The sequence below is a fragment of the Theropithecus gelada genome, chromosome 1 (genome assembly GCF_003255815.1).
Source record: "Theropithecus gelada isolate Dixy chromosome 1, Tgel_1.0, whole genome shotgun sequence".
In the NCBI taxonomy this organism is placed as follows: domain Eukaryota; kingdom Metazoa; phylum Chordata; class Mammalia; order Primates; family Cercopithecidae; genus Theropithecus; species Theropithecus gelada.
In genome coordinates, this window is record NC_037668.1 from 155,849,812 (window position 1) to 155,975,175 (window position 125,364).

Below are 125,364 nucleotides of genomic sequence, written 5' to 3' on the forward strand. Positions count from 1 at the left end.
GCCAGTAGTTTTGAAGTGGACTGAGGCATGTGTAGTGTAAGTTTATTTTCTAAACCATCTCTAGTGACAGGTCTAAGTGACACATTCATGTACATAAATTAGAATATATAAAATAAGAATTGCTTTAGGAAACCCAGTACTTTAAAAAATCTGCCATTCTAGGGGAAATGTAAGTGGTTGTCATTGGCGTGGGACTCATGTCTTGACACTTTGGTAAATCACCAAATTAAGGAATACAAAGTCATCAGTTTTCTAGATGTTTTCATTTTCTCTTTTATTCTTCCTCTGGCAGTATCAGTTTTTTTTTGTTAGGGTCTTTTTTTTTCCACAAAGATTCAAAGTTAAACCCCCTCCCCCCAAAATCTTCATAGGAGTTGCCTTATAGGTGATGGGAAGAAGAGAACAGCAAAGGTTGAGATGTGGATACCACGCAGAGTGACCAGCTAGGTTCACTCCTTTGATAAGACTCACATACTCTGTCTCTTATCAAGTGGGCTGTTCTGAGCCCTGTTTCAGGAAAATTATAAAGATCAGCTTTTGAGGTGGATCCTCAAAACTCCAAACCAAGTAAATAAATTATGCAAAATAATAGCTAATATTTACTGAGTGCTTTTATGTGCCAGGCATTGTGCTAAGTACTTTACATGGATCATCTTACTTAATACTCAGAACAACCTTATGATGTAAGTACTATTATCCTCATTTTATAGATGGGGAAACCGAGTCTTAGGACAGATTGAAGATGATGGAACCCTTGAGGATGCCAGGAGTCTAATTGTAATTGCTAAATGTAATTGCTTAAAAAACACATTGGCAAAAAGTGTTAGTTAGTACTCACCTGTAAATAAATTAGTGACATTTTTTCTGTGCCAACAGTGGGCAATTCTGAACTGGATGCTTTTTTGGGATGGAGTTTGGAGAGTGGGTTGGGATATGACATTAGTAGGCTGATGTATATTCCAGCCAGTTCTTTTCATTTGGACGGTGATGGTGTCATTCCAATGAACGCTTAGTTCATTTGCATGAGCAGTGCAGACATCCTTGCTAAACTCGAAATTAAATTTCAGAGCCAAAACAGTGAATTTGGTACAAAGTAGGTGGTGACTGAGGAACTGAAAGCCAGATGCTGTCAGCTGCCTTTGGAGTCCCTAATCCAGAACAGCTTCTTCATCACCACCCTTCCTCCCCATACCCTGTCTTCCCTCCCCACCCCCAGTGCCTGGTACCTGCAGTTTGGACTGAAGCACGTTGAGTTGGCTCTCCAGCTCTCTGTGCTGGGACCCAAGGGTCCTCCAGTCCTCCTTCAGAGCCTCGTACTGGCTCCTCCACTCTTCACACTTCTGCTCTGCCAGGGCCAGGGATCGCTGAGGGAGGTCAGAGAGGAGAGGGTTCCAGGGAGCTGTGCAGCTGGCTCCCTTGTTCCCCAAGCTGCCTGGAGTCCCCAACCCCAAGGTCTGTGTGGCATCCCCATACCTGTGTGCTCTGTAGTTGCTGCTCTGCATTCATTTTCTCCTCCAGCACTTTCTGCAGTGACTCCTTGGCCTTCTGCTCATAGCTGTTTTTCTGGTCTTCCATCTCCAGTAGTACTTTTTTCATTCCCCAAGGGGAGTATTTCTGTAAATTTGATGCAATTCAACAAATACACATTGAACTTCTGTGTGCCAAATCCTGAACTGGGATACAGAAATGAAAAGAAGTTGGTTCTTCCCCCAGGCAGAGATACCAGTAATCTAGTGAGCCTTTTCTTTTAGGGTAGAGCTAGCAGGGAGAGTCCCTCAGGCAATGAGAGATGAGTAGGGGGGCATAATAAACAGTGCCCTAGGCTTGCTGGGCATTATATCTGAGGCCTTCCACAAGCTCTTGAAATCCAACATGTCTAAACAGGACTCATGTTTCTAAACATGTTCTTTTTTCTTGGGGTTCCTATCTCAGTGACCAGAATCATCATCCATCTAGTCTTTTCCAAATGCTAAACCAATCTTCATTTTCTCTCTCATTTCCTTCCAGTAATCAGTTGGTCATTGAACCTTGACAGTTTCCTTCATAGTTCATATCTGTCTCCTCTCTATCCCTACTGCTGCTTCCTTAGTTCAGGCTCTAGTAGTAGTGTTATGTGGATTAATGCAAAGCTTCCCTTTCTTCAAATCTTGCCTCCCTTCAGTCCCTTTTCAGTCCCGCATTTAGAGGGTTCTTTCTAAAATGCAAATCTGATCTTGCCACTTCCTGCATAAATTCTCCATGGATTCTCAGCATCCTAAGAATCACATCCAAACTCCTTGTCATGGCTCCACTTACATGCCTAGACTTTCATCCCATGCTACTTCCACCTAAGCTGAGATGTTTGCAGATCCCCTAGCACTCTGTTTTTTTGGCTCCTGCCTTTACCCATATAGCTTCTTCTGCCTAGAACTGGTTAACTTCTACTCATACTCAAGATTCAGTCCAGTATCATCAGTTCTGATAAATTGACCAACTGCCCCCATCCCACAATGTCTTATAGATTAGGCAGCTTTTCTTAGTGTTCATAGTGTTTACATAGTATACCCTGCATGCCTCTATTATTCTACTCTGTTGACTCATCTGTTTTTCCTACTGGATTGTAAACTCCTTCAGGGAGGGAGCATACTGCTGCTGCTTTAAAAAAAATCATTGTAGCTTCTCTACAATGCCTAATGAACTTAATGGTTTAAAATTAATACATTCGCGTTATAAAATTCCTCCTGGCTGCAGGATTAAGGAGACACAAGCACAGCTTTGCAAATTCACTGGGGGTCTTGCCTTCTCCCTTTCTTTCGTCTTTGTGTCCTGTGATTTCGGAGAAGGCAGGCAGATTTTACTGTCAATTCTGGATTACCCACTGTGTAAGCAGTAGACCAGATGACAAAAATTTAGGGATCAATATGAAATCATTTCCATTTAGCTTTGGAATTGTCTGAAATTTTGGATTTAAATTTGAGTGGGTCTTATAGTTTTGGAACTTTCATTAAAAACTAGATTCAGGAATTAACCTGGTTGAGGTCATATGTAGGGGATGTCCCAGTTATTGGACATCCAATGACCATCCATGCTGGGCACTGGTTATGTGTTATTCCTTATTGAAAATGAATAGATTGGCATTCTGGATTATATATTGGTCTCTTGTGAACTTGGTTGGCATTATTTAGTCCTGACAAAGCAAGTCATACTGAATAAATGAAAGTTGTGGACCAAGAAACTTATAGACTCCATAAACTCTCTTCCCCTGTGAGACGCCATCTATGTGGCCAACTGTCTTCTCTCTCTAACTCCAGATGGGAGAAGTCTGCCTGTTCCACCCCATTCTCTTATTTGACATCTCCCCACCTGTCAGGTATCCATCACTTCTCAAATGTGAAAGCTGATTTCTTTCTATCTCTTGTAAACCAAGATTAGGCCAATCAGGAGATTACTAATGCTGGAAAATGGTGTTACAGAAGAGCCAAGTAAAAGAGCTTTTACATTCTTCTAGGGGTTGCTAGAAAAAACAAAAAAAAGTTGCCCATGGAATGAAAATCATTTTCCAAGACTTCGTTATAACATCTAACTCATCTGTTCAAAGATTAGGATGTGTAAAGATCTGTCTGGGTGGTGTGAATCTTTACCAAGGGCCTTTCCCTACAGTTTCAGGTATTCTCAAGGTTCCCCTGGAGCTGACAAAGTGGTTAGTGCTGGGATTCCTCCACGGTGTAAAGAGAAGGATACTGGGAGAAAGGGAGAGGAAGAAGGATGGAGACAGTGATCTAGTGAATTAGAGACTAAAGTGAAAATGGCCAAGCCAGAACTGGGTAAGTAGGAATGGGTGTGTTATTCTCTATCTGGTGGCATTTCTCAAAAGTAAGATTGAGGTTCAAGCATTCTTCACATTTAATTCTAGATTCCCGAGATGGAAATATCCTTCAGAATGCTTACCTGGGTACAGGTGTACAGCTGGTTTTCTAAGGATCTCAGTTTCCCCTTCAGTTTGTCTTCATTAAGTTGTCCCTGGAGCAAATGGGATGAGTTAATGAGTGTGGGCCAAAATCTAGTCTGCAAGGAGTTTGACTCTATACTCCTATCCTACTGCCCAGCACATGGTTGGTGCTCAAACAGTGAACTCTTTCAGGAGGCAGGCAGGAGCAAAGATGACAAAGGATGCTGAATAGAAGAGGATCTTCTCTTCTTTCTCTAGACTAGGACAAGAAAGAATCAGACTGGCCTTAAGTCCTCTTTTTACCTCCATTTTTATCAAATGGCTCACAGTAGCATAGCAGGGGAGCCCTGGAAGGAAAGCTTCTAAGCTACCCTTTCGCTCACTACCTCTCTCCCTTCTCTAGGCACTTCTGCACTCCTCACCTCTTCTCAGTCTTGTACATGGACCTTTCCCTGTAAAATGTAGGCCAGTAAGGCTAACACAGTCTCCCCTCCCAGAAGAATGTTTATTCCCTCCTTTACCCTCTGTTATGAGCTTATTTGTATCTCCTCAACATTCCTATGTTGAGGTCCTAAGCCCTGAGTGCCCCAGAATGTGACCATATTTGGAGACAGGGTCTTTAAAGATGTAGTTAAGTTAAAATGAGGCCATTAGGCTGGGCTCTAATCCAATATGATGGATGTCCTTATTAAAAGAGGAGATCAGGGCACTGTGGGAAGGCCACGTGGAGACACAGAGAGAGATGGCAATCTGTAAGCCAGGGAGAGAGACCACAGGAGAAAAGAACTCTGCTGACACCCCGATCTCAGACTTTTAGCCTCCAGAACTATGAGAAAATAAGTTTCTGTTTTTGAAGTTCCCCTGACTGTGGTACTTTGTCATAGCAGCCCTAGGAGATTAATACACTTCCCTCCCTGCTACACACACCTCCACATGCACACGTATACTTCCACATGCACACATACACCTCCACATGGACATGCACACCTCCATATGCACACACACACCTTCACATGCACATGCACACCTCCATATACACATATACACCTCCACCTGCACACACACCTTCACATGCACAAGCACACCTCCATATACACACACACCTCCACCTGCACACACACTTCACATGCACTTGCACACTTCCACCTGTGCACACACGCACCACATTCACACACACACCTCCACATGCACACGCACACCTCCACATGCACAGATACACCTCCACCTGGACACACACACACTTCCACATGCACACACACACCTCCACCCGCGCACACACACCTCCACATGCACAGATACACCTCCACCTGCACACACACACCTCCACCTGCACACATACCTGCACCTGCACATGCACACCTCCACCTGCACATGCACACCTCCACATGCACATGCACACTTCCACCTGCACACATACACCTCCACCTGCACACACACCTCCACCTGCACACGCACACATCCACATGCACAGATACACCTCTACCTGCACACACACACACCTCCACNTGGGCACACACACACCTCCATATGCACACACACCTCCACATGCACAGATACACCTCCACCTGCACACACACCTCCACCTGCACACACACACTTCCACCTGCACACACACACCTCCAGCTGCACACGCAAACCTCCATATGCACACGTACACCTCATGCACACACACCTTCACATGCATATGCACACCTCTACATGCAGATACACCTCCACATGCACACGCACACCTCCACATGCACACACACAACTCCACATGTACACACACACCTCCACATGCACACACACACCTCCATATGCACAGATACACCTCCATATGCACAGATACACCTTCACATGGGCACACACACACCTCCACATGCACACACACCTCCATATGCACACACACCTCCACATGCACAGATATACCTCCACCTGCACACACACACCTCTATATGCACAGATACACCTTCATATGCACAGATACACCTTCACATGGGCACCCACACACCTCCACATGCACACACACCTCCATATGCACACACACCTCCACATGCACATGCACACCTCCACCTGCACACACACACCTTCACACGCACACACACGCCTCCATATACACACACATACTTCCACCTGCACACACACATCTTCACATGCACACGCACACCTCCACCTGCACACACACACCTCCACCTGCACACACACACCTTCACATGCACACACACACCTCCACATGTACATGCATACCTCCATATGGACACACACACTTTCACATGCACACACACACCTCCATATACACACACATACTTACATACTTCCCCCTGCACACACACACCTTCACATGCACACGCACACCTCCACATGCACACGCACAGTTCCACCTGGACACACATACTTCCATCTCCACACACACCCCTCCACCTGCATACATACATTTCCACATGCACACGTACATATTAGACTCAAGATGAGAACTTCTTTAAGAAAGCAAGAAATGGAGAGATATTAAAGCAGAGTAAGGGCGGCAGGGGGTGTAAGGGAGCTTCCCAGAAAGTCACATTCTATTTATTCATAAGCTGGGTCTGTCTAATGGTATTTTGGACATTCCGAGAAAGATGCTAATCTCAAGGGTGAGAGGGGAGCAAGGTCGGCATGAAGAGCCAATCTCTGTTTCTCAGTTTTTCAGTATTTCAGCTGAGTAGCTACAGCTTCCCTGCCACTTTGTTGTCCCCTCCCTTTGTAGACTTGCCCCTTTTGCCCAGGTAGGGGTTTTGTTCTTCTAGCCTGGAGTTTTGTGTAGGGTGTATGTGTAGGGGAGGGGGCGGGGGAGCCATCAATGAGAGCCAGTTTTCCAGAGAAAGAGCAGTGACCAGTTTTCCTATCCTTTCTCTGGCTTTTTCCAACCAGGCCAAGTGGGACACTTGTGAGGTCTTGAAATTCCACCTCTCTTTAGGCCCGAGACGCCATGGGCCCTCTCAGCCAGACGGCCTGGACGTTTCCATCTCTTGTAACATTTCCGGTCTGTAACGGTCTAGGGGTAGAGGAGGGGGCTCGGCTTTGAGGTCTGCCTCCCTCAGTGAGTTTCAGGGTGCCTGGGGGAGGCAGGAAGTGGTATCTCGCAGCTCCTGTTTTGATCTTGTTTGGCTTATTCTTCTAACCATGGGAGCCAGGGGGTGCCCCCACCCTTTCTGCTTCCTGTGTTACTCAGCTGGGGCTTGCAAAAGCAAAAAGTGTTGCCAAAAATAATTTTTTAAAGTGCCTCCTGCTATTAATGTTTTTCCTAACGTCTCATGTGAGGGAAAGCAGAGAGTCAGGGATTTGGCATCTACAATAAGCACAGGGCTTTGTGACCGATGGAAGACGTGGAGAAAGACTTCTACTGTTTGAGCTTTGAAGTAACTGGTAAAATGCTGCATTCTGCTGTGACCTGTTCATTGTCAATCCACAGGTCCTGAAATCAACTGGCTCTACACCTACCTCCTCTGGTTCACATCTTCCGCTCTGCACATTTGCCTTTGCCCAAACTCTTTCTATGCAGAATGCAGTCAAACCTACCAAGTTTAAGGTTTATCTTGCTATATTTTGGGAAGAAAACAGGCCTAAGGCAATATTCTTAAATTTTTCCCAGTCTCCTACCCTTTTGGGGTATTTCCTCTCTCCCCATTCCATAGTATGGCTTTAATCCAATATTTTACCTCTTTCAACTGTTTTTGTATTGGCCCAACCCCAGATTACTTTTCCATTCGTGTTGCAACGGAAGACAATTTACGATAGCCCCTTCAGTGGGGATGAAGGGCCACCCAAGTCTGGAGCTTGAACGAAACCTCTTTCCATAGCTCTGCTTTTCTGGACTCCCCAAGACGTCACAAAAGTCGCAGCCAAGTTGTTGCAAATGGGGCATGTAGTTTGCTGGTCTGAGCCCCAGGACTCCCCACACTGAAGCCCAGTGTTACAGTATGTGGGAAGAAGCACTTTTTACAGGCCTACTGCTGATGTTCTAGGCAGTTAGACCCCGGGACCCCAGGGCTCAGAGGGCATATAACCCCCAGTGAAGAGAGGAGCAAGGCGGAGGCCATACACACCTGGTGCCGATCCGAGGTCTTCAGCTCCTGCTTCTGCGTGGTTTTCCCCTGCCTCTGATCTGCTCTCCAGAGACACCACCACCTCACCACGGAAGCACCAGCCCACAGCTCATCTCTCTGCTCTAGTAGAGGTTGCTTAGGGCTTGCAACCAATCCCCGCTGCGCTGTCATCTCAAGATCTTAATTCCACGATGCAGATCTTCAAACCCAAGTCTGCCCTGCTCTCGTTTTTGTATTGCACAATATTGAAAGCTTGCTTTCTCTGCTAGTAGAGCTGTTTCTGCCCTGAAGGTTGGACCCTGTTCAGGGCCCCAGGGCCTATGGTATCCAAAAGGCCCAGAGACACAGTGGAGGGAGCTGATCCTTGGGGTTCTAATAGGGAGTTTGTGGTGAGTTCTCAGCATGTGAAGTTGTAAATTCAAATTTATGAAGGTCAAATGGCAAAAATAAAGGTCTGAACCAGTTCTGGCCACTTTCTTCCCATTATTTTCCCCAGATACCACAGTTTGGGGCTATACTTTTATTGAAGTTGAGGCTTTCATGGAAGAGATAGAGAGTTGAATTGCCTTATTTTAAGGGAAACAATAGCTGTTAACTGAAAAAGTCTGAGACTGTTTTTCTTTAAAACTGGAAGCTAGGGGGTTGGTGGGGAGGAGGGACGAAGAAGAGAAGGGTGAGGATTGGGAGGGGTGAGAAGAAGGGAGGGAGAAAACCACAACCAAGGAAACTTCTGCTCTTGGGCTGGCGCATGGGGTGAAACTCCTCCTTGGAGACAAACCCAGAAATGTCTGTTAATATATCCCCCCTCATTCCCATAAAACTTGCTTTGATTCAAGCTCTGGTTGTGTCTTACCTGGGATATTACAAGACTCTCAACTCCCCCAGTCCCAGCTTGGAGCCAGGGTTCTTATTGCTACAAGTTAGAGAATCCTTGAAACCTCCCTGCCCCTTTTTTTTTTGAGACAGGATCTTGCTCCATTACCGCATGCAGGAGTACAGTGGTGCAACCTGGACCTCCTGGGCTCAAGCAATCCTCCTGCCTCAGCCTCCCAAGTAGCTGGGACTATAGGTGTGTACTACCGTGCGCGGCTAATTTTTTTTTTTTTTTTTAAAGTAGAGATGAGGTCTCACTATGTTGCCCAGGCTGGTCTTGATCACTCAAGTGATCCTTCTGCCTTGGCTCCCCAAAGTGTTGGGATTACAAGTGTGAGACACTGCATCCAGTTGGAAGTTAGAGAACCTTTTAAGACACAGATCTGATCATTCACAAGTCATTTCCTCAGATAGTAATTGCATACTTTCTAAGGATGAGCCAGACATTACTAAGTGTAGAACTCTAAACCTCAATAAGGCATAGTTCCGTTCCTACTCAGCTTATTACCTACAGCAGTGTTTCTCAAGCTGGGTAGCATGCATTCTAATGGATCTGTGATTTTATATATTTACATATATGGGTTTCCTTTAAAAATGGGTCCATGCATTATTCAAGTTTGAAATACCTTGTTCAACAGAAAAAGTTTAAGACCTATAATTCTAAAGACCTGTCCGAGATCCTTTCTTTGGCACTACTTTGACATACCTTCTTTTCAGCCATACTCTCCATACCCAATTCTTTGCCATACATAGGCCTGTAATCATTCCAATTCCTTTACCTTAAACACTCTTCTACTTTCTGCTTTTTTTCCTCATCATCACTCTTGCTTCTCTACTGGTGAGCTCCTACTCATCCTTCAAGATTCAGCTAAAATGGTTTCTTTCCTTTATTTTTATTTTTTGAGACAGAATCTTGCTCTGTCACACAGGCTGGAGTGCAGTGGTGCAATCTCAGCTCACTGCAACCTCTAGCTCCTGGGTTCAAGCGATTCTTGTGTCTCAGCCTCCCGAGTAGCTGGGACTTCAGGCATGTACCATCACGCTCAGCTAATTTTTGTATTTTTAGTAGAGACGGGTTTTCACCATGTTGGCCAGGCTGGTCTCGAACTCCTGGCCTCAAGTGGTCTCTCCACCTTGGCCTCCCAAAGTGCTGGGATTATAGGCATGAGCTGCCGTGCCTGGCTAGGTTTCCTTCCTTTAAAGCCTTCCCTATTCCACCTCAGGCAGAATAATTGCTGCCTTCTTTCTCTTTTCCCTGCATCATGCTGTATGCACTGCTGCTATAGCCTTATTATACTGTTTTGGTGTTATTTATTACATGTCTCTGTCTTCATGGCTGGACTGTGAGCTCCTCAAGAGTTAGGACCATAATGCTTTTTGTCCCTGTAGCACAAGACCCAGCACAGAGTTGGAACTTATCAAATGACTGTCAAACAAATGAGCAAGATGATCTCAATTTAGTTCAGGACCAGAAACCACCTCACATGCACAGCTGTCTGCCAGAAGTTCCTACTCTCAATGAAAATGACCTAACAGTCAGGAGCCCTGACCGTGGTTTGAAAAATCCAGGTACAATGTCTGACATGAGGAGCAGGGCTGAGCTTAGGAAGTCTTTTTTTACATCGCTGCAACTTCTCAGTTTTGTTCCATACTCTCCCATCATCTTTCTTTCTCTGCTCAAGCCATCTTTGAGGTAGGGTGAGACGTCACACAGGCCGGTGAGGTTGTGTGCTCCGTCTCTTTCCACCTGGTGCTTTATGCTTTGGTGGTGTCAAGCTGCTTGTAGCTCATACTAATACATGAATTTATAATATATACTAATTTACAGGTTTCAACATGGGGATTCTGAGGAACCTTGGGAATCCCCAAGACCCTTTTAAGGGATGAGCAAAGTCTTACTTTTTCTAATGACGTATTTGTGTAATACTGAATTTTTCTTTATGTTTAAACCAATAGAATGAATACAGAAGTAAATAGGAGAATCTAGTTGTCTTTTTTTCAGCCAGACATTAAAAATATTTGCAAAAGGGTAAAGCAATGACACTCCTGTCACTAATTTTGTTTTTGAAAATGGTTCTTTTTCTTTTTCTTTTTTGAGATAGAGTTTTACTCCCGTCGCCCAGGCTGGAATGCAGTGGTGCAATCTTGGCTCACTGCAACCTCTGCCCCTGGGGCTCAAGAGATTCTCCTGCCTCAGCCTCCCGAGTTGCTGAGACTATAGGTGCATGCAAATGCACCTGGCTAATTTTTTGTATTTTTAGTAGAGACAAGGTTTTGCCATGTTGCCCAGGCTGGTCTTGAACTCTTGAGCTCAAGTAATCTGCCTGCCTTGGCCTCCCAAAGTGCTGGGATTACAGGTGTGAGCCATCGCGCCCAGACTGTTTTTCTTAAAACATGTAATTTAGATTAGCATGAAATATTTTACTATCATTTTAAAATTAATAATTCTTTCTCAATTTCTGTCTTAATTTCTTTCTTCTTTCTTCTTTCTTTTTCTTTTTCTTTCTTTCTTTCTTTTTTTTTTGTGAGAGGGAGTCTTGCCTTGTCACTCAGGCTGGAGTGCAGTGTCACGATCTTGGCTCACTGCAACCTCCACCTCTCGGGCTCAAGTGATTCTCGTGGCCCAGCCTCCGGAGTAGCTGAGATTACAGGTGTGCACCACCATGCCTGGCTAATTTTTGTATTTTTAGTAGAAACAGGGTTTTGCCATGTTGGCTGGGCTGGTCTCTAACTCCTGACCTCAGGTGATCTTCCTGCATTGGCCTTCCAAAGTGCTGGGACTTACAGGTGTGAGGCACTGCGCCTGGCCAACTGTTTTAATTTCTAATATGGTAAATATAAACATTTCTTATATATTTTCAATAATTGAAAAAGTATAAAGGAATCCTGAAATAAAAAAATTGGAGAACCATTTTATTAGACTGTGTCATGCCTTTAGTTTTTTTTTTTTTTTTTTTTTTTTTTTTTGAGATGGATTGTTGCTCTGTTGCCCTGGCTGGAGTGCAATGAGGTGATCTCAGCTCACTGCAACCTCCGCCTTCTTGGTTCAAGCGATTCTCCTGCCTCAGCCTCCTAAGTAGCTGGGATTACAGGCATGTGCAACCACACCCAGCTAATACTTTTGTATTTTTAGTAGAGACGGGTTTTCGCCCTGTTGACCAGGCTGGTCTTGAATTCCTGACCTCAGGTGATCCACCCACCTCGGCCTCCCAAAGTGCTGGGATTACAGGTGTGAGCCACCATGCCCGGCCTTGCCTTTAGATTTTTGCCTGTACCCCAACTAGAATACTATTTCTGCTTCTATATTTTCCTGGCAAATGCTTATATAAGCATTCCCCTGGCTCTTTTCTTCTCTGGAGTCACTCATTCTTTCTTGTATTTTCCTATATCTTGAAAATATTTCTTTTATTTTTCATGTTTTTGTATTGTTTAGTCATGTGTCTTTCTTACAAAACCATGAGCCTTCTCAAAGCAAGAACCCTATCTAAATAATCTCATTATTTCTAGTGCTAGTCCAGTGTTCCGTATAGAGGACATAACCTATGAATATTGTACATTGAATGGACCGAAATCAAAGGCCTGAATTTTAGCTCCAGATCTGCCACTAACTAGCTGTGTGACTTTTGGCAAGTTACTTGACCCCTATGAAACTCAGTGTCCTCCTGGGCAAAATAAGAGTATTAGACCAGATTGTCTCTAAGGTCCCTTCCCACTCTGATATTTTTATTTGGACTGAGTGTGTACATGGCATGCTAGTTTGGATAAATATCGGTGTTAATCCCATACAAAAATATTTGGCATTTACCATATTCAGTAATATAAACTATGTTGGGGTCTTCCTTCATTCCTTCCAACAAATTAAAAAATGGGAATTCTTGCCACTTTTGGTTCTGGGTCTTCCTTGGATATGTAGCACCATGACCCTCAGGTGATGACCCATATATTTATTGTGACCTGTTTGACTTCTAGGTCTGAGCACCATCACCCTCATCTTCTGCCTCTTCCCAGCTCACTTTTCAGTAGTGAGAAAACCCTTTCTCTTACTGTGATGATATGGAAAGAAAAATGAGATGGGAACACATAGAAGCCCATGAGTTTTGTTCAAAAAAAATTTCATTCCCTTACCTTCCAAGAGCTGTCAGAGGCCTGAATCAGAGTGGACAGTAGGTCTTGGAGAATCACCATTTTCTGTTTTAGGACCAGCTCCCTTTGTAGGGCCTCCTGGGGGTGCGGGAACAAAGTGCAAGAGGGTAAGATTAGCCTGGAGGATTGGGGGTAGGTGGGTGGAGGAACTGAGGGGAGAGGTCACATGCCACTTACTTTGAGGTAATCGGAAAGCTGGATGATTTCCTGGAGAGAAAGAACAAGGGTATTCAAAATGTCTCTAAGTCCCCTGAAACCCTGTGACATAAAACCTACACCTGGGTTGGCTTGTGTAGAGCAAACCTCTTCTGCTTTGGCTCTGACAGGGTCCATTTAGTCCCCATGTCTATGCTCAGTACCCCCTTGCCATCCAGGAAGAAGATGCCCCTCCATCCCAGCCAAGTTTATCATGGAATTCCAGAATGTCAGAGCTTAATACTTTCTGATTCGACCCCTTCAAAGTGAATATGTGCTTACCTTATCCAGAACTGCAACTCCGTAACTGGAAAGAGAAGAAATTAAAAATAATGATAATGGACCAAAGAATCAAGTCAGGAGGCAGTGGGTTGATTCCTTCTGAAATCCCTTCTGAAGAGCCAGTAGGGTGGGAAGCCTGAAGAGGGCTTCCTCTTTCTTAATTAAGGTGGACATGAAAATTCATTGTGTTCTCTCTAGAGAGAAATGAATGGGATGTGAGAGGGTTAGGGTCAGGAACTCACTTGGTTTGCTGACTGGCATCATTCTTAATTGTTGGTCCTTCTGCCTTTGTCTGAGTACCTGAGAGATAGAGGACAAGTTGATTTAGAACTTATGGGAAGGAAATGAGGGAAGTGGGAAGGGGCAGGGACTCTCCATTGCCAGTGAGCTGGGACAGCTGTCTCAGCATTCTCTGCAGGCCCTGTGGAGGGAGGGAGGCTCTGCTCTTACCACGGTGGTGTTTGGGTGGCTTCTTGATGGGAGGGTCCTGTGGAGGAAGGCCCCCAGCCTGTGAGGAGAGGTGGTCAGTCAGATCCCTGCAGATGCCTGAGGGAGGAGGATGCTGGGCTGGAAGGACCTCAGAGCTGGTGCCTGCCACCTGGAAGGCAAGTGGGGAATGCTGAAAACCACTGCCTGGAGCCTCTTGAAAGATTCTCTTGATGATTTCAGAAGGAAGAACCAACCATCATGTCTGTTATGGACTGAATGTTTATTGTCCCCCCACCCAAATTTGTGTGTTGAAATCCTAACTCCCAATGTGATAGTATTGGGAAGTGGAGTCTTTGAGAAATAATTAGGTCAGAGCAGGGAGCCCTCATGAGTGGGATTCGTGCTGTTATAAGAAGAGACATGAGAGCTTGCTTTCTGTCTCTGCTCTCTGCCTTGTGAGGACACAATGAGAAGAAGACCATCTGCACAGTGGGAAGAGTGCTCTCATCAGACACCAGATCTGCAGGATCCATGGTCTTAGACCTCCAGACTCCAGAATTGTAATAAATAAATTTCTGTTATTTAAGCCACCCAGTCTGTGGTAATTCATTACAGGACAAGGACAATGTTTCAGGTCCACAAAACCAAAGTAGCCCACTCAAGCTTTCAGAGCCACACGGGCTTCTCCTGCTCCTGACATCCTTGTCCTGACTGGCAGGAATGGTCCTCCTCAGGCCAGGCATATATGGAGCTGTACTTTTCTCCAGTTTTTCTCTCTAGAATCTCTAGTTGTTTTTGTTTGTTTGTTTGTTTGTTTGTTTTTTCCCCTCTCTCTCTCTACCTTGTTTGGTTTTGGCCATTTAGATAGCCAGCATGGTGATATGGAAAGAGAACTGGTCTGAGTGGCCACTAAGGGGATCTGGGTTCAGATCCCATCTTTTCTGGGTCTCAGTCTTCTGTCTGTGTAGTGAGGAGTTTGGAATAGATAATCCATAAGATTCCTTCCATATTCGAAGGAAAACTTCCTTTCTCTTAGTAACAGCTAGAAAATCATTGAGGTTTTATGTGAAGACTAGGTAAAGTGGGGAGTTGTGGGGAGGTTTTTTGCTTTAGTAAACAGTTTGTTTTCTTTTGCAACTGGGCTCTGGGATCATTGCTCTGAACAGTATCTCCTATTGAGCATGACAGATCCACTAGTTAAGAAGCCCTAATGGAGTACCCACTCTGGGTAGGACACAATGCCAAGCATTTCCACGGAACATAGTGGACACATCCCTGCTGTCAACATGCTCACAACCTCAGTAGGAAGACACAGATGGTTTGCTGGCCAACGTCATCTCAGCATACCCTGGCTTTTGCCAACACTGTTCCTTTCCAGGCCAGACTAATGGGCCCTCTAAGGGTTACACAATCTTGGAAGATTTTAACCTCACAAGGCCCGTAGACAGCAGAGGTGGCCTGGAGAAGCCAGGGAAGGCTTCCTGGACCAGATGAGGCTGTAGCCGAGTGATTTAATAGAATTGGAATGACACCAGAGAAAGAGAGAAGAGTGGGCACAACAGCCTTGCAGAAGAAGAGAGGACAGATATGTCTGTATGTGTGTCAAAAGGATTGGCCTGTGTACTTGGCATATAATAAACTTTCAGTAAATATTTGGTGACTGATGGATGAATGAATGCTATAAGATAGCTGTGGAAGATATGTGTATATTGCCTAAGTTTGAACTGATATAGGTGTTAGCTTTGGAATTATTTTTATTTGTTTTATTTTAAGTTTTTTAGAGATAGGGTCTCCCTTTGTTGCCCAGGCTGGAGTACAATGGTGTGATCATAGCTTATTGCCGCTTTAAACTCCTGTGTTCAAGTAATCCTCCCATCTTTGCCTCCTGATTAGTTAGGACTACAGGTGTGCACCACCATGCCTGGCTAGTTTGTAAAGTTTTTGATAGAGACAGGGACTTGTCTCTATCAAAAAACTGGTCTCGAACTCCTGGCCTCAAGTGATCCTCCTGTCTTGGCCTTCCAAAGTGCTGGGATTACAGGTGTGAGCCAACATGCCCAGCCTGGAATTGTTTTTAAAAATTATTTTTTTCTCTCTTACAAGTCAAGTGCAGAACAAAAAGAGCTAAACAAACAAAAACACAACAGCAAAAATCTCTGAATAAGTAGCTGTTGGCAACTTTACTATAAGAAGCTCTTAGCAACTTTACTATATGACTGAGGAAGAAGGACTTAATTTAGATCACTTTTAGCAACCTTGAGCCCACCCACCCTCCTTGTCCAGAGAGGGTCCCGGAGCACAGAGCAGTATGTCCCTTGACATGGCCCACCTGCTCTCTGGGAGAAGAGATCCTGCTGGCACAAGACAAAGGTTCCTTGAGGACAGTCACCTGGCCTGACCGCCTGGAGGGCCCTTGCTCCCTGGCCTGGGGACGGTGCGCCTTGCCTTTCTCCTCTAGCTCCAGGTTCCTCCTCCTGAAGAACTGCTGCAGTCGAGCTCTCTGGAGCTGCTCTCTCTGCTGGATCCTCAGCGTCTTCCCCACCTGGCGGCAAGTGGTCACATTGGGACGGCAGCGGCGGCTTTCACGGGTCTCTTGCCTGCGCTCACACTTGGCCTCATAGCTCTCAGCCCACCGGGCCAAGCCAGGGGAGGGCCTGGGGTCTGGGCTGATCATGATGACCTCCAAGCACCTGTTGCGCTTGGCTTCCCGTTCCTGGAATAGATGCCTGGATCTGCCAAATGCCAAGAGGGAGGAGAAGGGGAGGGGTCAGAAGATGGGCAGAAAAATGACTATCTCCCTAGACAAGGGGGCAGAAATAGCACAGAGTTCCATCCATGTGGGTTGAAAACTGAGGACATGGTGGTATCAAACTGGGAGTCAGGACTCTTGAGCTCAGTCTCTAATGAATTAATACAACCTTATACCAGCGATTTCCTGCTCTTCTCTAGCTGATGTTTCCCCTTTGTAAAGTAAAACGGTCTCTATGGCTGCCACTTACTCCTTGACTGAACATCTTACCATGCCTCTAAGTCAGGGGAACATGATAAATAATTGATTAAAATAATAATGAGCTTATAGCCTCTTGGATGGCAGGTGTGTGTTCGTTTTCCAGACTTCTAGAGAAACAGCTAAGTGAGCCCCTCTGCCCTCTTATCCCCCAGTTGAAAAAGAAAGTCAGTATCTTTACTGCTGTCTTGGTCCAAGCTGTTACTAACATAGTTGAGTGACACTTCTCAAGATCTGGAGGGCTAACCACACCCCGCTCAGGTGGTGACCAGTCCTGTGACCAGCACCCGCTGCTCTCTTCTTGACTTTTAGCAACTAGCTTATGAGTCTGGACCTGGCATGGTTTAGGAGGAAACCCTACCCTAATTCCTCCAACCTGCTGTGCTGACAATGGTCCATGGGCCCCCCACTCCAAGCTCAGGACTTAGCCGTGTCTCTCAGGTGCAGATCAAGTTCAATCAGTATTGACTGAGCATCTGCCACATGCCTAGTGCTGGCCTAAACCCATTTCAGAGCATCTGGCTCCAATACTCTTGGAGATGAGGGTTCCATTTCTTTAGGATCACCTTCTTGTCAGGGCTAATTCTGGTGCCAAGTCTGCTTTCCTTTGCCAAGACACAGATTGTGCCATCCAAACCCACAAGCGCATGAATTATACCTTAATAAGGCTGCTGCAAACAGAAAAGAAACAAAACAAAAATAGTAATCAGAAGTTTCCAGGGAGCCAGGCTTGGTGTAGGGGCCACAGGATGTCCCTCTGCATGGCTTTACCTGGTATTCACATAGCACTCAGACCCAAATCCCCTTTTCCTTCTCTGTGCCTTTCTCTTTCCTACTCTTCCCCACCTACCTTCTGCAGTTTATCCTACTAGAACCCTCTGGTCACTTTGCTGAGTTGGGCTGGACTTGGATTAGCTGGATCCTGAGCGTTGGAAATTCTGTGTCCTGCCTCCTCTGATCACTGGAGTCAGACCAGGGACTGATGAAGGAAGAGGGACTCCCCCTCACAGCTGCTGCTGCTTCTCTTCCTCCCACGACCGCATTACCCACCACCCTGGGAGGAGGGTATCTCAGCTTCACCAACCAGCAGGCATTTGCTAGCTGTAACCCCTCGGGGTTTATTTATAGGCCAAACAGACTCAACAGGTAGCAGAGTCTCTGCCCCTTTACTGGGACTTCGCTATCCTGGCTCAGTCTGGAATTCTCTGCAGGAGAATTTTCTCTCTGATCCTACACTCATTCCCCAGGGTCATGGGTGGGGCAGTCTTCTTCCCTGAGAGGAGTTTTGGGTGGTCAAGCCCTGAACACTCAAATGCCTGACTCTTGAGGGTTGGAGGAGCATACTCTGGTGTCAGGCAGCATTGATTCCAAACAGAAATGTGAGGTTGTTAATGTTTGTCCTCTACATACCCATTCTGAATGGCTGTCTTCTTTCTTTAGGTGTTTCTACTTACTCCTTCTTGGATAAGGGTGGGAGTGGGCATAGGGGATGGTCCCTTGACTTTCTCCCTGCCACTTTCTTTATTTAGAGACTTAAAAAAAAGGGTCTGACAGACCCATGTCTATTGTTATAAATGACTGAATGGAGGAGACCCAGGATTATGTGCATGTGAACTCCATCTCTGGAACCTACACTCACAGCATCCCTGAGTCACAGCCCCTGGCTATTCTGCCATGGATTGCAGTGGAGAACCCTGGCTCTTGGAGTCACACTGTGTGGACTCATATCCTGGCTCTGTCACCTACTACCTGTGTGTGGTTTTAGGTAAGCTATTAAACATCTCTAAGCCCCAGTCTCCTCATTTATAAAATGGGGCTAGATTGGCCGGGCGCGGTGGCTCACGCCTGCAATCCCAGCACTCTGGGAGGCTGAGGCGGGCGGATCATGAGGTCAGGAGATCGAGACCATCCTGGCTAGCACAGTGAAACCCGGTCTATACTAAAAAATACAAAAAATTAGCCAGGCGTAGTGGCGGCCTCCTGTAGTCCCAGCTACTCGGGAGGCTGAGGCAGTAGAATGGCGTGAACCCGGGAGGCGGAGCTTGCAGTGAGCCGAGATCATGCCACTGCACTGCAGCACTCCGGCCTGGGCGACAAGCAAGACTCCGTCTCAAAAATAAAATAACATAAAATAAAATAAAATAAAATAAAATAAAATAAATAAAATAAAATAGGGCTAGAACCTGCCTTGTAGGTTATAAGGATTAAATGACATTTTTGCCATTAAAAGTAATGGCAAAAACCAAATATTATCCTTGTTATGCTGATGTTGGATATTGAAGACTTGGTGCTGTAAGACAAAGGCTCCAAGCTAAACGAGCACTCTTAAGACCAAGAATGCCTTCTCTCATCCTCTCAACCCTCTCTCTTTGACAGAGTATATTGTTTATCAGATTGAGGGGATGCTGGACCCAGGTTGGAGTCACATTTACTTCTCTGTTTCTTCTGACCCTGGGTTTGGGCTATAAGGAGAAAGGGCTTCTCTGTGATCTGGACATAATCACCATCCCAATTACACCAAGCAGAAAGGTAAGGAAGAGATGGGGTCTGCCTGTGTCACACATAAGTTGTAAGGTCCCCTCCCTGTTTGGCTCCAGCTTCCCGGCAGGTTTTGTAGTGGAGGCAGAACATTGAGAATCCTCCTACCTTCTTGCCATGAAGAGGAAAGGGCTATGGGGGAGAACACAGGGCCTGAGATGAGGTCTCTCTGGGCTTTCCACCTAGGCCACCCACCTTCATCCACTGAAACACGCAGCTGCTCTGCTCACTGCTTCCTCGGGGCAGACATTGAGTCTTCTTACCCAAGAAAGGAGCTGCAGTGGAAATGGCTTCTTAGAGACGGGAGTGTTCCCAGATGCCTTGGCTACCACAACTGCTAGGATGTGGTACAGCATGCTGCATAGAACCCTACCCCGGTTTCTGGGATATCTGGACCCTACTGACTTGCTTAAAAACAAGAAGGTATGCAGGATGGCTGACAGGGATAGGCTGCTAAAGAAAAGGGAACTGGTCCCTGTAGAGTTCAAAGAAAGATCACTGGGTCACTGCCCAGGCTTTCTGGCATCTCTGACATTCCCCCCTGGCAGCATGACTGGGCTCACTTAGAGCTTGGAGGAAGGGTTACTGGCTTGGAAGGCTCAGTCTGGTCTCTCAGGCTGCAGAGAGAGAACAGGGCACGGCTCCTCACCTGACTGTGGCTTGACATGCCTTTCCGAGTCTCGCTTTTACTTCCTGGCCATGCGTGCAACAGACGCAATGAATGGCTTCCTGCATGGGTTGGCCTTCCTGGCCCAGAGCTCTCAGTGGGAACTGAGGGGAGAGGGGCCTACGCTTGAGCTGCTGGGAAGGCAGTCTTGTGTTCAGGGATCCCCGCTTTGAAGAAAACTATAAAAGGTCATTTAATTCATGCCCATATCACTGGGTAGCCTGAACTAAGTCATTTGACTTACTCCTAATCTAATGTAATCTAATCTAATCTACTGGAACAGAGGAGTGGTGCAAGCTGTACCCTGTGCCAAGGCTAGCGCCACGGGAAACCAACACAGGATACTTTCTTGGTTACCCAAACCCCTAACACCCTTAAACTATGCCACCTGCTCTTTCTTCACCCAGGAGAGCTGGGATGGTAGAGCATCTTCTGCCCCACCCCAAAGTTGGAGTTCCCAAACCAGGACACAAAAGCATCCTCCTTCTCAGTTACCTCCGAGTCCCAGGCTCCAACTCAAGCCACTCAGGAAAGCATTCCAGCTCCTGGGCAGATCTTGGCTCTGGTCTCAGATGGAGCAAGACAGCAGATGGGTGAAGCACACGCTTTCAATCCATAGGTCTGGGCCCCATTAACACGTCCCTTCTTGGTACTGTCTTTCTTTTTGCACAGCAGCCTTGCTGAAACAGGAAACAGACAAAGCCACAAGGTTTGCAAACCCTGGTTCCTCTCTCTTGCTCTCTGGCATCATCTAAGTGAGCCTCTGAACTCTGAGGCCTCCAGGGCTGGGCTCAGGAGCTCCTCCCATCAGTAGGCACCCTGGCCACCCTTTCTCTTGCTACTGGATTGGTCGAAGCTCTTGGACAGTTTCAAGTCAAGATTCCTTTCCACGATTAGACAAGGATAGTCCTCTGGGTCAGATTCAGACCTTTGTGGTTTCTATGAAGGGAAAGAAAATTCCTTTTTGATGGTAAGACCTAGATGAGATGTTCTCAGTGTAGGCTTTCATGTGTATCAGGTAGTTCTTTGTGCAAAGATTTTCCTTTTTCTTTAGCCACCTCTTCCCAATCCTGGTGTTGTAAAGAGTTTCTGCTTTTCTGAAGTAGCTGGTGTGTTTCTCAGATTCTGGAATGAGGCCAATTCTGCATTTGCTCCTTTCTAGAGCAATGAGGAGGGGGTATAAAGGTGGGTAGCTGGGGGATGAAGGAAGGAATAGAAGGCAGAATCTTCTACACATTTTTTATCCAGTCAACCAGACTAGGAAATTTAGGGAAAAACTAAAGGGAACTAATTTGTGTGCATTAAGATGAAGCCATCACAAGTGATGCAGTCAGGAAATTCCCAAGAAGTTCAAGCTAAAATAGTGGAGGGGAAACTGGATTGGGACAAGTTAACCCAGCAGCTTTGTAACCTTGTAAAATTCACCTTGTCTGGATGCTACTCACTGTGGTGGTTGGATGATGTACGTGGCTCTTTGGAATTCTAAGTTTTGACACACGTGAGGCAGGTAATGAGACTTAAACATAGCTGTGATCACGTTTATTAACATGTGAAGAGTTTGTCACCATTTTCTCTGCTACTGCTTCTTTCTCTGTTCTTTGAGGAGAAAAAGGACGAGGAATCAGCAGGGAAAAGCAGAGGATGGATTCTCAAGCAGTAGGGCTGAAGATAAGTGGCATTTACTCAGGATGAGAGACAACAGCTCAAGGCCCTGTGTCTGGAGCTTGACACATACAGACGGGAATGAGTAGAGGACAGAGGGTTTGGGGAGTCCAAGATGTCAGAATAAGAGAATTTTGGCTGGGCACAGTGGCTCACGCCTGTAATCCCAGCACTTTGGGAGGCCCAGGTGGGTGGATCACTTGAGGTCAGGAGTTCAAGACTAGCCTGGCCAACATGGTGAAACCCCATCGCTACCAAAAATATAAAAAATTAGCCAGGTGTGGTGGCATGTGCCTGTAAACCCAGCTACTCGGGAGGCTGACGCACGAGAATCGCTTGAACCCAGGAGGCAGAGGTTGCAATGAGCCAAGAACGTGCCACTACACTCCAGCCTGGGCGACAGAGTGAGACAGAGTTTCGCTCTTGTGGCCTACGCTGTAGTGCAATTGCATGAACTCGGCTCACTGCAACCTCCGCCTCCCAGGTTCAAGCAATTCTCCTGCCTCAGCCTCCCGAGTAGCTGGGATTACAGGCACATGCCACCATGCCTGGATGATTTTTTGTATTTAGTAGAGATGGGGTTTCACCATGTTAGTCAGGCTGGTCTCAAACTCCTGACCTGAAGTGATCAACCTGCCTTGGCCTCCCAAAGTGCTGGGATTACAGGCATGAGCCACCGCAACTGGCCAGAGAATTTTTATTGGCATAGAAGAGTGAGAAGATTCTGGGAGTTCAGGGGATTAGAGTGTAAAGGAAGACAGGAGATTTTAATAGGAATTCCTATAGAGACCTACTATTTGGACTCCATTAAACACCAGAAAGAAATGTGTACAAAGCTCTGTAGTCATTGGGATACTACCCCCATGATAACTGGGATTTAGAGCAGTCAATGATATGCTACAGAAAGTGTTGGACCCAGGTTTACTTGACAGCAGGCTTGAGCTCTTAACATTGTGTTCTGAGAACAAAACAATTAATAAGGTTGTCATACCTATCTATCTATATCGACACACACACACACACACACACACACAGAACTTTGAGAATAGAAAATATACCTTATTTTCAAATGCCAATGAAATATTTAAAAAATTGACCATATTGATAAAAAAGCAAGCCTCAGAACATCTTTTGAAAAGTTGATCTATTATAGCAGAATTTTCTGACCATAGTACAATACAATTGAAATAAATAACAAAAGATGGAAGAAAGAAATATTTTAACTTCTTGGGAAAAAATTCTTCCCACTTACTTTGAAATATAGAGGGAATTTCAAATCTGCAATTAAGAATGGATTGAAAAATGGTGTAGTGGCAACCTTATGAGCAAAATCTGTGAGGTATGGCCAAGCAGAACTCAAGGAAAATCCTTAGCTTTAAACATTTTCATTATTTAAGTGAAGAAGATTAAAAATAAATTTCCTATTCATTTATTTTCAAACGAACTGCTAAAAAATGATCAGAAAAAAAGGAGGTGAGAATTTTGAAATGATAAAAGGAGAATATGTAATAAGTTAGAATCCTGTTTAAAATTGATTTAAAAAATCAGTTTTTTTGTGTGCATCTGGCAAGGGGAGGAAGGGTAGACATACAAATAGAAAACAAATCAATAAAATAAACTATCAATGAGCCAAATCAATTTAAAAAAGAGAAAAGCCATTATAAAAGTTTAGGAATGATACATGGAAAGTAGCCACAATACAGTGGAAATTAAAATAATTGTAGAGAGTCATTTGTGTAACTATGTGAATGATTTTTAAAACATAGATAAAATGGACTTAAGAAAACGAATTTACCAAATTAGGCTCAAGTAGAGATTTGTAGTGTGATCATCAGCTGGCCTCCAATGGAGGTTTTAATTCAGGCTGCTCTTGAGCTGGGCAGCTAGCTTTTAGTGGCCAGTATCCTGTGCTTCTCCTCATCATTTCCAGGTTCAATGGGAACAACGGCTCCCTTTTTTGATGGTCATATTCTGAAACAGTTTCCTTGATAGATGCTGGGCCCTGGGTAGGCCCCCATGAGGCGATGAGTATGGGGTAAGCTCCCCTTTCCTTTATAGCCTGGTTGCTACACAAGACCACACAGGCATGTGTAAGATTATCAGATTTTATTATACAGTTGGAGTAATAACCAAACTACATGCTAATATGACTTCTCCCATACTCCAAGAGACAGCACTAAGGAGTTTAAAATTTTTTTTTTTCTTGAGATGGAGTCTCACTCTGTTGCCCAAGCTGGAGTGCAGTGGCGTAATCTCAGCTCACTGCAACCTCTGCCTCCCCGGTGTCTCAGCCTCCTGAATAGCTGGGATTATAGGCATGTGCCACCATGTCTGGCTAATTTTTTGTATTTTTAGTAGAGACCGGGTTTTGCAATGTTGGCCTGATTGGTCTCGAACTTCTGACCTTAAGTGATCCACCTGCCTTGGCCTCCCAAAGTACTGGGATTACAGGCGTGAGCCACCACGAAGTTAAACACTTTATGGGGGTCCCCTCATGGGTGTTACCAGTTCTAATCCCACTCCTCTTTCCACTGTACTGGGTGACTCCTCATATCTTCTGGGAAACATTAACCTCACTCATAAGAGTTGTTCTTGCCTTAGAATCCTTTCCTACACTCTTGACAATGTTTCTTCAGCACCACATTCCTCAAGTCTAGGTTATTCATTCTAGAATAATGCCACAGACACTCTTACTAGGATAGTCCACAGTGGCCTTGGCACTCCAAGTTTTGCAGAGCAGCTCAGGGTAGGCATACTTGAGTCTGTTCCCATTCAGTTCAAGTTCTCCTTATCAGGTGACTTGCAGACTGTCCTCCTTAGTCTCCCAAGTGTCTAGCTGGTAAATGTTTACTCATGTCCACACAAACATTCCAAGGACAAATATTCATTCTCAGAGATGATACAGTCTAAACTCACCAGGAGGAAGATAAATATTTCCTTGACTCCTACGTTTGCAAGGTTGCTGCTCTGTTGTAGAGTTCTGACTGTACGTTTGTGGCAGGACAGAGTTCTAAGTCCTCCTCTTACCTTTGCTTGCTTTGTATCGTCGTTGTTGGTGGAGAGCCTTTTCACGTAATGAAACCTCAAATTTATGCTGTAAGAGACGTTCAATATTAGCAAGAGATTTATCTGTTGTTTAGATTCTAAGAATCTGAAAAGCCTAACCATAAGGTACAAATAACTGTTGATCCATTCTTGTGGGTCCAGCATTGAGCAAGGGACGAGTTACTTTTTGTCGTGGGCTCATAAGAAAGGTGGTCTCACTGGCTGTGACACTGAAGAGCCTTGACAGGCTGCAGCCTCAGGCTTGGGGGTGAAGGTAGGGTAGGTATAGAGGTAGGAGTGTATGTATATTAGGAAACAGGAAAGGAGAGAGTAATGTAGAACAGAAAAAGGGGGGCCTCCCGGGCACCCATCTCTATTTGGATGGAAAGGACAAACCACAAGTTAATCTTCAGAGAGCTTTCATTCCTCTCCTTTATCCTTCATTTCAGTTTCTGTCCCCTTGAGTCCTGCCAGAACATGAAATAGGCTGTTCCTGAGTTCAATATCATAACGACTTGTCTTCTGCTCATACAATGCCCTTTTCTAAATGAAAAATTACTGCTTTTTAGAGCTCAGCCGAAGCAAAAACCTCCTCTCCCCAGTGTATGTGTGAGTTTTCCAATAAATAGGACTCCTAGTTCATGACTAAAAAATCACATTCCTTTTTGAGATGAAGTCTTGCTCTGTTGCCCAGGCTAGAGTGCAGTGGCACGATTTTGGCTCACTGCAACCTCCGCCTCCCAGGTTCAAGTGATTCTCCCACCTCAGCCTCCTGAGTAGCTGGGATTACAGGCACATGCCACCATGCTGGCTAATTTTTGTATTTTTTAAAGTAGAGATGGGGTTTTGCCATTTTGGCCAGGCTGGTCTCAAACTCCCGACCTCAAGTGATCCACTTGCCTCAGCTTCCCAAAGTGCTGGGATTACAAGTGTGAGCCACCATGACTGGCACATATTCTTTATTTAAAAAGTATTCTTATGTAAATTACTAAGTTTCTAAAAATTATCATTCAATAAAAATAAAAAATATGAGGTTTCTGTTGATTAAAATATGCTTCTACTTACTTTTTGTATGTCATGTTTTTTCACATAGCCTAGGCAGTCAGAACCATGATCAATGTCTTTAGCTAAGATTTCTGAGAGCCTCAACACTAGTTACTGTACTCATTAATACTCCGATATTGGAGACGTTGGCTGTCTAACAAAATTAGATCATTTAATAGTGTGATCTTCTCTTTCTGAAACTGACAATTTTCCTTCCTAGTTAAATTGTCATCTCTTGGCACAGCCTCGATTAAACTATCCTAATTATTTCACAAATGCCTTCACATTCCAAACTGAGATATCTTCCAGAGACTTTTCTATACATTTTATACATTTCTACACAAACCTTTAGAATCTGTTTTATACTCAGTACGATTTATCATCCATAACAAAGAATATTAACTTGATGCTGTAACGCTGAACCAAACTGATCTCACCAAAAGTGCTCACATGTTAGACTGCTGTCAGCACTCCCTGCACACGCCCTTGCCCCCGCCTGCAGAGAGCAACTTTAGGGCTTGCTTAGAAAATTAAAGGCAGATGGACAGAGAAATGAGTTGGAAAGCATTTGGATTTTCTTTCATTTTTTCTTTCAGGTTTATACAAATTTTAATATAATATCACTAAAAGATTTTTAAAATGGAAAAATAATCGTCCTAACCCTGCTACCCAAAGACAAATTAGTTTCATATTTTTCACACTACCTTCTGGTTTTTGATCATATGCATTTCTTTTTAATAATATTTTAAGCATAGTGAAACCTACATTTTTGTAATATGTGATTGTATGAATTATATGTTTTTCAGTTGATACTATATTATAAATATTTTTTCTGTTTTCCATTTTTTCCATTTTTAAGCTTTTCACATCGTCATGGTCTTTCATAATATTAGTGTACCACAATGTGTTTAGTAATATCCTTATATTAAATAGTAGCCATGTGACCCAGCATTGCTCAGGATAATTATTAGCCACCGACAAATACAGTACAAATACAACTTAATATACATAATAAAAATTAATATGTTATAATAATTTTCTGTAATTGTAATAATTCAGAGCTGTGATTATGTTTAACTTTGTAACAAGATTACTTTATCGATCACATCTGTCATCTGTACTTCAAGACTGTTGCTCACTCTGAAGCTGTCCTGAGTGACAGCCTGGGGCTAGATGGGCAGGGGCACCAGAAATCAGACTGCCTGGGTGTGAAGCCTGGCTTTGCCCCTTACTATCTGTTTGAGCTTAGGATGCATGAACACTATGTTTGAGGTCTTTGCATCTCAGTTCCCTCCTCTGTAAAATGGCTATAACTGATAATATCTACTTGACAGAATTGTTATAGGATTATGAGATATAACACTTGTAAAGCACTAAGACATGTGAGCTATCACTATTAGCAACGCCTGCAATTTGGAACATCTGTCTTGTGATTTATTAATGGTTATGACGAAATGGACTCACAGATCTGTAGCTGTGTGAAAATGGAGTAGTAGTTTCAGTGAGTCGATGCATTTTGTCTGATCTAATCTTGTAAGTTTTAAAACTCATTTAACTAAGCTTTTAAAAGAATGTGCCTTACACTGTTCTCTGTGGAAGAAAAACATTTGAAGTGGCTCGTATTGTTTCTCATTGTGTGTCACTTAAATTCTATTCTATCCCAGGTCATTTAAATTCTAAGTTAGACCAAACCAAATGTGTTCTGATGTAATAATGGGAATCATAATAGCACCTGTCTCACAAGGCTCTTTTGAGGATTTAAATTAGTTAACATTCAGTAGAATAGTTCCTAAATATAGTAAATACTATGGAAATATTTGGTAATACAATAAAGTAAAAATAAAACCATTCCAATGTTGCGGTGAAACTCTTTTTAGTTTGCATGATATAATTAGGAATTTTATTCATGTGGAAATTATATGGAGGAATTTAATTTTATTTAATTATATGGAGATTTTTGTCATTTCTAATTTTTAGCTTTTACAGATAATGCTGCCGATGGGCATCTTCATGCATGCATTTATTTGTTTTTCTTCTTTTAAATACTTTCTTTAAGATAAAACCTTGGAGTGGGTTTGCTGGAGAAGTTTAGTGAAGAAGTAGGTTAGTTCTGACAGCAAAGATTTCCAGGAAGTGGGTGGGAGGGAATCAAGCGGGGCTTTAGGGCATTGTGGAGATGGCAGGGTCAGTAGAGCTGGGAGGCTCTCTCACCAGCTTGAGAGCTCAGTACATTGGGAGTCAGCAGGGGGCAAAAACAGCGGGGTGTGGGGCAACAGGCAATGGCTGGGATCCAGTGAGGTGACTTTTAGATCCATCTCTACCTCTCTGTTGAAATGCAAGGCTGCGGCCGGGCGCGGCGGCTCGCACCTGTAATCTCAGCACTTTGGGAGGCCGAGGAGGGCGGATCACGAGGTCAGGAGATCGAGACCATCCTGGCTAACATGGTGAAACCCCGTCTCTACTAAAAATACAAAAAGTAGCTGGGCGTGGTGGCGGGTGCCTGTAGTCCCAGCTACTGGGGAGGCTGAGGCAGGAGAATGGCGTGAACCCAGGAGGCGGGGCTTGCAGTTAGCTGAGATTGTGCCACTGCACTCCAGCCTGGGTGACAGAGAGAAACTCCATCCCAAAAGAAAAAAAAAAAAAAACAAGGTTGTTTTGCCCCTGTGGGTCTCCATTTCTTCTAAAGCCTTTCCCAGTATGAGGGTCTATGAGTTCTTTATTTCTTAAATATTAAATACCTTCTAAATGCCTAAAATTGCTCTCAGTACTAGAGATGCAACAAGGAGTAAAATATAGTCAGTATTTTCTCTTAGTTACAGATGCACAAGACAATTTTCAGGTAAATTTAAAACATGTGATAAACTCAAGTGATAAATACAGAAAACTGTAGAGGCATGGGATAGGGGTGGGAGCTCACTTACCCCAGCCTTCAGAGGTAGGCTGGGCGGAAGGGAAGGAAGTTTTCCTGGAGGAGGTAATGGTTGGACTTAACCTTAAAGGAGGCGCAAGAGTTAACCAGGCAATGGGGAGAGTGAAGAGCGCTCAGGGCAGAGGAGATGGCATGGCCAGCACACAGTGGGATCATCAGGGTGCTTCAGAGGACCGGCACTTTTTTGTCCCTGGGGAATCAAAAGCAAGGCAGGTGGCCCGAGATGTGGCTGGAGAGGCAGACAAGGTCCTGATACATCACTTTAAAGCGTTTGGGTTTTCCACAGACCATTTTACCCAAGAGTGGCTTTGGAAATGTGCCAGCTTCCACTCAAGGCCAAGAATCTGTCCTGTTTTCCCCGTATCTTGACAGTGCTTTCCCTGCGAGGCTCAGAGCACCTTATTTTTAGGGTGACCACTAGCTGTCGCTATTGAGCAGGTCTAGTTCCCCAGGGCTCAATGTCAAACGTAAGGCCCCAGCAGCCGGGCGGAGTTACTGGATGCCAGAGTCCAGCCCCGCCTCTAGGTCAGTTCAGGGCCCTAAGCGATGACTCACTGGTAGGCACGCTGGTGTACAGGTAGTGGCTGCCCTGAGGTAGAACCTGCTACGCACTGGGCAAGGAGATTGTGTGAAGCGTGGTACACCACCACATTCAGCCACGGGGTGGCGCTGCCACCCTGACGGCCCGAAGGGAGGCCGGCAAAGAGGCAAAGTCTTTCCTTAGGACAGCCTTGCTCTTTTGTGGTCCACAGTACCGTTCAAGGACAGTGTGAGGGAGCCCCGGACTCACACCACCCCAGCGGTCCCTGGGCAGCCAGTCGCTCAGCAGAGAGATGCTCGAACGCTCTGCCATTTCTTTTGTCCCATGGGCCTCAGCCCCTCATTGTTAAGGGTCTTTTGGGCCAGTCCCCAGTTTCCACCCTCTGATTCCAGGTTATGCGGTGTACCAATGTGTCCTCCCCTAGGGCTTCTGTTTCCTATCATCCTTCCCAGAAAGCTTCCCCAACTCAGGCAGTGTTCATCTGGTACTTTCCATCTTTTAAAAATTGATTTTTTTATATACAGTCATGCATAGCATCATGATGTTTTGGTCAATGAGGGACTGTATATACGATGGTGGTCCTATAAGATTATAATATTGTATTTTTACTGTACCTTTTCTATGCTTAGATATGTTTAGATACACAAATATTTACCATTGTGTTACAATTGCCTGCAGTATTCAGTATGGTAATATGTTGCACAGATTTGTAGCTGAGGAGCTGTAGGTGCACCATATAGCCTAGGTGTGTGGTAGGTTCTATCAGTTAGGTATGTGTAAGTACACTCTATGATGTTGGAACAATGATGGAATCAACTGTGATGCATTTCTCAGGTCTTATCCCTGCTGTTAAGTCATGCATGACTGTACATTTACATAGTGAAATAATTGCTACAGTCAAGCAAGTTAAGGTATTCATCATCTCACATAGTCACCTTTTTATTGTGGTAAAAGTATGTAAAATCTACTCTGTTATTTCCAGTATATGATGCAATACTATTAACTATAGTCCTCGTGATGTTTCAGGAGTTAAAGATACGCCATTCTGGCATATTGACTATTTAAGTTAAGGGCACTTAAAAAACAGCAAGTGTAAGAAGATCACTCTGACCTTTGAGCTGTTTCTTAAAAGCAAACGACATTCTCATGGGAAAGACATCCTCCCTGTAGTAGGATAAAAAAGGAACAGTCTTATCATCAAGGATGAGAAGCTGAAGCCAAGATAAATCTGTACAAACAAACCTTGTTAAACTAACCCTTATCTTCCTAGTTGCATCTCTGCCCAATTTAATACCCTAGCCCAAGCCACTTGCCCTATCACATTTTTCAGTGTGCTATTCTTTGTCAAATTCAGTATACTGAATTTGTAACTGACTCGAACTGCTTCTTCGGGTCTTTATTTCCTTATGAGGTTCTCCTGTGCCATGTAAAATTTCTATTAAATAAATTTGTTTGCTTGTCTTCTGTTAATCTGTCTTATGTCAGCTTAATTCTTGGACTCAGCCAGGACCCTCTGAGAATGGAGGTGGAGTTTTGCTGCCCCTATATTGTACATTAGATCTCTAGGCTTATTTATTTTACATAACTGAAACTTTGTGCCCTTTGACCTCTATCTCCCCATCATCCCTCTACCCCAACCACCTTTCTACTCTCTGTTTCTATATATTCAAGTTTTTCTTTTTTTTTAAAGTGAGATAATGCAATATTTTTCTTTCTGTATCTGACTTATTGCAGCTTGCCCTAAGCCAAGGGAACATTTGTCCCATAACTCATGTCCCAAAGGACTAGTTAAAAGCATAACATATGCTGACTTCTTTCTCTAATACAACTTTAGAGCCATAGCCTCCAAAGGGGGACATGCAGGAGAACTACTAGGATGGGCAGAATATTGGAATTTCTATTTAATTTAATTTTTAAAATGTTTTATTTTTATTTCACCTAATACATACACATAATTATATAATTTTACTTAGTGAAATGTTCATGTTTTAGGTTCCAAGAACTTCGCCAAACTTGAACTCTGGAGAGAAGCGAAATTCACTCCCTAGCTCTAGAAAGGGGAATTTGGTAGAAGAGGGATCTCATTCTTCCAATTTCTTCCCCTCGGGTAGTTTTCTGTATATGGAAAAGAATGGAGCTTAAAATTATTATGTGATGACAATTCTACTTAAGAACTTAGGAGACTATCATTTCCTCAAATTAATATGGCAGTTTCTTGATTGAAGAATTATACTTTTAATTTTCCTGGCTGCCTTCTTAGGAACAAATATACATTTTTAGTACAGGCAACTTTTATTGTTTCATTGCCTCTAATTTAAAACATATTTGCATTATAATAGTTCACAGTGTTTCACAGTAAAATAGTTTGTCATTTTCTACCATAAAGGAGGCAGACTCTAAAACAAAACAAAACATGCTTTTAGAATCCATTCAAGCTGTCAACATCGTCAACACAGTAAGAGCAGTCAAATAGAACCATAAATATATTTGTCCACCCTTGGAGCCTACTAATAACAGGTATATATTAGCTAGATATATGGTAGCTCCAGGGGAGTGCCCAAAAGAGGCAGCCCATGTACTTGGGAGGTATAGCTACCTTTCACAATGAGAATAAGCCAGTCATGTCGTGTCCCATTGTTTATTATGTATTTATGTCTTCTCCTCGAAGAGGCCAGAGCCTGCTTCACAGGCCACACTGAGAACAGGCTGTGCCCTGACCTTCCCATTCCCATTCTTGAGATCAGTCCAGCAGTGAACATATCTGTAAATAATTTTATGAAAAGTGTAGCAGGAGTCTCTGTTCTGGTGGTCATAGACAATGGGATTGACAACCAAATGTTCATGTGACAGGAGAATGGTCATCTTCCTTGCCCACTTGGGCTTATCTTTAGCCTGAGCTAGCTGAAAAAGAGTGACACAGTCCATGGTGCACACTGGTAACGAGCACAGAGCAAACATCCCCACCATCACAGCCAGCAACTTGGCTGTGTGGATCTCCCGTTGGAGGGTGGTCCTTGAGTGGTCCATCAGCTCCATGCACTAAAGCTGCCTACAGGTCACTGTGAAGAACTTGATAGAGATTAGCCACATTATGAGCAGTGGGGACAGGACTTACCCCCCCAAAAACTGAAATATACCATGTAACTCATGGGTACTGCATTCTAAAAGAGACACTTCACAAGGCAGCAGCTTTCATTCATGGTTCCATCCCAGGGCTCCTTGCAGTTGTTGGACATAGTATATTTACTGTTCTACTCCAGGAATGAGGTCAGTCCAATGCCAAAGGCAAGGACCCAGAGGACAGCAGTAACCCCTCTTGTTTGGGTCCCAGTGACTAAACTTTTATGCCTGAGCCAACTGTGGCTGGCCAGGTACCTGCTGATGGCCATGGACAGGAGGCTGAAGATGGAGCTCTGTGTGAGCACAGGCATGAAGCGGGCAAGGAAGAGGTGGCTGTGGAAGTCAGTGCAGAACCCAGGCTGATGATGGGAAAGGGGAAGGTGAATAGCCCCATGGCCACATCAGGGACACATCAGGGACACTGCAGTCGTCCACCACCAGGGACACTTGGTGGATGACTGCAGTGCACTTGGCATGCCAGCCGTAGCACCATGAATGGGTGCGCCGTGCACCTCCAGCAGCATGGCCCGGTTAGCCAGGCTCCTCACCTACCTGGGCCCATGGCTCATCTACTAGGGCCTCATCTACCATGAGCCTCACGTGGGACAGTTATATGTGCCCACACTACGCCTCTGCCAGCTGCATCTCTCTATTTATTTTTAGTTTGTCCTTTTAAGATTTCAATTTTTGCATATGTTTTATGCTAGCAAATATTATATGCATATATTAAATAAATAGTAACCATATGTCTATTAGAAGCACACATGCTTAATCATTTTTTTTCCAACTTGGGGATCTTTTGAGTTCCCCAAGTGTAATCATGTTTTAATAATGAAGTATGTGATCAAAAGCTTTGGAGAACGCTGCTCTAGAGAGTCTTCAATCCAGCCATCCTTTGAAGTTTGCCGTGGACTGTACTCTGCGGTGCTTTTCACATGCTGGCCCAGAGTGGTCCAACCAAGGAGCAGGGTCCTGTCAGTGTGGAGAATAGTAGCACAGAAGCTCTGGAGAGGGACTTGTTGGTGAGGAGGGACTTAACTGTCCTTGAGAAGGAGATCTCTGGAAGAGCAGCCTGGATGTCTGTCCCCTGTGCCAATGTGTACTCCTCCTCTGAGATCTCCTCCTCAGGGCTCCCTCCTACTGATATTTAGGCCTTTTCATGACATTCTTTACTGAAGAGAGGGAATCGCAATTTCTCAAAGGGAAATTTACAGATGTGGGAAGCCTGGGATTTCCTCTAGCATGGGTAGAGCTGTGGTGCCCAAGTAGGACCTTGCAAATGGTCAGTGTGAGTGGATGCTGTCAGCATGGTTAGGAGGCTGACGTCTTAGGACCTGTGTCCTTCTACTCTGACTGTATCTCCCTGCTTCTCTGGTGATTTATATTTATGACAAACACTATTGGTTGCTGAATAGAACCACAGTTTTTTTTGGCGTGGCAATGTGCACAGTTGAAAGCTCCATTTCTCAGCCTTCCCTGAAGGGAACAGTGGCCACACGCCTTGGCTGTGGGCCGTGAGATGTAAGCTGAAGTCTTTGGATGGGGCTTCCCAGTGTGCTCATTATCAGGGGTCGGAGTCAGCTGGTGTGCATCCTGTACCCTTCACCTTCCTCCTTCTCTTGCCGGAAACACTGAGTGATGCTGAGGGTGGGACCACTGTCTTGTGAATACCCAGCATCAAGGAGGAGGATGGAGAGCTGAGTGCAAAGACAGAAGGAGCCCAGGTCCCCAAAGGCCCTAGTCGGCTCCACCCAGACTTTTTGTTAGGAGAGGAAAATAAATCTCTGCCTGATTCAGCCAGCCACTGTCAGATAGTTGGATTTTCTGTTGCTCCCAGGGGAATGCAGTGCTAACAAACTTGAAAGTCATGACTACAGGGCTCCCTGACACTTCGGTCGAGGCTGTTGACTTCATGCAGGATGCTGACACCCTTAGAATGGAAGAGTGTGAGCATCCCATGTCTTCAGGAGCCCTTGCTGCCTCTCCTTTCCTGGCAATGGTATTATAGAATGTAGATGTCTTGTCACTGCTAGTCAGCTTGGCCACGCTTACTGACAGAAAAAAAAAAAATTGCCAATTTGACTCGTGTTATCAGAGTTTGATTTCAAGTCCTGGAGGAGGAGAGAGTGAACTGTCTCCTTGAGAATAACGAATTCTGTCAGGAATGTGGAAAGTGAAAGTCATGATGATGTGCTGGAGCCAGTACACAGGCTTGAGAGAGCCGGGGGTGCCCATCTCTTCCCAATACACATGCAGTGATGTCCTGTTGGTGACTCGATGTTGGCCACAGTGAGAGTCTTTACATCATAGATACAGGTAAATGCTACCAATCAGCAAATTAAGGCTTTGTTTCTTCTTTTTCTGGAGAGTTAGTCGTTAAACATTTCTCAGCACAGCCCTGGAAGAGACCAAAGGTTTAGTTTAATATTAACTCATAGATACTGGCTATTAGTTTTCATATCTTCTGCTCCCCTAATGCTATGGAGGGGTCAGTAAGCCCAAAATGAGCAGAATCAGAAAGGCTGCTTTATCCTGAACACAGGCTGAAACCTTACAATATCTTTGGGCCTAAGGAGAACTCTTACATGTTCAGACTAAAGGCAAAAACTAATTTTAACTTGACTTTAGCTATCAATTTGTCACCTGACCGTGTTTCTGTCTCTGCACTCATTTCCTCACCTCCTATTCAGCCCTCCCACTCCTGTCCTTTTGACAATCTGCAGGGCCTTGACTCCTGCAAACCTGCCTTCTTGCTGTGTTTATGTTACTCTCAGAATCTCCTGATTCTGGATCTGGGAAAACAGTTTATCACTTATATCTAGATACCTCATGATCTTCTCTGGCCCGCACGTATGTGCCAGGTGCTCCTCGAGGTGCTGGGGGTACACTGAACTACACAGAAAAAACTCCTGTCCTCATGAAACCAACATTCTAGCAGCGGGAGTGAGGCAGATGGTGCTTTCTGAAGATGGCTGCAGCAGTTTTTAGCCCATCCATCCCACATGCTCTTCTTACAATGTGACAGTGACACTCCTCCATCAACAGGTGGGGTCTATATTCCCTTTCCTTGAAAAGAGGTGCATCTTCAGAACTGCTTCAACCAAAAGTGTATGGTCAGTCCTAAAAGGCAATATAGCTTCTGCCTGGCTCTTTCTCTTGGGACACTTGCCTTTGGAGATCTCAAGTCCTCCAAGCAGTCTGGCAACCCTGAAGCTGCCATTCCAAGTGACCATGTGGAGAGACCACACAAAGATGAGAGAGACTCCCGCTGTGCCCTCCCTGCTCGGCTCCAGGTGCCCAAGGAGCCAGGCGCCTAAGGTGCCCTACCTGTTGCAGAGTCCAGCTGTTCATGTCTTCCCAGGGCAGGCACAATCACGCTTTTAGGTGATTCTAGTTCCTGACCTTTGAGCCACCCAGTCTTACTGAGTGGAGCAGAAATTAACTATCCCTGTTGAGCCTGCTCAGACTACAGATTTGCGACCGAAGCGAATGTTGTTTTATGTTTTAAGCCACTGAGTTTTGGGATGATTTGTTATGTCACCACAGTAACTGGGACAAGGGTAGATAATAAACAAGACAAATGACCAACAATATAGATAATAATAAGTATTAAGGAGAAAAAAGAAGCATGGAAGGCAGACATAAAATTTCAGGGTAGGCCCGGCATGGTGGCTCATGCCTGTAATCCCAGCACTTTGGGAGGCCAAGGCGGGTAGATCGCTTGAGTTTACGAGTTTGAGACCAATCTGGGAAACATGGCAAAACTCTGTCTCTACAAAAAATACAAAAATTAGCTGGGCATGATGGCACATGCCTGTGGTCCCATCTCTCTGGAGGCTGAGGTGGGAGGATTGCTTGAGCTCAGGAGGTAGAGGTTACAGTGAACTGTGATCATGCCATGGCACTCCAGCCTGGGTGACAGAGCGAGACCCTGTCTTAAAAAACAAAACAGAAAGAACATTTCAGGGTGGGTTTGAAATTTTATTTAGGGTGGCTAAGAAATGCTTCATTGAAAAGGCAACTTAAAAATTTTTTTTTTTTTTAATTTCCATAGGTTATTGGGGAACAGGTGGTGTTTGGTTATATGAGTAAGTTCTTCAGTGGTGATTTGTGAGATTTTGGTGCACCCATCACCTGAGCAGTATACATTGCACCCAATTTGTAGTCTTTTATCCCTCACCCCCTTCCCGCCCTATTCCCCTGAGCCCCCAAAGTCTGTTGTGTCATTCTAATGCCTTTGTATCCTCATAGCTTAGCTCCCACTTATGAGAGAACATACAATGTTTGGTTTTCCATTCCTGAGTTACTTCACTTAGAATAATAGTCTCCAATTTCATCCAAGTTCCTGTGAATGCCATTAATTCATTCCTTCTGAAGGATGAGTAGTATTCCATTGTGTGTGTGTGTGTATATATATGTATATATATATATCACAGTTTCTTTATCCACTCATTGAATGATGGGCATTTGGGTTGGTTCCACATTTTTGCAATTGTGAGTTGTGTTGCTACAAACATGCATGTGCAGATATCATTTTTTGTATAATGACTTATTTTCCTCTGGGTAGACATCCAGTAGTAGAATTGCTGGATCAAATGGTAGTTCTAGTTTTAGTTCTTTAAGGAATCTCCACACTGTTTTCCATAGTGATTGCACTAGCCTATATTCCCACCAGCAGTGTAGAAGTGTTCACTGTTCACCACATGCATGCCAACGTCTATTATTTTTCGATTTTTTTTTCTATTATAGACATTCTTGTGGGAGTAAGGTGGTATCACATTGTGGCTTTGATTTGCATTTCCCTGATCATTAGAGATGTTGAGCATTTTTTCTTTTTCTTTTTTTTGAGACAGAGTCTTACTCTGTTGCCCAGGCTGGAGTGCAGTGGCACAATCTCAGCTCAGTGCAACCTCCGCCTCCCAGGTTCAAGTGATTCTCTTGCCTCAGCCCACTGAGTAGTTGGGATTACAGGTGCCGCCACCATGCTTGGCTAATTCTTGTATTTTTGGTAGAGATGAGGTTTCACCATGTTGGCCAGGCTGGTCTTGAACTCCTGACCTCAGGTGATCTACCCAACTCAGCCTCCCAAAGTGCTGGGATTACAGATGTGACACTATGCCTGGCTGATATTGAACATTTTATTCACATATTTGTTGGCCATTTGTATGTCTTCTTTTGATAATTGTCTATTCACGTCCTTAGCCCATGAAAAGGCAACTTTTTGAATGAATCTGAAGGAAGTAAGGCAGCTGGCCATGTGGTATGGAGAAGTAGAAGCATATTTGGCATGTTCTGGAATAGATAGGAGGCCAAGTGAGGTCTCTTGGAGTGCTTGAGCAATGAGGGAGAAGAGAAGGAGATGCCATCTCAGAGCCAATGAGGACCCAGATCATATAAGATTTTTAGGTCTCTGTAAGGACTTTGGCCTTTACTCAGAATGAAATGGGATAATTATGGGTTTTGATGGAAGTGTGACTTGATTCTGTGTTAATTACATCACATTTGTATGTCAGGATTCCTAGAAGTAAAATTCCGAGTCAAGGGATATGTACCCCTTGCCTTGCTTCTCTTGGTGGCCCAAGATGATGATAATATTACAATCATAACATTATGATAACATCATAATCTTGGGCCACCAAGAGAAGCAAGGCAAGGGGTATATATCCCTGTATTAAGGATCCCTAATACAAGGATTAAGTTCCTAGGGCTGCCAAAGAAAGTACTTCCTGTATTAGTTTCCAAAGGCTGCCAAAGAAAGGACCACAAACGCAGTGGCTTACAACAATAGAAATTTATTGATTCACAGTCCTGGGGGCTGGAATACTGAAATCAAGTTGTTGAGAGGGCCACACTTCTACTGCAGCCTGTAGGGGAGAGCGCTTCCTTGCTTCTTCTTGTCTCCTGATAGGGGTTTTCAAGCCTTGGTGTCCTTTGGCCTGCAGCTGCATCACTTGCATCTCTGCCTCTCTCATCACAAGGTGTTGCCCCTGTGTGTGTCTGCCTTTATGTGGCCTTCTTCTTAAAATGACACTAGTCATATTGCTCACTTGAATCCAGTGCAGCCTTCCCTTCACCTAAGTAATTACATCTGAAATGATCTATTTCCACATAAAATCATGTTCTGAAGTATTAGGTATTAGGGATTAGCGCTTTAATATGTCTTTTTGGGGTACACGGCTCAACTCAAAACATTGCCAGTTTGAGAATCACAGGTGTATTCCTTGAAAGAAAGCTGTTCCTAATTTTCTCAGGTCTTACAATCGTGCCTTATGCTAGGTAGCTTCCCCATTCCATTCACATGGAATCCATACATCCTCATTCCATGAGTGTGTGTATGTAACTTATTAACATAAGTGGAATTATATTATACATCTTTGTAAGCAACTTGTTTTATACACTTAACAGTATGCCTTGGAATTCCTTCCATGGATGTACATATAAATCGACTTGATCCCTTGTTACCATGACACAGTGATTTCATAATATTGAATTTAATTCCTGTAATTTAAACATTTCCCCATGGGTAGACATTAAGGTTGTTTTCAATTGTCTTGGCTCCTACCAATGTAATATTTGGTGAAGGAATTTCTTTGTGGGAAGAAATTTTTGTTAAAAAAGACATTCAAGTTAGAGTCAGAATCAACTGTGCATAAATATACGAGGGAGAAGAAGGAGGCTGGAGACTGGATTCTCTGGGGGTCAAAGTCAGATTAAGAGGGGAAGCCCAGAGGAAGCACTTTGAGGGCAACATGGCCAAGGGGGATCTTTTGAGTTAAATGATGCACACCGGGCTGGGCGTAGTGGCTCATGCCTGTAATCTCAGCACATTGGGAGGCTGAAGTGGGAAGACTGTTTGAGCTCTGGAGTTTGAGATCAATCTGGGCAACATAACAAGATCTCATCTCTACTAAAAATAATTTTTAAAATACCAGCCAGGCATGGTGGCACATGCCTGTAGTCCTAGCTCCTTGGGAGACTGAGGCCAGGGGATTGCTAGAGCCCAGGAGTTCGAGGCTGTAGTAGAGCCATGATCACACCACTGTACTCCAGCTTGGGTGACAGAGCAAGACCGTGTCTCAAAAAAAAAAAACGGATGTATGCTGAATGAATGTAAACTTAGTCTTCCTTCTCCCCTCTGAGATATGCTACCTTGCTTACTTATACTTTCAGTGAGAATATAATTACTTTTGGAACCTACAAGAGATGCTGAATTTTTGTGTTAATGTGGGTGAGAAGTGAGTGATGCACATCTGGATTTCACATAGGATGTGAAAATGGACATCCTTGGATGTATATTTTTGAGCTCGTGATAAAGTGAGCTAGGAAGGCTAGGTTCTTTTAAGTGGAACTAGTCCAAAGACAAGGGTTATTGTACTGCTGGTGCCACTGAAATTGGAACTTGGCTCCAGCTGCTGGAACCCCTGCCACTCCTGAGAGATGGGCAGATATTTAAGGGGCAGGGCAGCCAGGTTAGGAACTGGATGAGGACCCTTGAGAGAATCTCTTAGGAAGGACTTGTTGATTGCTGGCTCCCTAAAGAAGACCACCAAACAACCTGTTGATAAGGCAAAGCTGGAGTCTTGATGGAGTCTTAGTAGATTCTGAGAGTGGAGAGGGTAAAGTCAGGGTCTTTATGGGGCTTTGAAGTCTAGGTTAATGTGAGACTTCAGCATGGTGACTTTATTTGAATTGGATAAGGATCGTGATGCCATAGTTGGAGACTGGTGAGCACAGTGAAACTGGGGTTTGGAACTAAAGGTTCCAAGCAGTCTTAAAGAGTAGCAGTTATTTGATGCTATCTATTGAAAAGTTCAGCACTTTTAAATGGGTTTGCAACATTTATCTTAGTGGACAAGAGTTTCTTGGAATAGTAAAGTCATGCTGATAAGAGAATGGAATGTTGAAATTGTGTTAATGAAGATAATAAGCTATATGGGTGTAGATGGTTTCAGTTCTCAGACCTACTTTTTCAGATCTTCCCCTTTGGATTCTGAAGAAAGTCTCATTTAGAAAGAAGTTTAACCTCCCCCCAAGCAAATTCTAACTCAGCTTTAATATTATCTCTACCCTTGAGTAAAGGAATTACTGCACTTCATCTCACTGTGAAGAAGGAGTCTCATTTCTACAAGAGACTGAAGGGTGTTAATCTGATTGATCAGAAACCAAGACATTTATTAGGCCACGTTGCAAGTGTGGGTGCATTTCATGTCAGAAACCAGACTACATTTTTTGGCCCTTTTTGTTTCGTTTTGTTTTGCACATGGATGCAGCCAGGTCTCTCCTGCTCCCTTGCACTGAGCATAGCCTTGGAAGGACCTCTAAGAAAAGTGCAGCCGTATTAGCATGCTCAGATCCAGCCCTTTGTCCATGGGGCTGGTAGGCTCAATAGATTCCAATATGTTCTGCTGCCCAGCCATTTATATTCAGAGATGGGAAAAGAAAATTTCCCCTGCACTTTTAGGCATGTGTCTCATGTCCCAGCATTACTTACCCTGGAAGCTGTATGTTTGGGAGTGTTGCAGTTCCTGATGGATATACCCCACTCATTTCTCCAGAACACTCGTTACCCTTTTCCATCTGCTCTGTACATGGGGAAGCTGACCTGTATGGTCTATACCTATCTGCTCCCTTGCCCCTCTGTTCAGCTAATGCGAAACACTGGCCAGAGATCAGAGGGAGGGAAGAGTGTGAGGTGGGGCTGGAGTGTTTGTTCCCCTAGATACCTGCTTCACAATCCTTGGTGGGCTGGCTGCATCTCTCTTTTTTTTTTTTTTTTGAGATGGAGTCTCGCTCTGTTGCCAGGCTGGAGTGCAGTGGCACAATCTCAGCTCACTGCAACCTCCGCCTCCCAGGTTCAAGCAATTCTCCTAGCTCAGCTTCCCATGTAGCTGGGACTATAGGCGCACACCACCACACCCAACTAATTTTTTTATTTTTAGTAGAGATGGGGTTCTACTACGTTGGCCAGGATGGTCTGAACCTTTTGACCTGGTGATCCACCCACCTTAGCCTCCCAAAGTGCTAGGATTAGAGGCGTGAGCCACAGCGCCTGGCTGGCTGGCTGCATCTCTTAACTAAATGTCACAGCTCCTGCCATGTGGTACTCTCCACACAGGTCTTCACATCTCAGAGTTTGTGTAACAGGTCCCTTCTCTTGTCCCTGTGGGCCTTAGGATGGAAACAGCTGCAACTAACCCTGAGATATCACTATCTTTTGTGATTCCCCTATGCCTTGTCCCTTTTTTTCTTAAATGCTACCAAAATTACCCAATTTGAGGGTGTCATCCCTTACTTCTTGGGCCCTGATCAATATAGGGCTTTGGTGAGTTGTTCATCTTGCTGATGTTTTGTTTCCCATTTAATCGTAGTTAGGTGATGCCTAATAAGTGCTTACTAAATATTTGTTGAATGAATAAATGTCTAAATGAGTGAGTGGCAGGATTTGAACTCCAACTCTCCCTCTCCAAACTTCCAATGTAGAGTTTAGTGTTCACATGTAACATACAGATGCTTGATGTCCTCTGAGAGCAGTAAATGGGCCATTGGGTCTGTGGCTCAAGTTTCTGGGACCTCCATTTCCCTGGGTTTGCCCTAGTTCCTTAGGCCTAGGTGTCTTCTTTCCCAGAGGAGCAATATGCAATAATATGAAGAATATCAGAAATATACAGAAAAGATAAAGACACAATATTCCCCACCAAACAAAGATTAGGGTGATTTCTTCCACTCAGGAACAGATAAAGAGTTCAGACCACAGTTTATGGTTTTAAAGAAACCATCCTGAATAAGCTCAAGTTATAGCTACCAGTTATGAATTTATAAAGTTTATGTGACCTTTATTATAATTAATATTGTATTAATCATCACATATTATTATATATAAGAGATAAATTTAATATAACTATCTGGTAATTATACCTATGTTTACTAACAATTTTATAACTGCTGGCTGCAGTGGTGCATGACATTCATTATTATTACATTTCCATTGTGCAAATGTTAGAGGAACTCCTTCCATTTGTCATGTGTGACCCATGACTTTCATGTCTCCGGGGATACTCTGGGAAGATGTCTTCATGGACAAGAGCTCAGATAAATATGAGACAGAACAGTCCCAAAATCCCTCAGCATGCCCAGCCCTCAGGGAGTTCCTAGTTTTTTTTTAATCTGTCCATATTATAGCTCGGTAAGTAGAGAAATTCCAGGATCTTCCTGCATGGATTTCTCATCAGAAGAGTGGTCCAGAGTGAGCTGTCATAATATACTTCTTCTTGACGCAGAGCTCCCCCTTTGATGATCTCAAGGGCACATTCTTCCTTTGGAGCTGCTTGCATATTGATTATCCCAGAAACTGCCTTCATGGCTGTGTCTATAGAATGACAAGGGAAGAGTAGGGTTATCCGACTAGGACAGTCTACATGATGGAAGGCCTGGAGACATCAACCACTTAGCTGTCAGGGGCTTTTGGCAGTGTTTGCTCTGCAAGCCTTACAGGCGCTATAGGGAATACATGGAGAGACTGGGTATGTTAGAGTCTGTTGGGCAAAGAGAGGCCTTAGTGTTAATAGGGGCCTTGCCTTCCTGGGTGGAGATTGATGGGAGCAGTTAGAGGTGATTACTCAGGAGATCTGAATCATGCTTCTCTCTTAGGTATTTTGGTTGGAGGCGGAGAAGTAATATGGGGGAGCAGAATGAGGATAGAAGTCTCATAATGACTCAGTAGCTAATGGGAAGTGCCAGTGGGCAAAACCAGAGTGCTGTATGATAATGACTTACTGTCTTATAAAAGGAAGAGATACTCAAGAATCCACGCTTTTGCTCCCTTGTCACCACTTTCACTTCTCTCTCTTTCCAAGTTTTCATGTCCATCTTGTACAGCTTCTCTCTCTCTCCATTCCTTTCTTGTTTCCCTCTGGGCCTCGGTCTCTTTCTTTACTTCTCTAACTACTACTCAATTACTCTTCAAAGGGAATTTTCTTTTAATATCTGCCACATGTTTTAGATAAACTTGTATTTGGACTTAACAGAAAAGTTGTAAAAATTACATGCAGTACCCCCTTATATTCCACATTTGCTCCCCCTGTTTGCAACATCACACATAACCATTGTGCAATCATTTAGGACAGGTACAATAATAGAATTGATACAATATATTAACTAAACTACAGAACTTATTTTTTCACTAATGTTCCTTTTATGTTCCTGGATCTTATCCAGGATTCCACTTAGTAGTAATTTCTTCCCATCTTTCTTCTAATCTGTGACAGTTCTTCAGCCTTTCCTTGTATCTCATGGCCTTGACACTTTTGAAGAATACTGACCAAATGTTTTATAAAATGTTCCTTGATTTGGGTTTGTTCATTGTTCTCTTATGATTGGAGTGGGGTCATGTATTTTGGCAAGAACACTACAAAAATGATGTTGTGTCCTTCTCAGCACATCACATCAAAGAGTTCATGATACCAGTGTGTCTTATTACTTGTGATGCTTTTAAGAAATACAAACTTGTATTTGATAAGTCTCATATAGGAGCGTAATGGTCATTGAGTGTCCATGAGGACATAAGGTGTTCAGCAAAGGGTTAAGTGATGAATGTGGTGAGACCCAGCCACCTTGGTAATCAAAATGGAAAGGAGATTCAAAGAATAGCCAGAGCCTCCTCTGGTGACAGAAATGCCTTTAAATGAGACAGCTAGTGCTTTCTGCACTGGTTCGTTTTTAGTACATTACACATGAGGTCGGGGAGTTCAGCACCTTTGTTTAACCACAATGGTAAGGCAGACAGTTCATCTGCAGGTAATTATTTGAAGTCTTGATCTTACCTGTGTCTATGAGGCCAAGAACACAGAGAGTGATTGATACATTGACCTTGGCCACTGAATATTCCTTTCTGATGGAGGAGAAGAACCCATCCAAAGCAAACTTGCTTGCAGAATAGGCAGCAACCATTGGATAAGCCACTTTCCCTAGATGATAGATTAAAGAAATGGGTTAATAAGGCGGCCCATTTCAGCTTCTGACAGAGCTGATCTTTATCTGTAGTAGGCTTTGTAACTCCTATGTGTCCTTTTACCCCTTTGAGTCTTAGTTTCTCTATATTCCCCATGGAAATTATACTGCTGTATTGAATTTTGAAAAGAAAAATATTAAGGTATCGAAGGCATGGGGTGGGATTGGGCTACAGGACAGTCTTCATTGAAGAGGGACTGTTTAGGGTTTTAGTAAAGGTGATAAACAAGCGAGGCTACAAAAGAGCCATGTAATTCCACAGCTGCTAACTCTTCCACCTCTGAACCAAGTGCTGGGGATCCAAGAGTTTGACAAGTGATCTCTGCCAACTCAGTGACCTGTTGACAATGGAAAGGGTATGTTTTACTTTCCTTGCAAAGGGATTTAAAAAAACACTGTCCTGGCCAGGTGCGGTGGCTCACACCTATAATCCCAGCACTTTGGGAGGCCAAGGTGGGCAGATCCCTTGAGGTCAGGAGTTCGAGACCAGCCTGACTAACATGGTGAAACTCCATCTCTACTAAAAATACAAAAATTAGCTGGGCGCACGCCTGTAGTCCTATCTACTCAGGAGGCTGAGGCAGGTGAATCGCTTGAATTTGGGAGTCGGAGGTTGCAGTGAGCTGAGATCGTGCCACCACACAGAAGCCTGGGTGACAGAGACTCCATCTCAAAACAAACAAACAAACAAAAATCCTGTGTTTGCTTTTCTACCCAAAACCACTTTTAAAAAAAAAAAAAAACGTTCACCAGACTGCTTAATTCTCACTCAAGTTTTTTGAAGGATATGTGAACATATGCCTAATAGGATAAAATATTATTAATACCCTTTTTAGGAGGGGAGAGTAGAAGTGACCTGAGACCCTACAGTCTTTACCGAGCATTGTTATAGCAATTACTTTAAAATCAATTGTCTGCTAATTCCAGAGTTTGGGTAATTTTAAGATTGATCTTTATTGATTTCCTTTCCTCCTAAGTATGGGTCATATTTACTATTCTTGTATGGGTGTTAATTTTTTATTGTATCCTGGATATTGTGAATGATACATTACAGGGTGCCTGGATTCTGTCACATTCCTCCAAAGAGTGTTGATTTTTTTTTTTTTTAAAGTGGCCAGTTAACTTGGGTGAAACGCTGTGTCTTGTAATAAGTATCAGCTGAAATCTCTTTTCAATTATTTGAATCTTAACTTGGCTGCCTGATTTCTGCATTGCCCATGCATTGTTCAGAGAACAACTAGAGATTTGGACAGAGCTTATGTATAGGATTCAGTGTTTCTCCACTGTGACTCTCCTTTCCAGCATATCCCCCTTTACAGTCCAGCTGTTACAGTAACCCCAACCTCTTCCTTCTAGCTATTCATGTTGGCAAGATGGCAGGTTTCTATCCCAGATACGGCACTGATTGGGGCTGCCCTTAGGCATAAAGCTATACAAGTGGGAAATTCGCCTACTGTCATTTCCTTCTTCCAAGTGTCAATAACCCTCAATTTTCTATCTGCTCTTGGTTAATCTCCAGTGCTTTCAATGGTTGTTGTCGATATTTTGTCAAAAGTTTATAGTTGTAATCTGGGGAAGTGTTTCAGGTGCCACTCTGCAGTTATCGGAATTGGAATTTCTATATGTTTCAAATATAATATGTTGTATGTCAAACCAAGAAGAAAGGATGGGTTATTTAATAAAGATGCTGAGAAAGGTGGTTAACTAATTGGAAAAAATTAACTGTTTGTTTTATATCATATAGCAAAAAATATTCTAGATGGAAAATTATAGTAAACAGTGTAATCTACTCAATATCCATTCCTCCTTCTTTAATAATAGAGTCTGATTTTGTTCATGGCAGCAATGTAATCATTTTTAAATTCATTATTATTACATTTCCATTGTGCAAATCTCATCTCCCTGAGATTTTCTTGCCCTAATAAGCCATGCGACGTAATAGTTCTAACCAATGAGAAATCTAACAGATGAGGTTTCTAGGAAAGATATTGATTTCCTGATAAATTAGATGGATTCAGGTGGCATGCAACTTTTACATTTTGCCTTTCTCCTTTCCTCCTAATGAACTTCAGATATGATGGCTAGAATTGTAGCAGTCAGTTTGTGAACTATAGGAAAAGCTAATGTTAATTATGGTGGAACAGAAATGTGGAATGACCTTGGATTCTTGAAGACATCATGTAAGTCCACCAAAACCAGGCCTAAACTATTACCTGAGAAGAAGGAATCTCTCTTTGTTAAGTTGCAGTAAGGTTTTTGACTTCTTTCTTTCCAACTTGGATGCCCTTTATTTCTTTCTCTTGTCTAAGTGCTCTGGCTAGAACTTCCAGTACTACGTTGAATAAAAGTGGTGAAAGTTGGCATCACTCTCTTGTTCTAAATCTTAGTGGAAAGGCTTTCAATTTTTCCTTGTTCAGTAAGATATTAGCTATAGATTTGTCATATATGGCCTTTATCATGTTGAGGTATATCCCTTCTATACCCAATTTGTTGAGGGTTTTTATCATGAAGGGATGTTGCATTTTACCAAATGCTTTTTCATTATCTACTGAAATGATCATACAGTTTTTGTCTTTGATTCTATTGATGCGATGTATCACATTTATTGATTTGCTTATATTGAACCATCCTTGCATCTTGGAGATGAATCCTACTTGGTCACGATGAATGATCCTTTAAAATGTTGTTGAGTTCTGTTTGTAGTATTTTGTTGAGGATTTTTGCATCTGTGTTCATCAGGGATATTGGCCTGTGGTTTTCTCTTTTTTGTTGTATCTTTAGTTTTGGTTTCAATGTTGGGACACATCCTTAAAGGGAGAAGCCAGTCTCTCCTTCCCACTCCTTTGTCCTTCTTGGTGTCTGAAGGTGGATGTAATGACTGTGGCTCCAGACCTATATTGGACCATGAGGTAGAAGCCACATGTTGAGGATGGCAAAACATTTAGACAATTTAGATAGAAGGAAGGAACCTTGGTGACCATGGAGCTGCCATACTCTACTGGTTCTATACTGCCTACCTTCAGACCTGATTTAAATTTTAACTTACTGGTATTTTGTTTTGTTTTGTTTTTCTGAGGCAGAGTCTTGCTCTGTTGCCCAGACTGGAGTGCAATGGCATGATCTTGGTTCACTGTAACTTCTGCCTCCCAAGTTCAAGTGATTCTCCTGCCTCAACCTCCTGAGTAGCTGGGATTACAGGTGTGAGCTACCAAACCCGGCTAATTTTTGTATTTTTAGTAGAAACAGGATTTTGCCATGTTCGCCAGGCTGGTCTTGAACTCCTGACCTCAAGTGATCCACCTGCCTCGGCCTCCCAAAGTGTTGGAATTACAGGCATGAGCCACCATGCCCAGCCTAAATTCTAGCTTATTGAGTCCACTATTATTTTAGGTTTTCTGTATCTGACAGCTGAACTTACTTCTTATTGATAGTTATCCCCACTTCTATGCAGCCCATGTGCCGAAAGAACGCTGATATAATTCCTAACTGTAGGTGTGAGCTTATGTAATCTATTTTATCCCATTCTTCTTACTCATGATTGATACAGGAATGGCCATGTGGCTCATTTTGGACCAATGAGACTTGAAGAAAATTTTGTTGGAGTGTCTCAAAAAGTTAGTGTTTTTCTGGAAGAGTTTCTGAGAGTAGCAATCCTTTTTTTCTTCTGACACATTTTTGTGCATTGATATGGGGGTGGGAATTGCTGCAACTATCTCATTGTCAGCCTGAGGATGAAGCCACACATGGAAGAGAGCAGAGCCAAGAGAATCACGGGGACACTGAGCTTCAGCCAAGTCAACTGTGAAGCCTGCCCTACATCTGGACTTCCAGTTATGTCAATTATTTTCCTTATTGTTTGAGACAAAAATAGATCCACATTACTTATAAGAATAGCATAGTAACTAAAAGTATGAGCTCTGGAGTCAGATGACCCAGGTGTGAATCCCAAGTATGCCAATTCTTAGCTGTAGTATGTGGATAATAATATAACCAAGCTGGAGTAACCCATGTAATATACTTAGCACAAACTCTGGCACATAGAAAGCATTCAGAAAATGCTATTATTGTTAGCAGTATTAGTATTCAAATTGGTGAGAAAAGTAGGAGCTATTCAAAAAATAATGTTGGGACAAATAGCTAGTTACTTGGAGAAAAAAAGCGGCATTCTAATAAATACATTCAAATTAGATCACAGAGTATATGTGAAAAGCAAAAAAACTAAAATAAGCTATGGGTGAATTTCTAATCTCAAAGTTAGAGATACCTTTTAAAGCATGAAACTGGAGACGCATATTATGAAGGAAGACATAAATAGGTTTGAATATATAAAATGTGAAAAGCTACAGTGTACTAGAAATGCTTGCCATGGCCTTCCTACTCTCATCCCCTTCACAGAGATTTTATCTTTCTAGCCATGGAAGGTTGGCCCAGTTATCACGAATGTGCACACTGGCTTGAACACACATCATGGTCTCTCTTTCAAGAAATTGAAAGAGCGATGAAAAGATTCTGATTGCTACTGTTGGATTTTGAATGAAAAGGTCATGTAAGGTTGGGACTGGGATAGCCATTTTCAGCCATGGAGAGGGATAAATAAGCAGAGACAAGTATTCTGCAAAAGTAAGCAAGCATATGGAACAAACACAATAACCTCTGAAATTTATTTAGCTCTTATGTGCCAGTCTAGAGTCTAAAGGATAAATGCTCAAAGTTTCAAGGTTCATGAGTGGGAGAAGCAGGATTCAAACTAGGATTCAAATTTGACTCTAGTGGCCCACACCTTGAACACTAAGTGGTACTTCCTCTACAGAAGCCACCGTTCTTTATATGTGTGTTTTCCAGGAGCCATGTGTTAAACCCAACGCAGGAAGAGCGTTGGTGAGGATTCTCTCTGTTTTGAGAGTTGAGTCCAAAATAGGCAAAATTTATGAATAGCAGTATTATTTTCACTTCTAAGCTGACAGATGAGGATACCCATAAATAGACAGGGCTAGTCATTCCTAGTCCCTTTGTATTCATTTCCCAGGGCTGCCATAACAAATTACCACAAACTTGGTAGCGTAAGACTACAGAAATGTGTTCTCTTACAGTACTGGAATCCAGAAGTCCAAAACTAAGTTATCAGCACAGCCATGCTTCCTCCAAAAGCTATAGCAAGGAATCCTTTTTTTGTCTCTTCTAGCTTCTCATGTCTGCTGGCAGTTGGAGCTGAGTTGTACTGACAGCTCCAGTCTCTGCCTCCATCTTCACATCACTTTCTTCTCTTCTGTCTGTCTCTTTTACTATTCTTATAAGGTCACTTGTCATTGGATTCAGGGCCTCTCTGATAATCTGGGATGATTTCATCTTGAGATCTTAGTTACATCCTCAAGGACTTTCTATGTGTCCACTTAAGGTCACGTTCACAGGATCTAGGTGGACATATCTTTTGGGAGAGGACCACCATTCAGCCCACTACGCACCCCTAGATGACAATAAAGGTATTGACTATGACATTTAATGTGTTTGTCTAGGTGGCAACAGAGATGCAGAAGCAAGATATCCTGTGAAGCCATGGTCTTCATTCATAGAGCAGTTATTTTTATACCACTCATGGAGCTCACGCATCACATTGCCTGTCCTTAATTATGCCTCGGGTTATGCTCAAGGTACATAGAAGAATCCTAAATGGTTTTGTAGGAGAAGGAGGTTAAGTAAGAGAAGAGAGAAAGTGAAAGCAGAAGAAAGGAGAGAAGTAGTGAAGGAGCCAGACATGTCAGAAGACCACCTGAAAAATTCATGACATGGATGCATGCATGGTTTAAAAAAGTTTTTTGTTGTTGTTGTTGTTATTAGAAATAGGATCTCACTCTGTCACCCACCCAGGCTGAAGTGCTAAAGCACAGTGGTGAGATCATAGCTCATCCTCCCACCCCAGCCTCCTGAGTTGCTGGGGTTACAGATGCATGCCACTGCGCTTGGCTAATTTATTTTTTATTTTTTGTAGAGACAACGTCTCACTATGTTGCACAGGCTGGCCTAAAATCCCTGGCATCAAGTGATCCTCCTGCCTTGGCCTCCCAAAGTACTAGAATTATAGGCATGAGCCACTGTGCCCAGCCTAAAAAATTTTTTTTTTTTTTTTTTTTTTTGACGGAGTCTCATTCTGTTGCCAGGTTGAAGTGCAGTGGCGCAATCTTGGCTCACTGCAATCTATGCCTCCCGGGTTCAAGTGATTCTCTTGCATCGGACTCCTGAGTAGCTGGGACTACAGGCGCGTGGCACCATGCCTGGCTGATTTTTGTGTTTTTAGTGGAGATGGGGTCTCACTGTGTTGGCCATAATGGTCTTAATCTCTTGACCTTGAGATCTGCCCACTTTTAGATGGTGAAAAAAATGAACTATTATGCAAGCATATAAGGTTGGACAAAGACTATTGAAAAATGATTAGCCTTTATTATGAAGACTATGCATGAGGTACACTGTAACATAATTACATATGACTATAGCTGTTGTTGACATCTCTCAGATTTTGTGACCTGCTATTGATCTGTAAATGTTTAAGCCAGTGCTTAAATTCAATGCATATAAGGACCATGTGCAAATAAGGACCATTAACCTGTGGATTTGAGCTCTGCCCTCCACCCCCCCCATTCTTCTAGTCTATTTCTGGAGTAGAGGACTGTGCTAAAGAGCTCAGTAGGAAAGAGTGGCTTTATCCATAAATGACATTCATAGTGCATTTTGAGAATGAGTGTGGGGCAGGAAAGGCATGGTGGCCTAAGCTTGTTGAACATCATCTAGGAACTCCTGGAAGAAATGGAGAGAGGTCTTTGGAAGAGGCTAAAGTCCCACAATGACAGCTGGGTGAGCAGTCACTGAATTATGAATTAAGTCTCTTTAAAACCCAAACTGGCATGACTAAGGAAAACATGTATTTCAAATCTAAACTGGATGCTTAGGTGAAGAAATATATTGGACTATCAGGAAACTCCACCTGGAGGAGGTAGGTTGTAAATTCTACTTGATGAAAGGAAGTACATGAAGGACCAGGGAGGTGGAAGAATGGCTTGTACAAAAATTAGAGGCAGGAGTTAGATAGACAGTGAGAAGCTAGTCAGACAAGGAAAATAATAGCAAAGTTTATTGTATTTATTCTTTTACAATAGCACAGACTTACGAACACTTATCCAAAACTCTTAGAGTCAGATGTATTATGGAAATTAAATTTATTTTTGGATTTTAGATGGTGGTATGGGCATATAATAGATATTACATCGCATCTCCAGTAGGGTTGGAGGAGGCAGCCTGTATGAGAACATGTTATTATTTCTGCACTAAAACATCGGAAAGTTAATACTGAGATAAAGGAAGGATTTACATAGCCTCACTTCAGTTCAGGTTAAATTCATTAGGCAGATTGAATTATGCAAAGAAAATCCTTAGTTTTTGGAGTTTTATTATTGTTTCCATTTGTTTTCCCATAGCCTTTTTGGATTTTGGAATTGCAGATAACGATTGCGAACCAGTCTAGGCTCACTAAAGGAAATCTGGAATATATATTTTAAAAAAAAAAAGGCAGAAAAAAAATGAAGAGAAGAGAGAAAAATCTTCCAGGTTCTAGTCCCAAACAACCTTGGTGCATTTAATTAAAGTCTATTTCTATTCACAAGTCTGTTCTTAAACATTTTTTCCACATAGTGCGAATTAGCTTGTGTGAGGAAATCCCTACGTTCTGCTCTATGTAAACTATATTTAGAAGTTTCAGAAAGCTGAAAAGGGCAAAATCTCTCTAAAAATCTAGATTTTTATTTTTTAAAAAAGGTTCCATGAGTCAAAAGGCCTGGTCAAAGTGGAGTAAACAACATGTAACAGGATGTTAAAATTTGACTTTTTCTGCTTTAGTTTCAGCTGAGGTTCAAAGGCTGAGAACATCACAGTAATTGGCAAAGGCTTCCACGTTCTGAAGGGAGGTTCCAGACCACCTGTGCACTTACAGGGAACATGGAAACACAAACAAACATCCCAAGGAAATAAAGGGGCTGACACTGGGAGGCCAGAGAGGATGGGAGTTAGGGAGAAGAAATTAGCAATGTCTCATTGATCTTCTAAAAAGAAGGCGTGGGGGATTTTCCTCACGTCAGTCTTTGTGAGAGTGACTTCAAAGAGACCTCAGAGAGCTTGTCCCAAAGAGTTTGATGAGCAACAAGGGGGACTGGGGTCTGACTCAATCTGAGAGGCCATGGCTATGGGCAAAGCCATTGCATAGCCCAAATTGTGTCACACCTATGGAAACTCTCCCTTGTAGGTGGACCTGAAATCCAGCCCACACTCTGCTCATCACCCTGTGGGCCTTGTCCCAGGACCTATCCCTTCTCTTCTGGAGCCATTTCCAATTCTGCCCAAAAGGACAGCCTGAAGTGGTGAGTGTATTCTCTTATATTCCCACTGTAATCTCAGGGCCCAAAGGAAATAACATAAGCAACTGCTGCCCAAACCACAAGAAGAATTACTAGTATTCCAGAAAGGGCCTCCAAAGAATCCACAAAAGCATGCAATGCAAGAATCAGATTTGAACATCCACCAAGGGGTCAGAGAGCATGAGTTCTGAATGTCAAGAGAAGACCAATGTGTTAGCTGGGTGCCAGCCAAATAAGACCTTTCCTACTCCTTATCCTCTTCCCTGCATTCTCCCTTTTCCTTTAACCCAAGACAGGCTAGAGGGGGTCAAGGAGTGGGGAGGAGGCGAGGAAAGAGAGGAAAGAACAAACACATTTCCTACCAACAGCAGGTTCCAGCTTAGCAAGGGGAGAAGCTTTGGTTAAAGTTAAATTGGACACGACTAGACATTTTACCTATTCAGAAATGAGACTATTCTGGGGACTGGAGGCAGCCATAGGATTTTTTACTAACCTGGAGTAACCAGAAAAGTATTACCATCTGCCCTAGCTCATGTCCAGGCTCAGGGAGGACCTGCCCACAGAACAGGTTTGAACAGGCAGTGGTAGGAAAGAATCAACTTGTTTTCTGATTGTACCCTGTGAGATCCACTTGTTGGACTGCCAGTTTTTAAAAAAAAGATGTGCTAGTGTATGTGCTCAATTAAATAAAATTAATAAGTAAATAAATGCACTGTTCTAATATGCATGAAGCAGTCATGGAATTGAGGGGGTCGGAAGCCTGAGCGTTTCTACCCAAGGTTAAGTTTTGGCTTATGTGGGAGGGTGGGGCCATCACAGCAGAAGAGAAAGATGGCAGCTAGCTTTCTGGGAAGTTTTAGAACACTAGGAAACAGAGCTATGGTGACTATATTTTCTGAAGCAAAATATGGGACACAGAGTCTTAGAAGGATGAAGGCAGACATGATGATAAGTGGGACAGAATGTTTGTAATTAGCTCTGTCCCAGAAATGCTGGGACTCAGCCACTGTAGAAACAGTAAGAGCCAGAGCTGGCAAAGAAACCATGTACTGAGCCTTGTTAGCTGAGTAGAAGAGGTCAAAAGGAGGCCAACGTGCTTTCGCTCATCCTCTCTCTACCCTCCATCCCTAATGGTCTTGCTGATATTTTGAAATGATTACCAATTCAAAGGTGGATTTTAGACTGCTTTAATTGATTGCTCAGAAGGGAGTGCACAAGGATTGAAAAACTTCATTCCTGCCTGCCTTCACACTTTTAGGGCAACCCCAGGCAAATGAAGGAGCGCAAATTTGAGGTGCATCAGGCCTAAATGGCTTCAAGGCCAGAGAGTCATCCTGGATCCTGCCCCCCATTTTTCCCAGCTCTTCCTAAAAATCCTTGCTCAGTTGAGACCCTCATGGTCTAAACTCTTTAGTTGTTTGGATTGAGTTGGGCTCTCAAGATAAATCCACCTATCTTCTCCATACCCCAGAAGACCTGAGGTGTCATCATAAGTATTGAGACATCCCACAATCCAGTGATAATTGAAGCAATGCAGTGAACGGATGTATCCAGGGAAAGTGTGTTGAGTGAAAAGAGAAGAGGGTTTAGGATAGAAGAATCCTGAGGAAACCAACAATTAAGGTTGGAGAGTTGCCAAGAAACCTGGGAGACTGAGAGGGGACAGTTAAGGTGGCCAGAGAAAACCTAGGGCAATGTTTTGGCTGATCACTAGGAAAGAGCATATGGTGTTGAAACAGCACAAAATGTAGCAGAGATAAATAGGATAAAACTTGTTACTAAATTTCACAAGGTGACTTTGGCAAGAATATTTCTATGCAGGTATGGGGCCTGTTGACAGGATGTAAAATGGAGTTCTTCCTAAAGTCTCAGAGTATCAGCACATCTTCTAAGGCAAGAATAAAAGAATAGATTTGAAGAACATCCACGGTTGAAGGGTGGGCCCAAACCAGTTCTGCCTGCATTGCCTAATCACCCATGCCTAGCCTAAATCACCCTTGGATAAGAGAGTTCTCAGTGTCTTGTGCCTATATCCACCGATGCTCAGGGCAGTTTCATCCCTCTCCCCTTAAGCCACATGAGAGGGCCCTCAACAGCATTATTTGGAGAACTTTTAATATATCCCCTGGAGTTCAGGGACTGGAATTTGACTCACATCTAAAGTCTAAAGGCAACAGGGAGGGCTGGAACTGCCCTTGCTTGAGAACAAAGCTGAGTGCACTGTGGGATCAACCATGTAGTCCAAGAATTGACTTCCCAGAGGCCCAGTGTGGATCCTGTGGATGGGGGCTCGCCTGGGGTCACCTGCCCAGGGATGGTGGGGTAGACTGGGCCAAGTGGGCTGGGCTGATTGAAGCCTAGGAGCTGAGGAGAAAGCTGAACTGAAAGTAATGAGCGAGAGAAGGCATTGCTCACACAAAGGGAACTGCAGGGAGAATGGGCGGCAGCGGTGGTGTCTCCTGCAGGGGATCTCCGAAGAACCCAGAAAAAGCCCCACAAAATTCACTCTCATACTTCCTCCAAGTCACTAGACTCCCAGGATGGGGAATTATTATTATTATTATTATTATTATTATTTTTTCTCTTGAAGTAATTTTAAACTTAAGGAAAAGTTGCAAGAATAGTACACACAACCTATTTTTTTTTTCTGCTGAGCCATTTGAGGGTAATAGCTGTAATTGAGGTCATTGCTGACCTCATGTCCCATCTCCCCCAAATACTTAGTGTTCATTTCTTACACAGAAGGACACTGTCCTACATAATCACAATACAGTCATCAAAATGAGGGAATTTATTAGTTTCCTAGGGCTGTCATAACAAATTACCACAAACTGGGTGGCTTAAGACAACAGAAATTTATTCTCTCACAGTGCTGGAGTCAAGAAGTCTGAAATCAATGTGTTGGCAGGGCCGCATTCCCCCCAAAGGCTCTAAGAGAGAGTGCTTCCTTGCCTTTTCCAGCTTCTGGTGGCCGCCGGCATTCCTTGTGGCTATGTCACAATCTCTACTTTCCATCTTTACATGGCCTTTTCTTCTCTCTGTCTGTGTCTTCTCTTCCTCTGACTCTATAAGGACATTTGGCAGTGGATTAAGAGCCCACTTGGCTAATCCAGGATGATCTCATCACAAGATCCTTAACTTAATTACATCTGCAAGGACCCTTTGTCCAAATAAGGTTGCATTCACAGGTTCAGGCAGGTAGGATGTAGATATATCTTTTTGGGGGCCACTGTTCAACCCAGTACAGTAACATTGATGTATCCATGTTATCTAATCCACAGACCCTGTTCAAATTTTGTCATGTGTCCCAATAATACCCTTTATAGCAAAAGGATCCAATCGAGGATCATGTGTTGGCATTTAGTTGTCATGACTCTTCAGTTGCCTTTGCTCTGCAACGATTCTGCAGTCTTTCCTTTATTTTCATGACCTTGGCACTGTTGGAGAGTACAGCCAGTTATTTTGTACAAGCTGATATGCTGAAGCTGGCTCGTACTAGATTGTGAGAGCTGGTGGTTAAATGTTTATAAATTTTGCAAGCAAGAGAATGTCATGTGGATATGGTCATCATGGGAGTGTTGATTCCATGGAAAGGCTACAAATCAGGGCTTTTGATTCTTCCTTTCTGGGTAGCTTGTTGTTAAACATTTACTAGCGCACTATTGATGAATGTCCCTCAGTTTGGATTTGTCTGGTGTTTCCTCATGATTTGATTCAGGTTATGCATTTTGGCAGGTTCACAGAAGTAACTTGTGTTCTTCACATTGCACCCCATCAAGTGATACATGTTTTCAATTTATTCCATTACTGGTGATGTTATTTAACCACGATCATTTGTTTTTTTTTTTTGTTTTTTTTGTTTTTGTTTTTGTTTTGAGACGGAGTCTCGCTCTGTCACCCAGGCTGGAGTGCAGTGGCCGGATCTCAGCTCACTGCAAGCTCCGCCTCCCGGGTTTAGGCCATTCTCCTGCCTCAGCCTCCCGAGTAGCTGGGACCACAGACGCCCGCCACCTCGCCCAGCTAGTTTTTTTTGTATTTTTTAGTAGAGACGGGGTTTCACCGTGTTAGCCAGGATGGTTTAGATCTCCTGACCTCATGGTCCGCCCGTCTCGGCCTCCCAAAGTGCTGGGATTACAGGCTTGAGCCACCGCGCCCGGCAACCACGATCATTTGATTCAGGTGCCATCTATGAGGTTTCTCTTCTGTAAAATTACTCTTTTCCCCCTCGTAATCAGTAAGTTTTTTTTTTGTTTTTGTTTTTGTTTTTGTTTTTGTTTTCCGGTGGTACTTTAAAAAAAACCTATCTTAACCATTTTTTTAAAATTATACTTTAAGTTCTGGGGTACATGTGCACCACGTGCAGGTTTGTTACATAGGTATACATGAACCATGTTGGTTTGCTGCACCCATCAACTAGTCATTTACATTAGGGATTTCTCCTAATGCTATCCCTCCCCCAGCCAATCTAGAACTAGAAATACCATTTGACCCAGCAATCCTTTATAAGGATTATAAATCATGCTACTATAAAGACACATGCACACGTATGTTTATTGCAGCACTATTCACAATAGCAAAGACTTGGAACCAACTCAAATGTCCATCAATGATAGACTGGATTAAGAAAATGTGGCACATATACAACATGGAATACTATGCAGCCATAAAAAAGGATGAGTTCATGTCCTTTGCAGGGACATGGATGAAGCTGGAAACCATCATTCTCAGCAAACGATCACAAGGACAGAAAACCAAACACTGCATGTTCTCACTCATAAGTGGCAGTTGAACAATGAGAATACATGGACACTGGGAGGGGAACATCACACACCGGGGCCTATCTTAACCAGTTTTAAGCAGACAGTTCAAGGGCATTCAGTACATTCATATTATTGTGCAACCATCACTGCCATCCATCTCCAGAACTCTTTTCATGTAGCAAAACTAACTATACCCATTAAACAATAACTCCGCATTCTCTCCTTCCCCAGCCCCTGGCAACCACCCTTCTATTTTTGACTTTGTATAAACTTTCACCATCCTAAGAACTTCATGTAAGTGGAATCATACAGTTTCCTCCAATTGCAAACCAACACCAGAAGGTTCGTTCTCTTTCTGTGGCTGGCTTATTTCCCTTTGTGTGATGTCCTCAAGGTCCTGCCATGTCGTAGCATGTGTCAGAATTTCTTTTCTTTTAAAGATTGAATAATATTTCATTGTATATACATACTACATTTTGCTTATCCATTCATCTGCCAATAGACACTTGGGTTGCTAATAGTGAAACATACAGTGTTTTCGCTATTATGAATACTGTTCGTGTGAACATGGATGTACAAGTATCTCTTTGAGACCCTGCTTTCTTTTCTTTTCTTTTCTTTTTTCTTTTCTTTCCTTTCCTTTCCCTTTCCTTTTCCTTTTCCTTTCTTTTCTTTTCTCTTTTCTTTTCTTTTTTTGAGATGGAGTCTCACTGTGTCACCCAGCCTGGAGTGCAGTGGCGCAATCTCGGCTCACTGCAACGTCCGCCTCCCAGGTTCAAGCGATTCTCCGCCTCAGCCTCCTGAGAAGCTGGGATTACAGACGCCTGCCACCATGCCCAGCTAATTTTTGTATTTTTAGTAGGGACAGGGTTTCACCATATTGGCCACGCTGGTCTTGAACTCCTGACCTCAGGTGATCCACCTGCCTTGGCCTCCCAAAGTGCTGGGATTACAGGCATGAGCCACCGCACCCGGCCTCCTGCTTTCAGTTCTTCTATGTATATGCCCAGAACTAGAATTGCTGGATCACATGATAATTCTATTTTAAATTTTCTGAGGTACTGCCATACTGTTTTTCATAGTGTACTATTTTACATTCCCATCAACAGTACACAGCATTCCAATTTCCCCACATTCTCACCAATACTTGCTATTTCTGTTTTTTTTTTGAGGGGTGTGGGGGATAGTAGCCATCCTAGTGCTGTGAGGTGGTATCTCATTGTTGTTTCAATTTGCGTTTCCCTAATGATTAATGATGTTTAGCATCTCTTCATGTGCTTACTGGCCACTTGTTTGTCTTTGGTAAGATGTTTATTCAAGTCCTTTGCCCATTAAATTTTTTAAAAAATTTAAGTTGATACATAATATTTGTATATAGTTATGGGGTACCTGTGATATTGTTACATCCACAGAATATGTAATGATCAAGTAAGGGTATTTAAGATATCCATCATCACAAGTATTTATTATTTTTGTGTTGAGAACATTTCAAGTCCTTACTTATTTTGAAATGTGCAATACATAGTTACTAACTATAGTCACTCTACTATTGAACAATAGAAATTATTCCTTCTAACTGCATGTTTGTAATCAGTAACCAACCCCTCTTCACCCTCCTGCCCACATGCTGACATCCTTCCCAGTCTCTGTTAACTATCATCTACTCTCTACCTTCATGAGATAAACCTTTTTAGTTCCCTCATATGAGTGAGTTCATGCAGTGTTTGTCTTTCTGTGTCTGACGTATTTCATTTAGCATAATGACTTTCAGTTCCATCCACATTACTGCAAATGAATGGAGTTGCATATATCTCTTTGATATACTGATTTTCTTTCTTTTTTCTTTTTTCTTTTTTTTTGAGATGGAGTCTAACCTCTTGCCCAGGCTGAAGTGCAGCGGCACGATCTTGGCTCACTGCAACCTCTGCCTCCTGTCTCAGCCTCCCAAGTAGCTATAATCCCAAGTAGCTGGATTACAGGCATAGGCCACCACACCTGGCTAATTTTTGTATTTTTAGTAGAGGCGGGGTTTCACCATGTTGGCCAGGCTGGTCTTTAACTCCTGACCTCAAGTGATCCGTCCACCCCGGCCTCCCAAAGTGCTGGGATTAGAGGCATGATCCATTTCACCTGGCCAATTTTCTGTCTCTTGGATAAATACCCAATAATAGGATTGCTGTATCATATGATAGTTCTATTTTTAGTTTTTTTGAGAAATCTCCAAACTGTTGTCTATAGTGACTACAATAATTTACATTCCCACCAACAGTATATAAGAGTTCCCTTTTCTCTGCATCCACACTAGTATCTGTTATGTTTTGTCTTTCTGATAATAGCAATTTGATAAGATGATATCTCATTGTAGTTTTAATTTGAATTTCTTGATGATTAGTGATGTTGAGCATTTTTCATATACTTGTTAACCATTTATACGTTGTATGTCTTTTTTTGAGAAATGTCTGTTCAGGTCTTTTGCCCATTTTAAAAACACATAGTTTTTTTCCTATTGAGTTATTTGGGTACCTTGTATATTCTGGATATTAGTCCTTGTCAGATGGATATTTTGCAAATATTTTCTTCCATCAACCAGGTTGTCTTTTCACTTTGTTGATTGTTTCCTTTGCTATGCTGAAGGTTTTTAGTTTAATATAGTCCTCTTTGTCTATTTTTGTTTTTGTTGCCTGTGCTCTTGGGGCCTTAGTCATAAAATATTTGCCTAGACCAATGTCATGGAGTGTTCTTCCTACATTTTCTTCTGGTTCATAGTTTCAGGTCTTACATTTAAGTCTTTAATCTGTCGTGCATTAATTTTTGTATATGGTGAGAGATAGAGATCTAATTTCATTCTTCTGCATATGAATGTTTAGTTTTTCCAGCACCATTTATTGAAGAGACTGTCCTTTCCCCAATGCATGTTCTTGGTGCCTTTGTTGAAAATCACTTGGCTGTAAATACATGTGTTTATTTCTGGGCTCTCTATTCTTGTCCATTGTTCTGTCTATTTTCATACCAATACCATGCTGTTTTGGTTACTATAGCCTTTAATATATTTTCAAGTCAGGTAATGTATTACTTGCAGTTTTGCTTAGGATTGCTTTGGCTATTTGGATCCCTACAAATTTTGGTGTTTTTTTTGTTTGTTTGTTTTTTTCTATTTCTGTGAAAAATGTCATTGGTATTTTGATAGGAATTGTACTGAATCTATAGATTGCTCTTGGTATTATGGTCATTTTAACAACATTAATTTATTCTAATCCATGAGCATGGCATATATTTCCATTTGTTTGTGTCCTCTTCCATTTCTTTAATGGGTGTTTTATAGTTTTTCCTGTAGAGGTCTTTCACTTCCTTGGTTAAATTTATTCCTAGTTTTTTTTTGTTTTTTTTTTCTGTAGCTATTGTAAATGGGATTGCTTTCTTGACTTTTTTTTTTTTCCCCAGATTGATCGCTGTTAGCATATGGGGACACTGTTGATTTTTGTATGTTGATTTTGTATACTGCAACTTTATTGAACTTGTTTATCAGTTATAAGAGTTTTTTTGTGTAGTGTTTAGGCTTTTCTGATTATAAAATCATGTCACGTGAATGAGTGAAAATTTGACTTCCTGTTTTCCAGTTTGGATGTCTTTTATTTCTTTCTCTTGCCTGATTGCCCTGGCTAGGACTTCCCGTACTGTGTTGAATAAGAGTGGTGAAAGTGGGCATCCTTCTTTAGTTCCAATTATTAGAGGAAAGGTTTCCAGTTTTCCCCATTCAGCATGATGTTAGCTGTGGGTCTGTCATATATCCTTTGCCCATTTTTGAATCAGGTCGTTTGTGGTGTTTTTGGTTGTTGTTGCACAGGGGGTAGTACTTTGAGACTATGTAAATATCCTCTTCCTTGTTTAACTTTTACCCACTAGTTTTAGCATCTTTTGTTGCTTTCTGGCTGAATTATTACAATTATGGTTACCAAATGGTGATTTTCTAAGTTCATCATTTCTTATTAGTTGGCTTTCATGAAAAACCCTTCCCCTCTCTTGATTTATTTATTCATGAAAAATCCTTCCCCTCGCTTGATTTATTTATTCGTGCATTTATTTATGACTTTATGGATTTATTTCCTGTTTTTGCAGTGGGTGATAATCTGTTACTATTATTTATTTTGATGCCCCAAATGGTTCTAGGTTTGGCTAATGGGATCCCTTTAAAGTTAGCTTCTGTGTCCTAGTAATGTGTGCCTATTATCCTTTGAGCAGTTCTGTACTTACTGGCAGAACAAGATTTTCAGGCTTATCTTGTACCTTTCTTGCCACTGCCCTGGAATCAATCATTTCTCTAAGAAGTCTCAGTGGTTTTTTTTTTTTTTTTTTTTTTAAGTGGAGAATGATATTTAGAAAACAAGATCTGGGCACCAAGTGTGCTCCCAGGTCCTGTCAGTGGACAGAGTGAGCGAATACATGCATGTATATATAGACACACATCTATATTTATATATCTGTCCATGTATATTAAACAACTATTAATTCATACCCACACTTCCAATTGCAATCCAACACTAGAGGATTCATTCTCATTTTCTTCCCTTTCATATTTGTAACATTGACGGTGAGAACCTGGGACTTCCAAGATCTGCAATATGTATTACTTATGTGATTAATGCCCCTGTATGTGATCATTCTTCATTTGACTTCTTCATCCCACCTGGGTTCTGACACCCCAGTGCCAGACTACATGAACGCCTGGTGAATGCCTTTTTCACCCTATGTTGGGCTGCCCATGGCAGGCCCCCTTGCAGATGCCATCATCACCCCCCTTAGTTCTGATACCCTGTGCCAGGTGCCACATGAATGCCCTCCTTGGCCCAGTTGGGCTCTGAAACTTCACACTAGGCCACCACTGCTGCCCCACGTGAGGATGCCATCCTCATCTCACTCAGTCTCTGATGTCCCAAATCTGCTCCGTGACACAAACCTGTCCCATCCTACTCAAGTTTGTCAATCTGTGCTGCCACCTTCCTCCCCCGTGAAGATGCCTATCTTGCTTGGTCTCTATGAGTGGCTTTTAGATTGAATTATTCAGAGCCAAGGATGCTAAAAAATGCTCGACAATGCATCAGATAGTCCCACACAATGAAGGATTGTCCCTCACCAAAGGCCAATAGTATCCTTATTAAGAAGCCCTGACACGAAGGCCTAGAAACAGAAAGGAAATATGGAGGGAAAATATGACTGTGAGTCTCCAACACAGTTTAAGGAAAGACATGAAGTCAGAAATCCAGGTACTAGCAAGCCATTTTAGCATTTGTTCATTCAAGAAGAATGTGTTGATTATTTGCCAAATTTGTTAGCTCCAGGGAATCAGAGATGAATGAACAATGTGTCTGCCTTTAAGGAGAGCACAGCCTAGTCACTGTGGGTAAAATGCTGTATTTCAACAGCTTTCAGAGGCAAGCAGTTGTAAAACATACTATTATTTTGTATACCAAGAAATAAAAAGCCTTCCAATAGATCTGTAACATGATTTTTATCCCTTAGAGTGTTTCTTTTATGTTTGTTGCTACTTAGGTTGTTTCTAGTTTTTTTTAGTTTGTTTTTACAGCTATAAACAATACAGTAACAACTTGGCTTACACTAGAATGTGGGTGCACAACAGGTATCTTGCCTTTGCCTTCTTGCTCCCTGCCATAGCCCTGGCATCCGGCATAGTGCCTGACTCAGAGTTGACCCTCATGCATATTTTTTGAATAAATGAATGAATGACTATATTTGGGAAGCACTTGTTCAAGTTTGTTTATGGAATAAACTTCTCAGACATGAAGTTATGCTCTCTCTCCCCAACCATTCCTCTTGAAGTACTTAAGCAAACTTCTACTTATGGAAATCAATACAGGCAGCCCTCTGTATCCATGGGTTTTGCGTCTGTGGATTTAACCAACCATGGGTTGAAAATATTCAGGAAATAATTTTGTGTCTGTATTGAACACGTACACACTTTTAAAATCTTGTCATTATTCCTTAAATAATACAATATAACAGCTATTTACATAGCATTTACATTGTATTAGGTATTATAAGTCATCTAGAGAGGATTTAAAGTATCCAGGAGGATATGCCTAAGTTGTATGCAGATACTATGCCATTTCATATGAGAGACTTGAGCATCCATGGATTTTGGTATCTGTGGGAGGTCCTGGAGCCAATCCATTGAAGATATTGAGAGTGTATACGATTATATTCAAAAGAAGGAAGCACAGCAAGAAGCAAATAATTTCTGAAATGAATTTCTCATAAAAGCTTATGAAAAGAGGCACAAAGCAATGGAAAAACAACACTCCCAACAACTTATTGAAATGTTTCTATGATTATAAAAGTTACACATGCATGCATACACACTTAATGAAAATTTGGAAAATGAAGAAAAATATGAAGCTAAAAATAAAAATCATTCATTGTTCTGTAGTTTAGATATAATCATGCTAGTATTTTGGAAAATGTCCTTCCAGAGATATAGATATAGCTATGGATACAGATACACATATAAATTATATATAGTACAATTAGTTGTTTTCCTACTGCCAGACATTTAGGTTACTTCCAATGTTTTGCAATTTAAAAAATCCTACAACAAATGTTTTTGTACCTAAATCTGTGACTCATTTAATAGCTATTTCCTTGATATATTATTGCACTTAGACTGGGTGAAATAAAGGAAACATTCTTTTTTTTTTTTTTTTTTTTTTTTGAGATGGAGTTTCACTCTGTTTTGCCCAGGCTGGAGTGCAGTGGTACGATCTCAGCTCACTGCAACCTCTGCCTCCCAGGTCAAGTGATTCTCCTGCCTCAGCCTCACAAGTAGCTGGGACTACAGGCACCCAGCACCATGCCCAGCTAATTTTTGTATTTTTAGAAGACACGGGGTTTCGCTATCTTGGCCAGACTGGTCTCGAACGCTGACCTTGTGATCCGTCCGCCTCAGCCTCCCAAAGTGCTGGGATTACAGGCATGAACCACCAGGCCCGGGCAAAGGAAACATTCTTAAGGCTACTGGTACATATTTCCAAATTACCTTAGACAAAATGACAAATAAAGACCTAGACTTTAAAAAATACACAAAAATAAAAAACAATTAAATGAATATAAGAATCATGCATTTTCCCTACTCTGAGTACAGTTATCCCTCAGTATTCAAAGGGGGATTGGTTTCAGGATCTTCTGTGGATACCAAAATTCATAGATACTCAAGTCCCTCATATATAAAATGGTGTAGTATTTGCATATTACCTATGCACATCCTCCTGTATACTTTAAATCATCTCTAGATTACTTATAATACCTAATTTCGGTGCCTACATCTTATATCATTTCTGTGAATTCAACATAGTACCCAGCATGTGGTAAACTCAAGTTTTACTTATTAGAACTCTGTTAATTTATTACCCCCATTTTATTTTGATCCACATTTGGTTGAATCCACAGATGTAGAACCCAGGCATACAGAGTGCTGGCTGTATACTGATCCTGTCCTTTTTCTTTTCTTTTTGTTATTGTTAAGAAATTCAAGTGCCAATGTTGAAGCTTAAGCACAGGATCTATACCAAGTCTAATTTGGGCACATTTATATTCTCCTTTCCTTAAGACCTAGTTTTCTATTTGTGTTTTTCCAGATAGAATGTATCTGTTGTAAGCCTTCTCAAATTCCTTGGTAAGGAGACATAAAGACACAAATGATGGTAGAACCTTGCTATTTCCATCCACAAGTGCACTTGAATGAAACCTGTGGTCTAGCAGACATAAGTAACCTCGACTACCTAGCCTTTCCAGAAGAAAACACGAAGCAACAGTGATTATGGGTAGCATTGTATTATTCTCAGCCTGCACTAAATTGTCACTGTCTTCATCAAAGAGTCTTCCTCCCTTTCAAATCTCCCCCACTCTTTTCTTTTGGGGGCAGATGCAGAATTGAATTCCTAGAAAAATCTAGCAGATTCTGTCTCAATCCTCCCAGTGTTGCCCAAACACGATCTCTTAAAGTTAGGCAACAATGATTACATTTTATAGAACAAATTTTCTGGAATTTTTATGCCCAGGTTGCTGATTTTACTCTGATCTCTGATCTCCTTCTTGGCATTCTTATAGGCCCTATGGATGACACGTCTACATACACACATACCTCACCTCTGCATACTTCTACCCACCCCCCAACACACAGTTCAACCTTGTGTGGCCGTCGCGGCTCCCCATCCCTCATGTAAATGCTTACGTTCACATGGATAAACACTTCCACTCACCTCAGAAATCCTGGTTCCTGAAGATTATTTCTGAGGTAATTGGATTTAAGGGTAAAGAGGCATCTTTTCTTAGAAAAATGAGAACAATTGTGGCAAGGGATAAATTGCCCCTTTCCACTCTAGTTCTGAGGCCCGTTCATAATCTAGAGTTTGGGTTCCCTCTTCCCCCAATACCCCAAGGCATAGCCATACATTGAGACACTGGCCCACCTTTCAGGAAGGAGTGGGTATGCCAGAACTGAACTGAAGGCGGGGATGACATTAACATCTGTATATCCTTGTCTATGCAAAACATCGCTATAGGTCTTCCAAGTCCTGTTAGTTGATATGTGTAGTTGAAAAACCTGTTTTTTTTCCCCCTCTTCATAATGTTGAATTTTTGAAACAGGTTTAGACCACACAGGCAGACCTCCACTGACAAATAGGTTAAGATCCAGCAAGTGACTTCATCTGTTGGTTTGAGTTTTCCCACAAAGCACTGTCTTATGAATGTTTGCCCCTGGCTAGTCAACTCAAAGTGCCTGAAAGACTGCACACGTACATTAAAAAACAGTATGAAACAATGCTGCGAATGAGTAAAACAGAAAAGGAATACATTTGAATAAGACTATCTATATAGAGAGAACGCTGAGTTTTTAAAAAGATTTACTTGGAGAAAGGTGAATAGTTAACTGGAGACACTTTATGGAGCTTCTCAAGAGAAGTCTGAACATTCAAAAGTTTTTGACAAGGTTCTTTTATTCCTTTTGATCTATTTTCATTTTGAATATTTAAAGCAACCGAGTCTTTTATGATGTCCAAATTCACTTCAAAATATACCTTGCATTTTCCTTGATCCAGAAGGATTACTATCCCTACACATATGCTTGCCGAGTATATTTAACATTTGTGTTATTAGTAGTTATGAGTAGTATTAGTTGTATTTGAATTACCAATAAACCCAAAAAAGAGAAATGATGAGGAAGTCAGATTTCTAAAGTTAACTTACCAAAATATAGTAGATAAAGACAAAGAAGAAACATTGAAATGGCTCTGGTGAGTTCTGAAAAAGACTTCATAGGAAGTAGTGGGCTAAGTAGATTTTGAGAGGAGAAAGGAGCAGAGGAAGACAGGGTTTGTCCATGATTCCTCTCAGGGGCATAAAGCAGGTGGAGAAATGGCCTTAGATGCTCAGTTCTAGCTGCCATGTGTGCAACTGATGACACATGCCACATTGATGGGATTCACCAAGCCCAGGAGCCCGAAAATGAAACCAACTTTACTTTTCTAATGTTGAACCTAAGATGACCTATTTTGACTAATGTCAGATAAACTTTTTTTCCAGATGTTTTCAAATGTTCTCTGCCCACTCCAGTGATGTTTTAGTCAAATTGAGGTATTAATATCTCTACTTCAGTTCGTTTCATGAATACTATATAGGTACTCTCTTTCCATTCTTTCTCCTACCCCACTGTCCCCTGCACGCACTGCCTGATGGAAGGACTTTGTTTTTTGTGATGGACCTTGCATGTGGAGGGAATGAGTCTTATGTGTGTGTGTGTGTGTATGTATGTGTGTGTGTGGTTCATATGTGGGATGGCCTGGAGGGTATACTCTTTTTCTAGTCTTATGTGTTTTTTAGCATGGCTGATGTGGGAGAGATTGCTAGTTGTTTATCAATGTCAGTGTATTTTACAGAAATAGAACTCCTGATTTTTAGTTGGACACATGTTCCCTTTGAATAAAGGTAACAATTGCAGCCAGCTGTGGCAGAAGAAAAGTGTACACTTTCCAGGTGGTATCCTTATTTTTTCATTTTCTTGAGTTAGAATTCAGACATGCCAATGAGCCATCTTGAACACGCAGTTGTAAACAAGCACTCTAGGACTGGTGGTTCTGAGATAGAAGGCCTCCTGGACAGCCTCATGGGACAGAACTACTGTATCTGTCCTATCCACCCTGGAATGCCTATCCAGCGTGTTTTGTGTGAGATAAATAAATTTAGATTTGCTTAAGCCATTGTAAATTCGGGTCTTTGTTATAGTAGCTGAACTTACATCCTAACTAGCAAGTGGTGGAAGGAGAGGAGGCTAATCAATGTAACAGGATGTTACACATACAAGAAACTTGCTCAATAGGTTGCCAAGAAAAGGTCGTGAATAGTGGACAGATGTGGACTACAAGGAGGTTCCCAGAAGCAGCAATATTGTCTCTGTTAATGCTACATAGATAACCAAGCCTTTAAGGAACATATTAGAAGTATAGCATTCCCATGTAATGCAATACCCAGAAATGCATTGTGGATAAAAACAATTCTTTATCACTGAAACTCAATAAACAACTTAATGTATTCCCTAGAAGAAATGATTAAAACTCCATCCCAGTACTGTTTGGCTGACCTTAAGATCAACTTGATGTTTAGCATCCCATATTTATAGAGTTTAGATTTTAAAGAGGAAGGATTAATGAACATGTTTACTGACTGATTAAAAGAATACATCATAAAGCAGAGAATATTCTTCAGTTGCGGCAAGACAGCAATGTGTCTGTACTTTGCAAGTTGACAGACAGGTTTCAAGGCAAAAAAGTTGGAATCTTGGCTACACAAACAATAAACACCAAAGATACTCATCCAGCTAGATTTCCCACCTCCCATAGTTCATGGAAATTACCAAGTTTCATTCAATAAGTGTAGGAGATACAGGGAAACAGAGATTATCGGAATTTCATCATGTCCTTGGGCTCAACAGTAATTCTTAGTCCTTCTGAGCACATTTAGATCATGGGTACATTCTAGAAAGTTACATTCTTCAAAGGTGAAATACATCTTTGCCTAGAGTCAATGTATTATTTAATCAACTGAAATCATTAAAGCCACCTACATCATGACTGATGTGAGAAGTTTGGCCAATGCCCTGGGATGGATTGGGGATGTGCCCAGCACCCTCCCACTCAGTATGCATCCGGAAGCTCTCCCTTTCTTCCAGCCCAGAGAGAATCTGTGTCTGGGGAGGGGTGGGGAGTCTGTGTTGTCTGGGAAGCACCGGGATGCATATCAATCACTCTGTTTGGTGGGTAGCACAGACACACTGCCCCTTTATCCAATCACTATGCAGACCCTCCCTGGGCCAGAAAGGAGAACTCTTTACAACACAGATGGTGCTATTAGTTTCAGTAAGAATGTTTGTGAAGTGCTTAATAGTTTACAGAGTCCTCTAGGTTATTTGTTTTTATTTTGCCAGGAGCTACACTTAGATGGCAGATTTTGATCCTGGTGTTTGCACTTTCCTTCTAACTGACTAATCAACAAAGATGTGCAGAACTTGTCTCCTGGATCTATGATAAAAACGGGCCTAGAAATGTCCCGAGCTGGGAACTCACTGGTTTTTTTACTGGTGATGGCTTCTGATACTACCACTATCCAGAACACCAGGGACCTCTCTTGATCCCACAGAGATCTTTTCATGAATATTTCGCTGGACACATTTCTTCCCTACCCAGCTGGTTGTTTAAATTGATCTTTTCATGTTAACATGTTCAGATTTTGGAGAATACACCCGGTATAGGCAGGTCTGTTCATTTTTTTTTTCTTGTTGTTCATTTTATTTAGCTTTAGCTTAGCCCACTTATCAGACAACTGTGTGTTGTTGAAATAGTTCACTTCTCTGTTCTACCTTCACATTATATAACTTCACCAACCTATGGTTTTTGGTTATGGAGGAAGCAAAGTCCTTTTTATCCATTGTGACTAGGTCTCTCACTTAGGACCAAGATAGGCTGTACCTCCAGCAGCCTCTTAAGTCCCTTCAACCTTGCTTTGTAGAAAACAATTCAGGCTTCCAATGGGCACTCTGAACTACTGCTTTTTCTCTGTTACTTAAAAGAATTCTGTAGCCCATCTACCTTGACCAATCCCTCATTTTTTTATGGTGTCACTAGTTTGTAACAGTGTCTTCTTTACTCGGGATACGTGCCTCTCATTGAGTCCACAAATCATCCCCCTGCAAGTCTCTTATCAGTACATCTGCCTGTTCATGCGTATGAGTAAGCTGTTAATCAGCTTTTGTTTAATATTACTATGAACATTTCAACTTCAAGTTAATATTGTAACTAGGCCTCTCCCTTAGGACCAGAACAGGCTGTACCTCCAGCAGCCCCTCAAGTCCCTTTGACCTTCCTTTGTAGAAAACAATTCAGGCTTCCAATGGGCAATCTGAGCTGCTGCTTTTTCTCCGTTACTTAAAAGAATTTTGTAGCCCACCTACCTTGACCAATCCCTTATTACTTCTCTGCACGGAAACTGATAAAAATTTATGTCTACTTCAGAGGCTAGCATCATCCCTGGCATTTTTTTTTTTCTTTTACCTTCCACATTGGTCCCTCTCCCACTCACCAGCCAAAGAAGAGACGACAACAATGCTTCCATTGCTCTGCTTCAGCATGGGCAAGGCAGCTACAGTCAGGACCACATAACTGAGGAAGTTGACCTCCATGCTTTTGCGCACATGGTGAATATCATCATGAAAAAGATTCAAAGAAGTGTTGGTGATGTGGTTGAGAATGAGCATGTCTAGTCCTCCTGCAAGAGATGGCTATATTAAGAAATCATCTGGGGTTGACTCCTTTCCCATTCTCCTCCCAAAAGCTCTTTGGTGACCCCAAGGGCAAAGTTCAGAGGAGGAGGGAAGAGAAACAGCCTTACCCATGAGCTTTCCTGCTTGGGCAACAAATTGCTCTGCGAAGGTCATATCTTCCATGGTGCCAGCAATGTAGTGTGCTGAGGCTGCTCCAAGTTCCAGGCAGTGGGAAACCACCTGCAGTGACAAAGCAGAAATGGCATCAGTCTTAGCTGCAGACTTTTGGGGCATAGTATCTGAAGTAATGGGGGGCTTAAATGAGAGATTGCTCACAGCCCTGTTTAGGTAAGAAATGGTAAGTATGTTTGTGTGTGTGTTGCCGAATATAACCCTCATGATCATTGTCCTCTCTCTGAAATATTTTCTGGAACACAGTGGGGTTTAAGTGAATAAATCATCACAGTGCTGGGGTTTAAGTTCATGATTTATGCTCATGGCTTCTGTGAATAGGTATTTCTGAAGGCAATATGAGTGTAGATGTTGGTTACTATGTGGGTAGCTCTAGGTTTGTGAATGTTTGTACATCTTTGGGTTTGTGAGTCTATGAGAGGGCATGTGCCTGGGAGTCTGCATGGGTATGAGGATACGTATTCATGAGCAGGTACTGGGATTTCAGTTTTTGAAAACATCTCTATGTATCTGTAGTTCAATGTGTAAATGTGTGTGACTAGGCATGTCTGTGAGCATATATAGCTCAAGGACTCTGTTGCAGAATATCTCTCTCTCTCTCTCTCTCTCTCTCACACACACACACACACACACACACACACACGAATGAATATTTAAATGCATACTTTTATATTCCTGTGGGTTTTTTGGTGTTTGAATCTATATATGAGAGTACAAAATTAAGCGCGCGCGTGTGTGTGTGCATGTGCATCTGTATATAGATCTGCGATATGCTAGCTTCTGTGTATATGTGAGCATATATAAGAACACATCTGGGCATGTGAGGGTACATGTATCTGCGGGCATGGAACCCTCACCTTCTGTAGAGTTTCTTTTGACCTCGCTGTTACCACCACGTGGGCTCCCATCTTCGCCAGATGATAAGCCATCTCTCTTCCGATCCCTTTGCTGGCCCCTGTGACAATCACTTTCTTTCCTTGGAGCATCTCTGAGGAACCCCAAAAGGAAGTGAGGACCATACCCAAGTTGGCAGCAAAATTCCTTCTCCCTCTCTGGATATAGGCAGGCTTATCTCAATTTGTAACTTAAAGGTTATGAGCCCAGATCAGTTTGTCACAAACTGTGTAAATCACTGTGGGAACAGGCCACGTCTTTCATAAACATGCTCTGAAGTGGGAGGTTTGGGCTGACAGCCTCCCTACTGTCATTTCTAAAAACCTCCATGGAAAGAGATCATAGGATGAGGCCAGAAAAGTCATACATGGTTCAGCTAAAATGCTGGAGTTCCAGACATTTCTGGACTCTTTCAATTTTGCTCAATTGAAAGTATATTTAACAAGGAATCAAAACACATGTGTTCATAGAAATTCCAGGGATTTTCCCTCACTTCTATGTAGTCATCATCTCCAGAGATTTTTTTTTTCTTTGCCTCCCACTTATCAGTCTCTTCATAGAGCCCAATTAGCTGGCTGAGTTGTGAATTTGGGTATTACTCTCATTTTTGTAGAATATTTGAAATTGCTTTCCATTAAGGGTGCCAAATAAAGCATGGCCTATTTGGCAAGATTTTGGCTACACGATTACCCTCCCTACACATTCCCCCCTGTCCACAGCCTGTAGCTGGAGGACACAAAAGTACTGTTTTACCTCAGGGTTCCCTCATTTTCACCAACTTTGAGGATCAAGAACCATCTTGGTCCTCAGGAACACTAAGCACCCCTGTGTTTTTAAAACCTATTCCTCCAAAGTGAGACACATGGGTACTTACCTGGTCTGAATTCCTCATATGCAGAATAGTAGTAGTAGGCCATGAAGAGCCCCAGAATGGGGAGGAGATATTTTTTCATAAAAGCCATCCGACAGGGAGCTGGCCTGAAGACTCCTGTAGGACACACAGAGAGAACCTACAGAGCTTTCTACAACCTCCTAAGCAGGCAGCAGCCTCTGAATTGTGACATCAGGGACGGGGGAGGCTGGAGTAGTCTCAGGCAGTGCTAGCCAATTTCCCTGTCAGAGCAGCGATTGGCTTTGGGTGGGATCCCATTCGTCCCTGGCAGCCTGTGTGGTGGATTTCATAATGGACAATGTTTACTCCATTTCATTGAGCAAGAGGAGACTTCCAGATGGCCAAGCTCATGACTGTACAGGACTGGATTCCTGAGCATCCCTACCCAAGTCCATCTTACTCTTAACACCATTTACGCCAGGGATCAATGATCTTTCAAAAGTGACTTGTCAAAGACAGAGAGAGAGGAGTGCATGTAGGGCTTCTGGGGGGAAATGTGAGTAATAGCAAAGAGAGCCAAACTCAAGCCAAATCTCACTTTCAGTCCCCCTACTCCCCCACCCAGTCGGAAGCAATTAAAAATAACAGCACAAAACAGCAAAATAAGCTTAAGAAAAAAAATGTGCACATTTTGGGAAAAAATAATGAAAGCAAACAAGCTCTATAAGCCCCACACTCAAGTTCAATGAAAAAGTATTACAACATCAAAGGAGAAATTGCAAGCCAGCCAGAACCCAGATGGCGGGAAATCCAAGACTGGTTCAAGACTCTAAGGCAAGTGCAATGGATCGTACACTTATTACTTTAACAGAGAACAAAGAAGAAATAATGAGTGACAAAAAAGGCACAAAACTATTAAACTGGGTCTTGTAAATTCTGTAGAGGAACAAGAAGCATGGAGAAGATGCTAGGAAGAGGCGACCTGATGTAGAAGAAAAAAGAACTAGCATTAGGCAAGTGAAACTAGCTGGGGACGCCCACACCAGCTAAAAATAGATCTAGTAACAGTAAAAGGATGAGGGTGGTGAGAAACCCCTAGCAATTTAGAATTTATTACCAGGGAATATAAAAATAACCACCTCAGTATGTCCGTAGCATGAATTCATGAAGGAACAATCCTCAAAGAATTTAAGCTGTATCATTGTTAAGTTTTTCAACTCAAAACCAACCAATCAAATCATGGAAATTACCCCATCACAATGCAATCCTATGTTCTGTAAGTTATCAGTAGAGCAGGGAAAAAATTTAAATGTGATAATAAGTATCAGTGCTTTGGAGGAGGGATAGGAGTTGGGAGTAGTGGGGGACAGAATTTACACAAGGTTAAGGGAAATTAAGTTATGATTCCAAGTGCAGTATCTGGAAACACTCATCAAATTTTCACTTTAGAGTAAGAAAAAATAATTTAAGACCCAGAGGAGATGAAACAATTTGTCAACAAAGGCTCACAGCTGTGAGGGTCACTTGTAGAAAACAATGGAGATTTGAGAACAGTTGAGGGCTAGACAGAGCTCGAGGTCTATGAAGGACAAAAAGAGAAAAAAGATAAAATTCAAGTAAAAATTAGATTACATGCCTTTAGAACTGTAAGATACATTTGTATAATTTTATAAAGATATGCATGATAGCAAGATATATTACAGACTAGACTCCGTTTTCATCCCTAGAGGAAAGGAAGTGCCAGCCAGAACCCAGATAAGGTTTATTTTCTTAATCCTATACTATTAATAGTAAAATTGTAGGAAACAATGAAAAGTTATTTTGAAATATGATGATGCTGAAATGATAGAAAGATGGGCAGACTAGGGACCTTTATTGTCTGACATAAAAAAGAAATAATGAATTTTAAAGTCCATTAAGAAAACATAAATTTAAAGAAAGCAAAAATAACAATGAGTAAGATAAACTGCAGAGTAATAGAAAACAAAGCAAATGCATTAACAATTGCTGATTGTTGGCTCCATTAAAAAATGAAGTCCAACATTGTGTGGCCTCAAAAGACACATTTAAACCCAAAGACACAAACAGATTAATAATTAGATGACCTAATAGCTACGATGCTAGAAAATAAGGATATGTCAAAAGCATCCAATAAAGTGATTTTCATGAGATTAGATAAAATAATTGCTATATAAAATGCATTAATGAGAAACAAGCACACTGTGTAATGGTAGTTGATGCATTAAATCTTAGCAGTTCTCAAATTTTTGGTCTCAGGACCCTTGTATACTCTTAATAATTTCCAAGGACCTCAAAGAACTTTTGCCTGTGCAGGTTTTACCTATTGATATTGCTATTGCAGTTGATGCATTAGAAATTAAGACTGAGGATTTTTTTCTAAAACTCAAGAATACATAAGCATACATTCTATTAGCAGTCAGGGCAGTGGCATTAGCATACATCCCGCAGCCTCTGGAAAAGTAAGGTAATGTCTTAGTGTAATTATGAAAATAGTTTTGACCTTTCAACCCTTCAAGAGGGTCTCTGAGACCCATGGGGACCACACTTTAACCATATTATATAATAAACATCTAATCCACTTTGTGTCCATATTTACACGACTGGTTCTCTCATTAGCTTGTAAACTCCTGGAGGACATGGATTATGTCTTTTTCATCTTTGTCTCTTTCCATTTCCCATTAGCCTTGCTTCAAAATAGGCATTCAATAAACTTGCTGTTTTAGTGTTTTTGAGATACTGCAGCAATAAGAAAATTGCTGTCTTCCTGGAGCCTGGTTTAATCTGGGGAAATCACTGGGATTCAGCATTCTGGTCAGAACAGATCAATCCCATCCCCCAAATCTTCTTTCTGGGGTTCTCAACAAAGTTTTAAAAAATAATAAAGACAAAATGAAATACAACTGTTTTCGGCTAGCATTTGTTTCAAGTCAAGTATTCCCTGATTGCATTAAAGTTCCATAGCAAAAGGGCGAACTGTTCACTCCACTCCTTGCGCCCTCCTTTGTAATGCACTGACCATTCACATTCCAGAGCAGGCTTTCACCGGATACCTGGAGCCCACTTGCACAGAATGGGCTTTTCACTGCTGGAGGTGAGTATTAGAGCCCAGCCAGGAATTCTCTCTGATTTGATCATTCCCACCGGAATAAATGGAATCAAGCACAAGCAACAGAGTGAAAAGTGCAAGGGGCTGAATGAACAAGAATGGGACTATGAAGGATGGGCCAGATCTGGGGAGACTGATAGGAGATGGCAAATATGTGAGGAGGGGCAGCCAGAGGGGAAGTTCCTTGCATTTGGCATAAAACGTAGATCATGAAAGAAACACCTGCCATTTAGAAGGGGGCAGCTGTAGTGCTTTTTCATGACTGTTTAGTAGCTTTGTTAAGCAAGTGGTCTCTTTTGAAAATGAATCTTCTTGGGCAAACCTGAGTAAAAAGTAGGTGAACACTGTGTTCAGAGGTTCTGCCTTTCCTGGGAGAATAACACTGCAACGTTGAAACAGGAGAGGATCTTAACATTAAATGAGAATTGATAGGGTTTGGCTGTGTCCCCACCCAAATCTCAACTTGAATTGTATCTCCCACAATTTCCACATGTTGTGAGAGGGACCCAGGGGGAGGTAATTGAATCATGGGAGCTGGTCTTTCCCGTGCTTTTCTCGTGATAGTGAATAAGTCTCACAAGAGCTGATGGCTTTATCAGGTGTTTCCACTTTTGCTTCTTCCTCATTTTTCTCTTGCCACTGCCATGTAAGAAGTGCGTTTTACCTCCTTCCATGATTCTGAGGCCTCCCCAGCCATGTGGAACTGTAAGTCCAATTAAACCTCTCTTTGTTCCCAGGTTCAGGTATGTCTTTATCAGCAGTGTTAAAATGAACTAATATAGTAAATTGGTACCAGTAGTGTGGGCTGTTGCTGAAAAGATATCTGAAAATGTGGAAGTGACTTTGGAACTGGGTAACAGGCAGAGGTTGGAACAGTTTGGAGGGCTCAGAAGAAGATAGAAAAATGTGGGAAAGTTTAGAACCTCCTAGAGGCTTGTTGAATGGCTTTGACAAAAATGCTGATAGTGATATCAACAATAAGGTCCAGACTGAGGTAATCTCAGATGGAGATGAGGAACTTGTTGGGAACTGGAGCAAAGGTAACTGTTATTAAGTGTTAGCAACAAGACTGGTGACATTTTGCCCCTGCCCTAGAGATTTGTGGAACTTTGAAATTGAGAGAGGTTTTTTAGGGTGTCTGGCAGAAGAAATTTCTAAGCAGCAAAGCATTCAAGAGGTGACTTGGGTGCTGTTAAAAGCATTCCATGTTAAAAGGGAAACAGAGCATAAAAGTTCAGAAAATTGGCAGCCTGATGATATAAGAAAGAAAAACATTGTTTGAGGAGAAATTCAAGCCAGCCACAGAAATTTGCATACGTAGCAAGGAGGCAAATATTAATCCCCAATACCATGAGGAAAATGTCTCCAGGCCATGTCAGAGACCTTCACAGCAGCCCCTCCTATCACAGGACCAGAGGCCCAGGAGGAAAAAGTGGTTTCATTGGCTGGGCCCAGGGTCCCTGTGCTATGCGCAGGCTAGGAACTTGGTGCCCTGCATACCAGCTGAAAGGAGCCTGAAAGGAGCTGAAAGTGGCTGAAAGGAGCTAGCCTAGAGCTCAGGCTTTCCCTTCAGAGGGTGGAAACCCCAAGTCTTGGAAGCTTCTACATGGTGTTGAGCCTTCCACCTGGTGCACAGAAATCAAGAATTGAGGTTTGGGAACCTCTCCCTAGGTTTCAGAAAGTACGGAAATGCCAGGATTCCCAAGCAAAAGTTTGCTGCAGGGGCAGGGCTCTTATGGAAAACCTCTGCTAGGGCAATGTGGAAGGGAAATGTGGGGTTGGAGACCCGACAGTGTCCCTACTGGGGCACTGCCTAGTGGAGCTGTGAGAAGAAGGCCAGCATCCTCCAGACCCCATAATGGTAGATCCACTGGCAGTTTGTGCCATCTGCCTGGAAAGCTGCAGGCACTCAATACCAGCCCATGAAAACAGCCAGGAGGGAGGCTGTACCCTGCAAAACCACACCTTTTGCATCAGTGTGACCTGGAGTCAAAGGAGATCATTTTTGAGCTTTAAAATTTGACTACCACTTTGGATTTTAGACTTGCATGGGCCCTGTAACCCCTTTGTTTTGGCCAATTTCTGCCATTTGGAATGGCTGTATTTACCCAACACCAGTACCCCTATTGTATCTAGGAAGTAACTAGCTTGCTTTTGATTTTAGAGGCTGATAGGCAGAAGGGACTTGCCTTGTCTCAGATCAGACTTTTGGACTGTGGGCTTTTGGGTTAATGCTGAAATGAGTTAAAACTTTGGGGGACTGTTGGGAAGGCATGATTGGTTTTGAAATGTGAGGACATGAGATTTGGAGGGGCCAGGGGCGGAATGATATGGTTTGACTGTGTCCTCACCCAAATCTCAACTTGAATTGTATCTCCCAGAATTCCCACGTGTTGGGGGAGGTATCCAGCGGAGGTAATTGAATCATGGGGGCCGGTCTTTCCCCTGCTGTTCTTGTGATCTGATGGGTTTATCAGAGGTTTCTGCTTTTGTTTGTTTCTCATTTTTCTCTTATTGCTGCCATGTAAAAAGTGCCTTTCACCCACTGCCATGATTCTGAGGCCTCCCCAGTCAAGTGGATCTGTAATCCAGATAAACCTCTTTTTGTTCCTAGTTTCAGGTATGTCTTTATTAGCAGTGTGAAAACAAGCTAATACAATAATGCATAAAATTCTCCCTTTCTTGCCACTCCCAACCCCATTCTCACCCCAGTTCCTCAGGTCTGATTTTAGGAACTCATAGCTGCCAAGATCTTTTCCTCACTATAGAAAGAACTATCATTTCATGCGATTTTATCCAATAATAGACTTCCTCCTCCTTCCCTTCCTCCTGTTCTCCTCCCTCATGTGTATGTCTAACGAGGGGAGAAGTTCTCATTTGTCAATCTTTCATGTCAATCTCAATGGACAGATTTATTCTATTTTTTACCTAATGGAATCTTGGATCTGGGAGAATGAAGTAGGCATAAGGTAAATTCCCCTCTGTGTGCTTTCCCGTTCCTGCCTGGCACATGTAGCTTGTGATAGGGGACTGAGGGGGTAGAATACCTGGAATCTATTTGCCTTGGAGAGCCAAGGGCCTTCTAGGAAAGAAGAGACCCTCACGAGGTCACGAGCATGGTCTGATCCCTGCCCCCCATGGAGATGGAGGTGCAAACAGTTCTTTTTATAATTAAAAAAAATTCTGTTGTTTTTATGTTTTAAGGGCATGATCTAAGTAGACAGTTCTAAGCATGTTGTAGTTGTAGTTTTTCAGGTTTTCCCTCTTGCCTAGCTCCTGTGGATTTACACCTGAGCATAAAAGAGAGAGGGGGCCATGTAATAACTAAATAAAGTTATTCAATGAAAGGTTTGTTGAAACACTGGCAGCATGGGGAGCAGTGGAAGAGCCCCACACAGCTGAGAGGACTGACCTCAGCATGGCCACCACAGGGCTTTGGCACATCTTGTGTTTTTTCTTGGTTGGTCAGCTCAACTTTCAGAAAGCACACTAGGGTGACACCACAGCCCCAGCCAGGTGGGCATGTCAAGGTTCCAGGGATGTCAGCATTAGAAGGAAGTCACTTGCCCCTGGTGGGACATAGGGTTGCTAGATTTAGCAAATAGAAATACAGAATGTCCAGTTGAATATGAATTTCAGGTAAATGACAAATAGTTATTTTAAGGATGCCTGCCTATCTATCTGTCTGTCTGTCTGTCTGTCTGTCTGTCTGTCTGTCTATCTATCTATCTATCTATCTATCTATCTATCTATCTATCTATCTATCTTATCTACCTATCCTCTATCTAAGCTGTCTACCTGTCAAGATGAGATAAACTATTGAAAGAAATATACCTAAACTACTGAAGGGAAGATGTCTTGAAAGGAACATACTTATACTAAAACATGATTCAATCTAGGTTTGGTGGCTCTTGCCTGTAATCCCAGTCACTGGGGAGGCCAAAGAGAGGATCTCTTGCAGCCAGGAGTTTGAGACCAGCTTGGGAAACATAGCAAGACTCTCATCTCAAGGAAAAAACAAAACCATTAATCATTCATTGTTTATCTGAAATTTGGATTTAACTGGGTGTCCTGTGTTTAATTTGAAAAGCTTAGAAGTGGCACTGGGCTTTGAGAACCTGAGAAATGGTCTTAGGTGTGGACAAAACATTCTGGACCATGGCTACTGATAGCCATCTGGTCCACCTTTACCAAAGTGGAGCCCAGTATCCTGGCCACAAAAGGCCCTAAGTAGCAAAAGAGGTATATACCACATGGTAGCTGGTTGGAGGAATCATCTACTAACATTTATTTAGTTAGGTATTTACTGTTGGTCAGATACTATGAATAAGAACACCAGTGAAATGCTATCCATGCTCTAGAAGAAGATGATGTGGAAATAAATGAAATGTGTAAGATGTTACCAGTGCACTAATGGAAGTCTACAGTAGGGGCATAAGGAAGGGAGTAGCCCATTCTACATGTGGGACGGGCAAGCAGGAGCTGCTTCCAGAAAGTTGTTTGTTTTGATCCACGTTGAAATATGAGCAGGAATGCTCCAGGAAATGAAGAATGATAACAGCATTGAGTTGGGTTCAGTAGTGTGTGGGGAGAGGGGCGGGCTAGTTTGTAGAACATTCTTTGCCTAGGAAGCTGTGTGGGAAAATAGAGGTGTGAAAGAGAAAGGCATGTTTGGGAAACTATGAAAAGTTCCATATGGCTGGATAACTGAATTTTACAAGGTGGGGTTACACAGGAAGAAGGCTGGAGAAGCAAGCAGAGGCACATCTTTGAGGGCCATGAGTGCTCACTGTTGGAGTCTGTAGTTCTGGCCATTTGTTCTCAAGTCATGAAGCCTTTGCCTTCTGTGGCCTCTTCATCCTCACCCCAGAACTCTATCCACTGGCTCTTTGTATCTCCTCATTGCCTTATGCAAAAAATTCTGAATCTTCTACACTCTTTCAGCTCCTCAATCCAGCCTCACGCCCTCCATCAACACTTCACTCTCCCTGCCAGGCTGCGCTGGGATGGCCTTGACCCTGAGGACTTGCAACCCCTGGAGCTATGCCCAGCAATGTTATTGGGCTCCCCCATAACCAGCTGGATTTTTCTACCATGCTTTTTTTTCTCTTTGATCCTTCTCATTAAGCATCACTTGCCATTTTAACCTCCCCAGACATCTTCCCTTGGCTTCTGTCAATCATAGTCACTGGGCTTTTCTTCCTATTTCTCTCACTGCTTCTCAGTTTTCTTTATAGGCTTATCTTTCCTTCTGGATTCCTTGAATGTTGGAGTTGGCCTTCATTCTGTTCTCATTTTTTTTTTTCTATATTCCCTGCATGATTTCCTTCTCTCTCATGGTTATAATTACAACCTTTGTGTTGATGGATGAGTCTTAAAAGTCTCTATTTCCTGTGGAATTTCTCCTAAGCTTCAGGTAATATAACCACCTGCTTACCCAAAGCGCTCTCCTTCTGAGGGCCTCCTAAATATCTCAAATTCATCATGCTGAAACTGACATGATTATTTCTTTAACGGCTTTATTGCAGTGCAATTTATATACTAGAAAATTATCTCATTTTAAGTGTACAATTCAATGATTTTGAATAAATTTGCGGAGTTGAGAAATCATCACTGCAATCTAATTTTAGAACATTTCCATCACCCAAAAAGATTTCTCTTGCCCATTTACAGTCACTCCCTGTTTCCACCCCCAGCCCCAGGCAACCAGTAATTTAATTTCCATGTATAGACTTGCCTGCCCTGGACATTTTGTACTAGTATAACTATACAACATGTGATCTTTTATCTGACTTCTTTCACTTAACATGTTTTTGAGACTCTTCCATATTGTAACATGTGTCATTTATTGACAAATCATAGTCCATTGTATGGATATACCACATTTTGTTGATCCATTCACCAGTTCACAGACATTTGGAATTTTCCCCTTTTTTGCTATTATGGACAGTGCTGCAATGAACATTAGTATGAAATTTTTTTTGTGGACATATGCTTTTATTTCTCTTGGGTATATGCCCAAGAGTGGCATTGCTGGGTCATATGGTAAATTTATGTTTAACATTTTTTTTTTTTTTTTTTGAGACTGAGTCTTGCTCTGTGGCCAGGCTGGAGTGCAGTGGTGTGATCTTGGCTCACTGCAACCTCCGCCTCCCGGGTTCAAGCAATTCTCCTGCCTCAGCCTCCTGAGTAGCTAGGACTACAGGGGGCACCACCAAGCCTAGCTGATTTTTGTGTTTTTAGTAGAGACAGGGTTTCACTACATTGGCCAGGATGGTCTTGATCTCTTGACCTCATGATCTGCCTGCCTCAGCCTCCCAAAGTGCTGGGATTACAGGTGTGAGCCACCGCACCTGGCCATGTTTAACTTTTTAAGAAACTGCCAAACTGTTCTCCAATGACTTTATTTTTAATCACCATTTCCCATTGATCTCTATTTCAATCAATGGCTTCACCATCCATCTAATTAGTAATCCAGAAACTTAGGAGTTCTTTACTCCTTCCTCTCCATATTCCATTAATCACCAAGTACAGTCGATTCTACTCCTAAGTATCTCTAGAACCATCTCCAAATCTTCACCCTTTGTGACCATCTGTGTTAGTCCATTTTCACACTGCTATAAAGAAATACCTGAGACTGGGTAATTTATATTAAAAAAAAAAAGTTTAATTGACTCACAGTTCTGCATGGCCAGGGAGGCTTCAGGAAACTTACAATTATGGTGAAAGGCTAAGGGGAAGCAAGGCACATCTTACACGGTGACAGGAGGGGGGGCGGGTGGGGCAGACTGCCAAATACTTTAAAACCATCAGATCTCATGAGAACTCACTATCATGAGAACAGATGAGATTATGGGGGAACCCCCATAATCCAGTCACCTCCCACCAGGTCCTTCCCTCCTGGACACCTGGGGATTACAATTTGAGATGAGATTTGGGTGGTGACACAGAGCCAGACCATATCCTAACTCAGGCCACCACTGTTTTCTGCTTTAGTGACCTCCTCACATTTCTCTGGCCACCTCATCTTCCCCAATCTATTAATTTTTAAAACAAGCTTGTGAAATATTTGGTACTCACAAAAGAATATAGGAAAACATGAATAATGTATAAAGCATAAGTGTGAAACAAAAGCCTCGTGGCTCACCATCCAACTTAAGACATGAACATCCCTGCACTGTAAAGTTCCCCGTGGGCTCTAATCCATCCAATTCTTCACACCACAACTGATCAGCACATTTCTCTGCTTTGGAATATTCAATGGCTCCTTATTGTCTTTAAGATAAAGTCCAAAGTACCTACTGTAGCTTTACAAGTTCTTCATAATTTTTGAAATTCTTCCCCAGGAACCTCCCCTTGCCCCAACTCCTTGTCATTCAGGTACTGCTCTTCAAAGTCACACCTTCAGGGAATGCTGGGGACCAGAGAAGATGCTCTCTGAACCCTAGGCATTTTCTCTAATCATTGCACTCATCACTTTTTACTCCTAGCTGTTCACTGTCTGCCTTTCCCATCAGATAGTTCTGGGAAGGCAGTGACCATTTCCACTTTGCTTGCCCCTGCATCTCCAGTGTTAGCACGGTGTTTGGCACAGGGTAGTTGCTCAGTAAGCATTTTTTGAGTGTTCAGTGGATGAACTGATTCTGATACATCCAGATACAGATATCTGGTAGGTGTTTGGAACTCAGAAGAAAGGTCCAGGTTAAAGATATAGAAATGGAAGAATTAAATCATGGAATTTAATGTTGCAACCATAGGAGTAGATGAAGCCACCAGGGACAGTGAAGGCTAAGAGGGAAATCTTACACTCATGTTTGAGGGTTGGGTGGAAGGGGAGGGCCAGCAAAGGAGAACAAGGGTGAGCTGGGTCAAGGGAACAGGTCTCAGTGAGACGGGAGAGGTCAAGGAAGGTGAGAAGTGCCAAGAATACAGGGGGTCTGGCACAAAGGAATAATTGGAGATCTTTGCCAGAGAGTTCCAGAGGAGCTAAAGTGGAAATGCTGTGAGTTGAAGAGTGAAGTACCCGAGGGAATGCAGTGTTTACTCACAATTTTGAGGCATTTGAGAAGCATAGAGATCCGAAAGAGGGTTTTGATTTTGGGGATATAAATGAGTTAAACTTTCATTCAAATTTCATTCAAATGTTCAAATGCATTGAGCATTTGTGCCAGACAGTGTGCTGGGCTGAGCATCTTTTCTGTTTATGGGAAAGATCCAGTAGAATCTAAAAACAAGATCACTGGAAGGACATGATTTACGGAGTCAGACTCCAGATGATATGGCACATAGCTCTGGAAAAGGAGACCACTTCTTTTGAGAATCGATGAAGTAGGGGATGGGTGGATATTGAATCCTTGCCTTCTGCTTCCAAATTCAGTGAGCTTTTTAGTCTAACTTGTTTCCTTCTTTGCATTTTTGGAAAGCAGCTAAATGCAGCTTCCCCATCTATTCGTATCTCCTGGAGGAGGGCCAGGAAGAAGAAGGTGGGAACTTAAATTCTAAAGTGTCTCCTCTTCCTCAGTGTTGACCACAGCATATACCTTTCATTTTCATTTCTGCCTTGTCCTGCTCCCTCCTAATCTTTATATATTCACAAATTTAAGTCAAGAAAGTTTTTCCAGGTTTCACTTTGTATTTTATATCTGATGAGAGGATTCATGAAATTTGAGGGTTTGGCAACAGTCTCGAAAAACTGACCTAATACGGAACTGAAGGAGAATTTCTAGATTTAGGATGCTAAGAATTTTAACACGCTTCTGCCGGCAGAGGGAGCCCCAGGATTGGGAGCGATAGCTCAGATGGAGACAATTTCTGGCAATGCTGTCAGCAATCCAGAGGGATTTATGGGTTAACTGAAAATAAAAGAGAATGAAAGAGGGAGGGAAGGAGAGAGACTCATATATATAGAAATAGTTACACACACATAAAATACACGTAACCTGATTCTCTTGCTCCTCGTAACACAGCTAATTTGTACTCTAGTTCAGTGATTCCCAAACCTCCATGAATCATCCGGGAGAACTGAGGGCAGATCCTTAGACCCCACCAAGTCCTGTTGAGTCTGGCTTATTAAGGGTGGGACCCAGGAATCTGTATTTTTTACAAAGCTCCTGACAAAGATTTTTTTTGGCCAAACTTTAGTCAGGTTCCTGAACCTTCTAGGCCCATCTGGGCACTTCCTTGTAAAATCTAGTTTTACAAAGAATCCTGCTAAGTCAGTTTAGCAAGAACTGCGCCCCCCCTCCCATTTTGATACTGATTCCTTGATATCTAATTGGTTTTTTCATTTGCCATCATCCCCCAAGGGGTGCCTGACCACCCTGACCTGTCTTCAGAAATAATCCTGTTTCATTTCAGCCAGAACCCTCCTTATCCCAACCCTGATGTTTCGTCTTAGTAATTTTCCATCCACCAATCACCAATCACCATCCTGCTCTTCGTAAATTATCACACACTTGCCCATGGTGTGGAATTGAGTCCAGTTCTATACTGAGATCTCTTTTCCCCCATTGCAGTAGTCCCGATTAAAACCTGTTTTTACCACTTTAACTGCTCTCTAGCTCTGATTTTCTTTGACAGTCCCCAGGTGATTCTAAAGTAACCTGTAGACACACCAGTCCAGACTTCTACTTTGGGTAATTAGATAAATACTTTTAACTTTAGCTTGTTAGAGACTTGATTTAACGACTCCAGACAACAACATGCTGACTGGTAGTAGAATATAATCCCTGGGAGACTGCTGTTATGACTGAGCCATTTCCTTTTCTTAAAAAAAAAACAACAACAAAAAAAAAACCACTAGGTTTTACATTTATTCATATAATACATGAGGAGGGCTTAAAAAGTCACCTGGTACAAAAGGTTCACAACGAGTGACAACAATCCTTGCTCTTTCCTTTCTCAGCCCTGGTCCCACTGAGAGGCAATCATTTTTAAATCTTAATTTATTTTCCCCTGAAAACCAACTCCACATTTGTAAACAATGTACTTTTACTACTATTTCTTGATTTTGCAATTTTGGAAATTACTTATTCATTTCCTGCTAAGGAATGTTGGGATTTTGCTTTTTTATATCACACAAACACCCATTCCCCTTTTTCTAGATTCCTAATATTAAAATATCACATTGTTAATTAAATCTATAGTGTTTGTATTGTTATGATTAATTGTTTACAGCTGAACAATATGGTGTACGATGATACATTTTTTTCTTCTAGTCTTCACTGAATTCCTGGGAGTTAATAATCACTTCATTTTGATTTGTTTGCTTTGTTAGTTGTACATGTCCTTCAAACCCTCTGACAAGAGCTATAAAATTCAAATAAATAAGTCAAATTAATCGGGTAATCTATGAGTTCCTTTATTTTTTTCTTGGAGACATTTTACCGAAGGCCTTAGTCCTCCTGTCCCCTGAATCTGGGGACATTCCTCTGGGAATGGGAACTCTTGTTTTTCTCTTTCTTGGTTTACTTCCTCATTATAATAAGGAAATGTTTTGAGACCTTTATGGAGGAGTGATGTTTCACATTTTTAACGTATCAGACCCTGGCCAAATAAAGGACACTGTGACGGTTCCGGTCAGCCCTGCCTGCTTGTCCTTGTATTACCTTCTCCTTGATTGTTTTTTGGTCGGGTAAGGATTTCTAGAGAAGACACTGTTTTCTCTTAGAATTGGAAGATGTTGCTGTCTTGCCTTTCAGTTTCTAGCTTCCAATGTTGACACTGAGAGGTCCAACTGCTGTTCAGATTTCTGACCCTTGGTTTGTGAACTATTTTTCTTTCTCCAGAACTTTTGGGGTCCTTTTATTCCTGGAGTTCTAACATTTCCAATAATATGCTTTGATGAGTTTTGTTGTTGTTGTTCATTGTGTTGGGCACCCACTGGGTCCATTGAATATGGAAATTCAAATCTCGTATTTTGGTAAATTTTAGAGAATTTTTTTTTTGGATTATTTTATTCTCTTTCATTTTCTCTGTATTCTCTGTTTGGACTACTTAATAGAAGATGACAGAGCTCCTGAGCCGATCTTTTAAGTTTCTTATCTTTCTATGTCTTATGTTTTTAAAATCTCTTTCCATTTTGTCCTATTTTCTGGGAGATTTCCTCAATTTTATCTTCCAATGCTTAAGTTTAATTTTAATTAATTAATTTTTTGAGACAGAATTCCACTCTCGTCCCTCAGGCTAGAGTGCAATGGCACGATCTTGGCTCCCTGCAACCTACGCCTTCTGGGTTCAAGTGGTTCTCCTGCCTCAGTCTCCTGAGTAGCTGGGATTGCAGGCATGCACCACCATGCCCGGCTAATTTTTGTATTTTTAGTAGAGATGGGGTTTCACTATGTTGGCCAGGTTGGTCTTGAACTCCTGACCTCAGGTAATCCACTCACCTTGGCCTCCCAAATTGCTGGGATTACAGGCATGAACCACCATGCCTAGCCCTTCATTTTAATTTTTAAGTGTCCAGTTGCATTTTCATTTAAAGAGCCATTTTTTTCTTCTCTGTACTTAGAAATTGGTTCTTTATTTTATCATGTTATTATTTTTTGAGACAGGGTCTCACTCTGTTGCCCAGGCTGGAGCGCAGTGGTGCCATCACAGCTTATTGCAGTCTCAACCTCCTATGTGCAAGCAATCCTCTCATGTCAGCCTCCTGAGTGGCTAGGCATGCATCACTACACTCCACTAATTTTTGTAGAGACTGGGGTCTCTCTATGTTGCCCTGGCTGGTCTTGAACTCCTGGGCTCAGGTGATCCTCCCACTTCAGTCTTCCAAACTGCTGGGATTATAGTCATGAGCCACTGCTAGAGAAGGAAACTTTATTTTCAGCCAAAAATTGGCTTCTTGATCACAATTCACAAATTATCTTCCCTTATCTCTGGGGGATATTGATGTTGCTGTGGCCATTACTGATAATTATTACTTCTGCTTTCTAGATTTCCTCCCTTGAGGTCCTCAGTATCAAAGGCTTTTGTTCCATGCCTAGTATCTTAGTCTGTGTTACTGTCAAGGAACCCCTGAGGCTGAGTAGTTTTTAAAGAAAAGGGTCTGTTTGGCTTATGGTTTTGCAGCCTGCAGAAGAGGCACAGTGCCGACATCTCCATCTGGTGAGAGGGTCTTAGACTGCTTCCACTCATGGCAGAAGAGGAGCAGGCATCACATGGCAAGAGAGGGGTGGGAGGGGCCAGCCTCTTTGAAAAATCAGTTCTTGCAGACCTTGTAGAGAACTCACTCATTACTATGAGCATGGCACCAAGTCATTCATGAGGGATTCACCCCCACGACTCAAACACCTCACATCAGGCCCCACTTCCAACCTTGGGGATTAAATTTCAATATGCAACTTGGAGGGGACACATATCCAAACTATGTCACCTGGTGATCTTTGTAGTCTCTTCCTTGGCTGTCAGAAGCTTTGTGTATGAGGACAGGGCTTGTCCATTTTTGGACTTCACTGTAGGATAATCCAGAAGGCCCCTGGTGGTTTCATTGGGGGAATGTCTGTAGTGTTCATTGTCATCAATCAATCATCAATGTCTGTAGTGTTTGTCTCTTTGGTTGGGCCCTTTCTACAGGGAAGAATCCTTAATTCTTCTGCCTAGTGTAAGCTGGGGTAGGGTGGGTAGAGAGGGGTAGAGCTAGGCTGTTTGTGTTCTGGGAGCTGAGCCAGTAAAATGGGCTGGGGAATCTCATCTTTCAGTATGGAGTCTTTCTCTAATCTCGCTATTTCCAGCTCCATGCCTAACCCCACCCTCTGCTGTGTCTGATGTCCCTAAGCCTGGTGTGTCTTTGTTAAGTTTCTCCAGAAAATTTTCCTTCTCCAGCTGGAGTAGCTGTAGAGGCCAAGGGTCTTCTCCTGTGTTTACCCCCACCTGTTCCTCCAACTCCTGAGGCTTCCCATCGTGAGCACTCAGACTCCAGCAGTCTTGGGTTTGCTAAGTCACTTATTACTCATCCATGTACTTTCCCTCTTCTAAGAGTGTTGACATTCCTTAACTGTTGTTATCTCTGTTGTTCCCATGTTCCCAGTCTTTTTGTCCTTATGGCTTATGGCATATAAATTCTTCTACTGTCATCAAAGCATTTTGTCAGGATACAGAAATTAATGTCTGTTCAGAGTGCCAGGTTTAATCCTAGATAGCTATTTTTGTGTAGCTTGTCAGGCTTGAAAGGAGAGGAAGCTTATAGTAGTGATATCTTCTATTTATCCCCAAATTACCAAAGAGTCATGAGCATGGAAACAGGACATTTTATTGCATGGTTTTATTGGAAGGAAAGGAGGGGAAATATTTCATTTGTTTGTCCACTTAAAAAAATATTTATTGAGCACTAATACATCTCTAGAATTGTGCTAGGTGCTGGGAATGCAAAGGCTTACGAATATGTGGTGTCTGCTTTCAAGGAAATTGAAGTCAAGTACAAGGAAAGTAGGCAAGTAAATCAGAGCTCACCATAGCATGATGTATAGTGTAATAGGAATGTGTGTAGAGTACTGTCGAAGTAGAGAAGGGACAGACCATCCAGCAGGAAAGGGCTCTGGGAGGTGGTCCTGGAGCTCGGTTTTGAAGGCTAAGTACAAGTTATGAGGATGTTGGAGAAAGGCATCCCAAGCAGAGGGAACTGCATCTATTCAGGCAAGAAGTCTAGAAACAGCATGGCATTTTCAGAGGAAACTCAGGTAGCCTGAATGGCTAGAGCAAGGGTCTGTGTTGGGGAGGGGCCTGAGTAAGACTGGAACAGTCAGTGAACTAGCCATGTCTCTCCAGAGCCTGATCCTGGCCCTACCAACAAGAGATCCAGAAATCAGAGTATCTTATTCCCTCTGTGAATTTGAGCAAAGTTAAAACAATGTTAATTGTAAAATGAGGATAATATGAAGATTACATAAAGAAATGAGACATGTAAAATGCTGATCCAGTGGTAGGAATGTAAAATATTCTAGTTCTTTCATGACAAATCTGCCTTAAATCTCTCTCCTCCCTAGTCTCCTGACAGTTATAAAACAGATTCTGGAAAAACTTAACTATTGGGGAAATCTTTTTCTTCTTTCTATTTCTGCCAGGGGAAGATTACTTGAGCATCTTTTAACTGAATTTGTATTTAGTCAGCAGCTGCGATGTTTATGAGCTCTCAGACATCTGGGATACCTTCCTGTAAAGTTTTCATCATTTCTTAAAAGGCTCCTGGGTGGGACTCTGGGATAACTGAATTCCAGTCTCCCTCCCATCACTGACAATACATGTGACTTTGGGCAAGGCCCTTCCCTTGTCTTAGCTTCAATTCCCTCACCTGGCAAATAAGGAGAAATAAATTAGATTACCTTTAATATTTGTTCTAGCTCAGAAATTGGACACAGGGAACTTTTAGCTATACTCAAATTAGTATAAAGAAAGAGCTAGGATTTTAAGATTTTATTTTCATATCATCCTAATGACAGAGAGGCAGTTCCTTTCAAATCTTGGCAAGCAAGCAGAAGTGAGACTGTTTCATCCCTCCTTACCTTTCCCACCCTCCTTTCAGCTTCTGACTCTGATGAACTCACACAAACCCCAAAAAGAAATACTTTCACTAAAGGAAACACTTCAGTTGTGTCCCTCTGATACTGGTAAGCTCTGTTGGAAAAGTCAGAGGAGTAGGACTCTTAATAGCCAACTCTTGTGAAAACACATCATCGTTGTCTGTAGATGTTTTCTGAAGCATGCATCTAGCTATTTTAATCTCTCCAAGTGACTGGATCACTAAACCACAATACTCTGGATGATACTGTCTATTGATGGCAAGAGAAGATTTGGGTAAATGGTGAGGGTGGGGAATGGTATTTCCCTTTCCTGTCAGGTTTCTCTAGTTCCTTGACCTGAAACAAGTGTTGGGATTTTCTCTGAAGAGGCCCGTTTAGGGCTCAGAGGGTCAGTATTCTGAGCAGCCCACCTGGACTAGGATTAAGGATAGATGAATAGCACATGAAGAATTTTGATTGACACATTTAGGCCTCCCTTGATCCACTGAACAAGACTTCTGGAAATAAAATGAGACTTTTCAACACTCTAGATCTAAATGTTAATAACATTAAACTAGCTGATGTTTGGCTGCAGCATGCAGATATCAGTATGTTTAGCAGTTCCCAAGATACAACATAGTGTTTGTGCTCTGTCATTGGTTTAAAACCGATTTTAAAAACTGCTTACAACATTTCTATGATTCTTGCAGTCTTTTTGTAATTCCAAAAGAACATGCAGACATTTTTTATACTATCTTTGCAACTTTTTTGTTCCAACTTGACTTTCTGTGCCACAATGATCAGAATGCTGTCAGTGCCAGTAAGAGACTTCTGGTTCCATCTGCATCTTATCATATCATCCCTCCTACACATTCGAAAGCTCATCGGGCATTTCTTCTTGTTTTTTTTTTCTTACCAGCATTTCACATTGAAATTTCTCTTTAGCCCAGCCCTCCTGTTCATTTCAATAGAGTAATTATTTCAATAGCAGGTTTTTTGAGGACCTACTATGTACTAGGCCCTGACACAAATGGCGATACTGTTATATATAATGTGATTTTTAAAAGTCTTACCTCAAGATTTTGAACGAATTTGACTTCTTTTTATTGATGTTCTTTTTTCTTTTGCTTCTCTTCTCTCTCTCTTTCCCTCCTCCTCTGCCTTTCCTTCTGTTTCATCTCTCTCTTCCTTTGCGGTTTCCCACTCTTTGGGGAGGGGCAGGATTTCCTGCTCAGAAGTTGGTTGGTTTCTGGGAGGAGTCAGAAGACCTGATTTGGGACTGAAACCAGCTGGTCTGCCACCTGATACAAGAAGGTGAAACCCAGGCCAAGGAAGAAGTCCCTTATGCTAGGACTGAGCTGGCAGCCAGGAGGTGTCGGCAGAGACTGCTCCAAAGAGAAGCCAGAGTGGACCAGTTCTGGGCATCAGGCATCAATCGGTACTACCCAAAGGACAGAGGAGCCCTTGAGGCAGCCCAAGACAGGAATGCTTGGAAGTGGTCCTGGTTTCCCTGGAGACTTATCCATTACTATTGTTAGCTCTTAACATGGGAGAGGCATACCAGACAGAGCCCCTGTCCCACCCTTAGCAGGTGCTCACTCTCAGATTCCTGGCTTTGTCTCAAAGGAAGTTACTGAAACAAAAACTGGGTTTGGGCAGGTTTTCCTTTTTCACCAGGAGAGACTCTAGCGATCCAATGCATTCTGTGAGGGCTGTGTGTCCATACATTTTTCAATTATAAACTTAGGGAATCTCATATGTGACTTATAAACCATTTTAGTGACTGCGTCAGCTGATGCTGGAGTGGATGGTAAAGAGAAGACAGGAATCTGCAATGGGATGTATTAGAGAAAGAGACTCCGTAAATAGGGACGGTAATTCTACCATGATTCTTGCCAATTAATGACAGAGAGAGTCACATCCTAATTCAGAGGTTTGTGATCCCTGGACTGAGGAAGGGACTACAGCGTATCAAAACAAAAATGTACTTTCTTCCTCTATTTCTTCATTTGCTCAACAAATATTTAATAAGCACCTACTCTATGCTAGGCACTGGGCTAGAGGCTGGGGATAGAGTGGTAAGCCATACTGGATGTAGCTATGCCCTGATGGAGAGTATAGAGATTTAGGCACACAAGCTCAGAAGAAGGACTGTAATTGTTGGGTGCTAATGTCTCCTTTGGAGAAGCACCATCAGATAGATTTTGGATAGTCATCCTTCTGTTGCTTAGCCAATGTGGAACATTGGTTCTTTGAATGACCCTTTTGCTTGGAATATCTACAAGTACCCCTCTCTATATGTTCCCAATTCTTAGAAAATGCAAGACTTTTCGGCCTTGTTTTTATTTCAGGGGCAAGTTTTTTTATGTAGAGTACCATATGTTCTGTTGATTTCTAGCTTATTTACTTTCTAGAGCTCTCTGAAAATATCTAGTTATGTACTGGATATTTTCTAAGCTGTCAGTTTCATATTTCAATTACTTTTTTCTCGTTAAATCCCCTAATTCATATTTGAGCCCTTTCATGGAAAAAATAAAGACAATGTTTCTTTTATTTCAGCTGTTGAGTGTACTCCAGAATGCTCTTTGAAAGTTTTCTGAAGCCTCTCTTCATTTTTATTTAGTTTACAATTTTTAATCTTTGTCTAATGTACTTTTAAAAGAAAGATTTTTTTGACATTGCTTTTTGTACTGTATTTTCAATTTTTTCTTGTCCATTTAAGGCATTTGTTTTTCATATTGCACAACAGAGTTATTTAATTTTTTTTCTTACCCTGCTGCTTATAAATTTGTTTTCTCTATTGGATAGACTAACACTTAACTGAATCATTTGGTACAGATGTTTAATGCAGAACAATAAGTACCTAATAAAATCCTAAATTGTTAACTAATTTCTGCTCAACCACCCCTGAGGCTTAGGAAAATCTTTCATGGTAACTTTTAATTTTGCTCTAGGTCAGGGTTTAAATTCAGCTTTTTAGGGCTGCCCTCTGGTTTAGCAATTTTACAATGTGATTACTCTTTTCCAGATAAAACTAAGAAGAAATGGGTGGCTCATGTTGAAGGTCAGGTAATGCCGAGTAGAAAGAGAAATGAAAGGAGGGTGGGTTTTAGGTGGCATCAGAGTCTTTGAGAGAGACCGTTCTTGAGTTAAAATTTTATTTTGAAGCCTTAGCTTGCCAATGAAAGAGCTAACTATTGCCTCTTTGGGCCTTTGTCTCCTAATTTTTCTGGAGTTCCTCTTAAATATCTTAATTTATTCATTTTGACATGTCAGAAGTTCTGCAAGATAGCCATTGCTATTCTAACAAATTTTTTTTTTTTTTTTTTTTTTTTTTGCAGTTTACAAAAATAAGTGCAAGAGTTAGGATTACAGTGCAATTTTATATGAAAAGCAGGAGTTCTCCCAGTGGAGGCTGCAGTTTTGACATGGAAGAAACCAAGAAGGACGAGAGATGCCACTGAGTAAAAGTGTGTGCCTGTCAATGGTATCTTGGGTTCCCTTTCTAAGCAAAGGTTAGAAAGGATCACATAGTTAATGACCTGGCAAAATCTTTGACCCCAGCGTACAAACTAAAAGTATCCTATCACAGACTAACAAGACAGGGCATGTTGTCATGAAAGTTTTTTATAGATCTGACAATTGCCTTTTCCCAAATTGGTTTTCAGTCTACTGGACCTCCAACTGTTATCTCCGAGGACTAGCTTGGATTGAATTGGTAACTTATGGAATATATATCTCCATTCATTTCCTCTGGAACACTCCCTTATATCAGAAATAAGACAATCCAGAAAAAAATACAATAAGACATTTTAATATGGACAAGCAAAAGCAAACATAGAGTAGGAAGGGAATAAACTGTTTAATGGTAAAAATATTTATGCCTCGAAAACCAAAAGTCTAATGAACTTATAAAAAGACCTATGTTGAACTACCCAATGGTATATTTCCCACACAAAATGTCAAATGATCTTATACCAAGACCTATGTCCCATTACTCAGTGGTGTACCTCCCAAACAAAATGCTTAATGACCTTATACAAAGGTCTAGGTATAATTGTTTACTAAAGTGTGCACCTGTTGACTAAATTTTCTAATTATATTATACAAAGAACTAGGAAAAATGATCTTATACAAAGACTTGTTTGCTTGCAAATCACAGAAGCGATGAGAACTTAATAAAACTAGTCAGAGCTCAGGTTATTGTTGAGATTTTCTCACTGGGCAGCAGATCTAAAAGACAAATGCACTTGTGCACAAGGAGCCCAGTAAGTGTACCTGTTGGTCCCATGTTCCCTGGAATATTGCCAAGAGAAGGTCTTTAAAACAATCACAGTAGAGCTTCTAGAATTGTCAAATAATGATGAGACCACCATTTAATATATAAAATAAAACAAAAATAGTAAACTTGTTGCTCATTATAGTAAGGGTAAGCTTTTCTGCTCAATCTGTCTGAACAGCAGCCTGCTGATCTCATCTAGGTTTTTGAGGATGCATGAAGGTCAAGGACTGGTGTACTTTCCCAGACACAAATGGACTGACATCAGCTATAGAAGCATGACTATTTGTTGATTGGTTAGCACTCTGAGTTGCAGTTAATGGCATGAGTTCATTCCTGATTGGTTGACTCTCAGAAATGAGGGCCTATCACTGATTGGTTGGCTTCTAAAAGCTTAACAGGTGAGTTGTCATTTATTAAGCCAGTGGGTTTTCTACTAGTTCTGGTTAGCATGACTATAGAACAATCAAATTTTCCTGCAAATGTGGGAAACTTTAAATATTCTCAGTTGATACCTACTATTTGTTTTCATTAGAATATAGTGCAAGAGAAGGCACATAATATAGCATAAAACTATATATATTTCTTTCTATAAATTGATCAAAGTTTTGTGGTCTTTTGTGAAGAGGAAGATAACTTTAATAGATATTTCACTATGACCAAATTTGAGACTATTAGGTTTGACCAGTAGGTTAAGGTATTTTTACAAAAGGCAAAAGCATTAATTAGATGAGTTTAATCAAGAAATAATTTATTTTTGGAATCAAATTTATCACATTTAATAGTAATTGAGCAAAAAGGAAACATATTTATCAATATGCTGAGAAAAAGAATAAAGAAGCATTTAAAGAAAGGGATGATCTGGACAGACAGGCTGGAAAGGGAAGTACATCCCCTTTTTGGTGGTAATATTAGACAGAATCTTAGCATCTTATAATTGGATGCAACCTCCAAGTCCAGAAATCTCCTCTCCAGTTTATACCATCCCTGGCAGATGACTTCCAACCCCTGCTTGAATGCTTTTGGTAGTGGGGAGCTTACTGTATATCACAGGGCAATTCATTATGTTTTTTAATTACTCTGATATCTTAATAATATAACATCTGCCTCCTTGTAATCCTGCTTGATAGTTCTCGTTCTCTATTTTTGAGCCACACAAGTCTTATCATCTCCAATATGGCAGCTCTTGAAATATTTGGCACAATTGTCATGTAAAGCTACTGAATCTAATATCTCTATTGTTCTTCATGTGTTAGAGTTTCTGGACTTTTATTTGCCCTAGTCACTCTAATTAAGCAAAATTTTTTTGGTCAAGGTTTGTCTTAAAATATTAACAATAACAATAATAACTCTTATTGACTGAAAGCCTGCTATATGCAAAGTACTACTGTAAGAACTCTATGTGTTTTGTCTCATTTAATTGGCAAAATTTTCCCTGAGGAAGGTACTATTTTACAGATGAAGAAAGGATTTAACTAACTTGAGAGAGTGTAAATAACTTTCCCAGGTTTTAGAACTACAAATAGGAGAGTCAAGATGCAAACCTAAGCAAATCCAGGCAGTCCAATTTAAACTTTGTTTTTCACCCTGACAGAATGCAAAGTATAACAAATCATCTTGCCCTTCTCTTTTTCTGCACATTATACTTCTACTAATGAAGCATTAATTTGTTTTAGTAGTCCTGTTATAAGCCCTCTTTGTCTTTTATTGAACTTGTAACCACTGAAAATCTTTAGGTATGAGCAAAAAGAACAAAACTAGAGGCATCATACTTCTTGACTTCAAAATAAACTTCAAAGCTATAATAACAAAAACGGCATGATACTGGCATAAAAGCAGATATATAGATCAATGGAACAGAATAGAGAGCTTAGAAATAAATTCACTCACCTACAGCCAGCTGATTTTCAACAAAGTTGCCAAGAGCCCACATTGGGGAAAAGACAGTCTCTTCAATAAAGGGTGCTGGGAAACTTTGATATCCACCTGCAGAAGAACAAGACTAGATCCTGACATCTCACCATATCAAGTCATATGCCACATAACATTTTGGCCAATGAGGGACTGTATATACGATGGTAGTCCTATAAAATTATAATAACATTTTTACTGTACCTTTTTATGTTTAGATATGTTGATAGGTTTACAAATGCTTACCATTATGTTATAATTGCCTACAATATTCAGTACAGTAATATACCATACAGGTTTACAGCCTAGGAGCAATAGGCTACACCATATAGCCTAGCTATGTAGTAGATTATGCTATCTAGGTATGTTTTAAGTAGACGCCATGATGTTTGCACAAATGACAAAATCGCCTAGTAAAGCATCTCTCACAGTGTATCCCTGTTGTGAAGTCATGCATACCTATAAAAATCAACTCAAAATGGATTAAAGATTTAAACATAAGAAAACTATGAAACTACCAGAAGATGATATAGGGGAAACATTTTGAGACATGGGACTAGGCAACAAAGTTTTAGATAAGACCTCACAAACATAGGCAGTCAAAGCAAAAATAGACAAATGGGATTACATCAAACTGAGAAGTTTGTGCATAGCAAAGGAAACAATTAGCAGTGAAGAGACAACCTGCAGAATGGGAGAAAATGTTTGCAAACTATATATGTGATGAAGGGTTAATATCCAGAATGTATAAGAAACTCAACCCAATAGCAAAATAAACCCAAGTGACCTAATTTTAAAATGGGCAAAAGACCTTAATAGATATTTCTCAAAAGAAGACATAAAAATGGCCACAGGTATATGACAAAAATGTTCAACATCACTGCTCACCAGGGAAATACAAATCAAAACCATAGTTAAATACCACTTCACTATAGTTAGAATAGCTCTTACCAAAAGACAAAAGAAAGCACGTGTTGGTGAGGATGTAGAGAAAAGGAAATGCTTACACACTGCTGGTGGGAATGTAAATTAGCACAGCCCCTAATGGAATGGAAAACAGCATGGAGGTTTATAAAAGATTAAAAGTAGAACCACCATAAGATCCAGCATTCCCACTAGTGGGTATATAGAGATATCTGTACTCCCATGTTTGTTGTAGCACAAGACTTGAAATCAACCTAAGGGCCAGCAGTGGATGAAAGGATAAATAACATGTAGTATGTGTATACAATGGAATACTATTCAGCAATGGAAAACAATGATGTACTGTCATCTGAGACGAAATGGATGAACCTGGATGTTATGTTAAGTGAAATAAGCCAGACACAGAAAGACAAATAGTAAATAGCACATGATCTCACTTAAATGTGGAATGAATATATATATATACACACACACACACACACACACACACACACACATATATATATATTTGCTGATCTTATAAAAGTATAGAGTAGATCAGTGTGGTTAACAGAGACTTGGGGGGAGATGGGGGAGAGGAGGATGAGGAGAGGCTGGTCAAGGAGTACAAAGTTTCAATTAGATAGGAAGAGTTCTGGAGTTCTTTTCCACAGTAGGGTGACTATGGTTAACAGTAGGGTATTGTATATTACAAAATAGCTAGAAGAGAAGCTTTTGAATGTTCTTATCACAAAGAAATGATAAATGCATGAGGTGATGGCTATGCTAAATACCTTGATTTGATCATTATATAATGTGTTCATGTGTGGAAACATCAAATTGTACTCATAAATATGTACAATTATAATGTATCAATTAACATTTTAAAAAAACTTGAGGTCTTTTTCACATGATCTGCTGCTAGAATATGTCTTTCAAATTCTGTGGTCATGCAGTTGGGTTTTTGAACCTGAATTCTGTATTGTATCTTTTTCCCTATTCAGTTTCAGTTGGTTTTTCTTTGGTGCATGGTTCCAGCCTATTGAGTTGTTTTGAGTTCTGACTGTGCTATCTCAGCTCTGTGTCACCAACAGAATTGATAAGTATACTTCCTGTTACCTTTCCTAGGTTGTTGGTAAAATTACCAAGCAGAATAGGACAAAAGACAATTTTTATTCCTATGTTGGGGGAGGAACATGTTTGATCGTAACCAGACATAGCCTTGTGAGACTACCTCATAACTTTTATTCTGAAATTATTAAGCAAACCCTTTTTCCTTACTTTCCTCTAACCCAGAATTTTTCAACTTCTGCCCCATTAACATTTTGGAATGGAGAATTCTTTGTGTTGGCGGCTGTCCTGTGCATTAGAAGATGTTTAAACCCCCCCGACTTCTACCCTCTAGATGCCTGCAGTACTGCCCCCTCCCCTCACCCAGACACCAGAAATATCTTAAGACTGTCAAATGTTCTCTGGGGGGACAAAATTGCTTCTCCTTTCATTTACAAGCACTGCTCTAGCCTCATAAATGATTAATTAAACAATCAAGTATTTATTAAGAACCTACTATTTGCCTAGGACCTAAAGATTTCTGTGAACACTGAAGACATGATCCTTTACTTCAAGAAGATTGTACTATGAGAGACATGACCAAGCCCACAGAACAACTGGGAGAAAAAAAGTCTATTACTGAGTGATGCAGTATGAGACTCAGGCCGTATGGCCTATAAGAACTCAGAGAATTGAGGAGACCAGTGAGAACAGAGATTTCAATCGCTCGGATTTGATTGGGTTGGGTAATGTGAATATAAACAGGCATGGGGAATTTCCTTCTACACAAACGTATAGGCATACTTATATATTTAGGCAACTTTATTTTTTTAATATATAGGCAAACTTTCAAAGCATAGGCATTACTTTCTAAATAAAAAATCATGTAATCCCAGCACTTTGGGAGGCTGAGGAAGGCAGATCATGAGGTCAGGAGATTGAGACCATCCTGGCCAACATGGTGAAACCCCGTCTCTACTAAAATACAAAAAATTAGCTGGGCATGGTGGTGCACACCTATAGTCCCAGCTACTTGGGAGGCTGAGGCAGTGGAATCGGTTGAACCAAGGAGGTGGAGGTTGCAGCAAGCTGAGATTGTGCTACTGCACTCCAGCCTGGTGATAGAGCAAGACTCCATCTCGGGAAAAAAAAAAAAAAAAAAAAAAAAATCAGAGCACACAGTTTTACATGTAGTTTGACAATGGGCAAAACACCTGTATTTGAAATCATACCTCCCTTGGAGAATTTGAGGTATGTGGTTTCAGAAGATGTGGAGGTAGTGGGTGGGAGGACATTCAGGTTGGAAGAGTAAGGTAAACAAAGGTGCAGAAAACCAGAAGGGAACAGGAAGGGACTGGGGTTCATGCTAGGCAGCCTGACAAATCAGGCAAGAGGGCCGGCTGAGACGGAAGCATATCACAGAGGCACTGAAACCTGGCATAAGAGTTTTAGTCTCAGATGTTTTTGAGTTCAGGAGCAGCAGAATGAAAGATATTAAAGGAAGACAGTCTGACAACGGATAGTTTAGGGTGAAGGTGCTAGAGGGTGAGGAGGATGGTTTGAGCAGTTGAGAGCCAGACAAGGTGGTAGCTGAATGGACAAAGGAGTAATTAATAAAAGAGGCATTTTGGAAGACCAGCAGGAAGGATAAAATTGAGTCAATTCCTAGGAAGTTTCTTGGACATTGAAAGTGAGGCTCTGCCTTGGTATAGGGCTGAGTTTCCCATTTTGGAAACCGGGTGAGCCATGGTGCCACCGACATTCTTCTTTTAAAACTCCAAATACATTTCTTTTTCTTGATTAATCTTACCACATTCTGATTGCTTTTTTCCTTTGGGAGTGATAAGAATAGATTTCAGAGAGAGATGGCTTTTGATCAGGGCCAGGAACACTGGGTAGGAATTGAGTTGGCAGAAATGAAATGGAGATGTGTGTAGGGCACTGGATAAAGGAGAGAGTCTGAGCAGAGGCAATGATGTGAGCCAGTGATATGTTTGGCAAAAATGCATAGCTATTGATGAAAGGAGTAAAGTCCTGATTAGGACTGGTGACGTGAAAAATATGAGGAGACTAGCATCAAGGCCATGCCTCGGACTCCTGGCTAACTCTTTAAAGTATAAAATTTCTTTTGCCGAGCCCTATAGAGTCACCAAATTGGCTATTACTACAGATGAAGCTCTACACTGGAGGAGGAGGACTCAGATCTGTAACAACCAGTTTTTTTTTCCTCTTTCTAGCCCAGAGTTTCTTACTATGATCTGGGTGCATGGGGAGGAAGGCTGGGTAGAGCTAGACTCATCATCTGCTTTGGTGTTCTTGGGAGCTTATCTCTTTTCCTGCCAGGTAGCTAGTTTTTCCTTTCTTTCCTGTCCTTCACCTCCAGATCTCCCTCCTTTCTTTTCTTCCCTTCTCTCTGTCTCGCTCTCTAAAATACAGTTGGGAAGAAAAAGTTATCAGCCATGGGAAGCTCTGGTGCACAGGTGTGAGGATCAAAGAGCTTTTCTGCCTTAGAATTAATCAGTTACCTCCCACTCACTCTAGCTTAGAAGTTGATCTACCTTCTCATCTTAAAATGCTAAATTTCATGGAAGTTATAAAAGTTTCTCTCTTCCCACCCCTAACAAGAAGGAAAAACGAGTCCTCAACAGACTTACCTGCATGTAGTAGCTTATTACACAGTTCCTAGGTGTGAAGCAAGTGCCTGACCTTCAGGAAGCTGCTCCCGCTGCAGTGCTCAGGTAAGACCCCATCACCGTCACACGCCTGCTAACCCTCCCTGCTGCCCACCCCAGGATACCACACCTCTCAGGAATTAGATGAGATATGGTATAAAAAGTTTTTTATTTCAAAATGCAAAATGGTGGTCATTGTAATAATTAATAATAATAATATAAAAAGCATTTATCCTCCCTCCCTAGTGCAAAATGGTAGACGTATTTAGATAATTGACACAGTAGTGGACGCGTCATGACAATGCAGTGCTGCACAGCAGCAAAACTCAATCCCAAACTCCTTTTGGTGGATGCTCGTGGTAGGTCAGTTCTAGATGTCAGTGGTTTCTCTGAAGTTAAGTCCAGATAAAAAAACAGCACGTGCTCCTGCACTCTCCCAGCGGAGTCAGGCTCCTGTGCGCGCGACCCCTCTGTCTCTCCCTCTTTCGGTCTGTTTGTCTCTGTCTGCTGCCTCTCCTTCCCACTCTGCTGGTCTCCCACAGTTCCTACGAGGCGTGCGGCCGGTTGGAAAGGGCCCGGCCACCGAGGACGGTGTCCTGCTGCTTGCCTTTCTCCTGCAGGGCTTGCTTCTGGAGAGCCTGTCGCTCCAGGGTTGCCTGCAGCTCCGCCACGGCTGCCTCCTGGTCCCGCAGACGGCTGGCGGCCGTGAAGGGGCTGCACACAGTCTCCATCAGGCCGAGTACCACGCCGAAGAGGGCCAGCACGCTGCCCAGCACGTACAGCTTCACCATCTTCCCCTTGCGTTTCTGGGCCATCATCTCCTTGGCCAGGGGGATCAGCTCCTGGACCGTTTCCATCTCGGCTCTAGGCTCTGGGAGGCGGGAGTGACCTGCAGGAGGAGCAGCAGCAGAGGGGACTTCAGCCACCGAAGAACGGCTGCAGCCTCCCGCCACCCCGCACCCACCTTATCTTAGGGAGGGCTCATAGAAACGGGGACCACCTTAGTGGCAGGGCGCGAGCAGGAGGCAGCGCGAGCTGCAGTTGGCGGCGGTCAGCGTGTCCGTCGGTCCGACTGGCCTCGGCGTTCTCCTCCGCTCGGCAGCTGCAGCTCTTCCCGTTGGAGACTCCGCGGCTGGCACCGCTTTAGCGTCCGGAGGCCGCTTATATATTTTCTCCGAGACACGCCTCCTGGGCTCCCGGGCCCAGACTGGCTCGGCCAGAGCCCGGGGAACGCGGAGGGGGAGGAAGAAAAGGAGGGGGAAAGGAGGGGGTGGAACCCCGCTGGGACCTGGCAGGAGGTGGCCACGCGCTGCGCACGCTCCGACTGTGTGAGCTAGGGGACCCGGCACGCGCGCGGGGTCATCGGCAGCGGGGCACGCGGAAGGGCCAGTGTGCACGCGAAAGTCCCACTCTAGGCTAGCGCAGGGGAGGACCTGGAACCCAGGGAGGTGTCCGCGGACATTTCTGACATGACAGCACCTTCTTACTGGTGTCAGTGGGTACAAGCTTCCCTCGTCCAGGACAGCCTGACATTATAAATAATGAGGGAATCTGGGGGTTCCATCTAAAGAAAAAAAAGCTTTCCTTTTTCTTCCGAAGGGTTATCATCTTCCCACGTGTGTGGCAATTGCATCAGAGAGGAGAAGGCAAGGGGGAGGGATCTGGCTAACAGAATAGAGCAGGTCACGCTTGGATAAAGCAATATGTGCTAATATTGTTTCTTTCCTGCCTGGTTGGTTTTATTTAGAGGTGCATGCATGTATAGCTAGAGTCAGTTGATAGAAAACTATTCATTGATGGTGCTTTTATGCACAGAGGGGTGTGTGTGTGTGTGTGTGTGTGTGTGTGTGAGAGAGAGAGAGAGAGATTAGTCTCTTTGCCTGCAAGCTGTTTCCTTATGTACTTCCGTGTATCAGGGAAGAGCCTTTAAATTCAAATTGTTCTCACTGAGGAGTGGAGTTGGGAGCTGGGGTATGGGGGGTCGAGTATGGAAGGGGCTGTTGGTAGAAGTTTGTCTGCTATTCTAGAATGGAAGTATTTCATACTCTCCTCAATAATTCTCTGCCACCCTCCTGGGTTTGGGGGTACAACTTCACTGCTCCAGCTCAACTTCAGCTTTGAAGCAGTTTGTGGGCAGAAGGGTGTGTAGTAGACAGCTTAAGTAAGAATCCATAGTGTGAGTACTCTTGGACGTTGAAGATGTAGGATTGATTTTGATCAGGATTAGATATAATCACCTGGGGCCAAGGGAGCATTCTAATTTGGCTTTGGTTATGGATATGCCAGAATTAGCAAAGTAGGGGAAAAGGAGAGGCAAATTGGCCAACAGGCTTTAAGCAGAGAAAGGGAGGGGGCAGGGGAAAGAAGGGGAAATCAAACTGGCCAGAAAATTGCAAAGGTCAGTGATGCAATCTTGCAACAGCCTTTGCAGTCAGTCAGACTGAGCCTGAAGGGCGGGTCAGGGGAAAGGGCTGTGTCAGGGATCAAATATTTTAGTTTTTGAATTGTTAACAGGAATCTTTCTTGGGGGGTCTGAAGCAATTTCCCAGATGGTTCAGTTTAAAAAGGCAACAATAACAACTACCCTTTGCCTTGGCTATTAATAGTTCAGGCAAGGGCTTGTGTGTGGAGAATGGTCAAGGTTATCTAAATAGCTTATTTGAAATTCTACATTTTAGAATTTAGTCTGTTTGAGTCAAGGTGACCAGGGGCCAAAGAGGATTGATTATTCCTGGAGGATTGTGTTTCCTGCTTATTGTTCTTTTAACATTGTCAGGCAGGAAAATTCTGTAACAAGGGTTCCTGCCAAGTTTAATATCAGTCTTGGTGTTTTCTTTGAATCTTCCTTATAATTTCAGAGCAACCTCTGATAACTGGCAGAAATGATTAGTGAGCTTTCCCAATATCTGCGAGGGTTCCAAACCCATTGACTTCTGGAAGAGCATGTGATGTGTGCCCTGATATGAAGGCTGTCACTTGGTTTCCATTCTGAAGGTGAGTCAGCCTAGCTTGGGACCCAAAACTCTGAAATTGACAGGTCCAGTAAGCATTTCCTGTGTTTCTGTAACACAGAGACGCAAACCACACATCTTCCTAGGTCAGAAGGCTGTAATTTATCTGGAGTTCCCCTTTCCTGTGATTTGCTGTGTTAGTGCACATCACCAGCTCAGATCCTTTTTTGATAATTTGACTTTGACCTCCAGGTTCCAGCAGCTATATTGGCAAGAGCTGGACAGAGGAGGGGCAGCAAGTGCCGTGGATGGAGGTCACTGGTAGATTTGATCTTCCTAGTTTAGGTGGTAGCTGGGGCTGAGTGGGAGATGATAGGAGTAGAAGGCTAAGGAATCCAGTGTCAACTCATGTCTAGGAATTTCTGAGCACGGCTCATCTGTCTGGGTGGGAAAAGAGAACCTGGCTCCTAGAGTAGAAGGTGACTAGGTAGGGCTTGGAAACTAAACACATACTTTAACGGGGCTGATGTCATTTTTAAGGAAGTAAAGCACTGTGTTGTGTCATGCACACGGGTAAGACACAGGTTATAGCTATGATGGTCAAACCAAGCCATAGGGTGACCAACCATCTTACTTTGCTCAATGTTGAGGGGTTCTCTGAAATGCAGGACTCTCAGTGCTAAAACTGAGACACTTCCAGGCGAACTGAAACAGTCATCCTACCCTTGAGTCTATCTCAACATTTAACTCTTGCCACTTCTAGGAAGGTAGGAAGGGCTAGTTTAAATTTTTTATATTTTGCTTTCTAAATCCCTTTCTCAGACACATTCAGAGCCATCTTCAGAAGGTAAAGTCATAAAGGGGTACATGTGTTTTAAGGGGTAAGTACAGAGGAGGGATAGAACTGTCCCTACCACCCTGTCTTAGAGATTGAAGACACAGGGGAAAGAGGTCTTTTGGATGGTTAGTTGTAAATGAGCTTCAATAATTATTATTATAATAATTATAATATAATAATAATTATTATTTTGTTACCAGCTGCTTGCCACCTACACAAAGTCACTGTCCACCCTTGGGACTCCAGGCAGCTGGAGGGAGGGAGTCATAATAGGAGATATGACAAAACTATTTGTAGTTTTTTTTTTGGGGGGGACAGACCCTCGCTCAGTAGCCCAGGCTGGAGTGCAGTGGCACGATCTCAGCTCACTGCAAGCTCCGCCCGCTGGATTCACACCATTCGCCTGCCTCAGCCTCCTGAGTAGCTGGAACTACAGGTGCCCACCACTACGCCTGGCTAATTTTTTTTTGTATTTTTAGTAGAGACGGGGTTTCACCGTGTTGGCCAGGATGGTCTCGATCTCCTGACCTCACGATCCACTCGTCTCAGCCTCCCAAAGTGCTGGGATTACAGGCATGAGCCACCGCGCCCAGCCTATTTGTAGTTTTAAGACTACCGCGCCCAGCCTATTTGTAGTTTTAAGACTACCCCACTTGAAACTTTTTTTTAGTCCCTTAGTTACTTTCATAGTTTTAGAAAGAAAGCTTCTTATCACTCAGATATCAAGGGAAGACACTGAAATTTATATGTGTAGCCTCTATCTCTTCTGGTCTTATAGACTAGAGTTCTAGAGTCTAGATATTTCTGTGTGGATACCCTGCTATTATCACAGCTTGACACAATTAAAACAAGACTCCTTCCCTTCTCTGTACTCTTACAAGCTTAGTCTTCTTCTCAATATCCTCATTTCTAGCAGTGACGTCTCCATTTCATTTGTTCTCTGGGCTTAAAATATCATGGCAGTTATTTGGAGAGGCCTTCCGTGACTACTGCATCCCACCACTCTCCACCCAGTGCCGTACTTTCTTTTTCTTCATAGCACTTGGTTACCTGACTATATGTGGATGTACTTAACGGTTTGGTTTTACATTGTCTTCCACGTGCATTGCAGGATAGGCTTCATGAGGGTGGGGACTTTGGTTTGCTCCTCACTGTGTCCCCAGTGCCCAGTATAATCCTTAGCACATAATAGGTCCTTAATGGGTAACTATGGGATTAATGAATGGCTTTCCCATTGGACTGTGAAGCCTGGCAGGGAAGGGGCTGTTTTTTTGTTGTTGTTGTTTGTTTGTGTGTTTTTGTTTGCAGTCCAACTTTTAGTAGATTCTTAAAGAAGCATTCAGGTTTTTGGGGGGACACTTTTTTTGCTTTTAATCCTTTATCCTCTAATCCATCTTAAACACTACCACCAAATGAATCTTCCTAAAATTTAATTTTTTATTGTCAACTGCCTGTTTAAAGCTCAAGATCATTTCTTATTGCCCACATAATGGACTCCTGGATCCTGCATGTTGAATTTGCTTGATTTAGTATTCTTGGAAATCAGGACCTCTATGGTCTGATCTTCTCCTGTTCTTCTCCCACAACAGCCCTTTGCTCCACAGAGAGGTTTCTTCACAGGCCAAGAAACAATTCATTCTCATTGCTGCTGCTTCATTTTTGCTCACACTGTTGTTTCTACCTGAAATGCTGTCCTCGTTCTACTTTGTCTTCCTTTCTTCATTGAGGTCAAGTTCATGTGCTCCAAGAAGCTACCACTGCCCGTGCCAGCACACCCTGATCTCTCCTTTCTGTGAATTTCAGTCGCCTTTGGGGCTTGTACTGCACAGGTTGGCACTGGATTGATTACCGTTTTGTACAACTCTCTCATTGTTTCCTGTGGGCTTGCCTCGGCTCTGTGGAAGACCAAAGCTTTGTATCTTTTGTGGTGCTAACATAGAATAGGGGGCTAGTCAATATTAGTTACATTGACCTAAAAGCCAGTGCTGGGATAGAGAGGGCGAAGTGACCAGTTAAGGCTCTCTTGGGAAGTTATTTCAAGCACAGTAGCCTGTCCTTGGCTCAGAGCCTTGGTATTGAAATTGCCCAAGACCTGGCAACTTGGCTTAGTTTCCTCCACTCTGGTCTCCTCACCTTTCACTTCCACTCCCAACTTAGTGTCTGACATTGCAGCCATTGGCTCATTCTGGGGCACCCTCCAGCCTGCCCCTGGTACAAATCAAGGCAAAGAAACAGACTTCATAGGCATTCTGCTTTTGTCCTTCATATCTTTTGGTCAAGCAGAGCCACCAGCTGCTGGGGCATGCAGACTGTGCTGGGAGCCTTGAATAGCCATGGGTGGTGTGGTTAGAATTAACTGCACCCTGCTGCCTACATACCATTTCCAGATTAAACAATATGCTTTACAAGTTTGAATCAGCATGAGGAATTTTTCCCAGGCTCAAATGCCAGTTGGACTTAAGGGTACAGGGCTCTAAAGTCAAGCAAATCTGGGTTCCTTCAAATCCTGACTCCTACATTTGCTAGGGCCTGACCTTGGGCAAGTGACTTAACTTCTATAGCTTCTATTTCCACATCTGTGAAGTAAGAGTTATGATAGCCCCTATTAAATGGGGTGTGGTGATGATGATAAGCCCCTGTGAAACACAGTATGATGAAGAGTGAACGAGATAGAGCTCTGTAAGGGACTTAGGCAGTGTCTGGCACAAATGAAGCAATCGTTAAATGATGGCTGTTATTATTCAGTTGTCTTTGCCTCTTGCTCTACATCAGCAATTTCCATGATGCTTTATCAAAGCCCAGGACATTTGCATTCCTTAGGTGACATTTAGGTAGCTTCTAGTAAGGCCCACAAATATTCGTTGAAGCCATCCATGTACCTGACACTGTGTTAATCATAGTTATAGAAAACAGAATACAGGCCGGGTGTGGTGGCTCACGCCTGTAATCCCAGCACTTTGGGAGGATGAGGCGGGCAGATCAGGAGGCTAGGAGATCAAGACCATCCTGGGCAACATGAGGAAACCCCGTCTCTACTAAAAATATAAAATTTAGCCGGGTGTGGTGGCACATGCCTGTAATCCCAGCTACTCGGGCGGCTGAAGCAGGAGAATCGCCTGAACCCAGGAGGCGGAGGTTGCACTGAGCCGAGATCATGCCTATGTACTCCAGACTGGTGACAGAGCAAGACTCCTTTTCAAAAAAAAAGAAAGAAAAAAAGCAGAATACAAACTGCATTTGCCCTCAAGAAGCTTATAGTGAAGTAGAGGACACAGACTGTAAACGAGGTATTATCGTATATTGGGATAGGCACTGTAATAGAAATTTATACCAGATGAACAAAGAGAACAGAATGAGACAGGTATGATTCTATCTGGGGAGGAGGTGGTCAAAGAAGGCCTATGGGTAAATGATTCCTGAGAGGCTTAGGATGTTAAAGGATGGATGGTGTTCACCAGGCGGTTCTGGGATAGGGTGTTGTTCAGGGCATGGGGAGGCCTTGAATGAGATGGGACTGCATATGAAAAGGGAGGATGCAAGATAAAGCATCACATGGTCCAAGAGAAGTTAGACAAGATTAGTGTTAAATCATAAAGGATGGATTTTGGGAAATGGCAGAAAATGAGCAGGAAGCAGTAAGTAGGGGTCAGATAACGAGCAGTTGTATAAATAATCACTTACTCATGTCATGCCTAGGAACTAGTGACCACTCCCTTCTTCTAGAAACACATTTCTCTTTGGCTTCCACGATACCATATTCTGCTGGTTTTCCTCTTACCCTGTTCTGGACAAAACTCAGGATTTTGGGAATGAGAAGGGGAAGAACACCTCTGGTGAGAAAAATGAGCTCCATTTTGGATTTATTGAGTTTGGGCTGTTTATGGGACATGCAGGCAACGATGTTCATCAGATAGTTGTATGTGAATCATGAATCAGGAGCTCTAGAGAAAGATTGGTTCTGGAGTCACTGCCCCTACTGTTGGAGCAATCCAGGCCCTCCCAGGTTTCCTTTCTTCTCCTGCATTATTTCCCTGGGTCAGTTGCTCTCAGCCCTGGCTCCACTTTACAGTCATCCTGAGTTATTAAGAACTACCAATGCCTGAGACTTCCCCAAGACAAATCAATTTGAATTCCTGGAGATGATTTTAGTGTGTAGCCAGAATCATGGACCACTTCCTAGATGACTTCCTACAGTTCCATGGTTTGAGACTCCTTCAGTGCTCCCTACAGAACGTTCTGCAGCAATGGAAATGTTGCATCTCTATGCTGTTCAGTATAGTAGCCACTAGCTACATGAGGCTCCTAAGCAGTTAAAATGTGGTGAAAACTGGTGACCTGAATGTTTAATTTTGTTTAATCTAAATTTAAATTAAATAACCCCCTATGTGTGGTTGGTGGCTACCGTATTAGACAGGACAGCTCTATATGTTAATGGCTCTGAAATTGGTTTGTCTCTCCTGAGCTCCAGGCTTACATATTGCCTGATTGGCATCTCTTCTTGGATGTCTAATAGTGTGTCTTTAAGTTAATGCATGCCAAATGAAATTCTTGATTTTTTTTCTTCAAAACTTATTTATCTCCTAGTCTTCCCCATCTTGGGACACAGCCTCACTTTCCACCTAATTGCTAAAACCCCAAACATGGAAGCTATCTTTTATTCCTTTCCCCCCCACCATCTCCCTCTTCCAGTTTTTCAGCAAGTGCTGTTAGTTCTATCAAACTGACACTTTGTCTGCATCCACCCCTTTCCATCTCTAGGAAAGCATAGGATAGTCACAGCTATTTTAGTAAAAGTTACTGCATCTTCAGTGTGTGCCTTCTGAGACCTTTGTATGTATTAACTTACTGGGCCTACAAACAGCTCTATGAGGTAGGTAAACTATTATACTTGTGTTTATAGATGAGGAAACTGAAGAACAGAAAGCTTTTGCAAAGTGTCTGGGAATCAAACGGCTAGTCAGTGGTGGGGATGGGACTCAAAACCAGGTAATGTGGTTCCAGGGTCCATGTTCTTCATCATTCAACATTCTGTCCCTCCGACTGGTTCCAAGGCCCCATGTCAATGTTTTTTTTTACTCTGGTTACATGTTAGAATCACTTGAGAAACTTAAAAAAAATACCAATTCCTCAACCCCATTCCAGGTCAGTTAAATCTCCTGAAGTAGGGCCCAGGCATCAGAAAGTTTTAGAATATTCCAAGGACTTTTCATACATAACCAGAGTTGAGAACCATTTCCTCTATGTGAACTGGCCCCTGTCTCCTTCCCCAACCCTGGCTTTAACCCCTGACCTTGCTCATGCTGTTTTCACCCCTTCTTCCTGCTCCTAGAAGAGGCCAAACTCTTTGCTGCCACTGGACTTTTTTGCTTGTTCCTTCTCTGCCTAGAACACCCCTTTCTGGCATATTCTGAGGATTGAGTATGACTTTAGAGATCCTAAACCCTGGAAAGATTAAGGGTACTCTACACTGCCCATCTAAATAAAAATAAACACAATATTACGTTTTAAAATATGTATAAGGAAGCGCCTACAGCATTCTCATTTTCCTAAGGGGTCTACTTCCATGTCTTTTTTGATGTATTAAAAAATAAAAATTTTCAAAGGAAATTTTGGTGCTTCTACCTTACCGGTACCTTAAATATATGCTTAGCTTGTTTTGGGAAATCCAGACCTAAATCTTTTGGACTCATCCCACATGTCACCTTCTCAGGGGGACTTCTCTTATCTGTCCTTTCTAAAGTGGCAATCCCCCCTTCCTGAGACCCATCTATTACATCATTCTGGTTTTCTCGTATTTCACAGAAAGCATCAAAATTTGTAATTGTCAGGTATAGTTTTTAGTTTACTAGCTTATTGTTGGTCTTCTTTATGAAGGACGGTCCTGTCTGTCTTATTTGTTGCTATAACCTCCTCACCTAGTGCGATGCCTGATACAAAGTAAGTGATCAAGGTATAGTTCCTGAATGAATGAATCAATGAATGAATGTAGGCTCATGGATGGCAAACAGCACAGAGTAGATTATAATCCCACGGCAGATAGACTTGTTTGGGTTGTTACCTTGTAAGACGCTTTCTTCGTGGGGTGGGAAGAGAGAAGTGAATTCATAGAAAGAGAATACTCTTGTTGAAAGAGGGAGGGCCATGGCCTCTGCAACCTGGTGAAGTTTCAGAGCTCAGGAGATGGCAGAACATGCTATGATGTTGCACAAATTCTGGGTGTGGTGAGAGCTGATATTTATTTTGGGGTAGTCATTTCCCTATGTCTTCTCCAAACTTTCAGTAAAGTTTCTTAAACTCAACAGCTATGTGTTTTGTTATTTGGAAAATGGAGGAAAGACCATGTGTTCATGCTTTCCTTTGGGGGCCAAGATAGGCAAGAGAGATTGGGGACAGCATAGAGAAATGGTGATAAGAAAGCTAGAAGTGTTTGGGGGCAGCAACAACTAGAATGGATTTGTATGTTAGCATCTAACCTTAGAATTCCCAGAATTATTGTTATTTGGATAGTAGAGGGAAAGAGTGACTCTTGGATGGCTAAAGAAGTCCAGGTTATTCCGGTTGCAAAATTAATAAATTATTTGGTAATTATGTGTTTAATGTCTGTGTCCCACGACACAGTAGACTTCCTCTGGATAATGATTGTGTCTGAGTTGTTTACTACTATGTTGCTGGGTTCCTGGCATTGGGTGGGCACTCAATAAATATTTGTTGAATGAATGAATGGTTCTGGGTGTTTTTTTGTTTCTAGGTTATAAGTCAGAAGGGTCTGCTGAAATGTGATGAGGAAAACTAGAAGAGAAGTCCAGGCCCTGAGAGTGAGTACCAGACAGAAGCTGGGGGTGGAAGAGTATCAGTATGCAATATGCAGACTGATTTGCTGAGGAGGATTCAGACAAGAGATTCAGACCCCCAGAACAACTAAAAGAATAACAGGCACTGTCAAAGGTCTAGACAGAAAGGCCAGGCAAGCAGCAGTTTGAATACACAGAGGGGCTGCTGGTGAGAGAAGCTGCCCCTCAATGCTTATGTCAGTTCCTGGGATACTCTTGATCCCCAGGCAATGGACTTAGAGAAACAAACATTCCTAGACCCCATTTGGTTGTGGGGAGGGGCTTCTCAGCATATTGGCTTTGGTGCTCATTGGCCAAGGGCTGCAATGGGCCAGAAACTGACAGTGGGACACATTATCATTGTCAGCACAGGGATAGACAGCAAATGTTAGACCTTTTTGATACACATGTTGCCTAATTCTTTGGGAGTGACACAGAATTCTTAAAACATGTTTAGGGGTACTTGATTCTTAAGACCATCTGTCCATCTGTGCCCTCCTCTCCCCTAAACCCACATTTACTTCTTTCATTCTCAAGGTTCTAAAAGCTGGATCTTAAAGGCTGGAGTGACTAGAATCTATGGCCTGATCCCAGAACTATTTCAGTTTCAAATACCAAAAGTACTGCTAATTTGGTTGTTCCCATGTGTAAGTACCAGCTAGGGTGGATAGAGTAGGAAGTTGGTGTATAACTCACAGCTGCATAGGGTTGAAATTCTGCTGATGAGTGGATCAGTTTATCATGAATTTTCTCAGGTTCCAATTTTGAGGGGAAAATTATTTTTTTTTTCTGGGTGATTTTCTTGCTAAGTTGTCCGAAGAGGGAGTTACGGGGTGATATTCATGGAATCATATTCTTCAAGCACTTTTTATGGTTGTCTCTTGCCTTAAGAGTTCCTACTAAGAAGTCAATATCTGCTTATTGAGCCTCTATTATGTGCAAACACTGGGCTATGAACTCAAGAAATCTCCTTAACTTCAAGGATTTTATGATCCATGTTTGGGGACAAATCACAAAATAATTAACATTGAACAAGCATAAGTATGCAACTTTGAGATATTTAGAAAAGAGACTGACAAAACAGAATGGAACTGCTTGCTGATGGAGTTGTATAGGTCAGGTCCACTTGCCAGAGCTTGGGAAGAATTTACAGAGAATGCCAGAGAAGCCACCACTGATCCAGGAATCTGGTCTGAGTCTTGGATTTAGGATCTTGCCAAGTATACAGGAGGAGAGGGCAGTGTAGACAGGCAGAGTTGGATGAATCCAGCCTAAGTGTGGTTGAGAGAGCAAATGACTAAATCAAAGCATGTCTGTGAAGGGGGTTGTGTGAGTTAGGGCCTAAAATGCAACTTTATCAGCTGGACCCTGAGTGCCCAGCTGAAGACTTTGGACTTTAACCTGGAGATGATGGAGAGTATGCAGGATAAAGTCCATACCAAATCCAATGCCTTGCAAATGGAGAACAAGCCAAAACTAACAAGATAAAATGTAGCAGGAAAAAGTGCAAACGTATGTGTGTGCCTGTGTGTGTATGCTCACATGTATCTTAAGAATGGCACCACATTCAAGAGTGAACAACCTGTTTTAACAGTATTTGACTCAATAAAGAGTTGTTAAAGTTTCTACAAGCTCAATATGGGTCTGTGGTGTGATTTGGCTGGGAAAAGCTTCCTGCACGTCAGGCCGCAGCAGTGGAGTAGAGTCTCCTGCACAAAAGCCATATTGGCAATACTATTTTCTTCCCCAGGTCCCTGAAGGGAACTGCTATTCCCATGCACTGTTTCCATCCAGGTTTTTCCTGGACTTGGAGCAACCTTTACTTTCTCAGATCATTGTACATCTTCATGCCACACTTCTACAGGCACATGTGTCAGTTTCATCATGTCTTTAACTATATGTTTGACTACTTTTTGATCACCTATGTGCAGGCAGCAATTGGTAAGGTTAAATTTTCTACAGACTTCTCTTTTAGCTACTAACAAGTAGCCAAGAGTCTATCTATTTTGATAGATAGCATTTTTCATCTGAGTTTCTTGCCAGGCCAGAATAGTCAAGGCTCTGCTGGTCTTATTAGTGATTATTCCTAAGACAGCTTGTAACTGTATGATTCGGTTGAGCATGTAAATGGGAGTCCGATATCCTTACGAGCCATCTTCTGCCTAAGTAGCAGGCCCATAATATTGTATGATTCTCTCAGGGGGCTATTTATTATCTTTTTAATTTTTTTTTATAGCTATGCTTCTCTTTTCACAGGGAGCATAGACAGGGAATTTCACCTGTCTTTACGGGCAGTAGGAAGAAAGATGGTTTAATAATGCCAATAACACAACTATCTGCCTACTGGTTGGGTAATAAGGTATAAGGTCTATACCTACATGACCAGTATAATCCAGTGGGAGCTGTCCCGTCCCAGTGGGACTCTGGGTGGGTTCACACGGTTTGCAACTTCAGGAATTTACTAAATGGATTTTTCTTAGTATGGTTTGAACTCCACTAGGTGGCTCTTTGTGTAGTACTATTACACAGTTTTTGCCTAATGCAGCTGAGTCTTCCTACAGGAAGGGTGAAGTCCTTCCCCACTCTTGCTATATAGTATTGTCTAATGATTGAGACTTTTAAGACCCGAAAGTTATCAGGGTGAATTTTTTTTTTTGAGCCGGGAATTCATCAGGAACTGGGTCTGTAGGTACTAATTCTCGACCTTTCTATGGCCATTGATATCCTATTACAGTTCCTCCACATACATAACATGAAGTGACGTTGAGAGACTGGGCTATATGCTCGGCTAATTGCAAAAACAAATTTCTTCTTTTTCCTGGAATTTCTGGTACTGGCACATTCAATTCATCATAGAAGCTTTGAAATACTGGCTCAGGAGAGCATTTATAAACTTTTCCTCAAACCACGATATTTGCTTGAAGATCCAGTCCAGCTCCATCAATTTTTAGGGTTACACATTTCCCTTTTTTCTAGCGAGGATTAAGGGGGTTGATTATTACTAGTTCTAAGGGGTTTCACTGACCACTGGTACAGGAAGGGCCACCTTTCTCTTGCTAAAGGTGGACAGGATTTTTTCATTTTTTATCCAAGTAGCTTAAATGGTGCAAGACCAGTATCCACATTTATTTTTGTACAGTCTTAATTTATGATAAATGTACTTATTTTCTGCCATATAGACTCTTTCTTAATTAAGAGAACCACACCCTATTTTTAACTTATTGTTGTTAGTGACAGCACAGGTGTCAAATTTCAAGGTGACTTGTTTGGGCACCTCTTTTTTTTTTTTTTTTTTTGGCTAACACTTCACTCGTATTGTTTATGAGCCCCCCCAGTCTTCAGTTCTTAATCTTATTTTAAAAACTGTGGTCATGGGAGGCTCAGATGGGTCATAACACACATCAGGTTGGTCATTTCCTGGGCTACATACCTTGTATATAATAACATTATACAAACAAGTTCTTTTTAGAGTTCCAGTACACTTATAATAACAGTAAAATAATAGGACTGTAGCAACCTTTTGTCCTACCTAAGTGACTTGATGTATACACTGGGAACAGCCCTCAGTCTAAGGAAGGTCAGTTGAAGTCCTTACTGTAAAAGTCCAAATTTTAAGGAAAATGAGTCCCCTAATGAGTTTCCTCATGCTTCGGCCATGTGTGGACCAGTCAGCTTCTGGGTGTGACTGGAGCAGGGCTTGTCGTCTTCTTCAGAGTCACTTTGCAGGGGTTGGCGAAGCTGCTCCAATCCACGTACAGCTCCCAGTCTACTGATGTTTAACGATGGTCTTGGAGGTTGGACCTACTAGAATAAACTGAGTCAAATACCTCTACACAGTTATGTTCAACTGGGCTCTCTGATACCAGGAGCAAGGTGGCGGGGTTTAGGGTATTGTAAACTTCAATGGTTATGCGAGGATTTTCACAGAGTAAGCTTTGGTATCCAGTTAGTCTAGCATTCATTAGCTAATGATGTCCTTTGGTATTTATTAAAGCCACCACAGCATGGAGGGACTTTAGGTTTTGCCCAAGAGTTAGAGTTGCCTTGGTCAGGGCCCTACAGTCTGGGTTAAAACTCCAACTGCCATTTTTTTTCCTGACACATAGGGTGTAAAGGGTTTTGTCAGGTCAGGTAGCCCCAGGACTGAGGCCAACATGAGTTTTTTTCTTTTTTTTTCCTTATGAAAAGCTTGTTGCTGTTGGTTGTAATAGATGTAGTTTATCTAATCTATATTTTTATTAACTGTCACCCACTAAAATATTGACTTAAATCTTGTTGCTATTTGGTTTCAAGCTTTAAATTGATCTGGTATTCCTTGCAGGGCTCCAATTGCATCTAAATAGATGTGAGAGTTGAAAGACCCATAAGGGGCCTCTCTCGCTTTACAATGTCTCTTTCTCCTTCTGGTTGACGAAAAGCCAGGGTGAAAGGGATAGCCAAATGGGCTAAAGCACAAGTGCCACTCTAGTTATTCGGCAGGGTGCCCAGTAAAGGTCCACCACAATACCACCACACATCCACTCAGGGATGAACAAGGGCTGACTGATTGATAAGCTCTTGAAAATTCTTAAGCTCACTGTATCCTTTCAGGTTTCCCAGGAATGCTAAGTTTCCTCCCTGTTGTGAGAGACACAAAGTGAACTTAGTGTCAGAAGATGGAAGCTGGATGGCCCTCAGGGGCTAACTCACAGAGTGCCAGACTTTGGGATATAGCAGACAGAGCTTGGTATGACTTATTACTCCAGGCTGTAGAATCCTGGAAAAGAGCTACCGTGCAGCCTATGCCTGGTCAACTGGAACACCATCTTAGTGGAAGGGGGACAATCTGGGTCTCTGGCCTGCCATGTGCACAAGCATAACAATTGCTTTTGTTTAACATGCAGATGGAATATTTGATCCATTTTAACCAGGCATTTGCATCTTGGTATCCTATCTTAATTGCTAAAGTTTGTTTTAAGTCTTTAACTTCTATGATCCTCTAGTAAAATGAATGTATGATTTTAGGAAATTACAAAAACCAGTTGGTGCAGTTCATCCTTGCTCTTTAGTGGTCCACAGAATGTTGGACCAACTACTGTATAAAAGCTCTACACTGGGGGCAAAACTCCAGATTGGCACTGGGGTCTTTATCGAAATCTCCCCGCATTAAATGGTCCTACTTTACTAATGCCCAGTCTGAGGAGAGTCAGGAGGGACAGAGTACTTTTCTGAAGTAGAAAGCTGTTTTTGACTTGGCAAGTCTCCACAGGGTACAACAAGGCAAGCATAATGTGAGGCGAAATTGACTTGGTTATGTTAATAACTAAATGGTCAGCAATAGAACAAGGAAAGAAGAAAGAGTAATAGAATAGATGAAAAGAGTTAAATTTTTCCTAGCTTTAGTTTGGTAGGGTTTTCCCCTGGGACTAAGGCCCACGACTCTGGAGGGGGTGGTGCTTTCTTGACTCAGGTGTGATGAGTCCAACCCTTTTTTTGCTGTACGAACAGCAGTCTTGGTGGTTAGCAGCACAAGGTAGGGTCCTTCCCAGGCTGGCTTGAGTTTTTCTTCTTTCCACCCTTTGATGAGAACGTGATCTTCAGGCTAGTGCTGGTTTACTGGAATTTCTAGGGGTGGTTCATGTGCTAAAAGACTTTTAGTTTTTGAGGGAAAGGAAAGTGGAAGATAAACCAAGTATATAATTTTTAAGAAACTGAACTTTTGTTTTAAATGTAGGGACCTTGGCAGTGGACTTTATAGTCCTTAGTGCCTTTTTACTGAGAAATTTCCTTTAGCACCTATTTTTATTAGTTTTTAAACCAAAGAAAGCCAAATACCATTTTACATTTAACAATGCTTTTTGTATTATTTTTATACCAGATAAGCTAAATTTTACCTTTATATTAGTGTGTTATTAATGTTAAACCTAATTTTAATAAAACCTTGTAGACATATTTATCCAATTTCTAATGTTTGACCATAAGGTAAGATTTTATAGACTCTTTAACCTTTTATAATTTTTGCTAAAGAGCAGGTTGGTGTTTTAAGAAAAACCTGCTATGCTTTTATTTTAATGTCCAGTTTATAGAAAAACTGGATGATATTTCTTTAACTTTAGCCAATGTTTATCCCCAGAATTTTCTTTCCAATTAACATTTTAAAACTTGATTAAACCTTTAAAACAAAATATACATATTTTTAACCTTTTAATGTAGGTAAAAATTTATATTCTCATGCCTCCTTATAATTTTTTTTACCAAAAGTGTATTTTACTTTCCTTATACACCTTGCACATAAACTATTGTTTTTTTTTGTTTTGTTTTTTGTTTTTTTTTTTTTTTGCTTGTTTTTAGTTTTACATTCAGGAGGCCTAGTTACTTTTAAATTACACAACATTTCTTGAATACATTTTTTTTAATAACATTTTTCTCTTTCACAACTTTCGCAGGCAATTCTTCGACATGCTTCAACTTTCTGATTTATTACAACTATTTCTTTCTTTAAACAACCAGTTAATTTATTTCAGGACAAGAATTTACCATATAATACTCTTTTTACATAAATTCTGTCCCCCCTTTTTTCCTTTTTTTTTTTTTTGAAGATGATAACCATTCTTTTTCAAAGCAGATTTCTTTTATGTCTGTGGACTAGACTAAGGCCACAAGAATAGAAGTTAGTATAATACATGTTACACTGTTAACTTTTAGCAAACTTTACTTTTGTTGAAAACCTTGTAAGTTTGGGATTTTAAATATACTTTGTATTTTTTTTTTTCTTCATTTTTTTTTGAGATGGAATCTTGCTCTGTTTCCCAGGCTGGAGTGCAGTGGCACGATCTCAGCTCACTGCAAGCTCTGCCTCCTGGGTTCACGCCATTCTCCTGCCTCAGCCTTCCAGCAGCTGTGACTACAGGCACCCACCATCGTGCACGGCAAATTTTTTTTTGTATTTTTAGTAGAGACAAGGTTTCACCATGTTAACCAGGATGGTCTCAATCTCCTGACCTCGTGATCTGCCTGCTTCAGCCTGCCAAAGTGTTGGGATTACAGGCATGAGCCACCATGCCCAGCCTATCCTTTGCTATTAATAAGACCTTGTTTTGTCCAAATTAACTTAGAATTGGTATAGATTTTTTTTTCTAACAGAATAGCCGCATACTTTAAGATTTTTGAGTTAGTAAGCTACTTTTTTGCTTTTTTGATTTAGGATAGTTCTGAACTGAACTAGTGAGGTGCGCTCACAATGAGGTTTCCTCTGAAAGTTATTTTTACTTTTTTTTTCTGTTAGCAAAGCAGTTGCCACTACAGATTGAATGCACTTGGGCCATCTGCGGGTTACTGGGTTAAGGATTTTTGATAGGAAGGCCTCAGTGCTTTCGGGATATGCCCTTGTTTACACTGACAACAAAGTGGTATTGGAGTGTTATAGGGTTATGGAGAATACCTTCAATTATCAATTACAGGTTTTAAATTTACTGTGGCTTTTAAAGGAATCGGGTACATTTTTTTTTCTTAACTACTTGTATATATCTCTCTTTCTCTCTTTATTTCTCTCTTTGACGTTCCTTTTGCCTCTGTCTCTTCCTCTCTTTCTCTGCTTCTCTCTTTCTCCTCTCTGCCTCTCTCTCTCTCCTCTCTGTCTCTCTCTCTTTCTCTGCCTCACTTATGCTGCAGTTCTCTCAACCACTGTGGAGAGCTCTAAAACCAGCTGTAACCAAGCATCTACCTACGGGAACTGGTCTGGGTGCCCTGGCTTTACAGGTTACCTTGTGCCATACCTTTGAAACAAGGAACCTGTCCAGGCTTCCTTCTGATGGCCAACCTACCTCTAATGCTGACCAGTCTATTTTACACAAAGTTTTACGTTTTCCTGGTGTCATAGTACTCCATAGTCTCCTTTAAATGCTTTTTTGAAATTTTTCAACATAGTTCCTAGTAGAGTGGGCTTATTTGTTCCTGACTCATGCTTCTTTGAGACAAAACACCACACTCACACCACACGCATACCACAAAACAAAGAATGAGTAAAAAGGGCACACGCACACTTTGGCAGTTTACACCAAACCAAAATCAGAGTATCCAGAAATCCAAGTCAGGTCAAAAACAAAACCAAAGTATCAAGCAATCCAAGTCAAGTCAAAAACAAAAACCAAAATGCTGGTACAGGCATTCCATGGGTGATCAGGCCATGCTTCCACTCAAATGGAGTAGGCAGGTTCCCAAGACCAGTCCTGTCAGGCAATTAAAACCAGGTCAAAACCAAAACCAAAGTGCCAATAAAGGCATGCCGTGGGTGATCGGGCCAAGCTTCCACTCAAATGGAGTGGGCAAGTTCCCAAGACTGGTCCTGTCAAGCAATTCAAACCAAGTCAAAACCAAACTGAAAACCAAACCAAAGTGCTGATAAAGGCATGCTGTGGGTGATCAGGCCACGCTTACATTCAAACGGAGTAGGCAAGTTCCAAAGACTAGTCTTACCAAGTTTCAGATGCCCAGACTCCAAGTACCAGTTCCTTCTTGGTGATCAGTCATTGCGTTGATCCTCCACAGGGGCCTGCCACACACTGCTCTGGCGAGGTGTCCCACCGGGGCAAATGCCTACCTGGATGTGCTTTCAGGATCTGCGTCACTTGGGCTGGTCGGAGTCCACCGCAAGGATGTGCCACAAGGCAGGCTTAAGCCGCCTAAGGAGCTGCCTCGACCATCCGCCAATCACCTCGCTTCCTGGTCAGGGAACCAAGAAATGTAGCAGGACGAGCTGCAGACAAAACTATTCAGACACCAAGTTAAAAAAGGAAGGACTTTATTCGGCCGGGAGCATCAGCAAGACTCTTGTCTCAAGAGCCGAGCTCCCCAAGTGGGCAATTCCTGTCCCTTTTAAGGGCTCACAACTCTAAGGGGATCCACATGAGAGGGTCGTGATCAATTGAGCAAGCAGGGGGTACATGACTGGGGTCTGCATGCACTGGTAATCAGAACAAAACAGAACAGGACAGGGATTTTTACAATGCTTTTGCATACAATGTCTGGAATCTCTAGATAACATAACCGGTTAGGTCAGGGGTCGATCTTTAACTACCAGGCCCAGGGTGTGGTGCCAGACTGTCTGCTTGTGTATTTCATTTCTGCCTTTTAGTTTTTACTTTTTCTTTCTTTGGAGGCAGAAATTGGACATAAGACAATATGAGGGGTGGTCTCCTCCCTTACTATGAGTGAGGTTGCCAGATCTGGCAAATAAAAAGACAGAAATCCCAGTAAAATTTCTGGTAAACAATACATATTTTAGTATAAGTATTCCCTATGCAATACTTGGAACCTACTTCCACCAGCAAAGTATTTCGAGATCCAGTTTTAACTGGGATTCTTTTATTTGGCAATCCTAGCTACAATGAGTCATGGTCTTTTGTTGGAGACAGTGCACAAATATGACATAGAGACATAACGTCACAATCTTGGGCATATATACACATTTATACTTGAACAATATGAGCTGCTGGGTGTACAGAGTCCTGAGTGAGCAATGGGAAAAATAAAAATCAGCATTATCCTGGGAGATATCCATGGGAGAAGCAAATTTGGATGAGAGTAATAATTTTAGTTATCCTTACTTCTTTCTCCCAAAATATAGATAAATGAGAATTAACTCTGGTTCTTTCTTTTTGGTTTGTCCTAATACATACAAGCAGTTAGGAAGCAGGAAAATAAGGTGCTGGTAGTTACTCATGTGTTCAGTCCTCCCTCCCTTCCTGTCTTCTTTCCTTCCTCCCACAGCATTTATTGAGGAAATGTGCTAAGTGCTCTCTTGGCGTAACAAATCCTGCCTCAAGAAGCAATACTTCTTAAACACAGAAAACCCTATCTTACAAAATCTGCAATGATTCAGGAAACATACACAGTCTACTCTCGGGAAGTCAGTGGGTTTAGTGAAAGGGCATTCAGGTCAAGGAGGGAACAGAGAGAGGAACGACTAATCAAAGATCACTTGTAGTGAACAAGATTTACTCTTCTCACGCTAAATCTTTTTACCTTACTGTCACTGATTATTCTGGTAAAATATGCTCATTGTGGAAGAAGAGAGTACACAGAGAAACAGAAAGGGAGGAGAAATGGTAACATTTTATTTTCTGAGTACTTTTTTCTTTAGAGTGAAGTAGATTTGGGGTACATTTGTTTTCCTTTTTTCTGCCAGCTAGTAGTACCTCCTAAACATTTTCCAAAGTTATAAAAATCTTTTTATCGATATTTAGATCGGAAGGGGGCAGTTTTGAATTCTGTTTGAAAGGGAAAGAGTTAAACTGAGTAAAGAGTCGTTTAACTTGTCTGATAGGTGAAGGCAGGGGCCCAGGGAGAAGAAGTGTCTTTTCTCTATTGCCATCAGACTTCCTGGAGATTATTCTGAGTTCAGTTGCAAACCTGCTGTCCAGACTAGCTTTGACACCTTTTTTTTTTTCTTTCTTTTTTTTTAATCAGATGTTGGACTCTGGTTTTACTAACTCTTGAAGGCCATAAAACAATAAGTCCATTAGCTGATACTTGCCCCTCTGTCCTCTGTCCTCTGTGTTTGTAAACACTCCCTGCCCTCACACCCTTTGTCTTTCCCTATCCAGCAAGACTGGAAGCATCCTCCTACTCCCAGGAGCTTAGCTCTGACTGGTCCCCCTGGGGGTCTTCTCTTTCTTTCTGGTCCAGGTCATGGCTACTGGGGAGTTTACAGCTCCTAAGGAATAGGGTGGAATGTGCAAAGCACAGATGCTCAGTTTGGGGCCTGGGGCTTCCCCGGAGGAGGAGGAGAGGACCGGCCCAAGCCTGCTCATTGCCCAGTGAATGACTTATGAGCCATCTGGATGGGAGTGTTAGTTGCTCTGTGTTAGCAGCTGCAAAGACTGCTGATCATAGCCCCCAATACCTGTGTGTGAGGCACACACCATGTAGAGCATGGCCCTAGCCAGGCAGTTTGCTGACAATAATGCATGTTTCCTTTAATCTTCACAGGATCCACGAGGTAGATTTGTCATTATTCCCATTGCAGGAATGGGACATTGGAGATTATACGAGCTCTCCAAAGTCACACAGATAGTGAGTGCAGAACCAGGACTTGAGCCTTCAACTCTCTCTCAAGTCTAGGCTTTTAACAACTGTCTGCACCACCCCATCCTGAGGGCACAGCATCCTAGAGCTGGAGGGGGCTTCAGTGTTTCCCAACCCTGGCTGCCCATTAGAATCACCTATGGGGCTTGAAAAACATATGTCTCTGCCTGTCTGCCAGTGAATAATTCTCTGGGTGAGGCCTGGTCTTGGTATATGATATGTTATGTTCTCCAGGTAATTCTGAGTGGCAGCCTGAGTAAGAACCATTCGAATCCAATACCTTTAATTATAAATAATGAAACTGAGGCTTAGAGAGGATCTTGCCCAAGTTTATAATTCTACTGAGTAGCGGAGCAGAGCTACGTCAAGTCCATACACATACCCCAGTGTAGCCACAGGCGCTGCGGGCAGGTGCTGATTAAAAGCCCTTAGGCGGTGTTGATTCCAGACAAGAAGCCAGACATACCCATTCTCTCTTCCCCATCAAACCACAAGGTGTTTATTTCTCCATACTCAGCCCTCAAATGCCAATTTAAACATTAGGATGCCTAGTTTGTCTGTCTAGTAGCCTTTTCAGGGATCATATTTAGAATTTGAAAGTTATGTGGGGCAGCCCTGTGAGAGCTTCAAGAGCAGATTTCAGGACACAAAATCCCCAGCTCACTCTCAGCCATTGCTTTCCCTCCTTCCCAAGAAGCTCCCAACCTGTCAGACCCACCATGCCACGTGGGTAGGTGCTCCTTCAGACAGGTGTATATCTCCTCTCACGGAGGCTGGGCCATGGCCACATGGGCAACTACACATGGCAAATCTACCCAAAGGTCACAGAGGTTGGACTTAGAGCCCAATAACCTAATCCCCAGAGGTCAATGACCAAATAGAATCACAGAATAGAGACAGAGGTGATTGGGGTTAGAGGAGGGGGCGTGGTGATGGGCCAGCCTGTCTGCCAGAGTAATGTTGGGAAATATGGGAGGGGATGGAGGTGGTAAGAATGAAAAGATTCTTCTCTGTTCTCTGGGAGTCAGTCAGCCATGAGCTAGCATATGACTCCACCAGGCTGCAGGCTGTACTGGGCTGTACCCCTCAGGAGGGCTGGGCCATTTGGAGGGCACACTGGGAGACAGAGCAGAAGGAGCTGCAGCCCGTGAGGTGGCCCAGGCTCTTGACCTCAGGGCAGGGGATCTCCTTCCTTTGGCAAAGGGGAAGTTGTGTCATCCTCTCGTCACGCCCTCTGCTTCACCTTGTCAGCTCACTGCAATGTTGCCGTCACTTTCTGTCTTCCCACGCCTCCTGGCGTGCTCCTGTCCTTAGTCAGACCCACCCCTGTTGGTATGAGGGAGGAAACCCTGCTGGTATGTGCTGGAGGCCCTGAGATGGAAGAAATGGAGGCCAGCACCTTCTCCATCTGTGCCCATACAAGACAGGTTGTCAATATGGAAAACAAATAAGGAGGCAGCACCTGGTGGGGTTTGTTCTAGATGTCTCTACAGCATCAGTGTCACTCGTGGAGTCCCTAGACAGTATCAGTGCTCCAAGGGTTGGAACAAGGGCACAAAGAGGAGGGTTTTTTGTTGTTGTTGTTGTTTTAAGACAGGATCTCACTCTGTCACCCAGGCAGGAGTGCAGTGGCCCAATCTCGGCTCGCTGCAACCTCCACCTCCTGGGTTCAAGCGATTCTCCTGCCTCAGCCTTTCCAGTAGCTGGGATTATAGGCACCCACCACCATGCCCAGCTAATTTTTGTATTTTTAGTAGAGATGGGGTTACATCATGTTGGCCAGGCTGGTTTCAAACTCCTGACCTCAAGTTATCCAACTGCCTTGGCCTCCCAAAGTGCTGGAATACAGGTGTGAGCTACTGTGCCCGGCCAACAAAGAGGAGTTTTTAGACATTGGGAGACATGAGGTCCAGAGTCTGGTGGACTCTGGCCAAGGATTAGCCAGGGTGGACTCTGGGAGTTCAGGCGATATGGCTCATCTTTGGCCCTGTGTAATGGTTAAGAATATGCATGCTGGAGCAAAATGGCCTGGGCTCAAATCCCCGGTTGCTAGCCGAGACCAAGTTATCAAAAATGTGCCTCATTTTCTTTGTCTGCAAGATAAAGACAATTTTCTATCCCCACAGAGCTGTGGTGGGTATTAAGTGAGTGGATACATGCAAAGGGCTCAGAACAGTGCCTGGGCACTGCGAGCACTCAGCAGACATCAACTGTAGTGATTTTAGGCCAGTTGCCTGATTGCTCCCAGCCCTTGGGCTCAAGCTGCATGCACAGTTTTCCACTGGGTGAACATTCAGGTTGGATAGGTGAGACTGGGAAGAGGAGAAGGGCTATGAAAGAGTCACTCATGACAGGCGGCTTCTGTCCTGCTTAGCCTCCTCGCTCCTAAGGCTGGGCTGCTATCTGTGCCTCTGTAACACACCAGGCCCACTTTCTCTCCCTGGTTCCTGGGGAAGCACAGAGAAGAGTGTGACCAGTTGTCTGGACAGCTGAGCAGTTGTGTTGTAGTGCAGGGCAACGCCAGCTTTAGTCACATGGCAAATCCCCAGGGCCATTCCTGGAGTCCACCCTATCCCATAGACAAGGACTCAGCCATGATTCACTGTATTCAGGTGTGGCCTGCATTTGAGTCACCTGGTGCCCCTTCCTCCAACACCTGAGAGTCACAGCCTGGAGCAGGTTCTCTTATGCCCCCTGAACCTCTTCTCTCTCCTTTTCTTCCTCCTTTCCTCCTTCCTTTGTTCCCTATCCCTTGATCTCTGATTGATCAGATCTTGGCTGATCTCCCTAAAAACTTGGACAGTTTGAACTGACAGATGGATAATAGAGACAGTAACTTCTAATGCCACCCCCACACCCTGTCAGAGACATTGC

At 42.4% G+C, this 125,364-nt stretch overlaps 3 protein-coding genes and 1 pseudogene across 6 annotated transcripts in view; all 4 read right to left on the reverse strand.

Annotated features, from left to right (window-relative positions):
- The window catches only part of TRAF3IP3 (TRAF3 interacting protein 3), a 22,584-nt gene extending 5,944 nt beyond the window's left edge, over window positions 1-16,640 (reverse strand). The window contains exons 1-9 of one of the 3 annotated variants that reach the window (XM_025391486.1): window positions 16,241-16,640; window positions 13,933-14,080; window positions 13,725-13,782; window positions 13,483-13,507; window positions 13,183-13,212; window positions 12,988-13,083; window positions 3,928-3,999; window positions 1,474-1,614; window positions 1,227-1,364 (exon numbers count right to left, since the gene is read on the reverse strand). In XM_025391486.1, the coding sequence (XP_025247271.1) occupies window positions 1,227-1,364; window positions 1,474-1,614; window positions 3,928-3,999; window positions 12,988-13,083; window positions 13,183-13,212; window positions 13,483-13,507; window positions 13,725-13,782; window positions 13,933-14,080; window positions 16,241-16,585 (1,053 nt within the window). In that variant the 5' untranslated portion in view covers window positions 16,586-16,640. Of the gene's footprint in view, window positions 1-1,226; window positions 1,365-1,473; window positions 1,615-3,927; window positions 4,000-7,989; window positions 8,319-12,987; window positions 13,084-13,182; window positions 13,213-13,482; window positions 13,508-13,724; window positions 13,783-13,932; window positions 14,081-16,240 lie in introns of those variants that run through there. The other 2 variants (XM_025391494.1, XM_025391504.1) reach the window with 2 other exon arrangements.
- Window positions 16,641-31,255: 14,615 nt separating this feature from the next.
- On the reverse strand, window positions 31,256-32,870 carry LOC112631110 (annotated as a pseudogene).
- Window positions 32,871-42,269: 9,399 nt separating this feature from the next.
- HSD11B1 (hydroxysteroid 11-beta dehydrogenase 1) lies at window positions 42,270-91,173 on the reverse strand. 2 transcript variants are annotated; one of them, XM_025359204.1, is made up of 7 exons: window positions 91,066-91,173; window positions 72,413-72,526; window positions 71,502-71,632; window positions 70,581-70,692; window positions 70,272-70,457; window positions 44,284-44,427; window positions 42,270-42,830 (listed from the first exon to the last, which is right to left on the reverse strand). In XM_025359204.1, exons 2-7 carry the CDS (start codon window positions 72,498-72,500, stop codon window positions 42,613-42,615), a joined length of 879 nt encoding a protein of 292 aa, XP_025214989.1. In that variant the 5' UTR covers window positions 72,501-72,526; window positions 91,066-91,173; the 3' UTR covers window positions 42,270-42,612. The 2 variants fall into 2 exon arrangements, with proteins under 2 accessions (XP_025214989.1, XP_025214978.1); XM_025359193.1 differs by having other exon boundaries at window positions 72,413-72,548.
- A 9,784-nt stretch (window positions 91,174-100,957) lies between these two features.
- On the reverse strand, window positions 100,958-102,118 carry G0S2 (G0/G1 switch 2). Its single transcript, XM_025359218.1, has 2 exons — window positions 101,808-102,118; window positions 100,958-101,696 (listed from the first exon to the last, which is right to left on the reverse strand). The coding sequence occupies exon 2, from the start codon at window positions 101,662-101,664 to the stop codon at window positions 101,353-101,355; it is 312 nt and encodes a 103-aa protein (XP_025215003.1). The 5' UTR covers window positions 101,665-101,696; window positions 101,808-102,118; the 3' UTR covers window positions 100,958-101,352.
- Window positions 102,119-125,364: the final 23,246 nt, after the last annotated feature.

Bases quoted from the DNA above. Each gene is read 5' to 3' on its own strand.
- HSD11B1 (XM_025359204.1), bottom strand. From the start codon at position 72,500: ATGGCTTTTATGAAAAAATATCTCCTCCCCATTCTGGGGCTCTTCATG. The intron at 71,633-72,412 runs GTAAGTACCCAT...GGGGTTCCTCAG, and splicing joins ATATGAGGAATTCAGACCAG to AGATGCTCCAAGGAAAGAAA. The intron at 42,831-44,283 runs GTAAGATCAAGA...GTCATTCTATAG, and splicing joins TCTTGGCCTCATAGACACAG to ACACAGCCATGAAGGCAGTT.
- G0S2 (XM_025359218.1), bottom strand. From the start codon at position 101,664: ATGGAAACGGTCCAGGAGCTGATCCCCCTGGCCAAGGAGATGATGGCC.